This window comes from Amblyomma mixtum, chromosome 5, assembly GCF_055824585.1.
Source record: "Amblyomma mixtum isolate Tamu chromosome 5, ASM5582458v1, whole genome shotgun sequence".
Lineage (NCBI taxonomy): Eukaryota > Metazoa > Arthropoda > Arachnida > Ixodida > Ixodidae > Amblyomma > Amblyomma mixtum.
Genome location: NC_143016.1, coordinates 16,098,740 through 16,242,918, shown reverse-complemented (window position 1 = coordinate 16,242,918; position 144,179 = coordinate 16,098,740). Strand labels below are relative to the sequence as shown.

Here is a 144,179-nt window from a genome sequence, read left to right as displayed (position 1 = left end):
TCCTGTAGAGCCGCATCCTGTAAAGTTTTGTGGCTGGCAGTACAAGACCTCTTTATCATTTTTGCTTTTCACATAGGAGCATGATTCTTGAAAATAGAACTGAAGTGTGGAAATGAAGTTTCAAGCCATAAATCAAGAAAGGTATAAGAAGAGGAGGAAGGTACCTTGTTTAACCCTTTGCAGTACCAAGTCTGGCTCCTCCCAACAACACAACACAGCTGTGCTAGTCTGCTGTCAGGCACTACCTGACAAGCTTTTCCATGGTTGAAGTTGCATTAAAGAGGAATCTGAACTCGTCTTTTTACCGTGGGAATTTGATCTATACGTTCCGAGCATTCTTAGAAACTTCAAATTATTGTCCTGGGCAGCCGATTTCCCTAAAATTCACCGCTGACGGTAGGAGGAGTCAACCAACCTTTCAGCCAGTCCCGTGGTGGTTTGTCACTCTGCCATCGGTGGAATGATACGTCGCAATCGGCAAAAGCAAAGAGTCCACACATATCTTTATTTCTGTGGGCCTAATTTGCAGCTGTGTAGTCTCTTACTGGATCTATTTATTCAAGGAAACCTAAAAGACAAAATAAAAGCGAAAGCGAAGCCGTCAGGCGACTACCTGAAAGGCACTTCACGTGCTAGTTGACTTCTCCTACCTTAATCGGTGAGTTCAAAAAAAGGCGGCAGCCGGGACGTTTAATCCAATTTGAATTAGAGAAATCGGCCATACAGGACAATAATTTAAAGTGTCTAAGAATGCTCGGAACGTGTAGATCGAGTTCCCGCTGTAAAAAGATGAATTCAGATTCCTCTTTAGTGCACCTTTAAATTGCGCACGTTTTTCTCATTATGCATGATGTGCCATCTCTGCACTGAGAGCAAGGAAACTGCTGGTATAGTGTTCTTTTAGTGGAATACAGGCAGGGATCTCGAAGCCAGCCCATGTCAGTGGGAATTTGCATTTTGAAAATGTAAATGAGACAGGGAGTGCAGTTGCCCTTCTTTACACTGCAGTGCTCTGTGTTCCCTTCTGATCCAGCTGATCAAGTACATGCTAGGCCAAGAGGGCCTGTTACTCAAACTCTTTTAACAATAGGCAAAATACCGCTCTGTCTCACAGCAAAAAAATGCTAAGTTGTCAAAGTGCAGAGAGCTACCTCATCTTGCCTTTGTGAACGCACCATACTTATTGAGAACTTACTGAATCTTCATTGATTAAACAGCACTACCAGGGCCACAAGGTATTTTTGCTGGATGTCTGTTTAGCAGCTGCGTCATTCTTCCACTTTGATTCAATCCCAGCTGTGTAGGCTACATTTCAATAGTCATGAAATGCAGAAATGTGTATTGCGTTCTCAGCGCATGTTAAAGCATGATGGCAGAATTAATCTGCGATTCTCCGCTGTGCCATGATTCATAGCCAGGCTGTACTTCTTGGTATATGCAAATGTATTTATTTTTATTCTAGGGCAGAGAAATGTGGTGATTTATGGTAAGGTCTTCTTGAGGAACCTTGATTGAATTACTAGAACTGCTTTTCCAACAGGCACCTAGCAGTGCTATGTGAGCTGGAGTGCATTTTTAGATAGAATTTGCTCTGTCTTTGTAGGGTGTTTGTGCATTGCTTTTGTGGAGTGCCAAGCTTCAGAGATGCAATGGCATTTGCATACAATTGCTTGCCCTTGCGTCAGCTTCTCTTGCAGTACCTCTGCAGGAGCCTGTTACGGCGCAGTGGAAGATACGTCGTCACAGCGCAGACCTGTTGCCCCTGTTGTCGCTCCAGCTGAGCTCAAGGTGCAAATTTTCCACACCACTGTTGTTGCCGACGGACAGGAGAGGCTATCGTAAGCCTGCGAGATCTCTTATCTTTGCACGAGCATCAGGGCTTTGTGATGAGCCACAGAGATTTTCTGGAACCACTGCTTGGAGTTGTTCGTTTTTCCCGCTCGGCCTCCAGAGATAAGATTTGTGTGACACTAGAGAAAGTGCTTCCTGGTGGGGAGGGCAAGACCACTTTGAAAACACGGACTTTGTTCAAGGCAGTGATCTGCCATTTGTCCTGTCATGGTGTTGTTTTGCCCTCTGTCACCCAAGTCTATTTATGATGGTCTTTACGTCTACAAAATTTCATCTTGTGGCATGCACTGTCTGCATGATGCATGAAGTTCCAAAGCTAAAAAAAAGCAATGTGATATACTTGTGGTGATGCGAAATTATCATGTTATATCATGTTAAGCAAGAAGTGCAGATGTGGTGAAGTATTACTCTTTGACTAGCCGGCATATTTGTCCTTGATTTTGTGATAGGCCACCCTAGTTGAATTTCCTTCTTTTTTATGTTAGCTTTGACCACTGTGATTTTCATTGCAACATAGCAAACAATGTGCATGTGATTCCATTGATGGCATTTTGCATGAAACATGCAGTGAGTAGAGTTAAATAGTGTGAATGTTCAAGTGGTGCTTTTGAATGCAGGTGCCTTTTCGCTGGAGAATAGAATCAAGTGGAGTGCATTTGGCAGGTGCTCGTACGAGGGTTGACTGAAAAGCCCAACCAAGGAAAAAAAAGATGCAGAAATAATATTTATTGCCTATTTTCCTACACAGTCCTTCCTGGTATCCAGGCAATTGTTCTATCTTGGCTGTAACCTTTTTAATGCCCTCCAAACAGAAAGTTTCTTCCCGCGTGTCCGAATAGTCCTCCAATAATGATGTCATCATATGAGACAAATCTGCTTCCTGCAAGGGTTTTTTTTTTTTGGCTAGGAGAAAAGATACTAACCTGAAGCAGTCAGGTCAGGTGAGTATGGAGGATGCTGAACAAGTTGAAACTCATAATCATGCATTTTTGATATGGCGACAGCTGATGAATGAGGTGGTGCACTATCTTCATGCAACAACACACGTTTTCTCAGCATTCTTTTCATTTTTTGCTCCATTGCAGACTTCAGTTTGTCCAAAAGGGTTGCATGGTGTTGTTCAGTAACTGTTTGACTCTTTTTAAGACATTATATCAATGAAACAGCTATAGAATCCCAGAATATTGAGCCCGTCACCTTGCCAGCAGGTTGGATGACATTTGCCTCCTTGGGTTTCGGAGGTGAGAGATATTTCCACTGCAATGTGCTGTTTATATTCTGGTAGGAAGGGGTGAACCCATGTTTCATCCATAGTTATGTATCTTGCAATAAAAGATTCAGGATCCGCTTCAAACATGTACAAGTTTCGTTTTGACATTGTCTCTCATTAATGTTTGTGAACAGAGCTCAACAACCTTGGCATCCAGCATGATGTTTGTTAAAGCGTAGAATATTATGAATAACATGGTGTGTTCTTTCCTGGGATGTCATTAATGCCTCTGCTGCTTTCCACTTGTGGTACTCAGATCATTCATAACCATACTGAGAATTGTAAAGTTTCCTGGGAGGTTGTTGTGGATGGTCAACCAGCATAGAATTCATCTTCAGGCTCCTAAAACCACATTTTGAAATTGGAAGCCCATTTTTTTAACTATCATATATCATCATCACCATCATCAGCCTGACTACACCCACTGCAGGGCAAAGGCCTCTCCCATGTCTCTCCAATTAACCCTGTCCTTTGTCAGTTGCCGCCACTGTATCCCCGCAAACTTCTTAATCTCATCCGCCCACCTAACTTTCTGCCGTCCCCTGCTACGTTTGCTTTCTCTTGGAATCCACTCCGTTACCCTTAACTATCATATATGAAGGAGTCTATCTCCAACATTCCCACTATTTCCTCATAGATCTAGTAGTAATATTGCTATTGTTGTTGTTGTTAGTATTAATAATATTAGTAGTAGCAGTGGTAGTAGTAGTAATAGTAGTAGTAGTGGTAGTGGTAGTGGTAGTAGTGGTAGTAGTAGTAGTAGTAGTAGTAGTAGTAGTAGTAGTACTAGTAGTATTTGGCATAACTGGTTGGCAGTCACCATGGAAGGCGAAGGACATGACAAAAGCCAACCCTATTAGGTCGTGAATAGCAGCTTACTAGTAGCCCTGAAGAAGAAATTATGCAACAGTTGTACCTTGCCAGTACTCGTCTATGGGTTAGAAAATTGGGGGCTAATGAGGTTTGGAATTAAGTTGAGGATAGCGCAGCAAGCTATACAAAGAAAATAATTTAAGAGCGATCAATTGGATTGATGCAGAGGATATGCAGTAGCATTCTTCTTTCACCTGCCAGTCTATTCTAGTTCTAATTCTATTCTATTTTTTGATTCCATTCCAATTCAGACTATGCAACTATGCAAAATGTGCCACACTGACAGATCACAGTGAGTCCTCATACCACTACCGGCAGACTGGCACAGCACTTGAATGATGTGCCACTGCACCAGCAGTTTCAAACACAGTCATTGATGGGGCTTGTGAGAGCCATGTGAGAGCTTGTGAGGGGCTTGTGAGAGCATTGTGAGAAGGAATAACTCCCACAAGCCTCATTTTTGCGCAGATAGTTCTTCGGAAGGCTGTCCAATTAGCACGTTGGCCTGCTGTTGTCCAAGGCATTTCTCCTTAGAGTCATGTTCATTTTTGCTCAGTCATTCTTCATTGTACAGCGTCTTCCCCCTCTCCCATAAAAGTGGAGAGAGAGAGAGAGGAATGGCAAGTGGGGAGAGGGAAATCCCCCTATACACCACCTGCCACAGGCTTCATGCTGAGTCTGATGCCGCCAGACAGTTTTACCGCGACAGCGTTGAGAGGCCCGTGCCGCAGAAAAGCTGACATCGGTTTCGTTGGCTGTGAGCGAAAAATCCACTAAAAATTCCCAGAGAAGCAACCTAGGGGGCAGGTAGGCCACCCAGGCCATGTAACCTTGTGATGTCATCACAACATGCCAATCGGATGGTGAGCAAATTGCCCATTGTGGCAGGTGGTAGTTAAATTAATGACTGGTTGCGAGAGGTTGCTCTGGAAGAGCAACCTGGCTCTCCACAAGCCCCACCAGTGGCAGCACCTGCCATCACACAGCAGTGGCGCATCACTTAACTGTTGCACCACTGGGCTAGGAGTGGTATGAGGACTCCCAGTGATCTATGAATATAAAGAAGAATGACCGCTTCTGCGTACATGGGTATTAATCCACTAATGCTGTCGCTTCATACCCTTGAGGCAGAGTTTAAGTGTCCCCTCTAGTTTCTCGCCTTCTTGGAACTTCTAATGCTATCACATTAAAATGATAGGTGTAACGTTAAGAGACGAAGAGAGCGTAATGGTTCAGGAAATAATGCAAGTTAATGACGTCGATGTTGAAATGAAGAACAGATGGGCATTGGCAGGGCATGTTACACAAAGGCAAGACAACCAATGGTCTGACAGAATGGATTCCAAGAGAAGGCAAGCGTTACAGGGGGCGAGAGAGTCAGGTTGGCGGATGAGATTAGGAATCTGAGGTTTGTGGCAATAAGGTGGCTGCAGTTGGCGCAGATTAGGGTTAATTGGAGGAATATGGGAGGCGCTTTTGTCCTGAGGTGGACACAGCTTGGTTGATGATGATGACCTTTTTATTTAAAAAATTTCAATTGCTTGGTTCCTGTGTGGAGGTGGAATTCTAGGTGGCATTGTTCTAACCTGCTTGCGCTTCACAAATTCAGTAATGCCACCTGAAGCAGGATGCGTCTACACCTAGCGCATTGAATGACAGTGTGCTACAGTCGGATACAAGTCAACAACGAAGTGGCAGATGCCCCTCATAGGAGGCTCTGCAGCAATGTTATCAACCGATTTTCATGACACCATGCTTATTCTGATTAAGCCAAGGTGAATCCCCTTTCATGTGCCACCCCAGCGATGTCATGCTAATAGCCCCAAGGGGGTTACCCGCGATTTCTTGAGAATTGATCAGTGCCATTGGCTGGCGGGCCTGCTCGCACCTGCTGCTTCGTCCTTGAGTTGTATCCAACTGTATAGTATGCAGATGCGAAGTTGGTTTCCACCACTGCTATATTAAATAAGTCGGTCTTGGGACAGCTTGAAAGAGAATTAGGCTCTTCTGAGGTGTAATGCAGTTTTCGAGGCTCTCTTATCAGCACATTGCATGTGGGAAGTGCATGCGGATTTGAGACATCACCATGGATTTCACTGGAAAGTACAGAAAATGTTCATTGGAAGACGTGCAAGGCACAAAGTGCTGTTCCATATGTAAAGACATTGAAAACATTTTGCTTGTGGGACCAACTAGGTTGAGTATAGCATACTCGTACTGATTCCACACCAACATTTTAACTGTTAACCCTCTGAAACGTTCATCACATTTGTCATTTGCACTGTCACATATAATTTGTGATGGTATTAATGGTTGAAGCATAGAGATAGAGAGCACAATCAATTTTGGTGCTTCTTGTTATTGTTATAAGATAGAAAGTATATTTATATAGAGGTACTCCGAACGGAAGGAGATAGATGAAGTAAACCACTATTGACGTTTCTCTTCTTAAACCTTTTTCCATTCGTTGCTAGTAATTGGTGGTCACTATGCATGATTGCAAAGCTTAGAACATGGGTTATCCCATGTTGCATCAACTAGTGGAACTGCATCAACTGCAGGTCTGTTCCAAATAAAGTGTTCAAGGTGAGGTTGGCACAAGAGCTGCTCTGCACTTTCGTCTTTGCACTTTCCTTTGTACTTTCCTTTGCCTCTTTTTTCTGTACTGTCATTCTTGTTTATTTTGCAGTGAGGATATCACAGCATATTTGGCAACTACTTATATAGCGCTAACCGTTGTCTTACATGGTCAGTGGGCATCGAAGCTTTGTGGTAGAGCATCCCCCTCGCATTCAGGAGGTTCCGGGTTTGCTACCCAGTGCCACCGGGTACCCACCCGTTTTCTAATGCATACAAGATTTCCCCGGCCTGGTGCTTGGCTCTTCTGGGGTGAAATGCTTGGAAAAGGACCTTTGGTCATCTCACCCTCCCTCGGTGGAAAATCTATCTGCGAGGGACTGAAATTCGCCTTGTGCGGTAAATCCCACTGTGGCCCATCTTTTTACTCAAGGTGGGATCTGAGACCCATTTCCCAAGCATTTCACCCCAAAGAAGCCAAGCACCAGACCAGGGGAAAGCTTGTACCCATTGTTTCACCGTTGGTACCCGGCGGCACTGGGGATCGAACCCTGCACTTCCTGCATACGAGGCGGATTGCTCAAACAACTAGGCCACCCATGTAGCTGTAACCATTTTCTTACATGGTTAGTGAAAGTTTTCCATTGAACGGCAGATTTAAAAAAAAATGAAATGACATAGTTATATCAGTTATAGCCAGGTCTTGGCCTTTACATGAACAGCCACTGCAGTGGCTTAGTGTTTATAGTGGTTATATTATGGTTATAGGAGTGGTTATGGTGAATTTAGTGATTGACTCTTCAGCTGGATAACTGAGCGTCATGCTCCGCACCGTTTGTAAAGTTACTGACTAAAGTGCCTTGTTGCAATTTACTGCTTGAAGCAGTTACTTCATAAGTTGCATAATATATGTAGTATCCGTTCATTTACTTGCAAATTTGGCCTCTCAAATGAGGTTATTGATACAAATGTTTGATATATTGCAGGCAGACATGGCTCTGCAAGTAGGTTAAAGCAGTGAGTTGCTGGTACATAGTCCTTCAGTGACATCAGTACAGTATATTTCTGTCTCATATTGCTCACAGTCATACTGTGCACTTGGTATGTCTGGTACTCACATAAATGATTTACTTTCAAATCACTGCTTTCTGAGTTGATGTACACCTTATCTTCTAACTATTTTTAAATAGTTTGGGTTGTTCTCTTACTGTTTCAGGTTAGCTTCAGATTTGTCTTTGTGGTTCCCTTGCTGTTGTAATCCTTTGATTTTTTTCAAACCTCCGTTGAAACCTCAGCAGTCAGTCAGGCATTGAGTAACCATGGGGGGTAGAAGAGGCATAATGTAAAGGTGCTAGAAAATGTGTTTAGGGAGTGCACAGTGGCCATAGTTTTCCACAGGGGAAGTGATGAAATCCAAATCAGGAAGGGTTTCAAGCAAGGAGACATGATCTCTCCACTGCAGTCGCAGTGTATTTACTGGAGGCATATTCAGAGAACTGGATTGAGAAGAGTTGGGGTAAAAGTTCACTGCGGATACCTTAGAAATTTCTGATTTGTAAAAGCTAAAGTAATGTTTAATAGTCTGAGAAGGGAGCAACAGTTGACAGTAGACAGAATAGCATTGAAAGTCGTAAGAGAATACATCTACTTAAGGCGAGTAGTGACTGAAAATCCATGCCACGAGAGTGAAATTGCTAGGAGAATAACAATGGAGTGGAGTGCATTTGGCAGATATTTTTAGGCCATGAATTGCTTACCAGTATCCCTCAAGAGGAAAGTGTACATACAGCCGAACCTCATTATAACGAAGCTGAAGAAGCCTGGTGGTTACTTCGTTACCACCCGTGTTGACCGTTCTTTCAAGGGGAATCATCACTCCTTTGTTATATTCGTTATGAATTGTTTCGTTAAACCAGGCTCGACTGTACTTTTTTACTTTGCTAGCACTCGCCTACGAATCACACAACTTTGAAGCTAACAAAGAAAAAGGGATGAAATTAAATTTAGGGCAGTGCAGCAAGATATGGAGAGCAAAATGGTAGGTGTAATGTTAGGAGAGAAAAAGGGAGCGGAGATGGTCAGGGAACTAATGCGAGTTAACGATACTCTAGCTGAAAAAAAGGGAAATGAGTGTGAACAGGGCATATAATTTGAAGGGAAGATAACTGGTGGTGCATTTGAGTAACAGATTTCAAGAGAAGGAAAATGTAGTTGGTGCAGGCTGTGGGTCAGGTGGACGGATGAGGTGAAAAAGTTGGCTAAATTAAGGTGGCTGAGTCTGGTGCAGCACGGGGTTAATTGGAGGTTAGTGTTCAGTTCAGTTCAGTTTTATTCCTTACAGGCCCCTTTTTCAGGGGGTGTTACATAAGGGCTGGGAATACACTTGAAAATGTGAAAAAACAGCAATGATTAATTAACATCGAAGATGATTTGTTACACGCGCTTGAAAAACAGATGGCGAACTGATGACGACGATGTCATAGGGAAGGCCGTTACTGTTGGAGGCTGTTCCGAGCAAAGAGCGAAGCAGAAAAAGTAGTAGTGTGCAACTTGCAATGGGTGACTGGTGCGGTGAGATATGCGTGCTGCGGCTGTGATGTACGGGGCTTGATTCAGAGAAGAATAAAAAAAACTTGTGAAAAAGAGCGAGCTAGCAATGCGGCGACGAAATGAAAGGAGTGGCAAACAGGATTTCACTTTCAAAGTTGAAACACTGGTGTCGTACGAGTATGAGGAATGAATAAACTGGGCGGCATGATTTTGAACAGATTCCAGTGCAGTGATTAGATACGCTTGATGTGGGTTCCAGATGGCAGGTGCTATTCTAATTTCGGTCTTACCAATGATTTGTACGCTAGCAGCTTTACCTGAGGTGGGGCAAAACGGGGGTGACGCTTAAGGAAACCTAGTATTTTATTTGATGCTGAAATGATGTTACTAATATGAGCGTGCCATGAGAGATCAGGAGAGATGGTGAGGAGAAGCCTTTGTCCTGCAGTGAACATAGTTCAGAGCTCTATGATGTTACCATTTGCAAAAATTCCCATAGTGTCCATGTATCAAAAAACGGCAGTCCGAGGTGGCCAAAATTCGGGTGTTTGCGGATTTCTGCACCGCTCACGGTCAAAGCGTGAACTGTGCTCAGGTTGCAGTCTTCGGGATTGTTGATAAAGATGACTGAAACAGTGACTGAAACAGATGCATTGACAAAAATCTATAGATATAACAGTCCAACAGATAAATAAGAGATAAAAGAAGCAAAAAAAAAATGCTTTGCAGAAGACAGTAGTGACAATTGGCAACAGCTTTTATTTGCTGCTTCCAGATGGCGCCGCTATCCGGAAAGTGGCTGCTGGGACTGGGCACTTTTTGAAGTGGAGTTTCCTATTTGTTTGTCCTGTGCTTTGATGGTGAGTGAAATGGCAGTAGTCTCCGCCAGAGCTGGGTCAGGGACCTCAAAGGATGCAGTAAGGTAGAGGGAGAAGGGGTGGTCAACCATCACGAAAGTGTATTTGGAGGTTAGGAGACTGTGTCCACATATACCACCATCATGTCATTGCAGTACTGTTTGCGGAGATTGCCAGCGCAGACCTGGTAACGACTAGCCTGGAGTTCGTGGTGCATGTGTCATGGGAGGGGATCATCGTGGAGATGGGAACATACTTGCACAGGGAGGATGCCTTTGAAGAGAATATGGTGGAGAATGGCTCTGCCTGCAGTAGTAGTGAGGAGGCGAGAATGTTGAGAGGTGAGTAGAGCTTCCTGAATCTCTCCAAGAGGGTTGTGGATGCCAAGGGCAAGGAAACGAGTTGTAAAGGTGCAGATAGGGAGGGCCAGGGCAATTTTGTAGATGGTGTGTAGGAGAATAGTCACCTTGTTTAAGTCTGCATAAGTAAGGTAGTGGTAGGGCAGGCCGTATTGAGTGCAGCTTGTAGCAAGTTCTGTGACCAGATGGAAGGCGTCCTCTTCACGGTGTCAGCCAGAGCCACTGGGGCCATCTACTGATGACTCCACTTGCTTTGCTCCAACCACCTTCTTCCCTTTCAATAAACGTTTATTCCTTCCTTCCTTCCTTCCTTCCTTCCTTCCTTCCTTCCTTCCTTCCTTCCTCCCTCCCTCCCTCCCTCCCTCCCTTCCTCCCTTCCTCCCTCCCTCCCTCCCTCCCTTCCTCCCTTCCTCCCTTCCTCCCTCCCAACTGGTATGGTCTGAGAGCTCCGGGAATAATTAGGCTGATATACACCTTATGTTTGAATTAAATAATTCGCATTGCTTCCTTACTGTTTCAGGTTAGCATCTTTGCGACTCCCTTGCTGTGGCAGTCTTGGTCAAATATTTTCAGCGCATTACAAGTTACATGCTAGACAAAGTGAGGAACTCGTACATATGAGACCACTGTTCATACTGTGTGTATGTGTTCCCGACTTTGGCTTGCGTCTAACTTGTAATGCGCTTAAAATATGTACTCAAGCTACAGCAATGAACTGGCACGTCTTTCTGTCAAACAAATGCACTTTCTAGTAGATTGGGCCCTATGCTTCCTTCTTTCAGTGTTCGTCAAGCATGTGTGTGTTTCTCACTTTATCTTGTGCCTAACATTTAATGTTCTAGCATTGTGTACTCAAGCTAAAGCAAACAACTAATGCCTTTCTGTCTGAACGAATGTGCTTTCCAGTACGAGGGTCATTCGATAGGTGTGGAAAAAAGAATTAAAGATGCCTTCACTTGAAAAATGTTTTATTTTTCAATGTAGTACCCCTCCAGCTCCGCGCACTTTTTCCAGCGTTGCTCTGATTTTTTTATCCCCTCGGAAAAGAAGGATGTCTCGAGGCCCTCAGAGTAGTCATTCAAAATGCTGATTATCTCTTCATCTGATAAAAATTTCTTCGTAGCCAGCCAATTCCTAAGATTTTGGAACAGGAAGAAGTCCCGTGGGGCCATATCCAGATAATAAGTGGATGAAATACCGATTGGAGGCTTGATTTGTGAAATTTGGCTGCTGTAGCAATCGACCTATGGGCCGGAGCATTGCCATGCTAGAAAGTAATTTTTTCCCATGTCGATCTTGGCAGTTTAGTACGCAGTTCTTCTTTTAAACAATCCAGAAGTGTTGTGTAATATAGACCAGTTAATGTTCTGCCATTTTTTATGTAGTTTATAAAAGTTACTCTTTTGGAATCCAAAAAGACAGTGGCCATCGTATTAACGGTCGACAAAATAGTGTTTGCCTTTTTTGAAGCATTTTCACCTGGCCCTACTTACTTATTTAGCTGCAGTTTAGACTCAGGTGTGTAATGATGTATTCACATCTTGTCTACGGGCACAAATTAATGCCAAGAGTCCTGTGAGTCAGGAGCAAGTATTGATAAATACTGCTTAGGAATGTGTCCTCATGCACTTTTGGTCAACTGTCAGCATTTGTGGCGCCCATCATGCACACAGTTTCTTCATCTAATTTTTCATGAAGTATATTCTGTACTCGGTATAATGAGATGCCTATAATGTCAGCTATTTCACGTATTTTCACACGACAGTCTCTCATAAGAGTACCATAGATTTTGGTATCGTTTCTGACATAGTGACCTCCAGTGGACATCCAGGAATTGGTTCATCTTGAGTTGAAGTTCAGCCCCATTTAAATACATTAATGCAGTAGTAAATGTCTTCAAAAGTAGGGCATAGTCTTTGTAAACTCTTTAATTTATGTAGCCGTTTATGTTTGGAATAGAAATACTTGATCATGTATGAAATTCACCTTTTTCCGTTCTGGTGGGAATTGCTACAGACCTCATTTTAAATGGCTGTCAGAAGTTTACTAACCGTCAGTGCCAGCAGAAACGTGGTCGGACGTCATATTAAGGCTGCTCCTTGCGCACCACGTCGGAGAAAAGTGAATTGTGGCGGCACTGTACATGTGTACATTCGTCATGGTGTCTTGCATCTGACTTTTAATGCACTCAGAATATGTACTCAAGCTGCAGCGACCAACTTGCCTGTTTTCTGCCTAAACAACTGTGCTCTGTAGTATACATTTGGCCCTGTGTTTCTTTCTTCCAGCTTTCAGCCTGCATGCATGCGTTCTCCATTTTGTCTTGCACCTTACTTTTAATGCTCTGGAAATATCTACTCAGGCCACAGCGACCAACTAGCCCACTTTTGTGTCTTAGCAACTGTTGTATTCTTTTTACCAAACAAAAATAAAATGTTTAACAGCATCAGTCAAAATTATTTCTTTAGTAATGGAAAAATCACACCTATGGTGAGTACACCTTATAATTGTTTGTGCACCCTCACATCAAAATATATCTTGCCATTTTTGCTACATATGGAGGTACAGCCTTGCCATATCATCATGTCTTTGGCAGCATTTGTTTTTCTCAACTTTCCCCTTGCCACGAATAAAGTGTATTTGTTCAGATGTAATCTGGTATGTTTGTTGCTCATTGTCAGAAATATAGGGAAATATATTCGCTATTTTGCCACGTGTGGAACTGAAGTATGTATTTGTGCTGACTGCTGAAGCATTGTAAATTCATTGTGTCTGCTTTATTTTGATACTTGGTCTTTAAAAATAATTTGCTTTTTTCTAATGCGCAACTACCTTACTGCTAGCTTCTCTGCTCAAACAGTGTTCTTATATAGAACCGAAACATTATCACAAATATGTTCGTCAGTTTTTAGTTATTTGTTTTGGTCAGACATTGTACTATTTTAATCTCCTTTTCTACCATTTCTGAAACATTACAAACCAACATTAAAATAACATCTAACTCTTATTGATGTACCCAGAGAATAATTAAATGATAGATATGCAGCTTTTGTTGCCAGTGAGGACCAGGTCAGGCACGAACATGCAGGACCACATCCAGCAATTTTAAGAGCACACAGATTCAGTCAGCACTTTCCAGTTAGCTAGAACAAACGAAAGTACTAAAATAAAGCACCACTAATACTTGCAACTCATGCGTCCGCCTTTAAATGGATACCGTGGGCTTATGCTTACATCGTGTCATAAAGGGTGTCCCATAAAAGAGAAAGCACGGAGAAAACTGTTGGGCAGCCACATACAGACGAGGGAACTGCGTAGGTTTCTCACATAGTTCTTTATGCTTTTCTTGGAGTTTATGTGATAGGCTGCAGGGTAGCCAACCGGAAACCGTTCTGGTTAACATCCCTGCCTTTCCCCCCTCTCTGTATCTATCTATGTGACAGGCTATTTGTACAGCAAAACAAGTTGTTAAATAGCACAATCACAGTAGAAGAAGGCATTAACACAGCCAGAAGCAGCTGAGGCCCTCTTCATAAGCTATCAACTGCAGAATTTCTTTTAAATTTTGGGGTAAAATGGGTTTGCATTGTGTCAACCACTTGTGTGCCAGTTACTTTGTAAAAGTAAGCTGCACAGTTGTTCTCAGCTGGGCTGGCGTTTTTGATGGTCCAAGATATGCTATCACTGACTTATATTTATATTTCCATTTTGCTGGAACGAGCATACAGCCGACGCTAACCTCGCTCATTTATCTGGACCATCAATTGGTCTATACGCACGCTGATCCGGACCGGCCGTGATGCTCCATAAGACCATCGTTTCTAAACCGGTCATGTCCCGCGCCCGGGAATGACTTTCCACACAACGGTTGCCTCCTGTATGCCATAGTGCAAGATGGGGTAGAGCAGGGGTTCTCAAACTGGGTTCCGCGGAACACAGGGGTTCCGCGGGCTGTCTTCTTGTGTTCCGCGAGAACCCTCACCGGCCCTAACCCGGCAGCTGATGTGAGACTGGCTCTGAGTGCTACTGAGCCACGCTTTGACTTGCTCTTAAAAAGGGAAGCAGTACCACCCATCACATTAGTATTTGTATTAATCTGTGCAATAAACATTTAACTTTTGCAACTCTCTCTTTGCAAAAATGCACTCGACAACATCAATTGCTGGTAAGTGAAAGTAGGGGGGGGGGGGGGGGGGGGGGGAGCGGGTTCCCTGGAACTTATTGAAGGCTTTTGGGGTTCCTCCAAACAAAAAAGTTTGAGAACCCCTGGGGTAGAGGAAGACAGTGCCACTGTATCCTGGCGCCCTTTACATTCCAAGCATGCGATCCTGCTTTGAGGAGGCGCGTGACATTTTCTGAAACAAGACGGCGTATGGTCGATTATTTCGCTGCTGTAGCCTCTTGTTCAGCAGTGAGTGCCCTCCATTGAGTTTTATTTCCTCCATGCAAGAAATGATATCTACCATCGCCTCTGTAGCAGCTGGGAGCGGGGCAGAAGGGTCCAGGTCAGAGGAAGACTCCCCCAGCAAACCAAAAACCTCTCAGAGGCGTCTAGCTAGACGTCTCTGAGAGGTTTTTGGTTTGCTGGGCCTCTCTCACAGTGTTCATGCTTGATGCGGACTACGTTCTAGAAGCTAGAGATTGCAAGCGACGTCACGTAAGCCAGATCGCTACTACGGCGGCCATATTTACGAACCGCTTGGCTACCGCGCGCGCGCTTCGAGGCGCGGATATAACAAAGGCATTTCGTGCTGCGGCCGGCTCCTTCGCGCTTTTTGCGTGGAAATGACTTCTCTTCCGAATGTACAGCCCTTTCACTACAGCTACATGTCGCAATTAACTGATCGTATCACTGCACTTTCGATGGAAGGGGAAGGTTCGGCATTGCGAAAACATCGACCCATCACGACTGGAAGCAGAGAAGAGCGCGGGGGTTATAGCCGGACATCACACGCGGTAACATTATCGGCTACTGACCTCCGATAATCACTCATTCCTTCGTTAATGCGTATACGTGAGAGCTGGTCAGCAGCACATTTTGAGGAAGACGAAGTTCTACTTTAGGGGTCAGCGCAAAACATTCTTTTTTAACTTTTAAGCTCTTTTTCGAGGCTAAGTGTCCCATTGTGCGCTTCCATCGTTCGAAATCATCATTCTTGGCTTGGCGTTGCCGCCGCGTCCACTGCCGAAGGAACCAGAGAATCCGCTACTGCACGCGTCGTTCTACTGGGATGGTCACTGGGATGGTCACGGTCACCATTTCAACGCATACAGTCAGGTTAAGGCTTGCAATTGCCGCTCGCCACTCGACAGTCGAAATTGTGAATTTACCCGTTATGAAGTGCGCGCTGGGTAGCGAAAAGCGGTGAGCTGACGCCTAGAAACAGCATGCCGAGGCCAACGCGGCAGGGACACCGCCGGTTTTTTCTAACGTTTTCTGCTCTGATAACACCGATTTAGCCCCAGAACAGCTACTTGAAGAGGGCGCGTTTCTCGAGCAAGCAATTACCTCAGGGGAAAAAAAAAAGAAGCATGGAAATATTCTCGCCTTATCAAACACTGCGCGGAATGTTTCGCATGCCGCGCCGCCTTATCAAAACCAGCGTGACACGCGTCGTCTGCACCGGCGCAAACATTTTCGAACGCCGCGCCATTGATACCGGAAGCGATTTGGGGCTAGTATCTAGTGTCACCAAAAGCACCTCTGTTCGTTTGTAAGCAACGTTTCTTTGTATTTTGTCGTTTAGAAACGCGCTGCGTAGAGAAAAATGACAGCTGCCGATGCGAATCGACAAGTGCGGGCAGGAAGTCGACCGTCGCCGATGCGCAGTGAAGGCTGTGAGCAACGGCGCCTACAAAAGATGCGGGAAGTGGCCTGACAACGGCGCGCCTGCGAGACCACCGAGGAGCATGAGGCGAGACTCGAAAAGATGCATAAGGTTATAGGCGTCGTTCTGCACCAGAACAACCACCTACCGCCGAGGCCGATACCTACTTTGCGGAGCATTTCATGCTAGACGAGTTCGGAGCGAGTTCCGTCGTGAGTATCATAACGAATGATCTGGCACTTCACAGACAACTAGCTGCAATTTTTTTCGTCACCGCACATTAAAATTTATTTGGTTATGTATTCAGTCTGAGATGTTGTGCGTGCATTTATGTCTAGGGATGATAGTGAAATCGGTGAGCTTTTGCCGTCAGAACTGCAGCCTGATTGAAATTATATGTTGTGCATCACGTCTCTTTCGCCTGTAACGGCAACAGAAGAAACACCTGTAAAAATGAAACTTGTCTACTCTTTGAATATCTATTTGAATTAACCTCTGTGTCGGTATTTCCTGCTCCGTATGCTCGCGTTGTCGTGATGCTCTCCTCACGTGTTTTGGTTATATCACGCACGTATCGCGCTTCGAAGCTGTCGTGAACCAACGTGGAAACCAATTCGTACTTGGTTCAAGAACAGTGTTCAAGAACGAGACTGGTTCAAGAACAATGCTGAAAATAATTTCAGACTCCGTTGTCCCTTTTATGCATCCACATGTCTTTCTTGGCCGCCGCGGTGGCTCAGTGGTTATGGAGCTCGGCTGCTGACACGAAAGACGCGGGTTTGATCCCGGTCGCGGTGGTCAGATTTCGATAGAGGCGAAATTCTAGAGCCCGTGTACTGTCCGATATCAGTGCACATTAAAGAACCCCAGGTGGTCGAAATTTCCGCAGCCCTTCAATAGGCGTCCCTCATAGCCAGAGTTGCTTTGGGACGTTAAACCCCATAAAGGGAAAACTGTTTTTTTTTTGTTATTGCATTATCTGTATGCAGATATTCCCAAATCATTGTTAAGACCATTCATACGGCGAAATTCGCAATTGTTTATATGTGAAGCCAATCAGTTTCTCCCGCTGCCATATTTCATTACCATGGAGCACCCTCGAGGCTACGCTGCTGACGATGAAAAAGAATGAAAACATAGAGAGAAGAAAAAGAAGTATGGAGAATCATGCAGGCCGCAGGGTAGGGGCTCAAAGTCCTCCCGGCGAACGTGAGATAGTAAAAAGCAAGAACCTGTCATCGTCACTTGATATTCTCCCAGATACGAGAGCTGAAGGACCTTCCTTACTACAGCCTCACCGACAACCCCTCTGCCGGAAGTTCGTGAGCAAAGGCGACGCTGAGCATGGAGGGAAGTCGCCATCGACGTTATCTACCCCTTTTCAGTCTTGTGAGAAGCTTTCCTACACTTCTTCAAGAGAACTGCATCCCGTCTTCAAAACCGCCAGCGAGGGAACAACGCGACTTGAGCCTCTCCGCGGCGTCCAGGTACCGGCAGATACCAGGCCTTCTATTGCCTTCTACCAGAAGCAAACGCAAGGAAAGGCAAAAAAGCCCACAAAGGCGTTGCCCGTCGTACACACGGGCGCACAAACGACGGGCAGTTCCCGAGAGCCACTTCACTCTCAAGCGCTTCGAGGGCAACCTGGTCTTCTGGAAGAACTGAAGACAGCTGCAACGAAAACTCAGCGGCTACAACCTAGTCGACTGTCCGTTGACGACAAGGCAGGATCGTTCGCTACGAAACGAACGCCTTCAGCGAGCATACGAAGCGAAGAGTGTTCCACAGCCAACACATCGAGCGCGACGCACCGTTCCCTCGAGCAGCTCCACTCTACAGTGCTAGCCGGGAATCGAACCGAACGCATGTGTGGGGGCGACCTGCTGGCCGGTCTTATGTTCGTGGCTGCTCTGTGTTCGATTCTCGCCGTCCTGCTGTACCTACTCGTTTCCATTCGAAACAGTGCTGAGCCCCTGAAGGCTGAAAAAGACTGCTTGTCGGACGGTTGCCTGCGAGACGCCGCTTTCCTCGGCAACCTGCTATCCTGGAACGTCGTGTGGCCGTGCGACAATTTCTACATGTTCGTTTGCCGCAAGTGGGAAAATCAGTTGGTTGATACGCCGTTGGTCGGTTCAATATCCGTAGACGACGACTACGTTGCGAATGCCGAACAGAAGGTGTACGCGATGTTGCAGGATAGGCTACACGACTCGCGCGTTATCCAACCGCTCCGTAACCTACTGGACAAGTGCATGGATGTGAAGCGAATTGAAGAGGTTGGCTGGGACCCGTTGCTGGAATTTATGAGAGGAGCCTCGGTGGGAACTTTTCCTTTGACTCCGCCGATACGAACTTCGTTGTCAGTTTGGAAAGCAGCAGGTCACGTGCTTCGTAAAACAGGTGCCGCCGCGTTGCTTAGCTTAGGCGTCGGCGCAAATCGTGGAGCTGGAAACAAAGATGCTCTGTTGATTGCACCACCGGACATGCTTACTAGCAGCATTAACGTTGGCGTCAAGGAAGCTGTGCGTCTTTATACAGACGCCGTTTTTTCAGCCTTCAAGGCACTTCGGAAGGAATTTACACCAGCGGTTCATACCTTGGGCATAGTCAAGTTCGCGGGCAGTCTAGAAGCGCTTTGCGATTCGAGGTATCTTGACAGACAGTCTTACGAGATTGCCAAACTTGACGCATCGTCACACCTTTACGTCTTTCTTACCGAAGCGCTTCGAGGCAGCGAAGAAACGTTCCATGTCCGACCTGGAGTAGATGTCCTCATGCAGTCACAAGCCATCATCGCGAAGGTCGTCGAGCTTGTCGAAAGTACCGAGTTACATGTGGTGCTCAATTATATCTCTCTCAGACTGATGATCCAGACATCACCGTTCATTCCACGTACTGATCTGACTGATTTCTACGGTGTTCTGCTCCATGGCAAGATTCAAAATTCACTCCCGCGATGGAGACTTTGTCTTCGCGTTGTCGAGAAGACCTTGTTTCCCCTCGTCTACATATCCTTTCTGACGAGTCTCAACGTGAATGCATCCGCGCTCAAGCTTTCCGACGTGGTCAGTGAAGCCGCCAGGGCGTTCCTCCGCGGTATAAAAATGTCACCACTGTTCAACACCTTTTCAAGAGCCGCCATCCACAAAACGTTCGTCAACACACGGTTAAAGGTACTGGCTCCGTCCTGGATCAGCGACAACGCACTTCTAGAAGCCTACCTACAAAGCATCCCTACCATCACGCCTGCCGATACGCCCTTCAGATCGTACGTGGCGACGTTCGAGCACTCTTTCGCCCATTCCCTCTCGCGTGGTTATTCGCAGCAGTGGAGCCTCTCTGCCTTCAGCACGGACTGTGATTACGACGCTGGCGTGAGGGCCGTGTATGTGCCTCTGCTTGTTTTCAACGTCACGCCGGGAGGGGACTATGCCCAAGTCCCGCGGGCGGCGTTCCGAGTTGGCAAGTGTATCCTGGACATGCTGTTCGCCGAGGCGAACTCGACGGCAAGTCTTGAGCCGTGGCTTGATCAGGAGACGCGGCTGAGGTTTGAAGAGGCTGAGCGTTGTTTCGGTGGGTCGCCTGCAGCTGGACCGCTACGGACGCGGTGGTTGCCGAATCTGACAGACGCCCTGGCCGCGAAGTTTGCGTTGAACGCTTTTCAGAGAGCTGTTGAGAACGCTGGGAAGGTTCTGGGTCTGCGTCTGCCCAACGGCAAACAACTGACTCACGATCAGCTCTTCTTTATATTCCTCGTGTTGCAAGCCTGCGAAAGGAATGGAGATCGCAGTCTTTCGGCTGAGGCCGGAGCGAGATGGAACTTTGTACTTCATAAGCATCTCGACTTTCAAGCAGCATTTAACTGCCCTTTTGGTTCTGTGATGGACCATGCTGTACATTGTGACGTGTAATATTCTTACACCGTGCGTGTGATGCACCATTGAAGAACTATGCTTTAGTAAAACGAGCTTCTGGGCAAGTTGGTTACTTTGCTTCCACATCACTGCAGCGTAAAGAAGACGAGCACAAAGGAAGAAAACACTTACGACACGGACTAAAGTTTTTTTGCACAGCCTGAAGGGCTTTTTCGCGAAAATTACCTTCCGGTAAAACAACAAACCCCCCATTTTTGTCGGCCTGGAGTAGAGAGAGCCCCTTTTCTTGAAAGTAAGTAACCACTTTCCGCAAGGACGTGCCAACATGATTATTATTAGAAAAACCAGCTGTTTTCAAAAGAGTGTCCGCACCTTCGAGCAAGCATCTCTCTCGTTGTTCGGTCGGCGCTTTCTTTGCTATGCGGCGGTTGAGTGCTGCCAGTCCGTGTCGTAAGTGTCCGTGTCGTAAGTGCGATTGTCCGCGGTTGTCCGTGTCGTAAGTGTTTTCTTCCTTTGTGCTCGTCTTCTTTACGCTGCAGTGATGTGGAAGCATTGAAGAACCTTTCATATGATTAGTTGTAATATATAGAGCGCTTTGTGCATATTTCTGTTCTTTAGCAATTTCATATCCTGTTTTCTAGCAAGTGTTTGAGAACGCAAGACACATTCTGCTGCGAAATCTTCGCAAAGGAAAGTCGCTGAATCTCGCAACAGCGCCTCTGTACTGAAGCAGTCTCGAAAGTGCGTTTTCTTTTGTGGTTGTTGTTGTGTAAATACATGAGAAGCACAACAGTATCGTGTTCGACGCTCAGCAGGAGTGCGTAGTGGGAAACACTCAATGCGCTTTTCGTTGCTGTGAATGCACAGGCAACATACCTTTGCGCACCTCTCCCTTACCTCTTTGTTACCAGCTTTCTACATGCGTTCCAACTGCAAGTGAACATTCACACACAGCGTGCAGTCACCATCAATCACTAGCTGCCATGTAATTCAACACTTAAAACCACAGTACCCCATACTCAGTTCATTATTTGTTTTTCCACTAAGAATGCCTGATAAGGACCGACTGCGGCTGACAGCACACACTAGTGTGCACAGGGAACCACAATGGCCGACGAAGTGGGCGATGGAGGCAACATGTTTAAATATACTAGATGGAGGGATGGAGGTCCATGTAGCCGTTTCACGATCGAGTGGTGGTGGTTGCAGCTTTTATTTGAAATCAAACTAAACGAGGTCCTCAGGGGCCTCGACCTTGCGCAGCTAGTCCGTCAACGCGCAACCCCCCCCCCCCCCCCCTCCCCATCCCTTTCGGGCACAGAATGGTAAGTCCGAAATCACTAAAAAAAAAAAGGAAGTTGTGGTGGAGTGGCAAGGAATTCGTCGCCTTAACCAAGAAACAGTTCAGCAGGCCGACAACAGCACGTGAGACAAAGTTGCGGTTGCCACCAGGAGGCAGTAAAGTAAGGAAACGCTCCCTTTCCAGGCTTCTCGGCGATCCTAGGCCTGAAAGGCTACGGCGACCTCCTTTGCAGCCTCATAGTCAAGAAGGCCTGCTGCTGGAGTCTGGACCTACAGAAAAGGCTTTTCCAGAGCTGTCGCATCTTCACCAGCCGATGGGGAACCTGACATTGATTCATTTTCGGTGGCCAGAACGACGTCGCACGATACACAAGTGAAATCTTTCAGGTTTTTGGTACGACAGGCTTTCTACTACGACGTCGACTGTGGCGCCGCTGCTCCTCGCGGCGCAGGGGCGCGTTTTGTCATAATTGTTCTGGTGACACAAACACGGCGTGGTAACCTTTGAAGGGCACTGACCGACAATTAAGACGTCTCCGAGCTGCACAGAAGGACTTGTACGCTTATAAATAGTTCGACAGGTTTCAAAGCATGCATCAAAATTAGGCGCTCCGTTGTTCACAGATCAGTGGATCTCGGTAGCACAAAGTTGCTGCCACTGAAACATTTCCCAGCGCGATTAAGGGACAGTGGAACTTGTAGAGGACAGCAGGACGCGGAAAGCATATTGCGTGGATAGATATAATGGAATAATCCAGTTTCTCGATACACACGTCTTTATAGTCGCGTTGATCATGAATGTGTGCTCTTACGTGCGCTTGTGTGGCATGAATTCAGTGAAAATTCTCCCACGGAAAATTACGCAAGAAATTATACTGTAGTAGGATACAACCTAAAAAAGCACCAGTTGGTAACAGTGGCCATGGTCCATGGCGTCCTGTACTACTTCGCTGGCCAATTACAACAGTGAACAAAATCAGTTTTTTTAAGTTTGACTGTGTAATACAAGCCACAGACGTCAAATTTCTTTACCTTACAATTTTGTCTCGCGATTAGCCTCTTGTTTAGATAACAAGAAAAGCTTTTACAACGGCCTACTTTTCGTCACGGAGGAATCCTGTTCGGCGGTCCCGAAGAAACACTTTCGCGCACAGATTCTTGACGGGGATCTCTAAGGGGAGCTTGCAAGATCGCGAAGTCGCTGCGCATATGCACTGCCACTTAATTTTATGTAGCTTTAAAAGAGAATATGGTCAGATGCGGTAACGGTTTAGGTCGCATTGCAAGAATACGTTGCAGGTCGCAAGCAAGGCTGAAGAGACGTAAGCTCTATCTCTCGAGCCGCAGACGCTGATTGTGGTGTTTCGGCTCACTCGCCATGTATCGTGAAATTAAGGTTCGGTTACACACTTGAGGTGGCCATTGCCTGAAGTCTCTTGCTGGCAAAATGAAGGTTGGGCCGTTCGCTCGTCCTGCATTTCAAGTAAGCCTGCTGCAAGTGCAACTACTGAGACCTATGGACAACGTTTCGAGACGCAACATAATTTGTAGCTGGCATGGGCGCATTCGGAGGGTGAGGAGGGTGGCAGCCGACCTTTCCCCTAGTGACAAATTTTCTACTCGAAAATCGCGTCGGGTTTCATTTTTTTTTTTTTTTTGACGAAGGTTCGTGAAATGCATTGTGCAAATACGACCCCCCACCCTTCTCCCTCCCGTTCACAAGAAATATAAAAAGGCTGGGTTTCTCTCTCACTGTTGGTACCGCAAATAAAGCTTTTCTTCTTTAACACTGCGCTTCATTTTTTTTGTTTCATCTTCTATCTTGTTTTTGTCTAACTATTACGTACAACAACAACGTACGCAACGTTAAAGAGCGCGGTGGAAAGATTGCTGATTAGAGGCAATGAGCGAGTGGGAAAAGTGAATTCGAACTAAGGAATATACGAGCTGGTTAACCGAAAATTACGAAAGGCATGGGCACGGGGCAGGGATCAAAGAGGGGCGCACGCATGGGGCATCCACTGTGGTTACTTTATTTCGTGGCCACACATACTGTGATATATTCCAAAGGTTATAGTAGCCACGCATGCCATAGTGACAAAGTGCATCTTGAGCTTTCCCTTCACGTATCAGATAAGACTACGCAAACCATTTTTTTTTTACTTGTATTTCGAGGTTGATTTGCACAGACGCCTCAGTCGACGTACCTCGTTTTCGAATAGCCCCGCCGCTCAACAAGGAAGCGTAACTTGGTTCATTGCACATAGATGGCGACACATTTCCCGAACGAGGCATGGGTAAACCCGCTGTTTTTGAAATCGTAGGCGATGCTGCTTGGGAGACCGTGCTAGCTAGCTCTGACCCCAGAACGCAAGTTTTGGCGGTGGAGTGGGCTGGCAAAGTCGTCGAGGGCTATGTACTCTCGACCACTTAACGCGACCTCTTGCCAAGCTCTTCCCGGCGAATAAAATGTTTTACAATCAAAGCAGACACGTCTTCTTAGGAATCGGTGTAATTTTGCAAGGAATCGGTGCAAGGAACGAAGGGGCCATAGAGCAAAATTTATTCAAAGTAAACTAATGAAAGACCCTGCTCAGGATTTAGCCTATTGCGATGCTGCCTGCGGGCTAGAAGGGGCCGCAGTCATAACTATGGTAGATGGGAACCACTCTCAGAAGGTAATTGGATCCATTAATACGCGTAACGGTTTAATAGCTGAAGAGGCTGCGATAGCGCTAGCATGTACAGGTACCGGAGCCAAAACTATTCTCTCAGATAATAAGGCGGCTTTTAGGAACTTCGGCAAAGGCCTAATTTCCACGCAGGCGGCCAGTCTACTGAGGAACCGGGAGGTTTCAGTCATCTGGGTTCCAGCTCATGAGGGTCTACCAGGCAGTGAGGCTGCCCATCGCCTTGCTCGAGATGTATATACCCGAGAGGCCGTAGAAACCCCGCTACCCGGAGACAAAGACGAAATCCCCCCCCCCCCCCCCCCCCCCCCCGCCTTTTTTTTTCCCTCTGGGAGCAGGCCAAGTCAAGATAAGAATTTATTTTTAGAAATATACATAGTGAAGATATTTTGTCTTCAAATACTCAGAGTTTAGGGGGATCTTGAGGTCATTCACTTGCTATGAGTGGCGCACTTGCAGCAGAAGTGTCATGAAGATTAAGTCTGAGATGACAAGAAAAAAATATAGAGGAAGAAATTGTCTTTATTAACAACAATAATGCAACTTCCGTTCGCGTGTAAAATGTCTGCAGGCCACAGTACCGGGTTCGCGTCGAAATATCCTCTGAAACGACCGTTAGACACTGATCGATGACCTGTTTTAGAATCGTGCGGCGAAACACGCCGGCCGTAAACGTGAGAAACATCAAAGCGATTGTTTTGGCGACGGCATCTAAGCACGATGCGCAGTGCGTCGTGCTTTACGTATAGTGCAGATCGTGATGCATATCACGACATGTGAAGGAAATGCTTTTGTGTGAGGCGTAGCCACAGAGGTGCGTGGTGTCGAAAGAGCAAACGCTATACGCGCAGCGCATCAGGATCATGGCTGCGAATGTGGTATGCCGAGCCGGCGCATCAAAAAAGTCCGGCATGTTGAAGGTGGCGCATCCGGGGCTGGACAATGCTCAGTCGGCACTCAGTGGATTTCACAAGGTTGCTTTGCTCCCGCGCTGTATTTCAATCCGATCAAAAATAAAAATCGTAATTTTCATTTAACTAACTGAAATTTTCCAGCCGTAAATTTGTGCACAATCGGTCCGATTGAAGCCAACTGGAACTTGGCCAATGCACCCGTTAGGTCATGTGCAGGCAGTCATTGCATCCAGAGAAGAGAAAACACGAAAAAGAACTGATTTGTGAGGACTGCTGGGAGATGCTCTATACCTTGTGTCAACGTTCTTACAAACGAATTTAAATTATGACAACTACCCACTTTTGTGCGAGGAATGCAAACAGTCATGCATCAAACTCAAGGAACAATGTGGTCAGACACTGCAAATATAAACCGAATACATATTAACAGAGCAAAATTATATATACCCTTTCTATGGGCCGCCGCGGTGGCTCAGTGGTTATGGTGCTCGGCTGCTGACCCGAAATACGCGGGTTCAATCCCGGCCGCGGTGGTTGAATTCCTTTGGAGGAGAAATTCTAGAGGCGAGTGTACTGTGCGATGTCAGTGCACGTTAAAGAACCCCAGGTGGACGAAATTTCCGGAGCCCTTCACTACGGCGTCTCTCATAGCCTGAGTCGCTTTGGGACGTTAAACCCTATAAACCAAACCAAACCCTTTCTATGGGGCTATATGTGCACTTACCAGTTGAACGCAGTTATTTGGTTGAATTTCGACTGCAGAGATAGTGAAAATGATGTAAACAATTTAGCTTATTAGGTTTGCCGTGTTTGTCAAATATGCAAATGTTCACATGGATACATTGGATGCAGTGGACAGGCCAAATGAATGCAGTTGGGAAGATCAAATGGGCTTACCAGTTGACAGATACTGATCGAACTGAGTGTGCAATACGAAGGTGACCTACCAATATTAGGAGACCACTGTGTCCAGCTGACAGTCTATTTAGGCTTCAACTAGAACAACTATTTTAACTGGATCCAGCTGGAAACTCAATCTGCCCAATTGGGACCATTTATGTCTCATTGGAACCAGTTGGAAAAGGAATTGATTTCAATTTTATTTTTTTTTTTTACCATGAAGGCCACGCTGCGGTCAGGCTGTTACAAGCGCCGATGACAGCACGAAGGGAGAGAGGGAAAGACTTGACCCAGTCGGTCACTGCTCAAAACTTCTCCCCTTCCGGCAACCGTCGCTCTAAAGCAGTTACGTTGTGTCAGTGACTGTAGCTATGCCAAAAATAATTCTCGACTGTTTTGATAAGGGCGATCAGGTTGGTCACCAACAGCGGCTGTTGGTCGCTTGGTGGTGCAAACCAGTTGTTCCGCGACGTGTCGAGATAGAGCAAGGGTTCGTTGCCTTTCAGTACGCGCCCAGTAAAGAACGAGGTGCTAGGTTCGCGGTAGAAGTGTTTCTCCACATAAATATGGGCACTCTCATACAAATTATATCTGCCAATATGCCAGTCGGCCAAGACATATGACGCCCAAAATATATTACTGGTCAGAATTCGTATAAAATGGAATGGCTTGCTCATACGTCGCAAACGGCCGTGTAACGCAATTACTCGCGACTTCAGAGATCCCTGCAGCGACATCGTCGCCGTGATTCTGTGGATGCGTAGTCGGACTCTACAGACTAGAGCACTGCACGGGCCTCAATCTGAGGCCCAAGCCCGGCCCGGGCCCGAGACCTGAAGCCCGAGCCCGGCCCAGGCCCGCGGCTTCAAGCCCGGGCCCGGCCCAGGCCCCCTAAATTATCGCTGTAGCGAGCCCGGCCCGGCCCGTGAATCCCAGAGTGAAGCCCAGCGCGGGCCCGGCCCGGCCCGTTTCACAGTAACGCTTGAGGTATACCGCTCACTTTGAGCAAGTAGACTGCTACTGGACCGATAAGAAACTGGCCGACAAAGGTTCTGAAACCACAGTTTGGCTTGCAGAAAGTTGGTTCTTTTTAACCCAAAAGGAAGTGATTAAGAGTTGTGCTCGGCAGGCCCGTCTTTTGGACAGTGATCTCGTGTAGGTGCGCAATGATAAATTTGGGCAGTTCCGAGAGCCAAACAAAAAGGGCTGCATACGCGCGCAGTAGACTACTTTGCATTCCCCCATGATTTTATTCAGTTATATTTTGCCGCCCGGATGTATAAACATTAAAGCTGCCTAGCAAGCAGTGGGATGACATTTTTTTTTAGTGGGCGCGATCTCAGAGGATGAATTAATAGCCGAACTGGTCGCCTTTCAGCAGAAACGAAAAGCTGAAAGGCTAGAGTATTTCACGGTGTGTGTTTTGAAGACTATAAGCGTCCTAAACTAATATGTTCTTCCCGAATGCATTTTATTAGTGTATAAGCATGTTTTGGGATGACGAACGATCAATTGCCAATTAAGACCGGTTGAATTTTACTCTTATTGGTGGAGCAGAGGATAACGCGCGAACCGCGTGATAACACTTGTCATGACAATCAGGATGAAGAAGCGAGGAGGGATAGACTTATGAGATGAGATTTACAAACTCTCACGAGATTTTGTGGCTATTTCATTTACGAGACGTTCCAGCAGCTGATCAAAAAGAAAACCAAACGCACTTTAGTTTTTGAATTTTACCAGATGAGAAAAATATAGCTATAAAATAAAAGCTATGTTCCTGGTGCTTAAGGGCCCAAGGGGAGTCAGGCTGTGAGAGACACCGAAGCAGAGGGCTCCGGATCATTTCGACCACCTGGGTTTCCTCAACGAGCAATGATACTACAAAATACATGGCTGTCATGCTTGCCGCCTAAATAGAAATGCGGCCGCCGAGGTTAGGAGCAAACCGTGGTTCCCCGGCTCAGTAATCAAGCGCCTTGGCCTCCAAGCCACCGCGGCGTGGAAATAAGGAAATAGATAAGTCAATGAATAAAGCTTAGTTTTTTTCTCAGCGCGTACCATGGCCCATAGCTCATCGTGTTGCTGCTCCAATCCCGCAGTTGTGTACTTCACTGTGCAACAGTGAGTGAATAGTCGAACACCAGCCGTTTCTGTACGGACCCGAGCCTGACTCGGGTCCGCAGCTTTAAGCCCGAGCCTGGCCCGGGCCCGCAACTTCAGGCCCGGGCCCGGCCCAGGCCCGGCAAAACAAACCATGTCCCGGCCCGGCCCGGGCTTTCGGGCCGGCCCGAGCCCGTGCAGTGCACTACTACAGACAGTCAGACTATGCGTCCACAGGTGCAGCTGTATTACGGGGTGTGGCACCTAGAGCTGTCGTGGGCCCGTGTTATATGCGCGCATAAATTGTCTGTCGCGTGCAATCATGACCCAGGAGGAGGAGGAACTTTATTTTAAAAGAACAAAATGTCATCAAGGGTGGGTTCCTACTTGTCCAAGAGCCCACGGGCCTGCGCGTCGTGGAGAGCTGTGTCCATCACCCATGTTTGGCCGGCTGGTCGAGCAGCTCGCAGAGCGGCCTCCCATCAGGTGGGTGACCAAAGCAAGAAGCGACATCATTTTCATACATGTCACCAAAATCCCTCCTTCAGGTCACTGAAAAGCTATTCATGTGTTCCCTTATTGAGCTGCAAGAAAACTTCGTTAAACCGCACTAGTCTTCGCCAGATCTCAAGTTAGTTAGTCACGATGCACAGAAACGCACTAACCGAGCAGGGACGTCGTGTCACAGAAGTCAGGTCACACAAATTTGTTCGGTATACATTCTTCTTTTTTGCCTTGAAAGAGGCCTATAGGCGTAGGAATAATAAAAATGAGCTCAAAACAACAGTGAGCAGCGTTAATTAATTGCAAAAGGTGCGCGGAAGTACACCTTGACGTCACGGTCGACAGGCCAAACTGGACTACCACAATACTGATGACGTCGGCGTCGCCGGCAAGCACTGGTTGTTTTTGCGAACAACCACTGGGTGTGGTGACGTCGCAATTAATTCGTGCAAGTGCACCCTGGCGTCACTCGATGCGGCTGGAAATGCCGAGTGGCTGCTCTCACAACATTCAAAATCGTATTAAATTGCGTTCCACTCAACTCCAGCGACTGGAACTTGCTAGAAGGCATTTTCTTACGCCCAAAAAACAAATGACCTTTGTTTGCGTTTGAAATTTTGTATCTGTACCCGTAAAAATAATTTTTCTGAAGCGATGTTTAACGTCTTCCTTCTGTCCACAGAGGTCAGTGACAGTGAGACATCGTTTTCGCGTTTCTTGACCCTGAGTTTGCCTCACAAACACTCCCTCATACCTCGCTGGTAGACAGAACTTGGTTTGGTTTGGGTTTATGGGGTTTAACGTCCCAAAGCGACTAAGGCTATGAGTGGAGGGCTCCGAAAATTTCGACCACCTGGGGTTTTTTAACGTGCACTGACATCGCACAGTACACGGGCCTCTAGAATTTCTCCTCCAAAGAAATTCAGCCGCCGCGGCCGGGATCGAACCCGCGTCTTTCGGGTCAGCAGCCGAGCACCGTAACCACTGAGCCACCGCGGCTGCCATTGGTCAGATGGTTCTTGATAATCACAAAGTGAACAAGCGAGGGAAAAGAGGTATGAGGGAGGTCTGCCCTCCCTCATACCTCTCGTTATAAGACTAACACATGTTTCAGACCTGTATACCACTAAATCTTTGAAGCGTGGACTACAGCCTGAACGGGTAACGAGTGAGGCGACCACTTCTGGACCTCGAAAAGAAAAAAAAAAGGAAAAGAAAACAGTACGTTTTTGTCAATGTGAAGAGCGACAAGGTAATAGCAGTGCTTTCTAAGGGCTGCCACCGCTTCAGGGTTGCCATTATAGTTGCGACAACCCTGTCCTCCCTCCAAATTAGGTTTTGCAGTTTTGGCGCACAGTCCCACTGATTCCGTCATTCACATACGGCATACAAATTTTTTATTCTTTCTCGGCTGCTGCCTTGATTTTAGTTTTTTCTCTTGTGTAATTTACTCTATCTTTTTGTTTCTTTCAGTCCGCAGCCTGCCAGCCACAACGCTCCCCCCCCCCCCTCCGTCGCCTTTTTCTCTCTGTGAAAAAAAAATAAAAGTGAATAGGAGGAGAACAGAAAGGGCGACTGAATCTCCATTTTTCTTTACAACAACGCAAGTAAACTGTAGCGTCAACGCAGCCTCCCCTTCCGTTCCTTCTTCTTTTCTTGGTCTGCCTTTCTTCAGGCGCGTGTTCGGTGTATTGAATAGGCCATTAGTTTGCACTTGGCACCTCGGGACGTTGATGCACGACTCTTCTGTTATGCAGGGCCCTGGGATGCTTTGTACCACATTGGAAACACTGAGCGACGCGACCGAATCCTCCCCAGGGGCTACACACCGGGGAGGGAGGGGTCGTGTAGCGCGCGCAGCGGGTATAGAAGCCGAAGCACGCTTATCGAATCTTCGGCGCGACGCTCGGGGGTGCGAGTCAGTTGGGAAGCATCGCTCTTCCCTGCTCCGAAGATGAATAGCGTCTCCAGATTCGCGCGCGGAATAACATATTGCTCCGCCGGATCCTACACGCACCTTGCGCAGGCGCGGTGTTGAAGAAAGAGCAGAATCGCGTCGTTCAGGCATCGTGTGGTTACGGTCGGCTTTGCTCTTTTACGCAAACGCGAAAGACAGCGTTATGCACGTGGCTTCCTAGATACTGCCGTGTGGCGTTACAGCCGCGTAATATCGGAGGTCATGCGTTACCTAACACCAACATGACGGGTTTGGTGCTCGTGGTTTGCCGTCAACTATGAATCGGCCTTTATTCATAGTAGCTCTTGCTTACATCAGCAGCAAAGCTGCACGCGCACGCACGCACGCACGCACGCACGCACGCACGCACGCACGCACGCTCTCTCACTCACTCACTCACTCACTCACTCACTCACTCACTCACTCACTCACTCACTCACTCACTCACTCACTCACTCACTCACTCACTCACTCACTCACTCACTCACTCACTCACTCACTCACTCACTCACTCACTCACTCACTCACTCACTCACTCACTCACTCACTCACTCACTCACTCACTCACTCACTCACTCACTCACTCACTCACTCACTCACTCACTCACTCACTCACGCACACAGGCACGCACACACGCACACACACACACACGTACAGGAGCATGCAGACATTTTTTTCTGAATGCGTGGAAGCCACGAGCACGAGAAAGCCGAACTCCATGGCAGTCTAAGCATGCATGCAAGCGTGAACTGAGAGGGAAGGTGTGCTCTGCAGATATGCGCAGTGCAGCGCTCAATATCCACCTGCGGCTCAGCGCAGCGAGGAAATTCAGCTTGGAAAATTCAACGCAACGAAGGGACGAGTACAAAAGAGTAAAGCTATCCTTATATATAATAGATGAGCCTGCGATAGCTGCGGAGTCTGTTTTGGGAACGAAGCATCTCATGCTTTGCGTTTGCTCTTATACAGCCATGACAAACGCGAAACCCGTGAGAAACCTAAGGGCCGTCATGCTTATTCGTCAACGCGAGATCCGACAGCAGGCTGGCTGTGTGTTGACACGTACTACTATTTTTTTGTCGGGTCTTTGACATAACATCATAGCGACGCAAGACCCGCTAAAGAAATTCCAATATTCCTCCTTTTTCTTTCGTTTAACGTTTTAGCATTGGCTACTTGCTCCTGCAGGGAGCCTATATACTGACGTAAGCTCAGGTTTCGAGTCCTCTCCCAGCCTCTTTCTCCCGACACCTCTTCATAAGCTTATCTGGATTGCGCAAGCGTGGGCAAACTTCTCTGCATTCCTCAGTGTGCGCCGTCACTACCCAGGGAGTGGCAAAACAGGCGGCAGGCTGCAGTGGCATGGCCCCATCCACACACTCCTTTCGCTGTTTGCACCAACCTTCATCGTATTATAGCGTTTCATGATGACATTTGAGCACTACCTCGTGGGAGCGCGTCACCGGCTCTGAGACGCGCAAAACGTAATCCGCGGCAGCCTGGAGGGCAATGACACCTTTCATTGGCTCCGCAAAATGGGAGGGCATCACGGACGCCGTATGCTGCATGAGCAACTCTGCATACTCTAGAGATGAAATTTTGCGCAATCGCATCAAGAGACAGCGTCTGGTTTCGCGGGACCCTGATATAGAGCAAACTTGGATGTGATCTCTCGTGTCTTTTGAGAAGGGCGCAGGTTTCTTTCCTTTTCTTTTTTTTTACGGACGCCGTGTCATTACTGTGGGCTTTTCATGGCTGTCGCGTGACCAAGCACGTGGTATGAAAGTTATTACTACGCTTTTTGTTTCGTTGGTGCTGCATGAGCTTCAGCTGCGATATGCATTAAAGCAGTGCCATGTCTGAGGGCTCAAAATGTGAAGTGGGCGCGGAGTAGCCAACACGGGATGGACCAAGAGGCAAGTGCAGAGACATATGTGCACTGCATCTTTCAGACATTTGTGCGCGTATTCAGCGAGTAAAGTGAAAACAGGTGAACAGAGGGACTTCAGGACGTTGTGTTTGCTGGAAGAAGGGGGGGAGGGGGAGAGGAGATGGAGGGGGAAAAAGGATATTCAATGGTTGCTATGTGATTCAAGGAGAAGCTGGCTAGCTGCTACAACCACTAAAGTAGAAGAGGAAATACTATTGAATGCTCAGCGCTAAAAAAACAGAGCACGCAGCGCAATGATCGCTGACAGATCCACCTGGTGAGTCACCGTGCATTTCTTTGGCCACCCAATTCAAGTGTTCTAGTATGCGTTAGCGCTGAGTATGGAACATACCAAAATACCATCTTAACACCCCGCCTCTATCCCCTTCACAGTTATTTGACTGTCAATATCCAGGAACTTATAGCTAATCACAATTTCACATCGCTGGCTCAGTCACCAACCGTGCGAGAGTTAGTAAGTCCTAGAGGCAGTAAATACTACTTCCCTGAAGCTGTACAAGGAGTAAAAGGTTACCTTCCACTGATTCCTTTCCACGGCTGGCAGAAACTTGTCTTAGGTATTATCACTTTGGCCATACTTCTTTTACCTTTTTGCTTCTGTTCGTTTTATGCTTGCACTTAACGCGTTTAACGTATTTTTACTTTTGCCGTCGTTCACCAGACTACACGACTGCAGGGGATGCACTTAGAAAAGATGACGAAGAACGAAGGAGTGAAAGAGAGAAGGAAAAAGAAGGCGTTGCACACAGGGATATTCGGGGGATTACGCAGTGTGGGTATGCGCCATTTTTTCCCGTTGAATCAGCGCAAACGACACAAGAGCGAGGACACGAAAAACATGGCGGCCGCACGGGCCGGCGATGCCAACTTCTGCGGCGCCCTCGCCGAGGGCGGGAGTGGCTCTGAGCGCACTTTCGACGAAGATGATCCGGAGATAGACAAGGTACGCGATGCCACTATTCACCGCGCACCATTAGCTCCTACCTGGGGAATGGGAGGCGACTGCGCACAGAAGCGTGTGATTCAATTAGCGACTCTCGAGAGCCGCATCGTATCGCCGCCGAGTGATGACGCTAACTCGGTGTAACGTGCGTGCTATACGTTCCTCGAGTGCTCCAGAGCCCCCATCACTGGGGAGACTATTACTGGACGTACGGGGCAGAGAAGGTGGGGATGGCGGGTAGAGTGGCACATTTATGTTGCAACGTATGCATGCACGAGCCTACACGCGGTGTCGAGCGGCACTTCAGCTGGAAGTGCATAAACGTGTGGCGCGCCTAAGCAGGAGGCACTTCTCGTTACAGTTTTCTTATTTTTTTGAGTGACACGTGTTTTCAAGAACTTCTCCTGAAAGTGCATTTTGCGATTCCCTTATACGAGGGCCCTTTGATAGCTTTCAAGTATCAAATGATACCTGTCATACTTTGTCACGTGTATACGCATTTCTTTTTGCAGCTCCTTTTCTGTCAGCATCGGTATTGCACGCAGCGTGAAGATTTTTATCGCCATTGTCGTCGTGCATACTAGATGCCTATGAAAAGCATCGTCGACAGTGAGGCAAAATCATTGTAAGGCAGTAAAAAAAGACCTGTTGCGCTTGTGACCGAAGCTGTAGTCGGGTTGTGGTGCGCGGCTGACACGGCGTTGTTGGCATTTCGAATCTTTAGAGAGCAAAGCGGTGTCCTTTTTCACGAAGGATCTGATACGCAGCCCAGCACGCACCTTGGTTAAACATGCAGTGGTCTGCTTGCCTTTGACAAAACTCTACCTGGGCAACGCACCAAATTTAACGTGACAGCTACGACATAGGTGGCCAGTATCCTACGCGGAGTTAACCACGCGCCTCATCTGGGCAGCTATACATACAGTGTGCAGTGGCGCGTATTTATCTTCCTGCTGATATGTATGCACACTTACGCGGCGTCTTGTTCCGTTACTTCAGTTGCATCGACGACGACCTTTGGTGTTTGGTGCTTTCGCAGTTTTTTTTTCGAAACGCTTTATTTTTATGTTATCGTGTGGTGTTTCTTCTTAACGCCTTTATTACATGAAGTTTCTTTTTTATTATTGTGTTTCCTTCTAATATGGGGGAAATTTATCGCATAAATGTAGTTACACCAACAATTAAAAGAAACCCAAAACAATGAAGTGGGAAGAAACTGGAGAAAAACACGTCTAATTTGGACTCTGGAGACTCTCCTGACGGTGAGCAAGTAACTTGGGCGTACCACATGAGAAAACCAGTAGTTTAATATACAGTTGAACCTGGTTAGAACGAAGTTATAACTTCGTTATACAGCAGAACCTCGTTACAACGTCATTACAGCCTTAGCTTTGTTATAGCCCGTGTTGGCCGAGCTTCCGAGAGGAATCGTCCTTCCTTTGTTATTTCCATTATTTCGTTACAACGAGGTTCGACCGTATAACAAAATGACCCACTTAGATGGGCGAGTGCGATTTTTATTCGCAGGTCGGTTGCAGCGTAGGGTCTTCGGCGGGCGGGGGAAGCAGCATAATCTACGCCGCGAGGCTGAACGGCCTGTTCAGCTTCAAGGCCATCGTGCTGACGGGCGCCGTCATCTACGCCTTCGCCAAGCTGGCAGCGCCCCCGGCGGAGGCAGTCGAGGTGGCCGTCGGCTGCTCCCCGGGCGGCCCCGTCAGCTGCTTCAGCTTCCACCGCGAGCTGATGGACTCCATGGACCTGTCCCGTCACCCCTGCGACGACTTTTACCAATACGCCTGTGGCCTGTGGCCGGACAACCATCCGGGATACCGGGACCAACTGCATTTCCTCGAGGCAAAGTGGACGCTTTTTTAATTAAGGCGAAAGCCTTTTGTGGCTCATACTGTCGTCCGTTAACAAAGTGTGTCACACGCGTTTAACTCGGGAACTAAAAAAGATAGGAGAAAACCAATGGTTGCTTCAGCTGGAGGAGGAAAAAATGAACGTAGAAGCCAAGTTGGATGACTGTGGATTAATTAATTAATTATAGGCAAAAATGTCGAAATTGCGTCGAAATAGCGTGGACGTCGATATAGCCACAGGAACGGTGTGACGTCACATCCACCGAATGTCGTCACGGCATTGTGAAAATTTCCACAGAATGGTAGGAAAAACGCCGGATTTGTGTCAAATTAGATAGAAAAATGTGTAATTAAGCGTAATTAACACTTAAGATCCCCGAAAGATGTATAATTTGGGTATCGATATAGCCGCGGGAGCGGTGTGACGTCACATCCACCGGAAGTCGTCATGGAATAGTGTCCTCGGCTTTCGGCTCTCAACACTTTAGTTGTTTTTTTAAGGGGGGGGGGGGGGGACACACTGCGAACTGGTTGCTTTGATCTGACTTGGGCGCTGACAAGTCCAGCTTTCTTCGACATCACTTTTAATCGTGAGGTGGCTGTGGAATACTGTAAGACACTGTTGCGAACTTATTGATGGGAAGGTATTTAATCTTACAATGCGAAGCAAAATTTTGCTTTCGAAGTTTGTCCTGCGCTCGTGTCGAGTAGTGAAGACTGGCGCAGAAATCCAGTTGGGTCTAATTTTGAGAATAAAAGGCAAAAAACTACAAGCGTCCTGAGGGAGGACCTGTACATACATTGATTTTTATGGCGCAGTCTCACGAGATGCGAAAAATTGCGTTCTTTAAACAACTTCGCATTGAAAAACGCGCTTGTCCAGATTATCCGGGTACGTGCTATGTTTCGGTTTTCATGCGTCAGCAGCCGCTGTAGCTCAGCGGCTGTGGCGGTCGGCTTCTGAGCCCACGGTTACGGTATCTAACCCCGGCTGCAGAGGACACACTTCGATTGGGGTGGGGGGATCTGAAAACACCCGTGTGCGGTGCGATGTCACCGCTCGGTAGAGAACCTCAAGTCGTCGAAATCAATCCGGAGCCATCCTCTGCTACCTCTCAGTCACCACGCGATATCTTAAGAGCGTGAAACCATAACATGCTTACATGTCTCCCTTGTCGTAAGAGGTGTCGGACTCTTATTTGATTTGAAATCGCGGTTATTCTTACAGTTTAATTAGTGGATTATACAAGCAAGCATAGTAAGAAAAACTCTCCTGGCTAGCGAAGGTGGCGTTGAAGCTTCTGTACAATATATATAGCCGAAGGCTTGTGCCTGAAAATAAGACCGCTATTGAAATTGACTATATTTAAGTGTCAAAGTTACAGCTGGGCTATGAGTATCTGTATCAGTTTGGGCCATTTGGTCTATTCGACCAGCTCTGACATCTCAGTACATGGATGTTAGCTGCAAACCACCTCCATCCGAATCTGGCGCCAGCTTGCCACTGGCAGGGGCAACCGTGCGCCAGTAATCTGTCCCTGAGAAAACTTCGCGGTTCCAGGGCAGTGGCCACTCATGTAAGAAGCGATAATGGGAACTAGAAGTTTCGGGAGTCTTAACTTTTTATTTCAGCTGCGTTTTGTCGTGTACAAAAACGACGCAGACGTCTTCCAAAGCGATGCTTTCTGCCTTAGGTACTTACGCGCTTGTAAAATCAGCCCGCAGGGCTAAGAAGATGCTTTCGCACGTCTTATGGGTTTAACCCCCGCCAAAACCGTATACCAATTCTTTGTCGTTTATTTTTCGCGCGGTCGTCGGGTTATGTCTTGGTGGGACTCCGTCATCTTCTCATCGGCCTTACAGGATAATACAGGATAATCTTTTGCGCAACTCTGTACAAAAAGGCGCCTGAAACCTTTTCACAGTAACTATGGCAGCAAATTCCGTAATTTTCATGGGCATGAAGGGCGGCCAGAACGCAGGACATCCTGCAGTAGCGTCGTCTGCGTCGTTCTGCCTTCATTTTTTTATTTTTCAGCCTGGTTTGCGCCTCAGCCTGGCTGTGATTCAAGTATTGGTCGACCCTAGAGTTCAGAAAGCGCGATATTGTAAAAACAGGTAGTCCTATACGCGAGTAAATACGGTACTCCCGTAGACTCCGATGTACACATGTCACTGTGCATATATTATATATATATATATATATATATATATATATATATATATATATATATATATATATATATATATATATATATGCTTGGCGTATTCGCTCGCAGGAGAGGACACGGGCCATGCTGATAAAGAAGATGAAGAACATCACTCTAAGCGCTCAGGGACGCTCGAAAGAGGCCCTGACGGCAGCAGAGCGAGCGTCGCTCGCCTATGACCTCTGCACGGACGCCTACCAGAACAGCGCTGACTATTCTTCAGTGATGAATGAGTTGATATTCGACAAGCTCGCACTGTTCAACAACTCGCTGGCTTACACGACGGACCTGTACACATCAGTCGCGGACGCTCTGGCGACGCTTGCTGTCAAATGGAACGTACCTTTGTTATTCCAAATCGACCTCGCTTCGCGCCCCAAAAATGAGAGGAAACTAACCCTGGTTGTAGACTACAGCGTAACGCTTCTGCGCTGGATGAACCACAAGAGGACGCTTTTAACTCCTGAGGCAACAGCTCGACTAATCGAAGAGTATTTCAAATTGCGCTCCGTATCGCGCGGCAGTAGCGAAGACCGCACGTTAGCGCTGCTCCATCTGGACGAGAAAATCACAGTTCAGTGGGTTTCCGTGTTGCTTTCACTGAAGGGACTTCGAAGTCGACTGCGGTACCATAGCCTGGACCATCTGCGTCACCGTATCGCCAGCGGGAAGGAATGTCTCGAAGCGATAAACAGAGCACTGGCGCCCAACTCGACGCTGCGCTCTGGCAACGCTGTGCTGACGGACGAGCGTCTTTTCGCGGCTGTGGACGACGTGGTCAACACGCAGTCGGCGACACGGAGCCTCATGCGAGACTTCGTGGCTTTGCACGTCGTGCGACAATTAGCGCCTCTCGCTTCGCCCCGCTTCGTCGACGCTCTTCTCGACAATCCATCTCACGGAACGAGCTCGGCCAGAGCCTACATCGCGAACGAGTGCGTCTCCGCAGTGTCCCGTCTCGTGCCGGGCGGCTCTTTGACAAATCTCGTGTTCCAAGATCCCGTCGCGAGAGAGCGCCAAGAGAGAGCTCTAAATCATCTCGAGCGAATCTGGAACCAGACGGCAATGCACCTCCTCGCCGCGAACGAGAAGATAGGAGGAGGACGGAGCGGTAAGAAGATGAAGAGAAAGGCTCCACTTTTCAACCTGTCAGTCGTCTGGCAGAGCGGACTGGCCGGTATCCCGGATGCTAGCGGGGTCGATCTGAAGCTGCAGAGTCTTGACTCGCCATTTGTCAAGCTGTACCTGAGCTCGGTGGAAGCGATCAGGAGCGGGCAGCAAAGCCGGCCGGCGATCAGATCGCTGATGCTTACACGGGGCCTCAACAATACAGCGGGTCTTCTCACGTTACGTAACGCTCCGACCCGATACGACGACGTCGCTTTGGACGAGGGCGCCTTCGTCCCAACGTCTGCCCTCTTCGAGCCCTTCCTGGCTCTTGACAACGACCCTTTCACAATGGGCGCCTTTGGACACTTTCTGAGCCGCGGACTGTGGCATCTCATCCTCGACACACCGCGAGAATGGAGCGTGCCGGGACTAGCGGGCCTGTGCTGGAACGGGTCGAAACGTGACGAGTGGCACTCGTCACCTGCGGAGCACCTCGTCTCCGCACACCTGCCGAGCATTGCGGGCCTCCACACGGCGTACGCGGTGTTCAGCGGCGAGAACGTGACCGCGAATGAGGTGGATTTTTTTTCTCCAGCTCAGCTGTTCTACATCGGCTCGTGCTTCCAGTCCTGCTCGTCTTCCGCAGTCGGCGACAAGAGGAGGCGCACTTCTGCCCGTTCGCTCTGCAACGTGCCCCTGATGCTGTCCGAGGGATTCGGGCCGGCTTTCCGCTGCGGCCCCGAAAGCAAAATGATGAAACTGGCCCGTCGTGAGGGCGCTTGCATCGATCCGACGGCTGCCTGGCCACCGCCCCCACCTCGTATCACCCGCGCCTAGCGGGCTGATGGGATTCGATTATATGCCGAAGGGTGAACTGCGCGCTTTCCCTCTTCACGCTCTGCGTGAACGCGTCCTCACTTTCCTCCTCTTTTATTATTTACGCCTGTATTCGTCGCGCTTTCTCTCTCATTTTTCGAACATTTTACTTCTCTACCCTTTCCCCACGCCTCTTCCTTGGTCGTGAGGCTCCGGAAACCGTTCCCGCATCGAGGCTGTTGATGCGCATTCCATCCCGGAAGTAGCTGCCGCAATGCCTGCCGAAAGGGCATACTTTCGCATGGAATATGTTTCCACATAATAGCTTCTCGTGTTTACCACGTTGCGCAGGTAAAAAAAAAAAAGAAGAGAAATAGAACTGGAAACCTCATTTCGTGGCCGTATTGGAGAAAACCTGCGACGTAAACATCGATAGTTGACCTCTCGACGCACTTCGAAACGGACACGCGGGCGCAACATATTGAACGGATCTAACTCATGCTCAAACGCAAATGTTATTTCTAATAGAGTCGCTGCTTGATAAAGAAATTGGTGCCATTCCAGAAAGACTTCGCATAAAACTGAGCCGGCTACTGATGACACGACATCCTCTGACGTTATGCGTCATTTATTCGGAGCGTCGTTTTTTTAACGTGGGTCTTGCCTAGCATGTGCACTGCGTTCCCATCATCTTTTGCTTCACAAACGTACGAACGTGTGAGCTTCCGCTTGTTGTTTGGCTGGTTATTTGTGCGAGCCAGATAATCAGTGTGAAAATGCGAATTATGCTGCATAGCTCCTTAAAGACGAGCAAGGATCTGTAAAGTCTCCTATCTGGATTTTTACCGCCGCTTATTCCTGTATCGCTGCACTTAGGTGTCGGCACCATTGCATCAGTTTAAAAGCAGCAGCCGATAAAGCCTTCACGCGATGCGATGTTTTAGCACATGGGAGTTAGTATTTTCGAAGTAATTTAAGTGCCTGCAGGTCATTTTATGGCGTAAGCTTTTATGCCCCCGTAGCACGACTGGAATGGTGATCCATTCCGGACAGCTCGTGTCAATTAGTTTCACGAGAAGGTGACGTACGTGAGCTGATATAAAACTACTGCATCCCATTGCTCCACAATTTCGGTGCTGTGGAACATGCAAAGAGCTTCGCAATGGGACAGACCACGTGCGCGGGGCGCGTTGTATGAGCAGGCATTACGCCGCCTCAGTGATCAGTTTATGAACTTCTGACCACATGCATATACCGGTGTTCTTTTTACTTTGGCCTTGCATGGGGTCTGTGAATAAATTGGGTGTGCGTTATTTTTGAGAGTTATGCATTACTCATCTATATTTAGTAGTAAGAAGTATCTGTCAACATTTTTTTTGTTTTGCATATGTACAGGTTCCTTGATGTGAAAATTAAGAATTGCAAACTTTATTCACGGATCCCTGAGGCTTGGCTACAGCTGAGAAAAAAACCAGTCACACAAGACGACGGACAAGAAGAGTGTACACACCACAACGACTGGTCGTTGTGGTGTGTACACTCTTCTTGTCCGTCGTCTTGTGTGACTGGTTTTTTTCTCAGTTTACAATGTACCAACTGGCCCGCATTTCAACCCTTTTGGCTACAGCGCCATTCATTTCAAAACGGATCACGGAGTCCTTTCGATGTCGGAGTCATTAGTATGAATTTATTAGAAAGAAAATTTTTCATTTCATTTTCTCAGCAATAATTGCGTTTTTTGCTTCCATACAAACATCAACATTGCCAGAAAAGAGCCATAGAATTAATTTCAATAAACAAAAATACGATGAGGTTGTCTTCAGTGTCTCTTTAATGCTCTGCAATCTATTCACAGTCATTCAGCTCGTTTTATTTTGACTAAGAAGTCTCGTTCATCTGCTGACATGCTCATGAAAAGAACTTTCGACTTTCCATGAAGGCGAAATTTTAGAGGCCCTTGTCCTGTGCGATGTCAGTGCACGTTAAAAGCCCCAAGTGGTCGAAATTTCCGGAGCCCTCCACTACGGCGTTCCTCATAGCCTGAGTTGCTTCGGGACGTTAAGCCCCACAAACCAAACCAAACCATATCTTTCCACGCGACGCTATCGTTCCAGGCGTTCAAAATTAAAAAAAAAATAAAATAAAATAAACAACGCGAATGAATTCCTGAAACGAAGTCGCTTCACTGCTCCAAATTACGTATAATCTCGCATTGATGATCGATTCAAAATAAGCGTTCTAAGCTCCATAACTATGCACAACTATGCAGTGTTTTTATGATTTCCTCCCCCAAGACCAGCTCAGGAAAGTTGCGGTGCGCACTTAAGGCCCTCATAAGCTGTAAATCTGAAAGCATCCTTTGACGTAAATGGCTTTAGTCTAACGGTCTTTATCATAAAGGCCTTTGACCTTGATTAAGTGGCGTCGCAGCTCGCTACGATCCTTGAAACGCGCATCTGTAGTTCGCGGATGTCTATCGGATTGCGACACCTCGGTACGGAGCACAATAAATTTGGGCGCACACTCGCAAGCCCACACCATGCATTGTTAAGTTCCAGCAATTCTTTCTTTCCCTTCATTTCGTGCTAACTTCCTGCCTTTACTGTCGTTGTGGTTAAGATGTCCACCCTGAGTGAAAGTTACGACGCAGTTACTTTCTTCAAAGGCTGCGGCATGTGGTCGTGACAGTTGACAAACAACTGGTAATTGATTGCTTATTTTTGGATTTTAGTAAGGCGTTTGATATAGTGGCTCTCATCATTCTTTCTCCAAGATTGAGCAGCCACAACCTATGCGAGTTAGTAATTAAGTGGATAGGTGGATACCTGCGACTACGCAGGCAATGTGTCGTTGTGAATAATATTTCTTCCAGATACGTCGCACTAATTTCTGGGATACCCCAAGGTTCAGTGTTGGGTCCACTGAACATGACGTCACGTCAGGTATTTCAGATCAAATCAGTTTATTTGCGACCTAGAAATTTTCAGGTAGAGTGGAGCTTGACTGGCCCGCGGCACCCACTTTGACACAGCGGCAGCATCCGATTCACGCGCATATATAAGAAAGATAACTCAGAATTTAGCGGTCAGTAATGAATGAACACTTCAAGCGAAAACAATCTACTTGTACATCATTTCGCATGTTTGTAAATGAATGCATTCTGCACAGAGTTACAACAAATGTGAATGATCAGAGTGACTGCCATGCAGAGTGACCTGGATAATATAGCAGTTTGGTGCACAGAGTAGAAAATGTCACTCAATAAAAAAAAAAAATCTACACATGTCAACTTTACTAGAAAAATAAACCATCAGATACATGAATACACAGTAAATAATGCTACAGTGATCACCTCTCAGCAAATGAAATACTTATATATACCTGTTAGCTCAGATTTACAATGGAATACACAAGCGAGCTATGTTGTAAATAAAGCCGTGCCCATTCTGCACTTTCCGCGCCGCAGTTTCAGTCACCTTGCTTAATAATCTCAAGCAGCAATTATACAGGGTCTGTTCTGAAAGTAGTAGGACTGGTTTTTTCCTGGGCGAACGGGCGAACGAGAGGCTGTCTGCGCGTGCAGGATCGTTGAAGGGGGATATTGGGAATGCTGGGGAAAATCGGCAGTCGGCTCTCGCTTGTACTGTGAACCCCTGTCGAAACGTCTCGTCACGCAGAATCGTCGAGCGTTTACTGGATCAGCGATACGCGATCAAATTTTGAGTAAATCTTGGTAAAACGGGCAGAGACTCACAACATGATTAAGGAGGCCTACGGTGACGCTTCCATGGGTAGATCAGCTGTTTTTTGAGTGGCACAATCTTTTCCGAGAAGGTAAGAAAAGAGTGGAGGAAGACGACCGCTCCAGACGCCCTTCGACCAGCAAGACCAACGAAAATGTGTAGCGAGTGATACATTTACTTAACAGTGATCGTAGAATGAGTATCAGAATGATTGCTGATGACTTGAGCATTCCTAAAACCGAAGTTTTTGAGATCGTGACAGAAAACTTATCCATGAGGAATGCGTGCGCGAAGTTGGTGCCGGGAGTGTTGTCAGAGGAGGAAAAGGGCAACCGGGAGAATCTTCTTCATCATGTGAATGAGGACCCAGATTTTTTGCCCAGTGCAAGGCGGTAACGCTGCCTCACCACCCCTACAGCCTCGACCTGGCCCCGCCAGACTTTTTTCTATTCCCGAGAATAAAATCGACGCTCGAGGGGAAACATCACGGATCGGTAGAGGTGGTTCAACAGGCCGTGACGAGGGAGCTAAACAGCATTCCGGTCCAGGCGTTCCTGGAGGCATACGAAAACTGTAAAACTCATTGGCAGCAGCGTGTAGGTGCGGAAGGGTGCTACCTTGAAAAATTGTAATCGTTTGTACTATTCTCTTGAATAAATTTTGTTTAAAAAAATGAGTCCTACTACTTTCAGAGCAGACCATGTATTTTAACGTCGTAGCGATAAGGAGCCTATGTCGCAGAAAAGCCGGCGTTGGCGTCATTAACCGACAGCGAAAAATCCATGAAAAATCCCCAGAGAAGCAACCTAGAGGGCAGGTAGGCCATCAGAGTAACATGACCTTGTGACGTCATCACAAGCTTGTATCGGACCGTGAGCAAATTGACCATCGCGTCAGGTGGCAATTAAATTAATGATTTTATTTTATTTATTTCACATACTGTCAATCCCATTGGGATTTTTACAGGATGGGCATATAGTAAGAAGGTACAAAGCGAATGCAAATGGAATGGTATACATTAAAAACACTGTTATTTGCAAGTAATTACATGAGTATGGGAAAAAAAACACAGATAACAGAAAATAAAACACATAACGAGAGAATATTTTTCACAGAAAAGGGTGCAATTTTATACATTGTAAGTAATATGTTCATAAAGATGCTGTTACATGCAGTGTTACGAGTGGTCTGTTGTACTTGAATAATTATGATTTAATTATCTATTTAATTATTGCTCAACTGTTCTTCTACAAAAGTTACAAATCTCTGCAAAGATGTATTAGTAGTAATAGAGGGGTTCAAACTATTCCATTCTTTTATGGCAAGCGGGAAAAATGAATATCTGAAACAGTCGGTTCGGAATGCGTACTCTTTAAGGGTTAATGGGTGCTTATGCCGGGATGGTCTGGATTCATCTACAGATATATATAACGAAGTATCTATGTTTAATGTGTTATGAACTAATTGGAACAATAATTTTAGTCGTGCTAGTCTGGCGCGTTTCTGTAAAGTAAGAATACATGCTTGATTTAGTAGTTGGGATGGTGAATCACTGCTCCTGTATTTGTTAAAGATAAATCTAATTGCCTTTCTCTGCACTCCTTCTAGTTTGTTAATGAGTTGTTGTGTGTAGGGAAACCAAATCGTATTTCCATATTCGAGAACTGATCGTATAAATGTGTTATATGCTAACAGTTTGGTCTCCGGTGGCGCTTCTCGAAGCCGTCTTCTAAGGAAGAACAATCGTTTTAAAGCAGATGATACTATGCTGTTAATATGTGATTCCCACCTTAGATCATGTGAAATGATTAATCCAAGGTATTTGTGTTCGTGAACTCGGGTGAGCGGTATGTTATTGATGCTGTACACATATTCGGACCTTTGTTTTTTACGGGTTACAGATAAGAAGGCTGTTTTTTTAATGTTCAGTTCCATTTGCCATTTGTGACACCATATTACCACTTCTTGAAGGGTGCTGTTTAAATCATCGTGGTCATTTATAGAGTTAATTTCGTTGTAAAGGATGCAGTCATCGGCAAAAAGTTTAATTTTAACATGTATGTTAGAGGGCAGATCATTAATGAAGATGAGAAATAAAAGTGGAGCAAGGACGCACCCTTGGGGTACTCCCGACGTAACGAGCGCAATAGAAGAAATATCATTGCTAACTACAACATACTGAGATCGGTTAGTTAAGTAGTCCTCGATCCAGTTGATAATAGGGCCGTCACCTAAAGTTGATCTAAGTTTGCTAATTAGTTTTTTATGGCTTACTCTGTCAAATGCCTTAGAGAAATCAAGTGCAATCAAGTCAACTTGCTTTTGGTTATCAATGCTCTGGAATAAATCATGTGTTAGTTCGAGTAATTGGGTGATAGCTGAAAGTACCCTTCGAAATCCATGTTGAACAGGCGATAAAATGTTATATTGCTCAACATAACTGGTGATATGCTTTAGTATAATGTGTTCCAATAATTTTCCTACCGTGCACGTTAGTGATATTGGTCTGTAATTTGAAACGTCATCTATGACTCCTGTTTTGTGTATAGGAATAACTTTCGCGATTTTCCATTCATTAGCTAGACTACAGGTTGATAAAGATTTATTGAACATTAAATGTAAATATTTCGCGTTGACTTCGGCATATCTTTGCAAAAAAGTGTTTGGAATATTATCAGGACCATTTGCTTTTTTTGTATCTATTGATAAAAGTAGGTTCAGAACGCCTGTCTCGGTTATTGTTGGCATGTCTAGCGGTGTTTGATTGCGGTGAATACTCTCCGGTGTGCGGCCATCGTCATCTGTGAACACAGATTGGAAGTATGTATTTAAGGAATTTGCGAAGTTTTGATTTTGCCCTTGGCAACTGAAGGTGTCTTTTTGTGTTTTGGGGCTGAGGTATTTCCAAAATTTTCCAGGGGAGTGTTTTAAAAAATTAGGAAGCGTAACTGAGAAGTAGTTTGTTTTCGCTGCCATAATTTTTGCTTTCATTTCACGGATGGCGTTCGTGAGCTTATGTTTTACCTGATAGTCATTTTTTGATTTTAGTGATTTCCTTAGTCGTTTTACTTTGCGTTTCCCATGAATGATATCACGTGTTATCCAGGGATTACGTGTATTTGTTCGTTTGGTCTTCAATGGTACAAAGTTTTTGATGCAGTGCGATACAATGGCCTTGAAGCTTTCCCACAGCGTATCTATATTTGTACCTTGATAATTAGCGAGTTCTTCAAACGATTCGTACTCCGAAATTAGGTAATTAAGTATGCTTGAATCATCAGCGTTTGTGAAGTCTGGGTAAGTAGTTTTCGAGATAGTACGAGCTGCTGTTGCTTGAATGGGTGTGGTGCACAATGTTAGCTTATGATCTGATATGCCATCGAGGACTGCTGCGTTGGTTTGATCGATCGCGAAGTGATTGCTGAGGAAGATGAGGTCAAGAATGTTAGATGCACTACCTTGAACACGTGTGGGCTCGTTGATAACTTGGAACAGGTCAAAACTAAGCATAATATCAAAAAGGGTTTCAGAACACGGGGAGCGATACGACATGCTTTGCCAATCTATATCTGGTAGGTTGAAGTCCCCAAGAAGGATCAGTCTGGATTTTTGAACATGTTGATGCATATATTCATATAGCGAGACCAATGCAGGCTGATCTGCCGAAGGACTGTGGTAAACACAACCTACAGTGACAGTGTTCGTTCCAAATATCAACTTACAAAAGAGTGCCTCGGCACCCTCAACTTCTGGTAACATTGCGAAGGGAATTTTTTTGTTTATTAGTATAGCCACACCTCCTCCACGTGTTAACCTGTCTTTTCGGACGATAGCATAGTTTGGTGGGGCAATTTCTTTGTCATTGATATCGTTAGTAAGCCAAGTTTCTGTGATCGCTATGAAGTCAGGTTCGAGGCCGATAAGAAGAGATTCTAGTGACTCAAGTTTATTAAGAATACTTCGCGCATTTACATTTGCAAAAGTTATCTGTTTCGTTTTGTGGGATGACGGGGGCGTAGTTTTGGTGCTTTGCCATGTTCGTTTTTTTGGCTAGTACTCGCGTTTGTCTCGGGACACGAGTTAGTTGTCGCGTTTGTCTGTGCTTTTACGGGTACTCGGCAGTTGTTTTCTTCATCCCAGTGGAACATTTCACCGTTTATGCGTATTTTATCGAACACTAGTGCAACCTTTGCCCCGGAATCTTTCATTGCTTTCGCACTAGTCCACAACTTTTTCCTTACGTCACGTACTCTGGCTGAGAAATCTTCACTGATCGCATATTCACTACCTTTGAGTTTACTACAGTTTTTTAGCACAAGTGTCTTTTCGCGATAGTCAAGAAGTTTTAGTATTACAGGCCTGGTTTTTTCAGCTGAAGGCTTTCCCAACCTATGTATGCGTTCAATGGCTACAGGTTGAATTTTAAGGATATCCTTAGCAATGTCTTCATTAAAAATCTGTTCTAAGGACTCACTGTTTTCATCAGGATCTTCTGTAATGCCGTATACTAAAAGGTTACTCCGCCTCGATCGGTTTTCCAAGTCATCAAGCTTTAGTTCCAGCGAGGCAACGACTTTTTGCATGTTGGCGACCTGGTCTATGCAGTCCAATATTTTTCTGTCAAGGGCAGCCACGTTTTCCAATTTAGCTTCAATTGATGCTAGTCGTTCCTCTTTGATGCTTTTTATGTCTCCGGCAATTGCCTCTAGCTGCTTGGAAATCTGAGCGAGATCTGGACCGGGGTTCGTCTCGATGTCCCCGGCCAACAACAGCAATTCCGCCACATTCATTGCCAGATCACACAGTAAAGGACATAGCTGCGTTGGGCACGGCAGCACAAGAAGAAACGGATCATTTGAGCGAAAACATTTGCCGTAACGTCTTCTTACCTGCACAAGATAGACGAAAGGATTATGCATCCGCATGCCGCTGTTGCTGCCGTGCCCAATGATGTTTGCGCTGGTCTGTCCTCGCTTTATGCAGAATGGGCTCCAGTGCGCCATCTGGGGAGAGCTGGAGGGCCCGTCGATGCACAGCGTCGTTGACGTCTCTCGTAGGTAGCCGAAGGTGTCGTTGACCACCGCTGTCACAGGCTGGAAACAGCAGGAGTGGTTCCTCGGCTGCAGTAGTACGGTCTGTGTCACGAGGCCAGGGTTGTGGTGTGGCGTCGATATCACCAGCGTAGTGGCAATCAGCTGCACAAGATAGACGAAAGGATTATGCATCCGCATGCCGCTGTTGCTGCCGTGCCCAATGCCGTGCCCAATTGGTCCCGAGATTGGCACTGCGCCCGGAGTGGTATGAGGACTCCCAGGGATGTATGAATGTTTAGTAGAGGATAACCAATTCCGCATATATGGGCATTAAGACATTAAAACTATCGTGTCATACTTTTAAGGCGGAGGTTAAGTATCCTCTCCAGTTTTTATACACGTTCGCTCAGTCCTCGAACATGTATGCGTATGCTGGGACGCTCGCTGCATATGCAAAACTACATATATAAACAGACTTGAGAAACTGCAAAACAAGGCAGTGTGATTCGTCATTGGGAAATACGGTAAAAAGTTAAGCACGACCAGCAGCAAATGTGCTCTTCGGTGGAGTGCACTGAAAGACCGCCGGGAAAACCTTCGCCTTAAACTTTTCCATAGTATCTGTTACACAGAGTGCGAAACGTACAAGAGACCTCCTTCGTATGCTTCGCAAAGAAGGGACCATGATAAAAAAAATAAAAGCACATTCTTTTTACAGTAACCTGTTTCGTTGTTCCAAAGTTGTTGTTTTTTTGTAGCCCTGCCGCGGTGGCTCAGTGGTTAGGGCCCTCGGCTGCTGGCCCGGAAGACGCGGGTTCGATCCCAGCCCTGGCGGCCGAATTTTGATGTAGGCAATATTCTAGAGGCCGGTGTGCTGTGCGATGTCAGTGCACGTTAAAGAACCCTACGTGGTCGAGGTTTCCGGAGCCCTTCACTACGGCCTCCCTCGCAGCCTGAGTCGCTTTGGGGCGTTAAACCCCTGGAAACCAGAACCAAACCTTTTTTGTACGGAGGACCCGCAAGTGGAACAATTTGCCGCCCTAATTTGTCGCCAAAGTTAACAGTGATACTTCTTCCCACACTTTGACTGTCTGATAGGTTTCGTGTAACTCGATGTTTTTGTTCTTATACTCTGTTTTTCATCTCTTTTTACGGTTTGTACTCTCCCCCCTGCTGTAACGCTGTAAGGCGATGCAGGTATCCAATAATAATAATAAAAAACCTGACGTATCCTAACATAACCTAACCTAACCTATCCCAAATGAACCCTAACGGAAGGCGTGATGAAATAGCACGCTAAGTAACTCGAGAACGCTTTGAATGAAACTCGACTGTACGGATATTATCTGTTTAAACTGCCCACTCTGATTAAAAAAAAATTGTCGAGGTGCAGTTCGCATGCTATGAAGATGGTCGCTTTCATGTCGGTCAAATGCAATAATTTTTTCTTGATTTGGCGATCACTAACTATAAAGTGAGAGGAACAAATGGGGGTAAATGATAGACGAGCTCAGGGCACTGCTGTGCTAGCTCGTTTGGGAGTCTGGTAAATATGAGCTGCGCTGGAGCAATTTATTCGCGTAGGTTAACACTAAAGGGATCTCTACGATTCTTCCTTTATTCCTTAATCGATGCGTTCACGAACACGGCCAAACGACGAAAAACTGAGAATTAAAAATGCGCGTGAGTCACACTCTTTCATTTAGCTTATTTTGCGCCTTTCTGGACAAACCAAGCTTTCTTCTGGCATCAGCTAACCCTCAGTTCGAATTCCAATAAAAGCCAGAAGCGGCTCACTACGTGACTCAATACACAGTCCTGCTGAAACCGGAAAGCGTTGCGTAATCAAACTCGCTCGGAACAATAACAACAATAATAATAATAATACCCGCGCGACGTGGTGGAAGCCCTATAGCTGTCGTCATCCAATCAGGGGACCAATCCACGAAGCCGTTCGCACGTAGCAGCTGTTCGTGGTTACTTACTCGGCGTCCCGTGAAATGATCAGTGAGTGTTTGCGCGTTGTGAACGATGCGATAACCAAGATTTCGACCTATCTCGAACCGCGTTTACGCGCGGACAGCCTTGCGAATTAGGGCTGCTGATTAGATAACGCTAGAGCGACCTCTCTTCGCGCTGAACGGTTTTGCGTAAGACAGGGCGCGGAGACGCAGACATCAACGAGGATTACGGGATTGGCCGGTGTCCACTTCTGAGAAAGTAAAGGACTGGACAACAAAATTCGTGCCAACTTCCAGCAACACAAACACCCAGATAATAAGATTATGCCCAGCTAGCGCAGAAGTGAAAGAAAAATAGAGAAAAAAAAATCACTTTCGCGATTGGCGAAGTTTCGCCAGACTCTGCGATGTTTCGCCGCGTTTCGCAACCGTTGCGTTCGGCCGGTATCCCTACCGTGCGGGCGGAAACAAAATTTACGCCGTTGAATTTGCATTCGATGGATACTCCACGGCTGGCTCAAGTTCAATATTTCTTCCCCTTTTTTTGTTTATTGCGGCTCTTCAGACTCTAGAAGAAGCCGCGATGTTATTACCTACTCGTATTGCGCAACTCATCTTTCAGGATTCGTTATGGCACTCCTCTCTCTCTCTCTCTCCACGCTGGCTTCTGTCAGATCGATAGGGGCAAAAGAAATTCGAAGCCTGCTTAGAGCAGCCTTGCCGTTCCAGTATTCCGGCGTGCCAAGTGTTCGCGGCTCACGAATGTACGCACAAAAGGCTGCTTGAGGAAAAATGTGGGGTCATGCGCGTATAGTGTCTCATCGTAAGTTAGTATTTATTTAGCGCCTCGGTCTTGTCGGTTCGTATCTTTTGTGGGTTATTGTGTTTGTGCGTTTGTCTGCGTGCGGCATCGAGTAGTTTAAGCCGCCCACTTTCGTCTGCAGTGTCAGGACAGGCGTCGTAGCCGGCTGCAGTTGAAGTCTCATCCCGTTCTTTCTTGGACATGCGCTTGGATCAGAACTTGCCAAGAAGAAAGAAATGAGAGGTCAGGTTTAGGCGCAGTGGCGCAAGATATGGTTGTGTATTTTATAGTTGTACGATAGTCTGCTATATGTAGTGGCGCGGGTGGGGATATGTTTTTTTTTATATTTTTTTTCGGTGGTCCCGCTATAGTTTGTTTAGTTTGGGAGCTCGTCAGCGTTTGTGGTTGCATTTGCATAGCAAGTATTTGAATACTGCTGATAGCCATGTTATTCCTAGTGTTTTTTTTTTCTTTGGGACGAAACAAAAGCTAGTCCGATTGAGTTACCTTTTCAGCGTTAGATGAATGGGGATGACGTGAAGGCGAAGTGAAGAAAAAAGAAAGCTAATTCCCTGATCTTCAGTCGTTTCCCAAGGCAGAGTTGTGGCAGTGAATAGATAGGTGGCATCGACAACGAGGGCGAGTGTACTTTTAAGTACACTGACCTGGATCACTCGACCACAAATGGATTAAATTAAAATGGATTTTGTGACCTTACTTTTTTTGTGTGTGTGACACGTTCCTCACAGCGTCCCATCTCAGGTCCACTTAAGGCTGACGCTCTCCTGGCCGACCGTCTTATTGGCCAGTTCGGGAAGCGGGAGTTTTAGATTACGACATCCTACGACGTTGTCGTCGCTTACTTCACAGTAGATGCCCGTGCACCTGTCGCTGCAAAAGAAGAGATAAATCAGACAACTGACTTAGCGGCCGTAGCCAAAGACAGAAGTGGATGCGAATATGGAAGGACCTGAACTAGCTCTAGCGACGATTCGCAGCCATCATTCTCATAGAATTGGTGGTCGCTGCCACCACTGGCACTTGCACACTAGGATGTAACGACCATTTCAATCATCTTGGGTCCTTGAAGGTGCGGTGATGGCTGTAAGCAATGATGCTCGCTCACACAACGGGGGAAAAAAAATTCACAGAGAAACACCGCATTCCGCAATGTGTTGGCAACGCGATAGCATTAGAAGTTGTTGATGCCTTTACTGAAAGCTACGTCACTTCCGGTTAGGTGACGTCAATTATCTCCCGCTAATGAAAATGCTCCGGCCTGATATGTTTTGCCGGGCTAGTAGCGTGTTCCACCAGGCATCGGGTCCAGGAGCACCGCCGCTGTGCCGACGGAGGAAGGAACGTGGGCCGGAGACAGGGAGTAGGAGAAGTGAAGGAAAAACTGTATTCACATATTTACAAAGTTATTTACAAGCAAAGACAAACAAGGTAAAAGCTGAGAAGTCTCAGGGGAACGCTGAAGGAATCGCTCAGGGAATCGCTCCTCGATGAACGCGTCGAGCGCTTTTAATAGTCCCTCCCGAGGTCTTCCCGCCTTTTTCGACCAATCGTAGGGACTTCGTCCGGGTGCTCCTTAAGGTCGTTCCCCGCTTCGTCGTCTTCCTCGGCTGAGGCACTTGGATACCCGGAAGTGTCCTTTCGGGCCAGGTGGATCCCATATCTTGTTTCAAGGAAACGCCCGAAGGCGAACGCCTGCAGCGGCGTCACCCGCGCAGTTGACAAAAGAGCCAGGCGCGGTTGAATGGCAGACGTCGTCTCCGCACGTGACAGCAGGTGTTGAGTCATGTCACCCTGACGGTTGTACACACAAGGTCGCAGGGTCAATACTGCTGCGTTGGGTGCCGTTTAAGGGGAACTCGGGAAAAACACGTCGTGGCAGTTAGGCAGAAGTGGAGGTACGTGGAATCCAGGAATCGTATCCGCCCCTCGTGTTTGGTTCCACTTGTCTTTTCACGTCGCATGGGAGCGCGTGCACAGAGAACGACCACTTTCGCAGAACCATGCACTGCCTCGTGGCATGGCCTAAGTGGATACAGGTGTGACTGGAACACACAAAGAGAGTTAGGGGGGGGGGGGGGGGGATGTAGATTCACAACAGGCCTGATGATGTCGCTTCCCTCCTGCCAAACTGCCCGGCGTGGCAGGTGGCAGTTAAATTAACGATTGGTCGCTCTTGAAGAGCAACCTGGGTCGCACAAGGCCCACCGCTGGGAGCATCTGCCATCGCAGGGCAGTGGCGCATCGCATAACCGCTGCACCACTGCGCCAAGAGTGGTACGAGGACTTCCAGGGATCTATGAATCTAAAGCAGAGAATTACCTTCTGCATATATCGGAATTAACCTATTGCGTCATACCCTTAAGGTGGAGCTTAAGTGTCCCCTCCAAAATTTTAACCCGCTCGGGCGGCTTGGATTGTGTCGGACCTCCGGGACAGTTAGGACGACCAGCGGGCCCTCGTTCGTCCACCAGGCTATAAATATCCTGGGAGCCTAACTTGCTGGTTAAAAAAATATACTTTCTCTCTCACCCAGCCGTTCGCGCGGTGCCGTTCTCATGCTATGCGAATCATGAAGGTTTGTCCAGAGCGGACCGCTTTTGGATTCAACACAAAAAGGAAATCGTTCTTTGATGAGCGCAACATTACCTGCAGTGACGTAGCAGGCATCAGAAGAATCCTAGTGACGTGCACACTTTGAGAATGAGATTAAAAGAAAACAAAACGCTATACTTACACTTTCTAACGCTTTAGTGGCCTGACGAATGGTTGGTCACAAAAATTTGACTGAGCTATTATCTTCAGACTGGACAAATAATAACGTGCCTAATTCTGATGCTTAGGATTAGACTTCTTGCGAGCCCTTGAGGAATGTTTTGTTTTTCAGAAAATTAGGAAGAGCTGCTTTTCTTGTCAAGAGCGCGAAATTAGCGGTATATTGAATCTTGTGCACTTCAGGGCACGTTTGTACTTAACGAACAACCGAACATATTTTTGCTTTTCATGACGGACTCGTGAGAAGAATTTTGGCAAAGAGTAAATAAATGATTCCCGCTTCTCTCTATTGTTCCAAGTGCCATTGCGCCGTTGCAAGCAATTTAGAGAAGACAGCGCCCAGGGCAAACTGAGAGCGAGAAAACGCGATAGAAAGAAAAAAAAAAAAGCTGTAGGATCTTTTGTCTTGCTCTGCAGGTCCTCAAGCTTGCGAAATTTCGCAATAACGAAAGTGGTGCCGTTTCTAGGCAACTTAAAAAAATATAAAAAATGTAACTACAGTTTTGTGCAGAGAATCCCATTTCGTCGATCCACTCTTCTTCTTTTTTTTTTCTAACTGACAAAAGCGTGCTTAAAAGCGGGATATGTTGGTGGCAAGAATGGAAAAAAATAACACCAAGAAAGACAGTTTTTGGCGCTGATTTTCAGAGTGGCCTCTTTAAGGTGTTATCTTTTTCTCTTTCCGCGTTTTTCTGTTTGGCATAACTTGTTAAAGTTTTGCCGACATTTGTTCTTGTTCCCATGTCACGGTTCTCTTACCACGATTTTCTTCCTTTGTGCGCCCGTTCCCATGCAAAGCCAGTCACCTAAAGCCGTTCCTGTCCGCGAGATCCCGTCCCTTTTCATTGACATGTAAATGAAACGCTCCCTTCGGACTTCGCCCCTACTCTCGACGACCTGACACTCAGTCTGCGTTCAAACGACCTTCGGGATACCGCCTCAGAGAGGGGCTTAAAATCAATCTGTTACCGGTCATTATTGTCCAATTTAAAGGAAGTTGAATTTCTTTTGCACGAAAACGTAGAATCAGAATCTAGTAGACGTAAGGAATTGTTTAAGAGGGAGGTTATCTTAACGGAGGAATGCTTTGTATTTCCGCATTGAGAGGCTGGCAATATCTCCCCCCCTGGCCAGCGAGGAACGCTGCTTAAGTTCAAAAGAACTGTTCTAAAAAGTGTAAAATGCGGGGCTAGTTGTTTCACAACGCACAGGAGTCTAAACTAGTCCAAAGCTTTGCCTTGACCATGGGCGTCCGGAGGGGGGGGGGGGGGGGGGGGGGGCAAGGGGGGGCGGCTGCACCCCCCTGGAAAATCACTCCCTCGAACCGTGAGTGATGGCCGCACGCCAGGGGCCGTGGTGGGCTCAGCCAAAAGGGTAAAAGCAGCTCCGCTTCCACTCTTTGGGTCACATCTGCGAAATGCCGCGTCCGGGCACGCGTCTTTATGCCGTTTTCAAACCACGCCATCGTTAGCTCTGTTGAAGGCCGACCTGTTGCAGACATACAGCGGCACCGGCGAGCATGTGTTTCAAGCCGTCTTGAAATGGGTGCCTGTTTCTTTGATCTCTAGACAGATAGCGACACGGAGGCAGACAGTGCACAGTGCATCTTGTTTTCGCCTTCGTTATGCCGGCCACCGATGAATTCTTCAGGAGGGAAAGACAAATCAGCCGTGTCCACCCCCGCTTTGTCGGGCTGCTCATGGGCAAGCGGGCGATCAGTTAGCGCCGCCGCCGCTCGCTGTGCCTCCGATCCACGGGAGAGCGCAGTGCGGTAGACGCGCCGCTATCAGAATCTTCGGCAAAGGAGATTAGCATCTTTTGTTCACGGCGACGCAGTCTCCAGAGGCGCCCCCACACCAGCGTCCCTTGCGTCTTCTCCGAAAACCAGCGCCTTTGGTCAACGCAGCCCGGTGGCGCCTGCCTGGCTCGTCTGTCACCTCTGGCTGGGCCTCAAATGACAACAGCGCCCGTGTACTGTGCGAGGTCAGTGCCCGGTAAAGAGACCCAGGTGGTCGACATTAGAGAGTTTTAGCTGAGCGGCTTTACTGTCCGCTCCGCTCGCAGTTCCCAGCGGAGCCACAGCGGAGCGTCGCGCACGAGTAGAGTTTTAGCGCAGCGTCTTCCCCGTCCGCTCAAGCGAGGCGACTTGTTGCGCCTCCTAGTGGTGGTAACTGGACTTGCCAGAAAATGGTTATAAGTAAGCCTCTCTGATATACGCGTGAATAAATAAATGATAGCTGTTTACGTTTGCTGTATGCTTTCTGGTAACAACAGTGATTTGGTTTTAGCAGTGAAGCTTTCATATTACAAAAAAAAATTTAATGTCTGCCAGTGCTAGAGCCAAGCCAAGACCACGCAAGTCACCCCTCGCAACGTGCGCGTGCACGCATTTGTAGCATTGTCTAGCGTGTGCATTCATCCTCTACGCGTGCGAGCGTCGATCGTGATCGAGTTACGTTCGCAAGTTATCCGACACCGCCTACAATCTGTTCGCCATGCCAAAAAGTATCCGGCAAGACCCGTGCTAGCGGCCGCCATGTTGAATGTTTACGTTTGGTTCGGCTAGCGCGAGCCCAGAAGGCTTTGCGCGAGGCCCGCTCGTCGCCCCGCTCCGGACTCCGCTTGGCTCGCGCGTGAGCGGGGCGGAGGAGCCGTTCCGCTCGCGCGCTCCCGCCTGAGCGCTTCGCGCATGCGCAGTAGCGCTCCCGCTAGCTCGCTGAGCGGAGCGAGCGCACAAACCCGCTCAGCTAAAACTCTCTATTATCCGGAGCTCTGTACTACTCCGTTCCTCATAACCTGAGTCGTTTTGGGGCTCTGAACCCCATAAAAACACACAAAATAAATTTTCCTACCGGAGTGGCGAGTGTCCCTTCCCCTTGGAAGTCGCACGGAAGTAAGCCCTTGCAGGTGTGCGCGCCTCTGTATTTGTGCTTCGGTGTTTTCAGTGGCCGTTTGTCAACGAAGCTGAGAACAACCAAGACAGTGGACGAGAAAACTACGAGCGGCGAGCAGTGTGCGTGCGGTTGCTCGACTGTGCGGATGCGCGAGCAAGATGGAGCGAGGTGTATGAAGCTGCGAGCGTGCATTTATCTTGTAAATAAGTTTTCGTTGTATGTATAGACATCTTTTGTTTTCAACGTGCGCGTTCAACCGTTTTTCCAATCAATGTGTGTGACGAGTGTGCACCGAGAGCGTGTAATGAAGCACAGAAATGAATTTATCACCCGTGTAATCACGCAATTCGCCCAGAAAAATCCGTGGAGTCTACAGTTGCTGTTCAAGGAAGACTGACTGAGTGACTGTAGTTGCGTGTTTGTGACCATATTGTGCTGTGTGCTGGTCATCAATCCGGGTGAGTCGAGAACCCGTATGCAGCAATACTGAGCACTCTTCTCCACGAAGTGACAGTATATTTTTGGATTTTTTTATTAATTTTAATTGTTTCTTCCTTGATAAACTGCAATGTATCTCTCCTAGCCACACTATAATTTGCTGTTTGTAATTTTTATTTCATGTGCGTATTTCACTTATTTTTTATTTATATATAAATAAATAAATTCATACCGCAAATAGCGCCTTTTTGCTACGAACATGCCCCCCCCCCCCCCCCCTCCGGCGCCAACAACCAATGGGGCCCCCCCCCCTGCAAAAAATTCTGCGGACGCCCTTGGCCTTGACCGAACAAAACGCACTCAGTCCCCCGCTCCCCTCTAAGCATGGAGCCTTGGGTCATCATGCACCAGTTTGTAGTGGACTTGCAGAGTGGAGGTTTCATTTATAATACCATTTCTTCCCACCTACACTTTGCTGCAGCTCAACTATGAATTGCCCATGCTGTAAACAAAACGCGATTAACCATTTTATCTAATCAATAGTTGGTTTCCGCATCGTAGCTTCGTAGCCAAGCTATCAGATTGCACTCCAGTATACGCCGATAAGGCGTCATTATAGTACGAAATCGAGTGTAAAAATATCCAGCTAGAGATTTCGTTTTTTTGAAAGCTTCTACAAATAGCCGCGCTCGTCACATCAAACTATGATCATTTACTGATGTCCACTGCCCACCCCGTCGTCCCAAACACTCTCTACCTCACTTTGAGCGAGCCTCCTCTCCTTCCATTCCCTCCTCGAAATTTTTCTCTCCCGCTCCTCGTCGAGTAGGCTCGGCAAGGCAAAATCACCCCTTCCTTCTCCGGTGTAAGCCGGAGGCGTGGTGTCTGTGGAGTGCGTCACAGGGCGACGTCATGGCCCCGCCTTCAATAGAATTCTTTTCTTGGTTTTTGCATTTTCTCCGCACACTGAACGATCGAGAGGCGCGATCGGCTCGACCACCTAGACTTGTTAGCGAGCGCATCCTTTGATACATCTGTTTGTCATTCCCAGTTAACGAGCCACCTTTTCATTTTCTTTTAGGCCTCCCCACCGTTTCACGAGCGGAGGGGCGGAAGTCGGTTGTGTTCGAAACACACGGCGAAGCGCGGACCCGGCAACCGCCCGTTTGCTTTTCTCCATGCGTGTTTGTGTTCTGTGTGTTTGTGTCTTTTCTCCGCTCCAAAGCATATGTCATTCATTGGAGTCAAGGCGTACGCAAGATGCACGAAAGATAAGCGGTGTGTGTGCGTAGCGGTCAAGTGGGCGAGCGAGGGAAAGGCTCTGCTGCACTAGTAATTAAAACCTTGTTTTGGGGGGCTTGCACAGAAGAAAAAAATCTGAGAAGGGAGCGCGTACGCAGAGCGTCTCGTGAGGTGATCACGGTGGGGGGAGGGGGGGGGGGGGGGGGCGAACCAACTCCCTCAGTTTTACTATTTTTTACTTTTTATGGCAAGGGTTCAAGGCTGTCGCCGCACGCTCCCTCCGCAGTTTTTTTTTTTTTGTTCTTTCATGCGGGTTTGTAGGCATGAGCCAGAACAGAAGGCGCTGCGGAAAGCGTTGTGCAGACGACGCGACGCCAAGGCTACGCCTAACCTTCTCCTGTCAGTCAGAACGATGCACCAATGGAGTGCCTTTAGCGAAAGTAGCCCCCCATGACGTCAGCGGGGTTCAGAGTAGTGGGCCGGGCCCGTTTTTGTTGAAGGAAAGAACGAGCGGGCTTTGATTTGAATTTTCGCAGCTTTTCGGGGCGCGCATGGCTCTAGTATTTTGCAGAGGTTATCTTCGATGCCTCATCTATGCAGTGGGCTTGTTTTTCAAAAATGTCCGGACCCTGGGCAGTGGCCCTTTTTAAGGTCTTACGGCTGACGCTGGTGATTCCACAATAGAACGTACGGCTATATGGCTAAACCGTTGTTTAAAGGGACCATGAAAAGAATTAAAAGCCGCTTGCAAATGTTAGAAGTGATGCTCAGAAGCATTGACACCAAGTATGAGTCTTCGGAACTCAGCCGGCAATTTATTAGGAATTTTTAAAAACCGTGTTTTTCAAAATTCGCGGGCCGCTTGGTGTCTTCGTAGGGAGCAATTCTGAAACCAAAACCGGGAAGATAGACGTCACTAGTCCCATGACGTCGGCAGGCCACCACACGCTGTCATTCGCTAGAGCCGCCGCAGCTTCGACGTCACGGGCACACTTCCGGTAGCGGTGAAAATCGTCTGCTCGAGCTGCCGCGCGACCCCCTGGGGCAAGCGCGGGCGAGGGCATTGCCTTCGCGCATATGGTTTTAATTTACCTCTGCCGCCTCTTTCTGTCGCGAGTTCGGGAGCCACTAGCAGTGCCTTTTTCGACCGCCCAAGATGAATACGCCTTGCTGTGTCGTCGGCTGCAAACCCAGTGACTGGCGAGGTGTTGAACTCAGGACTGCCAGCGTCGCACGCACGCCGAAGACTCCGCGTTTGCGGTCGACACTTCGCACCTGACGCTTACTACTATAACCCAGCGCTCGTTCGATAGTCAGGCATGAATGTCAAGCAGCTGAAGCTTCGATCGAAGTCGCTGCCGACACTGTTTCTTCCCGCCGGGAAGGTGAGTTTCCAGCTTACAGCGATCGGTATGGACGTTTACACGATATGATCTGCGATGGAAGACAATTTTATCTACGAGAACTTAAAAAAAGGTGCCGCATTTACTTAGGGCACAGGACGAATTCGAAACGTTAGCTGTCGCGGAGGGCCTTGGCCTGACGGCTACGTACTGCTGCTGTTCACATTCGGCTGCTGCTTCGACATGCAGACTCGGTCCAGACCTTCTTTGACTCCCCCGTCCGTTTTACGACCGTAATACCGTATGTTCCTTGTGTTCTAAGTCGGGCGGCGCGATTTTGCGATCCCGCAGCCGGGTGTCCAACATCATTCGAGAGCTAGGCTCGGTATATGCACGGTGTTTCACACCAAGACTTGGCAGCATCGGTGTGACGGCCGAACCAGCGCACAAAAAAAATAAAACATTGTGTGAGCCGGGAACAGGTCCGGGTCCATTCTGCCAACTAGCAAAGAAACCCGACGCGCGCCGCAATCCAAGAAAGCGCCGAGACCGGAGAGACGCTGCCGACGCACGCTGCTCCTCGGGAGTGCGACAACCGGAAGTTGTAAACCGAACGTCAGCGAATGACGTTTTCATGGGCGGAGCCCAGTCCCGGAGCTGTTTTCTTTATTTTTTTATGGTGCCCCGCGCGTACGAGTTGAGGGGGGAGAGGAGGAGGGTGATTTTTAATCGCCTATAACTTCGTTGTTATTGATGCTAGCTCAAAAATTCTTGCGCTGGAGTGACGAGTGATGGATTGCCTATCTTTACATAATCTCAATAAATTTGTTTCATAGTCCCTTTAAGAGAGACCGTTGTTGGGCGAGTCGGTCAGACATTTCAACAGCGGGTACAGCGCACACACAGACAAGGACGAGAATATTAACACAACTGCGCTTGTTGTGTTAACCTTTTCGTCCTTGTCTCTGTGTGCGCTGTACGCTTTGTTGAAACGGCAAAACCGATTGTACAGCAACTTTCACTATAGAAATAGATAACAAAGGGGAAGGGAGTTTTTAAATCTTGATAATATGTTCGCGAATCTGTTCCTCTTATGTCCATTTACCCGAGTCGCTTGTCTTAGAAGCCGGCGAACTGCATCGAACATAAAACGAAGTAAATATCACCGTCGGAAGTCTCCTTGGTTTAATGGGTGCTAGAAGCCAGGCGATTAACAAAGCATTAGAGGGAATTTGCGATCGTTTTAGAATGCCGGAGGTTTGCAGCAGTACTCGAAGGCATGCGGACGTGCGTTCACAAAACACTGCAATGAAGCGTTTGCCTATGCGTAAACCTCGAAACGCACGGCTCACGCGATAACTGAGAATTATACGCGAAAAGGAAATCCTGCCGCATCCGAAACACATCATAAAACATCAACGCTCCGCTTGGCCTCGCGCGTAGGTCCACCGCTCTCATCAAGAAACCTACACAGTTGAGATCGACAACGGAAAAGCCCTGGTGTACAAGGGCAGTGCCAAGGAAACGCGAACAATTGTGACCGGGCGCGCGTTAACAGTCGCACGAACCGTGCAGGGATCCATTCGATTTCCGTCTAGAGCGCTTGAAATCGTTTTGGCGCAGGCCGACAGACAGCTGTAGACTGGCAGTTACATCAGTACGAATTGGTCTGGGGATCTGCCGCAGTTATTTGTGTTTTCTTTGGCAATGAGCACAGCTCACCACGAGGCAATATGTCATTCGCAATAGACTCCAGATTAAACTCGAATTGAGTCAGCCATCTGCACGGCTTGGCGTGGTTGCCATGCGCCTCCATAATCATGACTGAAACTTGCTTACATACATGCATACACACACACATTACTGCATACATACTTTTCACAGAACCATGTTTGTTGGCGCTATATTTGCCGGCGGATCGAGGCCACACTTGTGGAGGGGAAAGTAAAGCTGACGTTCTTTGATCAGTGGTAGTGAAATAGCGTGATCGCTGACAAACATGGCTCTTATGGATCTAAGTCAGAAGTACTAACAACTTTTGTCCCCGATAGTACCTACGTGCACCCTTTGTCGAAAGGGTGCACGCGGTCTCTTTCAAGCCCGGTGTGGTATGGCTCTTATAGCATCTGCGGAAGCCTTAACCTTCGGAGGTGGAAGAATGGTAGTGTCTCTCAACTTCAAGGGATTGTGTACGCTGAAGGTTCATACCGAACAACGTAGCATGAACCATAACGAAATCCGCTGGACTTTCTACTTTTGAAAAAGGCTGTAAATGTGCATGTACAGTCTGCGCCAAAAGTCATAGGTCGCATGGTCTGCTTTTAGGGCGCGTAGTGGAGCACCAGGGTACTCTTAACGACCAAAGTGCCTTCAAAGGCCAGGACAAGGTCACAAGAAGTTTACAGCTTGACGGGCACCTTGGGTGCTCCACTGCGCTTCGCGATGTCAGCGCACAAATAACCTAAGGTGGCCCAGATTGATCCGGAGCCATTAACTATGGCGTTCCTCATAGCCCACGTCACGCTTCGGGACGTTCAACCCCAGATACCATACCACTTTATATCAAGGCGCTGACGATTTGTCACCTAGTTCATAAGTACAAATCCTAACGTCCCATCTTCTAATAAACCATTAGGCCAGTTACCGTCTCTCCTTGGCCAAACTACTTTACCCCTTTCGCCCACTGGTCCCCTAGTCTCCTTTTATATATTATTTCTGCTTTCCTGGAACTGGTCCCACCTTGGCTGCCTCCGAATTCGAAAGCGACTTGGACCTATGTGGGGGCCTTATTCATGAGGGGCCAGGGGTTGTTACGCAGGATAAGTGTGTGCGCTGTCGTCTTCCTGTCTTGCATTTAGCAGCGACAAATGTCGCCAATGGCGTCACATTTTCGCCGGTTGCATGTCGTCCTCAGGCAGCCAGCCCTAGCCTCGAACAGCAAAGAGCTTCCCTTGGAACTGCTGAAGAAGATTTCCCTCTTCCTCCCTTTTGATCCTATCTTTAGCCTTCATACAGACTTCTAACGTCGGTTTCTATGCATTTACCGTTCTCTCCTAGAGCTGCGCCACCTTGCGACCTGATGAAGCTGATTGCGGAATTAATTGGAATATAGATCCGACAGAACCTCGCCGGCTGAATTCGCACAACGCTTAGCGTTGGAAGACAGAGCCAGAAACGTGACTCGTTGCATGACCACCGGCGAGTGGCGACGGCGGGCGGGCGCTCGCGTGACAGCGCAGGGCCAGATCGCACGGAATTATCTTGCAAAAAAAGCACGCGTGGCATCCGGGCACGGGGAGGACGTCGATCGGCCTTCGGTGCTGTGACGACAACAACGGCGGCACGCGAAATAATGCGTCGTCTTACGTCGACCACTACGTAACGAACTCACAGGAAACGGCCGCGCACCAGAAGATGAAAAAAAAAAAATAAAACGAAGAAAAAAGCAGCGAGCCGTCAAGAGAGAGCGGGTGGATCACGAGCGGAGAGGGAAAGGTGTTAGGCATAAGTGTATGCCCCTCGCACGCCATTCCTTTCTGCAATCCAGGGTCACCCCCGGCCCTCCATGGACAAGAATAAAATAAATTTTAAACAAACAAAAGCTGGATGGAAAGCGAGCAGGAGAGAGGGGAAGGAGAGAGAGAGAGATAAAGGGGAATATTCCGAGGCACGAAAACGGCTGGAAAACCGGTCCCGGGCTACCGGGCGCTCAGATTGTTGGTCACCAAGAGCGTCTCGGTTTCCCTTTTCGGCGTCGCCTGGGCGAGGAGGATCTGCCGCCGTCGCCGCCTCGGCTGCGAGCGCGATCTTCGTATTTTTCTAGCCGCACCTCGCGGGAAGGTGGGCGGCCGAGAGAAGCTGCGTCGAAACTGCACGCCGACGGCCGAGAATAGGAACAGAAAGAAAAGTGCAAAGGGATCGTGCTTTGATCTCGAGCGTCGCACTGCTGGCGTCTTCGGCGCGCCGACTCCGTGACCGACCGTCATCAGGCTCAACATCGCTGCCGTTCGAGGTAAGGACGCTGTGTATGTATATTCTCACACGTGCGCTCCTGACCTCTCGATCGTGCTTCCCCTGCATAATTACTGTTATTAGTTCCAATTTTTTTAGACGCGTCGCAGTTGTACGGTTTGTTCACTCGTTCTCGGCTTGTGTCTCCGTCTTTCACCTGTTCCCTCACGGCGCTATTCTGGTGTCCGCAGAGTGTGTCTACAGTTGCTGCGCCTTTCCGTCCATCATAGGACATTTGCGTTTGCTCGTGCCTGCGTGCTTAAGAAGCCTATTCGCGGCAAGCACGCGCGAAGCAAGCCTGACAATGACTGCGGCTGCTGAAGAATGTGAAAATGGAATGTTGAGGCATGAAACTTGGGCCAAATGCCGAGCGAAAAGAGTCACGTACTACCTGTCAGCCCACTTTTTTTCGCATTGAGTCTGTAGTGAGAAAATAAGGATACAAGAGTTAGTTTTTCTAGAACCTAATTTATTATTGACTGGAGATTTGTTGCACACCACGTGTACCCTAAATACTGAGTCAGCATCGCCTGAAATATGCACAATATTGTTTAATCATATTTTTTTTTGTTTAAGAATTGGAGCAGCCTGTTGGTGGAGAGAGATACCGAGAGAGGATCAGAGTTGAACCGTGGACAAAAACGAAACAAAAACGTGGTTTATTTGTGAACTTTTGCAAGTGTGGCTCACTGGCTTGAACATCCTCCTCGTACGATGGACGTTCGGGGTTCGATCCCCAGTGCCGTTGGGCTCCCGCCAGTTTTTTTTCCAAAGGATGCATCCTTTTCCCCGGTGATATGTTTGTCGATGCTAGAAGCGCGTCCCACCAGGCATCGGGTCCAGGAGCACCGCCGCAATGCCGAAGGAGGAAGGAACGTGGGCCGGAGACGGGGAGTAGGGGAAGAGAAGGAAAAAACTGTATTCACATATTTACATTATTTACATAGAGCGGGACTGAGAATGGCTCTCAGTGGAAGGGCAACGTCTTCGTCAACCGTAGTCGACTGGAGCTAGCAGCCTTCTCTCCACACTCACGGCCGAGTTAAATATCGTCCGGTTTCCCCAGATCCCTGGCTGGGGAATAATGGTCGACGAGCACTGTCCAATCCGATGGACCGAAGGGGACGTTCTTGTCACCACCCACGGCTGGGCGGGTGCGAGCTTTTCCCCTCTCCCGCAGCTGGGTCGATGAGAGGAGGAGATGCCGACTCATCCAGCCCTGCGGGAAAGGAATCTCCCGAAGTCTTCCAGCAGGTGAATGAACTTGCTTCCCCGCCGAATGCCCAGAACGCGAGTCGGGGCCACAGAATTCTTCAATTATCCGCCAGCGTGACCGGCGCCGGCCCGTCGCCTCCTCTGTGGTCGCTCGAACAATACCTCCTGCACTCCTGCTACACTAATCCGCTGAGGCTCGGAGGGGCATTCCAAGCATCCCACTTCCCACCGCCGTCGCGGGGTTGTCGACCTTGGTGATTGTTCACGGTAGCTGTTTGATCGGGCCACGTGGTCCGAAGTACGGCTACAACAGCAGGCCTCGATGAATGTTCACGATAGCGGCTTGATCGGGCCCACGTGGTCCGAATTACGGTTACAACAGCAGGCCTCGATGAATGTTCACGGTAGCGGCTTGATCGGGCCCACGTGGTCCGAAGTACGGTTACAACAGCACGTCCGCCGCCCGAAGAGGTCTCGTAGTGGTTGCAGCCAACGCTGCTGCGCGCAGAGACCTGGAGTTGTGTCCGTTCGGCTTTTGGTCACAGCTGGGCCCAAAGGTTCTTCCTGCTTCGTTGACAGCTGTAACGAGCTCAACCAGCAAGGTACACAGCCCAACCAGCAGAAAGCGCCAAACCGACTTTAAGAACTGCCAAGCTGTTTTCGGTCGACAAAGTCTGTTTAGAAAAAATGAGCTGTCGCGTGAAATTTACGTCCTCCTCCGAAAGTTTCAAAGTTTGACCAAACCAGAATACACAGAGCTTGATTAGTCAAAAGGGAAAAATTTCCTAAAATTTTGGGGGGGGCGCCGTAGCACGGTTTATGTCACAGAAAGCCACCGCCCGTGAGAGCACAAAGGGAAGGTGGAGCTGCTGAACATACATACAAAACAGAGAAAAAAAAATGATTCCCGCTAAAGCAAAAAAGAAAATAAAAATTTGCATAGCGGAATAACATCTGGGGAGTCAGGAGAGGGCATTACACGGGAAAGCTTCGGCTGAGGCCATCAGCGTTGCCATTACTCGCACCTTTCGGCAACGCATGTGAACTGAGTCCCGCAATGCCAAGCTCCGAAATTTCGCTCTCATTTCGCATAGGAGAGTGTAAAGAACAAAAGACAAAAAAACAAGCATTAAACTCAATATGAGATTATGCGTCATATCCGCCCCTTGCGCGGCCGCGGTCCGACAGCTGCTTTAGCAGATGAGACATTGCATAATGCTAGGAATTCTAGCTTGCATTTCTGTACAGGAGAGTTAAATGAACAAAAAGAAACAAAAGACGGGATTATTCCTCGAATCCGTCTGCAAACGGCGTTGCGATCAGAGGAATTTACTGCTTCCTATTCTTCAGCCGCCCCCTGCGCGGCCGAGGTCCGATAGCTGCTCTAGCAGGTGCAACAGGACACAAGGCTAGGAATTTCAGCTTAGGACCCTTAACTGTTCCTCGTCCAAGTCTCGTGGTTCTGAAGTTTGGCTGACGCTCAGAAAGCAGAACGCGAGAAGGGAACGGACGAGTGCGAATGCCGTGCCAGCGTATCCGTCTCTCTCGGATCGGGTTCGCGCGTTGCGTTCTCTTGGCTTGTGTTCCCACGGGGCGGGTGCGAACTCTTGAGCACCGAGGTGCCAAATTGGGGCGGCTACGCGGTTCGGATTGCAGTCGAGCAGTCAACAAGAGCCGCACTTTCCCCTTAATTAACTCTTCCCGTTTGGCCACCTCTGTGCGCTGCCGCTCAGTGGAAACCCTCGCAGTTGGTTTGCGTGGCGCGTCACTAGCAAACGCTGAACCGTCACAGGTAAAGTCGCTGGCGTTCGCCTCATCATCAGTTTGTAATCCAGCCTGCTCTGGCTCTCTACCGTGAGAGTTTATAAGCTTTACAGGGCCACGTGTGCCCTCTTCACCCGCGTGCTCTGCTGGCGCTGCGAATTCTGGAGCCTTCGAACTGGTGAGGACCTGTGCAGCGTTATCTCCAAGACTAAGGCCCTTTTCTTTGGGCAGCCTATCCAAGCGATTCGGGAAAATCGAGGGATGCTGCATAGGCAGGTCTTGGGAGACGGCTGCCTCGGTCAGACGCAGCTCGAGCGGGCTCTCGATCGCGACGCGGGCAGTAAATTGGTCGTGTTGGATACCTTTCCTATCCTTATACTGGCGGTACAGCAGGCCAGAACGGAGTTGGAAAGGTATGTTCTTTCGTGACACACCTATGTCACTTTGGTGACTCAAGTTGCGTAGAGTCTGGTCTTTCTCTTGCTCAGCGGTGAACGTTTCTCTGTCCACACGAAGGAGTTCGAGAAAGCCATCTGAGTGGGGCAATGCTAGATTGGTATTCAATTCCTCACCTAGCTCCAGGTCATCACTTGCGCCTGATTCGGAAGACTCACTATCGCCTGCACTACTATCGGTACTCTTTACCCCTGTGCTAGTAGTGAGTAAGTCCTGGGCTGGCTCGTCATTAGGTAGCGCGGAGCCGTCACGGCTTAAGTCGCCGGCGTTCGTCTCATCGACAGTCTTTACTAGAGATTGCTCTGGCTCATCACCGCGAGAATTTACAGGCCTCGGGCTTACAGGTTGAGGTTTGCCCTCTTCAACCACGTGCTCTGCTGGCGCCGCGACCTCACGAGCCTTCGAAATGGTGAGGACCTGCGCAGCGTTATCTCCAAAACAAAGGCCTTTTTCTTGGGGCAGCTTATCCAAGCGATTCGAGAAAATCGAGGGATGCTGCTTAGGCAGGTTTTGGGAGACGGCTGCCTCGGTCAGACGCACCTCGAGCGGGCTCTTGATCGCGACGCGGGCAATGGGCAAAGACACGCTGGTTTCAGTAGAGCATAACTCAATTTCTGGTGTTCGGTCGCGAGCGGCTGTCGTTCCCTCATCGTTGAACTGATCATGGTTTCGAGGCAGCGCTGAGACGCATTCCTCGCTTACAATAGAACTTGCAGTTGCCGCTTTCAGCGCGCGACTGCTTTCTGGAGGACTACATTTTTGCTCTGCGCCTACGCCTTTCTGGGTTGCAAGGAAAATCTGCGCGGCATCGCGCTTTTCAGCTAACGCCGCGCTCTGGCTTGGAGCGCCACAGTCGCTGTCAGGTGACAGACAACGACGCTCTGTGCCGCAGATCATCACATCAACTTCCCGACTGCCACTGTTCTTCTGAGCAACTACATTGTGCGTAGCTGACCAAGCGAGGCTCTTTGGCTGGTCACTGACGCACTGACGGGAGCGCGGCCCGCTGCTATCACTTCGGCTTTTAGACTCGGTCTGTATGCGAATTCCGAAGTATCGGAAGAGGGCACTTTTGGCTTTGTCGTAGTTTCTGGCATCCTCATCGGACAGTCGCGCTAATACCGCGCTGACATCGCAAGGAAGGATGGCCAGCAACATCATTGACCATTCGCCCTGATCTAGTTCCTCCTCCGCACATACCTGTTCAAAATTCGCGAGGAACGTTCTGAAGCTCTCGCCTCTCTGAAAAGTCCGCAACCGATCTCGGGCCCTTTTCCGTCTGAGAAATTGAGTCGTACGTATGAGCTCCTGCTGCTCTCGTTTACGTAGTTCCTCGAGCTCAGCGCGTCTCTTACGGCATTGCTCCTGCCATTCTATTTCAACCCTGTCGGCCTTCTCCTTGCGCTCTTTTTCAATTCTGTCAGCCTCCTTCTTAGCGGCTTCCTTGCGGTAAAGGCGTTCTTTTTCAACCCTGTCGGACTCCTCCTTGCGTTCCTTTTTAACCCTGTCGGACTCCTCCTTGCGCTCTTTTTCAACCCTGTCGGCCTCCTCCTTAGCGTTCCTGATTCCCTCCTGAATGACTTCCCAGGTCTCCAAAATTTTGTCTCCCTCCTTAGCACCACATTCCCTAATAGCCTCAATCAGCTGCGGCTTTCTGTGACTTTTCCTGGCCTCAATACCCAGCTTTTCACACAGCAACATCAACTCTGGCTTCTTTAGCTTGCTCAAATCCATGGCAACTTCCGAACGAGGACTTTCATAAAATAAGCTGCTACGTGAAATGCTTAAGCGAGCACGTGCAGAAAAACAATCTACAGGTAGTGATAAATTTCCAGAGTTATCAAGCCTGGCAGATTCTTAAAGAAAGTCAAGCGCTCACCACTGCTGAAGCCAGGACCAAGCGTGGAAGATCCCACCGCTGCCACCAGTTGATATGTTTGTCGATGCTAGAAGCGCGTCCCACCAGGCATCGGGTCCAGGAGCACCGCCGCAATGCCGAAGGAGGAAGGAACGTGGGCCGGAGACGGGGAGTAGGGGAAGAGAAGGAAAAAACTGTATTCACATATTTACATTATTTACATAGAGCGGGACTGAGAATGGCTCTCAGTGGAAGGGCAACGTCTTCGTCAACCGTAGTCGACTGGAGCTAGCAGCCTTCTCTCCACACTCACGGCCGAGTTAAATATCGTCCGGTTTCCCCAGATCCCTGGCTGGGGAATAATGGTCGACGAGCACTGTCCAATCCGATGGACCGAAGGGGACGTTCTTGTCACCACCCACGGCTGGGCGGGTGCGAGCTTTTCCCCTCTCCCGCAGCTGGGTCGATGAGAGGAGGAGATGCCGACTCATCCAGCCCTGCGGGAAAGGAATCTCCCGAAGTCTTCCAGCAGGTGAATGAACTTGCTTCCCCGCCGAATGCCCAGAACGCGAGTCGGGGCCACAGAATTCTTCAATTATCCGCCAGCGTGACCGGCGCCGGCCCGTCGCCTCCTCTGTGGTCGCTCGAACAATACCTCCTGCACTCCTGCTACACTAATCCGCTGAGGCTCGGAGGGGCATTCCAAGCATCCCACTTCCCACCGCCGTCGCGGGGTTGTCGACCTTGGTGATTGTTCACAGTAGCTGTTTGATCGGGCCACGTGGTCCGAAGTACGGCTACAACAGCAGGCCTCGATGAATGTTCACGATAGCGGCTTGATCGGGCCCACGTGGTCCGAATTACGGTTACAACAGCAGGCCTCGATGAATGTTCACGGTAGCGGCTTGATCGGGCCCACGTGGTCCGAAGTACGGTTACAACACCGGGCCTGGTGCTCAGCTTCTCTAGAATGAAATGCGAGAAAAAATTCCCGTACACAGCAAAAAGTACATTAGCGATGACATTCGTTGGCAAAGACGCGCTTATTACTGTTATCCGGGTATTATTTTCCTGTTTTTCTCTCCCCATCTCTACCCCTTAACTTTATGACTTCATTCCTTGTGACTACGTGATCATGATACGAATGAGCACATTTTAAAGTAAAGTGGTGTGGTATCAGTATAGACTGGCAAAACCGCCAACTCTTGCGGTTCAGGAGGAGGCGCGCGTGTTTTTTTGACACTCGAGAACATTTTTCTGCCTCTCTCGCTCAGTCCGCCATTTTTTTACTCATTTTTTCGCCATTGTTAGAAGCTGATTGCTATGGAAAGCGAAGTGTCTTGCGTTGTTACGGCTCGCGGGAAAATATAATGAGTCGGCGCCACAAAACACTGAGGTATTAGTGGCTCGACTTCATGCCGCTTCGCCAGGCAGTGAGAACTAAACATAGCGCCCCATAACCTGCGCGGGACACTTACAAGAGAGTTACAAGAGAGTAGCGGGCGGAGAGAAGACAAACTCCTGTTTCGTTCAAGTGCTTACTGATCGCGCGGTAGATTACGTGCGTTGACGGAAAGCAGCCTTTCGCGAAAGATTAACAAAAAAAAAAAGAAAAATCGATCGACCAGAAGGCGCAAATGCAAGCAAAGGAATCCTAATGACGCAAACGCGCACTCTCTCTCGAATTCGTAATTAGCCAAGGCGAAGTACTACAGGCACTTGCTTTCGATAACCTCGAACGTTTCTCGGCGTAGGAGTGGAGCTGTTACGTGTCGGGCAACCTTCCGTTTTCTTTATCTGCCAACCTATGGACGAAATGAGCAAACTATAAGCATCGTGGAAGGACGCACGCAGACAGAAACGGGTAGGTTTATTCCGTGACGCTAACGATTATGCGTGGCGAAGGAAAGGTCAACAGGGATGGGGTCTAACACATAGAGTTTCTAAATATCACCTATATGGAAAGCTGGCGCCACCGTCTATGCGAGTTTCTTAAAGAAAAACTTCATCCACCGCTTCTGATGCTGTATGTACTGTGTTAGCGCATATATTTTTTGACAATGTGGGGTGTACCAGCGGGTTATACATAAAGCTAGCCTAAGGTGTGCGCAGTAAAGTCTGAAAACGCAATTTAAACTTCTTGACACGTAAACCTGAAGGCATAATTGCAAATTATAGAGACGCGCCTTTATCGCAAAGTGGGTGTTTTAGCGTGGGCAGCATCTTCGGCCATGTTGTATGACGGCTCAAGTTTATGCCCGAATTTCGAGTTAAATCGATGTTAAGTAAAGTTTGCATTGAAAGTTGTGAAAGCAGAGAGAAGAAAAATGCTTTAACGAAGAAGATGCGTCAGATGCAGGTTCAATCAATAAATTTATAAAGTCAGGTTTAACGAAGTTAAGTAAAGTTTGTATTGAACGCTGTCAACGCAGAAAGGAGAAAAAAATACTACTTTAACGAAGAAGATGCATCAGATGCAGGCTTAATCAGTAAATAAAGTCAGGTTTAACGAGAACGAAAGTGCTTGCCACTCCACGAGTTCATAATTCATGCAAAGCAGGTAACCTGGCTAGAGTCTGACGCAAGCATAAAGTGCGCTGAGTCGATGTTAATTTTCATCTGGAAGGACACAAGTATTCTTTACATTTCGGTTTGCTTCGCGCTTTTCTGCTGGATTTGCTCGTTTTGCAGAGAACACAACCACATAGTTGTCACTCTCGCTATGTCGACGTCCTTGCTGGGATTCAAAACCTAGCTGGGATCCGAGGTTCTCGTACTGTGGCTCGCTGCACTGCTAACGTAAAAAAAAAAAAAACATGGAAAAGAAGCGCATTCTTTAAGCTCCATGTACGTTGTTTTTGTGGAAAAAGGGTACGTGCGCGCAAACGACTCGCTCGTGACGTTCGCGGCGTGGAACAACTCCGTCCACACAATCGCCTACACTCCTGGCGTGCACGATTACAGCCAGGAAAGTCCGTGCCTTCATTACTTGGAACTAGGAGTTGGGGGTTGCCGGGGTATGCGCGAGGTGTATTAGGATTGCGAGTGTGAGTCTGTTGGACGTCTAGCTTGCCTAAGTCGACTTATCTCTCTCTCTCCCTCTCTCTTTTTTACAGAGAATTACCAGACGCCCCCTCAGAATGGAGCTGCGGCGTGTCACCTGATGGAAAACTTCTGCTCGTGTCCCACAAGCAATGAAGACGCTCTTAGCTCTCTTCCTCACGTTGGCAAGCGTGCTCGGTGGCGCCGCTTTCGGCTATCACGTGGACTGTAACGCCACGCTTCCTTGGACCGCGAAGGTCGATGAATACCGGGATATTCGCGAGGATCGCTTCGAAGAGCTGCTTCGATGTCCCACCGGACTCAATGGCTGCGGACCATCTGTCGAGTGCGCGCTGAACTTTTACGCGGTAACGTGTTCCTGCGCGCATAACTGCGAAGCGTATGGCGACTGCTGTTGGGAGGCCGGTCCGACGCTGGAACGCCCCAGCGTTGCCGCCTGTGTGACGCTCAACATCAAAGGCCTCTATGACAAGGACGTGTACCTAGTGACAGGATGCAACCCCGGCTGGCCACGGGACCAGGTGCGAGACGCGTGCGAAAACGTGGAAAGCTACAACGACACGTATTACGGAATCCCGGTGACAAGCGAACGAAACGTGACGTACTTGAACGCCTTCTGCGCGCTCTGCAATTACGACTTGGACAACACGACAACTTTTTGGAACACAACGGGGGCGAGTCGACGTTCGGTGACTCACGCCATCCCAAAGTCCGTCGAGCGAAACAGCGACCTCTTGCTGAGGCCGTGCGCCCACATTCCGCAGATGAATGACACATGCCCCAAAGGTTCCGACCCCGACCAGAGGCGCAAGTGTGCAACGTACTTTGCCCCCGTGAGGCACAAGGGCAATGAGTCGGACGTCGTGTACAAGAACGTCTACTGCGCTCTGTGCCGCGGCGTCGACCAGGAGTCTCTGGAGTGTGCGCCGACCGAGGTCGTGCCGGACCTGCGGGACAGACCTCGTCTGCGTACATTCCTGGGCCCGAACCTGGTGTCCCTGTTCAAGCCGGTTGTGAAGCGTGGCTCCTGCTTCTCTTGGCACGGTGACAAGTGCTACATCAGGGCTCCCGAGTACCACTACGCCAACGAGACGAGCGAGACAATGGCTAATTTGGAAAACGAGACGTCGTCCGGCCGCTGGAGGCGGTACAGCGTGCAAAACTACCTGACCGTCATCTGCCTGAGCCTCTCCCTCGTGTGCCTCTTCCTGAAGGGCGTCGTGTACGTCCTCTACAGGAGCTCGCGGACGTTCTCGTCCAAGTGCACCTTTTGTCTCGCCGCCACTCTGTTCTGGAGCCAGCTCATCTTCCTTCTCGTGAACAGCTTCAAGGTCCCCGCGCCCTTCTGCGCCGTCTTGGCTCTAGCGCTGCATTACGGGTTCCTCTCCACCTTCTTCTGGACCAGCGTGCTGTCTTTCGACATTTGGAAGAACGTTGCCGCAGTCGTGCACCTGCCGTCGGGACGTCGTGGCTGCGGGTTCCCCGCCTACTGTTTAATAGCCTGGGGCGCTCCTTCGGTCATCGTAGGATTATGCGCGACGCTCAATTGGCTCCTGCCCAATTTTCCGCTGTCCCCGCGTTACGGCCGCTTCAGCTGCTGGATCGGCACCATCGGAGCACAAGCGGCGTTCTTCCTCCTGCCCATGTTGCTGCTGCTGCTTCTCGACGTGTGCCTTTACGTGCACATCGTGGTTCACATCCGCCACACGTCCAGACAGACTGCGGGGTTCGATTTCAAGGGCGGTGGTCAGAGTTCGCATATGGCTCTGTTCGTCAAACTGGCCTTCATCATGGGCACAACGTGGCTTTTGGGATTCGTAGGAGCCTTCGTGGACTCCGTGGTGGTGGAGGTAATTGTTATCGTCTTAGTTGGACTGCAGGGTGTGTACCTGTTCTTCGGATTCAGGGACTACCGCCACTTTATTCCCAAGCGCCTCTTCCGCAAGGATCTCGAACGAACCACGAGTGCTTCCAGCGGAAACACGGTACTTGCAGCCAGCGTCGGAAGGGATCCGAACGGCAGCATTCATGACGTTCACCGGAAACGTGGTTTTGACGTTTTCGAGACGGTTAAATGACTACTTTCCTGCGCTTTTGAGCACCATGTTCGTGAATCATCACATGTGTGCAACGTGAAGAAATGTTTGTGTTTGTGTGCGTGTTATTTATTGCCCCATTGGCGGAGAAGAACAGTGACCAAAAGAAGGTGCGTTTCCTAAGACATGCAATACTCGAACTCTTCAATTCGCGTGTTGTTGCTGTGCAAGCAGGCACATTTGTGTTGTTACGTTTCGTGCGGGCTGGAACAATATTAGCTTACGATTACGGTACGTGCGGTGACGACACGCCTGAGTGCGTGTTTCTTGCCACGTCGAGTCAAACCCAGCAGAGACTTCCTTAATCGAAGCTTTTTCTTGGTCCATCAGTTTTTCGCAGCTGAAGTGGTTTCATAGCGCCATTGAGTAGACAAAAAAAAATGTGCTCGTAGCGAATGATCTCTGTCTTGAGTAAGTGGTACTCATGATAACTCGTGGTTTTTAGAGCTAAGCGTCATACGCTTAGTCTTAATTGTGGAATTACCAGTGTTATTACTGAGGTGTTTCGCGATGGTTCATCCGTGCGTTGACGCACATACTAATTTCGCGCGCTGTTACACAATTAACCGACATGACCTTAGCGGATGCGACTGAAAATGAAACTTGGTGCTGTGCCAGGAAGGATAGGCTCGTGAGCCTGGCTTCTGTCAACCCTTCCTGGGCTCAAAGACAAAAGAAGCAAATAATTCACATAGATGTGTGCACTTGTTTTAAATGAATGCAACTGTACAGTTTTAATAGGTGTTCAGCTCTGAAAAAAAATAATAAATGCGTCATTAGATCTGGATCTAACGGTGTCGGGCTGTGTTAAATTGTACTGCTGAGGCATTATTATTTTCTGCACATTTTCATGCCATCGAGCCTCTATGTCTGTTTGTTATAATCAAAAGTTACCCCTATTCAGTTTCCATGTAACAGAATTTCATTCTTTCCAAGCTGACCCTGCACAGAATTTATTGGGAGTGTATGTCACGACGCATTACCAGCACCGACTGAATGTGGCAAGCTTCCAAGTGTAATCACAGCCACTGGCTACGTTAACTACTTTTCAGCGCTTCGTTACCGAACAGTGAATTCCTTCACTGAATAAAGGACGGTTTGATGATCTGTTTAAAAACGAAAGTTACTTTGCTGTGAGCCGCCGCGGTGGCTCAGTGGTTATGGTGCTCGGCTGCTGACCCGAAAGACGCGGGTTCGATCCCGGCCGCGGCGGTTGAATTTCTTTGGAGGAGAAATTCCAGAGGCCCGTGCACTGTGCGATGTCAGTGCACGTTAAAGAACCCCAGGTGGTCGAAATTTCCGGAGCCCTTCACTACGGCGTCTCTCATAGCCTTAGTCGCTTTGGGACGTTAAACCCCATAAACCAAACCAAACCAAACTTTGCTGTGAATGTGAAAGCATCCTTTACTCTACAGGCCTTCGACCTAAATGCATTTACCCCAAAGGAATTGGGCCTAAAGGCTTTTAGCATAAAGATCTTTGTCCTAAAGGCCTTCACCCTAAAGACCTTTAAAATGCCTTTAAAAACATAACCTAAGATGTAACTATGACGTCGCTAACTATCACTATGACGGCACTACGTCTACAGTATATATACCTATCGACTAATTGGCCCTTTGGGATCAGGTAGCTAGTCTGATGGCGCAAAATCGATTTTTAGCGACCACTTTTCGCCGTCAACGGTCACGCCGGGTTTCGCTGCTGATGAGCGATATAATGCTTTCTCATTAAAATATCAATCAGGTGCGGGCGTCGTTATTTCTTAAAAGCAAATCGCAAAGCATGTTTTAGTGTGCAATAAATAAAGTATTCGAAAAAGAAAGAAGAGGCTCGGTAGTATATGCGTTCTTTCACAACACGTAGGGAACATTCCCACTAGAAAATGAATTATTGCACTTTTATCTTCTTCCAAGATCTCCTCTGACGATGTAGTCTGATATTATAGCGCTAGCGCATGTAACCATCGACAAGATCATCCGCGTCATTAGTAGGCACTGCAGGGGCATTCGTTTTAAAAACTGGTCTCTGGCTGAGCGCAAGTAAAGGGAAAAGACGCTAGGTAGGTTGTACGGGGGACATGAAGGAACACCAAGCGTCGAAATCACGCTTCAAAATAGCACACTTGAAAACAGCGGAGGAAAAACAGCGAACTGGAGAAAATACCCACAGGAAATAAACAGCACGGCGGCATAAAAACGCAATGACATCACGGAACTGCGAGAAAACAGCAGAGCGCAGTACAGCACACTGTTGCGAGACGTTTTTATGAGCGTATATTAAACCGGTTTAGAGAAAACAAATGCCGAATGTCTGTAATAAGAACATGCAACAAGGCGACGTAGCTTGCTTTTGCAACCAGAATACAAGCGCGCGTGCTATTTTGCAGTGCGCTGCATTATCATAGTACCGGCTAGGCGATTTTAACGGCCCTGGAAAAATAAACGTGGGGAACTAACGAAGGGCGATGTGCTGATAGTAGAGAGTGAGATGGGAAAGAGGGAGATTGTACACGTGCTCTCTAACGAGTCGAACACATCTCACTAACGCTTGTGCGCAGTTACAAGATCTCGCACCGGTTATTTTAGAGGAACTTCAGCTGCGGTTTCTATATTTAAACCCGAACGAAGATGCGTCATTTGTTTACCGCTTCTATAGCGCATGTATTGCTGGTCTGTCTGCGCGTCCTTCGCTTTGCGAGCCCTTTCCTTCTGCATTGCATGATGCGTGGAGGCGATTCGGGATAACAGCGCTCCTGAAGAGTTTCGTGTTCTTTGTTCGTAAATATATAGAAGCGGCTCGAGAGGAAACGTTCCACTTCTCCAGGCTGCAAAAGCGATAACGACTGCGGAAGTTTCTTGCGCTAAGTTTTTTTCTTCTTGTTTTCGAGGAGTGAATAAAGTTGCCTTGGAAAGGAAATCCAGGTAACGGCGGCTGGAGCTTCTAGAAGCTCCGATGTTCGCTGAATACCGCGGTCCGTGAGCTCCCAAGCAAACTGGTTGCATCCTCGTTTGGAAGCCCTGCGGCGGATCGTCGTTATAATACTGAAAAGAAAAAAAAACTCACAAAAACAGCATATTGGAACCATGAAGACCTAGAAGATGCGTTCGGCGCTGTAGGGATAAAGCCAAGCTGACTGTGAGAAAAAACAGAAGAGTTGATTTAAATATTGAAATACGATGAAGCCACCAGACGATCCTTGCGTCTAAGAGTCATTTCATTCTCCGACTCTGTTCCGGGCATGATTTTACGCAGAATATCACGAGTTGTCGTAGCTGCTCCCATAAGGGAACGGCACTGCCTTTGCTTTTCATTGAACGTTCTTGTGATGCAAACGTTTGCGTTGAAATTTGCAGAGATGAATTAAAGTCAAATGACTCTTGGGACAAGGAAACCTTGCGAGACTTTATGAATACGAAATGAGCCCGCGCCGCTGATGCTGTTACGAAATAAATCAGAGGCAACAATATGCGCTGTGCTAACACGCGATCGTGTGAACAAATCAGGATGGCAGTCGAGCAGCTTAGTACCGCACAACTACTGTGTTTATCTAATACTCAATGAATATATTTGTGTACTACATTCCCATACTCGCATTTGCATCGTAGTTTAGGGTGCGCTGAAAAAATGCATCATAATTTTCTGCTCTCTCGTTTTAGAATACGCTACATCATAGATGGGAGACAAACAATGAGTTGTTTTGGTTAGGTTAGGTTCGGTTCAGTTAGGAAAATGCGCAAGAGCGTTGGAAAACTTGGGACACAGCTTTTGCAGACTCAAGTGTTGGCAGCACGCGCAGAGAAAAAAAGAAAGCACACAGTTGACCTGCTTACTTTCACATGCTAATGGATGGCGCTATGAAGGCTGGCTTCGAGTTCGTTGTGTGCGGCTGAAAAGATGGAAGATAGCCTTGTTTTGCGTCAAACCACAAATCGCCACAGGCGTCTCTGCGCGCGTTGAATAGGCAAGGCTCGTGTAGCGAACCACGGTATTTATGCAGTGTCCAATGAGAATGTTTGTATAATAAGTTCGTATCTGTGTGTCTGTGTCGTAGTTCAGGCCACACCGAAAACGCTGCTGAAAGAAAAAAAAAAGCGCGAAAAGTTGACCTCGGGACGCAGTACTTTCACACGCTAATGCAGGCTGTGATACCACTGAGCGAGTTGTGAAGAGTGGTGAGCCCTTAGGCAAGGAAAGAGATGGCAGATCTAGCGCTACGTTTAATAATGTTCACTCATTCTCTCTCGCGCGCACGGGGCCGGCACCAGAGGCGACCGACCGAAGGCACATTTGGTATTCAGGGCGTAAGGATGTGAATGTGGTTTGGTGCGAAAGCATTATTCCGATGTGTACACCCCGAGCAAGATCCTGCGATGTTTGTTTGCTTGGGGTGTTTGGAGGTTTGTGCAAAGTGAAATAAATAATGTGTTTGCGTATAGTTTGATGCGATTAGCTGCACAGTTATGGTATAGGCTCCCTTAACACCGCAGCATAGTTCTACGAGACAGTCTCGCAACAAACTGTACACAAATGGTACGCACAAAATATGCTCACACTGTGGTTACATATACAGCCTTTGTCACAAGTTTGGAGTCCAGGGGTGTTTGTTTTGAGCCACACTGTGTCGTTCTTAATGAATCTCTAGCGCTCCAAATTTCCTGGACATGAGAAGATTTCTAGTACTGCCTCCTGCAGTAAGTAGGACTTCCATGAATGCTCCTGGAGTCCCAGTATAAAGCTTGGAAGTGAACACCCCCTGGGCTGTAAACTTTTGACAAAGACTGTACGTTGATTTATAACGAAAGACGTCCCTGCATGGTACTTAATGCAGCAGTGTCAAAGCTGATCCCGCTCGCAAGCTTATCATTTCGGGCTGCAGCGACAACTTTTTTTTTTTTGAAGCCGGGAATATTGTCTCAAGGCTCAAAAGGGGCAATGATTATATGCGAGCGAAAATGTTTGCTGAACGATTCAAGTCCAGAAGGGACCGATAGTGGTGACCCTGAGTTCCAACCAGCATAGGACCCTGCATTGTCCAACGAGAGACTCATCGGTAGCGGTTGCCGGATTCTGGTTGGCCTCAGTGCTGGGCAGACCCATAGCAGCGACGATTTGTTCGGAGGATAGACCATTTCTCTTGTTATTGATCGTGACCATCTGGGCAGGGGTCTTATGACCTCACGTCACTCCGATTGTGACGTCATCTGAACACGCTGATGAAGAAAACAATGTGAAAATGACACGACCATCTTAGTGGTCTTTCCGGTGGCTATTATGCGTACGCGCCGCCCTATTGGCTACTATGGCAGTTAGGTGGATGATAGCGACGCCCCTTGTCAGCACATGTGCGACGTAGTCTCCCCGCAAGGACATCGCCTGTACGGGTCACGTCTCCTCTCGTATTTTCGAAGGCACAAGTTTCATTAGAGAGGCACGCCCCAGGCTTGGCACTCAGGAGGAGGAAAGGTGCCGCTCGTGACGGGACAATTGCCGGCGCGCCCTTGTAGAGATGGGTCCAACACCTCAGGCCAATGACAAAAACACCTCTTTCTTCCGAAAGATAGACGGCAGTGCAAAAGGGCTGTGTATGAAGAGGAATATTAGTCTCAACGATAGAGAGAGCTGAAATTTTATTACAGTTCTACCACCGAAAGAGCCTCAACAGAATCACGGTGCAGTTTTCAAACCAAGGACGCATTTTTTTAGACCGCTGAAGCGCATCTGAGAAAGCGTTATCTCCCTCAGGGAAAACGTGTTAAACAATAGCAGCGCATTAGCATTTAGCCTGCTCAAACGGATTAGTTGCGGGAACAATGGAACAATTCTAACAAAAATTGCCAGGGCGTCGCATGTAACGCCGCAACAAGCGTAAAAACGTGATTTCGCATTAATGAAATAATGAGGTCTTCCTGTCCATGGTATCTAGCGTACGCGAAAGCGCTTAACAAATTGTCATTTGCGATGCCTCGCGCATCTGGTGCCTATTCCTTACACTCTAAGCAGAAAGGAGTAAAAAGGGAGTAAAGATGTCCTCTAGCACACTCCATTTTATGAAAGGGAATGCTCTTGAGGACGGCTTATTCTCTTTTCACTCCCATACAGGCCTATTCATGTTTACAGTTTACGCTAGAGAGTAGAGTGCAGCGCACTGCCATCGAAGCTACGCGTAAACATTTACCTCCCCAAGGACTACCCTCTCACAGTTTTATTATTTATTTTTGTAACAACCGGACGGTATATCTATTTGGGGAGTTAGCGTCCCCAAACTGCTCTTTGGCTACGACGGACGCCGTAGCCCAGGGCTCCTGATTAAGTCGATCACGTGGAGTTCTTTTGCTTGCACTGACATCGCACAGCGCACGGACGTTATTGCATCTTGACTCACTGATACGCGGCCGCCGTGGCGTGGGGATTCGGCTTCGCGACCTTGGACTGAGCAGCTGAACACCCCCACTGAGCCATCTCGGCAGATGCCGGATGGTCGCGCAAACCAACTCCTTCACAGCACAGCTGACACTTTGGAGATGCTGACGGTGCTGACGGCGCATGGCGACTTCTTGCTCTTACCCATACCCTTTTTTCGTAGTGATGGCGCGAGACTTCTCGCTACTAAATCCTGGCAGATGCAACGCTCTTTGTAGTGTGACCCGCAGCGTCAATATAGACCCCTTCTTCGCATCGACCTCACTTGTGAATTTCGCATGCCGCGCAATTTAGATATACGTGATCGTAATTGTCTGCACCGAATTCCCCTGGACGTTGCCTTCACTAAATTCTATCTTCATGAAAATGAAATTGGTGCATCAAGTACCCCTCTGTGCTCGACATGTGGTGCGCGCGAGGATCTTCAGCACTTGATCTGCCGCTGCCAAATCTTTATTCCCCATCGCAAGTCACTGTTAAGTGCTTTACGGCTCCGTCAGGACGGCCCCGTGCACCTGGAGCATGTCCTTGCACCCTAGAGTGATGCGAATTCGGCTGCGCGAGGGACAAAGGCATCCTTAGTTTTTCTTAGGGACACGGGTTTAGTGGACATCCCTTGATTATTATATGTGTTTGTGAGTGTTGAGTATGCTTGATGTCACTTTTCTTTTTTTTCCTTTTTCTATCTTTTTCACCCTCTTCTTTCACCCTTATCTGGAAGTAGAATGCTAGGCTCTTAATGAGGCAGACCTCTCCTTTATTCATTAAAGTCTCTCTCTTTCTCTTTGGAGATTCACTCTGCAGACGGCCGTCAGCTCCTTACACATATTGGTTAATTACTCGGTCAAATTACTGTATGCAGTGACCAAAAAGTTACTAAAATAATAGCTGTATCAGTCCGACACAGACGCTTCTATAGTTCCTGCGGATACAGCCTGCCGCGAAAAAAAATTCAATCGCGATGTCGATGTCGGTGTTGTTGCGCAAGGACGAAAGCGGAAGCAGCGAGTGAACCGGCTGCTTTTCTCTGTTAGTTGAGGCAGCAATGCATACGTGCGTACACTACCACTCCCTTTTGGGATCAGCCGTAAACGAGTTGACTCAGGCATCTTTATTAGCGTTGACCTCCGGGCGTAGTCAGTGTCGCCGCCCTTTTTCGGGGACGACTAATTGGCCTGCTACGCCGACTTGACGAAGAAGGGAGGGGTGCTTTTGCGTCTTTTTGTATCCTTGCGCTCGCTGTGAGCTATTTTCGCTGCGTGTGTTTCTCCAGTGACGGTGTGGCGTTCCTCTCTTTCTTACTGCTTCTGGGGTACAAGTCGGCGTCAAGCTCCTGTCGTTCAGTACAATCGAATTTCGTTTTGCTGTTCCAAGCGCAGCTACAACTATACTTGATACAAAAGAGACGGTTGTATCATAGCGTGAAGGACGCAGGAACAGCGCCAGGATATTTTGAATTCTGCCCGTTTACGTCTCAGTGTAATACATGCACAGTAACGACATAATCTGCGCAAATTGAAATTTCAGTGGCTGGAACTAAATGACACCGACCACTTATGCATTTACGATTGAGTTTTCTCTAAAAGGAACGTCGATGCGTAAGCCCTGCCCACAGTGCAATAGACGTCACTCATCATCACATGTAAACATGAACTGCATTATTTCACCCACTAGGGGCGCGCGCAGGGATGCGAAAACATGACAACAAAGTTTGTTTTCATTCAAGTAAACCCTACCGTATTTATTTCATGGCCGTAGCATATAGCCTTACAGCCAAGGACGGGCAGGAAAGTATTTTCTCCTCGGCAGGTGGTAGGGCGATAACGCGGTGGGGTATAGCGGACAGGGCTTGCCAGCTGCCCTGTGCGGAGACGCCTCATAAAGCGGGCTCTTTATTTTCCCGATCAAGACGTAACGCATGACGAAGAGGTTGTTTCCAAGCAACCAGCGTGCGCAAGCTTGGCTTACCACATCTGGTACGAATAATCAAAATGAGTGCACAGAAAAAGCGGCCATGCACAGTGTTTTACAGGGTGGCAAGCGCAATAGAAAGCAATGGAGCGTGGTGGTGGGACCAGTTTCCTCGAACAGAAAAAAGTCCTTCAAGAAAAAAAATCCAGCCATGAAGTCTTTCCATCTGGCGATGCAGGACGGGTTAACTGTGTATCGCGAAAAACAAAATAAATAAATAAGAAGTGTTGGCCATGCGCAGTAAAAGATGAAAAAGTGACAGGATGAAAACGGGTGCACTTGTCGGTGGTTTGGTTTATGGGGTCTCACGTGCCAAAGTGACTCACTCAGGCTATGAGGGGCGTCGTAGTGGAGGGCTCGGATGACTTCGACCCCCTACGAATCTTTAACGTGCTCTGACAACGCATAGAACACGGGTTTCTAGCATTTCGCCTACATCTAAATGCGACCGCCGAGGCCGGGATCGAACCCGCGTCTTTGGGGTCAGCAACCGAGCACCATAAGCACTGAGCCACCGCGGAGGCATAACTTATCAGAGGAATAGAAAGAGATGAACAGAGTCGGAGAAGAAAGACAACAGGAGCGAACGATAGCATTCTCCTGTGTAGATCCTAACCAGCTCCTCATCTCCCTTAATCTTGATTGAAAAAGGGCGGGCTTTTCGAGCGCATGCCTCATACTTTACATGCATAGATCCCTGGCAGTCCTCGTACCACTACTGGTGGAGTTTTGCGGCGGTTAAGCGATGCGCCATTGCCCTGTGATGGCAGGTGCTGCCACCGGTAAGGCTTGTGTCACCAAGGTTGCTCTTCCCGAGCGCCCTCTCGCGATCAATAATTAATTTAACTGCCACCTGCCACGCTGGCTCGTTGGCTCACGATTCGGTAGGCAGGTCGCCTGCTGCCATAATGGCTGATTATGATGACGTCACAAGGATCGCACCGCGTCACGCGTGACGGACCCTTCTAATGCTAACGCATTAGCAATAAAAAAAAGGCTGCATTACTTTTAGAAAAGGAAAAAAAACTTAAAGGGTGATTTCATCTGTGGAAATGCTGATGATTAAAGCTACCTTGTTTGCGTTGAGTTCTTTTTGGATTTGCGTTTGCTTTCTCTTTTCTTTATTTAGGTTCGCATTTGCATTTACGTAGTGTTGTGAATTGCTTTGCCACCGTGCAACATGCCGTCACGGTTCTACCACCACCCTTAAATTGTTGACGTTTCCGCGCCCTTGCATCTCACTTACCCCGCTGCGTCACGAGCACGAGTTTCCCAGCACAGTTTCTTGGATTCATCCAATAGACTACAGTTAGCGCCACTCAACTACCACGCAGACATTCTGGGATTGCGTGCCACTTCAGCGTTTAGGTTGTATTTAAGTTCGGCGGCATCCTGTTTCTACGCAGTGGCGTCGCTCTACTCTGCAGAGCCTACCCGCTTCAGCATGCACACTTCTTGCCCGCCTTTTCTGATTTCTTTTTTCTTTTTCACTTTTGTTTCAGACCATTTGGCCTCTTCTTCCTGCGGCGCACGCACTCTGCCCCAGCTCCTGCGCTTCTACCCAGTGTTCGTGGACGCGTGCAGGTGACGGACGTTTGCCGCGAATTCGGGAGGTTCTTCTTATAACGGTTAACGCTGGAAGGCAATGTTTGCACAAAGTAAACCAATAGGTGCGAGGTCAATGCGCGGCAATAACGAAAATAACAAGATAACAAAAGCTCGTTCTCTTGACAAAGTTTTTACCTGGGCAGCTCGATGTTTCGCTAATTTTATAAAACTGCTAACGACTGGAATGGCCTTCCATCCGAAGTGGCGACCACCGTCAATCCACCGTCATCCAACCACCGTCCACTTCAAACCTGCCGTCGACGGTCGTCTATATCCCCAATAATATCATTTTGCCAGCCCACCCCCCATATAATGTCCTTTCTGGACCTTTGAGGAATAATAAATAAATAAATAAATAAATAAATAAATAAATAAATAAATAAATAAATAAATAAATAAATAAATAAATAAATAAATAAACTGCGAAAGCTTTGTCTTGACGCATTCCACAGCTTTCTGTCCGCAAGGCAAATTACCGGCAAGTCATCCTCACCAGGTGTCACGCATTCAAGCAGGGTCGCATAGCCCAGGACAGCAGTCCGCCCGTTTGATCGCTGCAAGCATCTGGGTACGCGCAGACAAAACGTCACAAAAGCGCAGGTAGCGAGGCTGGGAGAGAGAGAGAGTGAAAGGCTTTAATGAAAGGCGAACGGGTCAGACCTGCTGCTTGGAGCGCTTGCCCGCTCACATAATATAAAGCGAATAAAGAACAAAACGCAAGTGACAACGTGAGCGAGTGGCGGTCGTTCGAAAGCTGTCGCGAAGGCTTTTGCATATTGAGATACGTAGCTATGTTTTTTCATCTCTCTGTAGCCGGAGGAAGGCGTCCAAAAAGGCAATGCGTCCTGTTCCGCAGCAACCCTCTAGCAGGTCAGAGTAGCAGCGTCGCGTGATGCCGCTCGGCACGCGAAGCGGCTGGCAGTAGCAGCACCGTCACTGGCTGTTGATGTTCCCCCAGCTGTGCCCGACAGCACCTTCCGATCTCTCCTTTCTGAGCCTCCTTTCCCACTCGCGCTCTGTCCAGACACTCGCATCGCGGCTGAATGCGACGCGACAAAAGACTCGTCCCTTCATGCATAAGGAATGCGCCAACGCGTCGTTTCCGCTCTGATTACGCGTGTACCGGGCGAGGTACGAGCGCGACATAAGTATACCCAAGAAACAGCAGCGCCCCCAACCGCGTCGCGGGGGACGAGCGCGGCAGCGTCCACTTCGCGATGGCGCCGTCCGGCGCGCTTTAGTGAGAAAGCATTCACGGCAACGAAAGAAAGCGATAAGAGCAGACGCGCACCAGGAGGGGGGAAGGGGGGGGGGGGGGCGGGGGGGAGATGCATGCGTAACCCGCACACGCATAGGCCTCGACCAGAAACTTTCGAAGAGAGCCGCTTGAATTGTGACACGCTTTTTCCTCGTTGTGCTGAAGGCATCCAGAAACGAAAAGCCACATATATTTGAGCGGCAACTATATGACGACGACTACGGCGACTCCGACGACGACAGGGAGAGCGTAAAAACAACAACTTTGTTTCTTCTCTTTTCAGTTTCCCATCCGTCGCGCTCGCTTCCCGAGCTTGGGAAGCTGGGGGGAGGGGGGGGGGACGCAGGAAAAGTGAAGAGAGAGGGAACGCATCTTCTCGCCCCGACAGCGCATGGGGCGCAGCTTGGCAGGCGCCTTCAAGGCGTTATGTCGCGTCGCTTTCCTGAAAGGACGCCTTTTCCGGCATCGCACGGTACGTCGCAAAATTGAGTTACCGACTCCCTCGTTTTATCTCGCTCTCTGAATGCGCTCGTACAAAACTCTGCAGCTCATGGCTCGCTAGCGTGTCATATAGGACAGACGTGCTCGCGACGTTAGCGCGCACCTGCTGTAGAATCTCATTTGGTTTGCATGTCTGCTTCAGTAAGGTTCAAAGATGTCTTAAGCTGAAGTCGGCGGCACCAAGTTGATGTAAAGAGACGGCCAGTGATAATAAGGGGCGAAAATTCTGCGACGCATGGGCGCTGTTTTGAAGGGGTTGCTGCGTATATATCAAATTGTGGATTTATATGGAGTTATATATATATGAAACATTCAGTTGTTTGCGCGCGTGAAACGGAGCCTGGGAGTGTACGTTCCGTCTTGATGTGCGTTGTTTAATGATGAGCTTAAGAATAATGCGTGACAGTACGAGACACGAAGCTCGACATTCTTCGTGATCGGAGCATCTCGGAAAAGGCGTTATTGAAATAGCGTCGAACCCCGAGGGATAGGGCGGTACTTCACGTTTTTGTGAAAGCGAGTTTTCTTGTTTGGTTTCCGTGTTAAATGCGTCGGTTAGTTTAACGGCCGCTTCCGCGTTATGGTTGCCAAGCATACGAGACGTGCCGCCATTGTGAGACTTGCTGTAGCGAACTCAAATGCATTGTGGTCGGTTTCCAACTTCTCGAGACAGTTGCTAGCATTACCACTGACGTGAAGATTTATGTCGGCTCTCCGCTCAGTGAACTAGTTGTCGTGTTTAACGAGTCGACCTTGTTAGCGTTACGCCTTGTTAGCGTTACGCGGACAACAACGAGAGTTGTTAACTGATATAGACGTGCAGCAGTGTTACAGCGAAGTAAGGTGACAAGAAAAAAATTAAGACATCCTAAATAAAATGCGAAATCGTTACATTTCACACGTGCCGTAGTTTCTGTTGCAATTTATGTGTGTGTCTGGGTCAGCATTATTACGTTTTTTTTTTGCAGATGTCACTCCACCAACCGCCATAACGGGATTGCTAGCCGCAGGTGCAGTATGCTTCGACGGTTGCGAAATTTGAATATTTCGTTTTTTCAGATTTTTTATTTCGATTCTTTATATAGGTTGCTGTCTAGAAACTAGGTTGCTCACGATCCGAAGGGTAGGTTCTGATCGCGTCACAAGGTCACGTGACCTCTCTCGACCAATCCGGGTGGCCCATCAAAGCAGGTTGTGATGACGCCATAAGTTCACGTGACCTCTCTCGACTAATCAGCGAATTTCGTCACAGCAGACATCGGCGTGGTTTTGGTGCGACAAGTCTAACGAAATTCCATTAAAAAAAAAAGGCCACAGGGGTTCGCGCATGTTGAATGGTTTCAAGGGCACCATGTTTCGGGTTCTCCCACCACTTAACGGGGAAGAAATCGCCTAATAATGAAGCCCGAGTAAGATACGAACGAAAAAACGAGCGAAATCGGAGGCCAAGAAGACAGTCGGCGTTGTCAGTAAGCTGGCTTTCCTCTTGGTTCGGACCTGCCAAAGCGGCTTGCGCGAGCTTAGCGGAAGTGTCCCGCAGGGGTTGGCCGGCTTTGTGCCTATCGATTTATGTTCCAGCTCTAGCGAGTCTGTCGGTATGTTTGCTTCTGTGCCTAAAGACTGATGCGACATGCACCTGGCTATACGTGCAGTCGTGTGAGGAGAAGCTACGCGGCTTTGGCTTCTTTCTTTGTTTTTGTCTCATATGCTTTGTTGTCTCGGTTGCTGGATGGTAGCACTGCCCTCCCATCTTTCTACGCCAGCCCGTCTCCCACGTCTTTGCTGAAATATGGATTTCAGGATAAGGCGGAACTTCCTGTTGTTCTACGCCTTCCTCTTCGCGTTTCGTCACTGCGCGAGTTCTTTTTTAACTTTTTTTACTTGCCCACCAAGCACGCGGGCTGTATAGGCGAGCTACGAGCACATCCTCTGCGACACGGCGCATAATAATGAGCCCGCTGTGACCGGGCCTGCTCGCAATGGCCGAGGTACAGGGCCTCAGGAGGCGCGCTGCCCTCTCCTGCTCCCCATCCTCCGCCACCTCCTCTCCCGCTCGGCCCCTGGGGGCTTAAGGGCCCCATTGTAGTGAGGAGAGGAAGGGAGCGGGTCTTTTCGCGGCGCTGTCGCGTCCGGTGTTCTTCCGCCGGAAGCTCGAGCCCTTTGTTTAGCGAGAACTTTAACGCCGAGAGTAATCTGCAAGGCAGAGCCAAGAAACGCGGCTGCCGCCGCCTTACGCCTCCGGGCACGACGAGCGGCTCATATGGCGCCGCAGACGCTTGTTTTGTTGGTAGCTTAGGCGAAGAAAAGCGTGCCTTATAATATGCAGATGACTTGTTGGCGTCGAGAGACATCGTCGATGGGTTTAGAAAACTCTGGGACGCTGCCTGCCTTTTTTTTTCGGAGCGAGTTCATGAGAGATACTGACGTTCATCTTTTCGTGCAGGACTTGGACTGAGCTTGCAACTTTAGCACTTTTGTGAAAAAGTTTGTCCTGCGTGGTAGATAGTTCTACTGCTTTTGTATTTCTCTTTTGTCGTCTCATATTGTCAGGAAATCATGCAGTAGGGCGTAACAAAGCACGGCGTCCCAAAAATGACACCAAACTGCGTAAAAAAAAATGTTTACTAAACTTCGATAGTAAAACTGAGGTTGTTTAGGAAATAGGTGAAGGCTGTACACACCGAGCAACAACTGCTTGTGATCCTTCAACAACAGTTTTAATGCGACAGCATTAGAACACCAACGTCGACAAAATCTGCGCATCGGTCGGTCTGAAGCCTCGGTTCGCAGCTGGAAAAGGAGGAGAAGAAAAGCTGTTCTCCGCTCCCGGATGAGAAAGAGCAATGTGAGAAGGAAGACGAAGGGTGTATGCGCGGCGACGAGTGGCGGGTGGAGGAGAGTGGGGGGGGGGGGGGAAGGGGGACGGTGTGCCACACTATGATTGCTGGTTTGGATAGGGAGAGTGAAGCGGGCGTACGGCGCGACAGACAGTGACTAACGTCCTGGATCACGCCAGTCGCTCGCACGGTCTGAACGCGTCAGCGGCAGAGGCTACCCCGTCCGTGGGGAACACTAACATCAACGCCTACTCTGCCTTATCTATCGCAATGATCGTCTAATATTTTTTATCATCACTGCTACCCACTGTATTACAGATACAAGGCCCAAAATTCGCATGTTGACCTATTGTGCTGTCTAGTTTCACATGTTGATGCACTACCCTGCCCTGGGCGTAGTTTTGTGCCCTCAAACCGAAAACGTGGACAGTGTTGTTCGTTCTAACTTTTCTGGCCTGGTCTCTGCCCTGATAAATCATCATCATCATCACCATCACTAAATCACCAAAGGCTTCCTGTAGCATCGGTCAGACAGAGCCTGCAAGCACTCAAGCTGTCTGTCGGAGCTGGCCACTTCAGCTGCCTCTGCGTCTTCTTTTTGTTGCAAGAGGATTGTCGCGCCAGAGAGGTACTCCCTGTCTGTGCACGAATTCCGCCTATGGTTTGGTTTAGGTTTGGTTTAGGTTTGGTTTAGGTTTGGTTTAGGTTTGGTTTAGGTTTGGTTTATGGGGTTCAATGTCCCAAAGCGACTGAGACTATGAGAGACGCCGTAGTGGAGGGCTCCGGAAATTTCGACCACCTGGGGTTTTTTAACGTGCACTGACATCGCACAGTACATGGACCTCTAGAATTTCTCCTCCAAAGAAATTCTAGCCGCCGCGGCCGGGATCCAACCCCCGTCTTTTGGGTCAGCAGCCGAGCACCATAACCACTGATCCACCTCGGCGGCAATCCGCCTATGCCCAGGTATATGGCTGCACAAGACTCACCTTGACCCCTCACCTATGTTCGTCAGTTGTGTTGTCGTGAGTGATGTGAATCATCTATTTCAGTGTGCCCACGTTTCTGAGACGAGCGTGAGACACTCCTCTGCAGCCCGAGGAGATTGAACGCACCTCTGGACAACGTCTCTCGGGTGGTGTACCCTGAGAGCTCACGAACTGATTTCGGAGCTCTAAACACTTCCGGAGTGTTTAGAGGGAACAGACCTTATGGGATACTGGTAGAGACGCATTCTTTGAATTAAGTAGTTCACGCAGAACAATTACTTGCACATCGTTTGACGAAAATTTACCAATGCACCTAAGCGGAGCAAGAAGAATGTAGACACGAACGAAACAGAGTTGCCTCCGTGTCTTTCCTGTCCCGCTGTAGACTGCTGTTGAATCTTAGCCGAACGATGTGCGTAATAGGCCAACGATGTTTTCAAATGCAGGGGTTACGACTGCTAGGCCCATCACGAGAGAAATTTGGAGGAGAGAAAGAGAAAGCGTCTTCAATGAAACCCGAAGCTCGGAGTTGAGAATCCAGGATAACTCAAGCGTGCTCAACCATACCTCTGGTGTCACGTACGCAGAAAGGGCCGTGGTGGAGCCTACCATATCGCTCACGAGATAGGGTGGGATCTGGAACAGATAGCTAGGATTCGGGACAACGCTTGATGAGATTCACTGGTCACTGACCATGGTCAAACAAAAACAAAAATGACGTTTCGGGAGCGCTGCGGCTCCCTTGTTCACAACCAGATTGTGAACAAGGGAGCCGTAGCGCTCCCGAAACGTCATTTTTGTTGTGAACAAGAGAGCCGTAGCGCTCCCGAAACGTCATTTTTGTTTTTGTTTGACCATGGTCAGTGACCAGTGAATCTCATCAAGCCATGATTCCTGACCAGACGGTATGCCGTCGAACCCTTGACTACATTCGGGACAACGATTGTTAAAAGGAGGAGGAAGGGAAGGAGGTTGCGGTCGAAGTTGTCCCTGTTCATGAACCGACCGAAGGGAACCGAATAAGGTGAACTGCGTACACTTCGTATGCTGTCGACAAGGCGCAAAAACAATATCTATGTTCTCTTAGCCGCAATATATGGCACGTTATGCTATCGCACTGCCACAGCTAATGGCAATAGCTGTCCTCCAACTCTTCTTATTTAATTCTTAAACACGTTTCGTAACAACAGTCACTAAATAAGTATAAATAAAAATAAGTATAAATATATAAATAAGTATAAATAAAACCCACAGCTTCCTCGTCTCACACGATTCCCCGTATGAACGCCTATGATCTGGCGGTTATTGGGCTTTTGAATTCTCTATTCAGTGGCCCCGCATCACTCACTCGCCTTTCGCGCCTAAGAAGCGAAACAGCTCGCCTGTATAGGGCCGCACGTCAGGGGAGCCCTGGCAGGTCGCGCTCTCGCCCGAGCGGGAGCGCGTCCTTTGTGCGCCCTAATGTGGATCTACAGCAGGCGCGGGCCCTCGGGGACAGGGCCTCCCGTTACGGGCCAGCCGGCGCTCAAGCGCGAGCTCTCAATCCCGGGGACGCCGGCGCGGGGGCTAAGCCTCTGCTCCCACGCCGTTCGCTCCCTGCGCTAACCGCCAAATGACCCCGTTCATTTTCGTAACCCTTTGCTCGTATACTTCGCTCGGCGTCGCCTTGGCTTTGCTCGGCTTAACTTCGCCGCTTCGCGCTTTGTATATGCATGCATGCATTCTGCCAGACACGTGCCGTACCATGCACGATTCTGTTGCGGTAGTTGCTTATGCTCGCGCGCTAATGCCGGGCGTGCGTTCACCCCAGGGACTAGTTTGGAACAAGAGTCGGGGAGTTCTGAGCTCGGCCAGAGATGCCGGAGGATCGGCTTCTTGTTTATTTGTTTCAATGAGTCGTGAGTTTCGGTCGCTATTAGCTGGGAGGGATTAGGGTACAGCGAACAGGGTCGCGGGGCTCGCGAAATGGCGATGCACAACAGCGTGACGACAGGTCAGTGCTTAACGCAGGCAAACGCAGGAGCGCAGGAGACGAGGGCAAACGGAGCATGCAGACTGCCGTCCCGTGATAGCACGCCTCACCACTGGGTCATGGGAAGGGTACGGGTCAGATTAGCAACTACTAACGGCCAATCCGAGTGTTTTCGGCATGACGGAACAGCTCTGACGTCGTCCCTAACGAGGCTAATTAAAGGTCGTATGTTGGCCTTCAGTGAGCAATTAAGTAGTGAGCCCGCGCAGGTTATCGAACGGAAATAAAAAAAATTGTTGCAACGCCGCGAAAAATTTGCACGGTTTTGAACGGGGTTAACAATTAGCAAGGACTTAACGTCTAAGTGAGGCTTAAACACTTGCACAGCAAGAGCGCCGTCTGAGCTGCCGTAAATGTCAGTAGGCCATGATTTTTAATACTATGCACCTTTCAAAACCTGTACCGCTATCACTAAAGCTTGTGCCTGCCTACACCATAGATTCCGTTCCCCAAAAATAGAGAAGCGCTCCTCTCGCAACTTTCATAACCATTCATTGTGCTCAGAAACGACAACGGTAGCAATACGGCATAAAGTTTCTTTTTTTTTTTTTTTTTGTGAGGTCACTATGGTAGCAAACATATCGGCTGACGCTTTACTGCACAACATGTTTTGACGTTGGCCGAGAATTACAGCGTCGAACTACGAGCTGAGCAGAAAAGGGGTGAGTTAAATAAAGGAAGCAGGAGAAAAGCTCAGCACGGTGTCTTTCTCGGTGTCTAATGGAGGCCTGGAATCGATCAGAACAAAATAATTTCTCTGCGCACAGGAAAACTACACCCTGTACCTTTGCTTTTGTCCATGTCCACGTCCGTTTCAATGATGACGGTGCATTCGTCCACACGCTTATTTTATTTATTGTCTGGCCGACAGTACAAACACTTCTTTCACAGGAATCGCACCAGATTCCGAGCTACAGAACTTTTATTTATTCCAGATTCTTTCTTCATTAAACCCTAACCAAGACTGACCAAGTTCTGTCTGTACACTTGGCCAACAACTGAGTCTCGCATGCGATTCGTTACCGATTTTTAACCGCAAGTTATTACTGGGCGCATGTACAAAGCATTACTTGCTTCAAAATTGCACAAGACCCCTAGTCCGCTGTGCTGGCTAACCTGGACTTGGACAGTAAGGTTCCTGCGTTGATTCAGAGCTGAATAGCTTACACACATTCGTTGCAATCAGCGACGCGAAGCCCCTTTTCATCATTTCCTCTTTCGCTGTGCTCTACGAATAGAGCGACGCGCAATATGTTGTTTCATGCAGGCATTTCATGTAGTTGAACAGAAGAGAAGGCTATTTATGAAGGCGCCGACCTAATATGTGGAGGAAGAGCTTTCAGCGTCCACTCAGGGTTCGTACTGCGGTACCAATTTTTTTTTTTTTTTTTCCAGAATGTCGAGACAGGGTGCTCCGCAGCTCCTGCTCTCTCTGTTACGCAACGTCGGCCTGATGTCGACAAGCAGCGTGTTCTGACGCACGGTGTTCTTGATAGAGGAAACTGTCAGCGCAAGACCAGTCGATCCTCTCAAATTAATACTTGCCGGCAGCAGCCCTCATCACTGCCGCCTCTCCCAGCATCACGATCACAGCACCACGTCTCGCTGCGTCCGCATTTCTCTTTACTGCATTTTCTTCGCTTGAACATTTTCGCCCCACACAAATTGCGTCAAGTCTTCTACAGTGAACGAAATTCACACCTTGAAAAAAAAAAAAAAAGAAAGGTATGTGCTTTCTTGCGTATTTTTCAGCCTCATACACGCTATCGTTTTCTCGTAATCATTTTCAGCTTGATAGCATCCTGAAGGGCACTCCAGGCTTCACGGGGGTGAGCGTAACTCACATTATAACTGGCGGGGTTTGTGTGCTTACAACTTGTGCCTTCCAATCCAAGGTCGTCGGAAACTCACGTGCTGAACCTATCAGTGTCACTCTTTGTCCCCTGAGGCGAGTCAAAAGCTAGATGTAACAAGGTCTTCATAAAGTTAACAAAATTAAAAATGCGACCTGCACTTGTTTTAAAAAAACAGAAGTTAAAAGAAACTCCGAGGTTCACTTAGCGTCTTCGGGTTAGTGGACACTCGACAAAAGATATATATATATATATATATATATATATATATATATATATATATATATATATATATATATATATATATATATATATATATATATAAAATTTTTAATAAGCGCTAACTTAACGGTAGTGACGAAAAAACCGGGTGCGTTGAATTCGACGGTCTTATGAAGCCAAAAGAACCGTTAAATCTACCATATTGTACGCGGCAGCGGTCTCAAGCTAAGGCTTTTGCTGTTTACCCGAAGGCGGGATTCAAAAAGCGGGATGAGAATGTGCGCAGTCATTCAGGTTGCGGTTGAATTCCTTTTTCCCATTCTCCCCATCTCTCTCCCTAAGGGGCTTTAGCCCCTCCAGGGAGTTTTCTGGCGACCAGGTTAAGTAGCGCCAATCTCCCCCGTCCTCTCTCCCACGGCTCTTCCTCCTCATCCCATAGGTTTCCAGCTTCCGGTCTTGAACGGAAGCGCTGCCATTTTGTATTCTCGGTGCGAGTATGTCTGCGGCTGTGTTGCATAGGTACGGTTTTCGTCTATCGCCTAGTGAGCGCGAAACAAGTCGGTCCGGCTACAAGAAGCCGAGAAACACCGTAGAAGCGCAGTGATATAAGGCCTGCTCGAACGTTGAAGTACGCAGCGCCGGGGCGGGGCGAGGCACGTATACGAACAGATAGAAAATGGACGACGCCTACCGGCGGAAGGCAAAAATCGGAACCGGAAACGCCATATGAGGATGCAGAAAAAAGGCAGCGGCTGTCTTCAAAGATTGGCGCTACTTAATGAAAGTGTAAGCGACAATAGAATGGCTTTATCTGTAACAAGGGCACGCAATATGCTACTGGTCTGAGCATCTTACTTGTGCAAAACGGTGAGTCACATTCACATTCACTTTATTCCACATTTATCCTGGTACAGAAAAAATGTGAGGGCAAGGACTAAAAGCTGCTAGTTAAGCAGCTTGACTAAGGTCCTTGCCCCCTTTGATGGCAGCGTACAGCGGTTTCAAATCACACAAAAAATTACACACAATGTTTAGATTAGTTTCTGCATAAGTTCTTGCACTACAGCACAAAATACCATCAAATAATATTTTACGCGCGTACACCAGACAGCATTATACCTAGTCAGCACACACACACACATATACAGGGTCTGTTCTGAAAGTAGTAGGACTCATTTTTTAAAATAAAATTTATTCATGAGAGTAATACAAACGATTAGAATTTTTCAAAGTAGCACCCTTCCGCACCTAAACGCTGCTGCCAATGAGTTTTCCAGTTTTCGTACGCCTCCAGGAACGCCTGGACCGCAATGCTGTTGAGCTCCCTCGTCACGGCCTGTTGAACCGCCTCTACCGATCCGTGATGCTTCCCCTTCAGCGCCGATTTTATTCTCGGGAAAAGAAAATCTAGCGGGGCCAAGTCGGGGCTGTAGGGGGGCTGATGCAGCGTTGCCGCCTTGTGCAGGGCAAAAAATCGGGGTCCTCATTCACATGATGAAGAAGATCCTGGCAGATCGCTTTCCGGTTGGCCTTTTGCTCCTCTGACAACACTCCCGGCACCAACTTCGCGCACACTTTGCTCATGGCTAAGTTTTCTGTCATGATCTCAAGAACTTGTGTTTGAAGAATGCTCAAATCATCAGCAATCATTTTGATACTTATACTACGGTCACTGGTGAGTAAATTTTTCACTCGCTACACATTTTCGTTGGTCTTGCTGGCCGAAGGCGTCCGGAGCGGTCGTCGTCTTCCACTCTTTCCTTACCTTCTTGGAGCAGCTTGCGCCACTCAAAAAACACCTGATCTACCCATGGCAGCGTCACGGTAGACGTCCTTAATCATGTCGTAAGTCTCTTTGCCTGTTTTACCAAGATTTACACAAAATTTGATCGCGTATCGCTGATCCAGCAAACGCTCCATGATTCTGCGTGACGAGACGCTTCGACAGGGGTTCACAGTACAGGCGACCTGCTCTCTTCAACGGCCCACAGCCGACTGCCGATTTTCCCCAGCATTCTCAATATCCCCTTTCAACGATCCTGCACGCGCAGACCGCCTCTCGTCAGCCCGTTCGCCCAGCAAAAAATCAGTCCTACTACTTTCAGAACAGACGCTGTATATATATAAAAACTCTACACACAAAAATTTATACAACATGTACATACTTCAAAAATGAAATCTGAAACATAGACAAATGTATTTATACAGAAATGCTTCTTTAATTACAACATGCAACTGCCAATCCTTAATCTATTGCTTCATACTGTTAGATTCCTAAAATATTTAACGAGTGCGGGTTTTGACGCTGTTCTTATGTCCATGTCTGTGTCTTGAAGTGTGTTTAATAATACTGGCAAGCGATGTTCCAATCTACTAAAACCGCTCTTTGTGCGCGAGAAGGGGACTAGCCGAATGTTTTTGTGTCTTATGTTGTAAGGAACATCCAAAGATTGTCTGAGATTGCACAGCGAGAGAAAGCATGTATTGGATTTTGTCAACAAGATTTTATACTTCATACTTAAGTTTAAATTGTATAGATGTACTGCAGGGACTATATTATATGTTGAGAAAAGCTCTGTTGTATGGCCATCATACGTCTTGAGTCTTGAAGGCTACGAAGGCACTCATCCTGTCCGCACTCAGAGGACGTATGCTACACACCTACACCTTTGTCCTTAAAAGACGTACTCGCGGGGCAGGGAATCACAGAATGAGAAACCCAGTTCACGCTGGGTGTTCATAACACGCTCACTTCGCCGTTTTCGAAGTCGCCGTTTCCAAGGATCGGTCCAAGCGACTGCTGCCACTCGATCGCCGTGCACTCTCTGGGAGTGTAAGAAGCAACTGGGTTCCAACAGTATCTGTAGGCACAGAGCTGAAATTTGTCGATAGTTGCAATGACGAAACCTGCAGCCAGTTTCGCCTGCTTACGGAGCAACAAATATGACAGCGACAGCTGTATACGTGTAACCGACGATAGCGATAGCAGCCACTACTTATCTTCCCGAAAGATATATATGGGGGTTTTATGGCGCATAAGCAACTAGGGCTTTTTAATTTTCAAGAGCCACACTTGCATTCTTTCCCCGGATAGGTCCATCACAGGACGTCTTCAGGAGCACAAAATGACACCGGAGGACCTGCAGGGTCTCGCTGAGGCAGAATCAGGAAAACACAGTCCAAGCAGTTCAGTAAGCTCCAGGTGAGGTGTAAGGTATGAGGACCTAGTACAGCAATTTCAACGACACTAACAACGTCGGATACCGCTTTCCGCCTCGTTTGTGCGGCGCCTTACACTGGATAGGATTTTTTGTTCTTCGCCTTGAAAAGCAAGCTGTCGTTTGGTCGCAATTAAAAAAAAGGATTGCTTGGCTTGGCTGACCTAACTCGGACGGAGGCGGAGACGAAGAGTACAGACAAGCGAAAAGGTTAATCGGATAGGCGTGTACCTGAATGTCCCCCGTTTCGCAAGAAGTCAAGGCTGACCTACGTGTCCCAGAGGAAAGGATAGGCGGGGAACTAAGGAATCGTACAAGGAACCCCTAATTGGGCGAAAGGGCAGTGAATCGCGTTAAATGAGGAACGCGAAAGAGAGAGAATAAAACAAAACGAGGAGACATTGATTACAGTCCACAGCGGCAGTCTGAGTGATTTGCACGCCGTAAAATCGAGAGCCGAGGAAAAGATTAGGTGAGATAAGAGGACAAAATAAAACAGTTAGTGAGAGGTGTAGTTACCCAATAAATAGTACAGAGAAAATAACGGAATGCGACATGCACAGGTAGGTTGGAGAGGTCGGTCCAGGAAACGTGCCTCTGGCCTGAACCGATGGCAGTGGAGTAGTGATGGGGTGCATGAAATAGTGGCTTCGAAGTTTTTGAGTTGGGCTGCGCGCAACAAGTAAAGTATCGCTGAAACCTGAATAAAAGGCGACAAATATTGACAGACCTGAAAGCCGCGCAGCTGGGATATGAAATCGCTATTCACAGAGAAAGAAAAAAGGAAGACAGCAAGAAGTCATTGCGGAAGCACCGACTAGCGAAAGCGAAAATAAAAACGTTCGAATGAAAGCTAGCATGTGATGGCGGAGTAGGGAAAGGCTTGCGATAGTTAAGAGTTTAGGAAACGAAATGAAGAAATAAGAAAGAAACAAAAAAAAAGAATAGGAAAACATTCTCAATTACACGCTTCCTTGTTGTCGAAATTTCCGGAGCCCTCCACTACGGCGTCTCTCATAGCCTTAGTCGCTTTGGGACGTTAAAACCCCATAAACCAACCAACCAACCTTGTTCACTGTCTTCGTGATGGTGCTACGACGCCAGCGGGGACTCGGCTGCGTGCAGTGACCTCGAGTTTTTGATTACGTAATACTATTCTCACTCCCCCCATTGCGAGACCGTGCCTTTCCTTTAGAGGGTACTAAACGCAGCTACCACGCCAATCCAAGTAACGGGGCTGTGCGACAGTGTGTAACGACATGGTCTATCAAGGGGAGGGGGTGGGGGGGGGGGGGGGGGTGTTAAAGAAAGGGAAGACATGGCTCAAAATAGAAGGGAAAAAGAAGAAAGAAAAAGAAAGGAACGCGAAAGAAAAACTTAAGAGAAAAGAAATACAAAAGGAGAGAGAGAAGAGACAAAGGAAAAATGAAAATAACAGGAAGAAAAAAGAAAATAAAGGTGAACGAATGAACGAGGGGGAAAATTAAGGAATTCGTGGAAATGATACAAAAAAAGTTGGTAAGGTTTTAATGTAAATAAACCGAATAGACGTGCGAAAGCATGTGTTTAGCCTGGTTGGCTCACGGCTTTGCTTTGCTGAGTCTTCGGCTCGTCTGGTCTGACGACGGCACTAGACTGAGGTTAAGCTCTGATCAAGGTTAAGCTGATCTGATCTGTTCGCGCCGTAGATGGAAGTTGAGGAAGACGACGATGTGCAGTGCACAGCGCGAGAGTGTGTTGCAGTATAACACGTAATGTGATAGGCTGCGGCTATAGCATAGTGCTCTCGTGCACTGGCCGTCGAAGATGATCTGGCCGCCGCGGTGGCTCAGTGGCTATGGTGCTCGGCTGCTGACCCAAAAGACGCGGGTTCGATCCCGGCCGCGGCGGTTGAATTTCTTTGTAGGAGAAATTCTAGAGGCCCGTGTATTGTGCGATGTCAGTGCACGTTAAAGAACCCCAGGTGGTCGAAATTTCCGGAGCCCTCCACTACGGCGTCTCTCATAGCCTTAGTCGCTTTGGGACGTTAAACCCCATAAACCAAACCAAGATCATCTGTTCGCGCCGCCGCGGGTCAGAAACCCAGTCGCGCCAATATTTATTTTACTTCTGCAGGTTGACCAAAGTCCAGCTTAACATACACTTCGTGGTTGGGTTTGACCGTGTGTATTATTGCAAAAGACAGGTCCAGGGGCGTTACAGGGCAATAAGTAATCAGTTGTTTGCGATAGGCTCAGCGATGCTTACTTTACTTTTTTTTTATTCTGATTTCATAAAGCTAAACTTGATCCGGGCTCTTTCAGTGGTCTTTGGGAACTTCTCTTACCGTAGTTGGCCTATTACCGTACACTCTTCACGCGACGTCTCAAATTTCGTGCTTCTTTTCGCACATACCCCTGAGGCGATACGGCAACACTAGAGGGCGCTCAGCCTCTCTGACGCTGATTTTTTAGCTTGAAACGTCGTTATGACATGTCATTCCTCGAGATGGATTACAGCATCGGTGTCAATAGCGTTGCCAGTGTAACAGAATGCTGTAGCCTTGCAGAGCCAGTCCTAGCATTTCCCCTCCATGGATCAGCCGCTTCGTCATCATCATCAGCCTGACTGCGCCCACTGCAAGGGAAAGGCCACTCTCGTGTCTCTCCAGTCACGCACTCAACCACTTGATTGCGCCCTATTATAGTGAAACTGCTACCAATAATACCTGACTGCCAGCAACATAGTTCTTCCTGCATATTTGACTTAATTGTCATCCCTTAGTCCACGAAATAGGCTCTCTCTGTTTAGCTTCCCGTATTTCGCTGTCGATCGACTGTACTTCTTAACATCTGAAACACTCGTGACAGCTTTTTGGTAAAACCATTTTTTATTAACCAGACCCACATACACTTCGATGGTCACGGGGGCGTATTAATCATACAGCATATTATTACTAGCCCACAGCAACTGAAGAAAAAAAAAGTAAATTCTCACGCAGAATGGTAAGCTCTACAGCTGCAGGAATGCATTCCTAATAATTTCCCACAGAAGTCTGTGTATCCTATACAGGCTGGCTTATTCCTCGCACGCAAATTCCCTTATTTTGCTCCCTGTACTTATAACATTCACGAGATAACGTGGGGCAACATGTCCTTCGTTTACACGACCATCTATACAGGTTATTTTACAGGATATTTTATCCAGGTACTAGTTGTAATCTAGCTGAATTGTTTACTGCGGGCGAAAATTGGGTCCGCGATAATTCGGCACGCAAGTGTATAAGCAAATTAAAAATATACCAGACCTTTACCTTTGTGCAGTGCGAACTGCACCGGCAGCTGGGGTGCGGCGTTGACAGTGTTGGAGTAGCCAGGTGCGGAGAGCAATCCTGGGTTGTGAGGGAAGGGTTAGGAATGTAAGGAAAGGGGAGAAGGGGGTGGGGGGTCGATGCGGCGTTCACAGACGCCGCCGCCGCCGACAACGACATAATTTCTTCGAATGATGCCAATACAGCTGTCACTCAAAAACAGCTAGAAAATGCGGTCATGTGGAAGAATTACGACTCTTTCGTCCTAACGTAAGTTTTACAGCGCGTGGAAAGTACGCAGTTCGGGATTATTGAATAAGGGAAAAGAGGTTACACATTCGAATGAACATACGCACGCACGCACTCACGCACACACTCACACACACATATGATTTGATTTGATTTATTGGGGTTTAACGTCCCAAAGTGACTCAGGCTATGAGGGACGCCGTAGTGAAGGGCTCCAGAAATTTCGACCAGCTGGGGTTCTTTAACGTGCACTGGCATCGCACAGTACTCGAAGAATTTCGCCTCCATCGAAATTCAGCCGCCGCGGCCCGGATCGAAATCGCGTCTTTCGGGCCGGCAGCCGAGCGCCGTTAATACTGAACCACCGCGGCGGGTTCACACACACATACGTGCACGCACGAACACGCATGCGCACGAAATGAATTCCACCGAGCATCTGTTCACAAAGGCGGATGCTTACTGAGACAGCCATCAATAAGCCACTATTCATGTTGTTCGTGTTTAACGCGTAACAGTTGTGTTTTCCAGGAGGTAATAAAAAGGACACCGCATTGTTTCGCAACCTTGCAGCGTATAAAGGTGGCGGAAAATGAGCGCCACTACCTCTCCGGCTGAACCCATACACGGCGAGGTGGCGGCCCACATTGCGTGCGACCTCGTGGCAGTCCCAGCGTGAAGCCTCTTTGTGCGGGTGTTCCGAATGACACAAAAGCCTAGCGTATCACAATGACAGTCGATTCAAGCCTCCACAGCCTTGGCCTCGGAGTTTTCCCCTTCAGCGTGAGTCCCGTGGAGCAATGAGGGCGAGGAGGAGACTTTTTTTCACGTTTCCCCCTTTCTTGTTTATGCCGATTCTCTGTGTTTCCACGCCGAAATGAGAACCTGTTTTCCTCTGAAGCGACTTCGTGGAAGCGACGCAAAACAACGGCTAACGCCCAATGTGTAATCCGAAAGAGCTGTCTTGTGTTTCGCGGGGGGGGGGAATTTTTATGAAATAAATATCCGGTCTATTTTTGTTCCCAGTGTTTTGTGGGACGAAAATACGACAGCCCCCGCTTTCATGTCGGCCGGTGAACGGCGCTTCTCGAGAGTAACTTTGGGAGTTGATGTTGTTGGTCACGGCAACCTCTTCCTGCATAATCTTCCTATTCATTTCTACATTTTCTTTAAGCTAAAACCGTTTTCTCAGGTTTTTCGCAAAACTAATTGCTGACGTCAGAGCTGTACCTACACTGATGATGCTGAAAATGCTTCCGTTAGAACAAATACGCTAAAAAAGACAAATTTTTTATGCAAATTTCCTTCGCTAATACCATAGAATCACTCCGAACTGGGAGATCATAAACTTGCATACATTTTTTAATAGACTAAAAAATTACGTTAAGATTTTCGCCACGCGTTTGTGGCACATTGCACTCTGCTTTCTCCGAGACGAGCAGCGAACATTACGTGAAGCGCGTAGAGGCTCTAGGTACAAAAAGTGAAAAAATGAATAAAAAACAGTCAATAATTGGCAATTAGGAGGAGAGTATTCTATTTATTCCTCTTTTCCGCAATTATCATTAATTAAGAACTGAGTGTCTTTTACTTTTGTCTGAATTCTTCAGTATCTTTCCTAACGAATATTTTGTTTTTCTTTGCCAGTAGTTACGATGGTGGAAATGAGTTCTGTTCACTTTTTTACTTTCTCGAAGCAAATTATTCTTTAAGGGGAAGTTAGCCCAAGAAGGAGTACTTGAATACAAACCTTGTCAGGGTGTCAAATGTGAAAGTAGCGAGCCCTTCACAAGTAAGATATTTAGAATTCAATGCAAATAAGAAGGGACCGCGGCCGAAACGCGTATGGAGGCGGAGGTCTTCCGATCGCGTACTCTGCATGTCGACGGCAGCGATGGAAGCCCCTCTAAACCTTCGCAGAAGCCTGAACATGGCACTTTTTTGTGACTTCATGCTTGGTTCGATTTCGATTTTATAGTGACTTGTTGAGGTTGCGAACATTAGAGACTCTCAGCATAGCGGAGACGGACTATCGTGTACGTCTGGGCACCTGCGCATGCCGCGGTAAACGTCTCCGTTGTGGTAAATCTCTCTATTGTCGCTTTCCTTACACGCCGTGCGAAATTGCTCACTCAAGTAACGGCTGTCACTAGGTGAAGCTTGACGCGGTAGTGGACGCTCCCGGTCTCTGCACACGGTGTCAGCTAGCCAAGCAACCCCTCAAAACGTACAACTGCAAAGTAATTAAACGTCGAGCACTATGTAAGCGAAATTTCACGGCAAGGCACAAGCGACGAGCGGCGCAGTCGGGTAAGCGTTTTCCCGTGTCTCTTGCCTCTTCGTTCGGTTCTGCATCCACAGATAATTTCTATTGTCGTCCGCAATTCCCCCCATGATTAGCCAATCAGACATTTCGCTCACCGTCCCCGCTTTAACACATTGCTCCTCTCCTCGCGATTTGTCTTTGCCCCACTTGCTACAGCGAGAGCGACGGCGTGGTTCTCGCCGCTGCACCGCTGCCGTAGACAAAATAATTATTTTATCGAGGCGGCGAGGCCGACCACACACTTTAAATGAACTGAACGCTCTGCTTGTCGCTAATGGAGTACTTTCAAAATTTGGAGTTGACTACGAGTAGAGTTACTGTATATGCTACCAAAGGTAGCAGAGTTGCGCGTCTGTTTTCAAAACGCCGCTCACGACTCCATTGGTAGAGCGCCATCACGTGGTGTCGAAGCAACCGTGTACTGCGGAGAAGGGGACGCTCGGGACACTTTTTGTAATTCCCGACGCCGCCGCTGCAGCGAACTGGATTGACAGCCGGCCAAGTTCGAAGCGTATCCACTATCCAACCACTGTTTACGTCATGGAGGAAAAAAAAAAAAAACTATTTCCTCCATGGTTTACGCTTGCAGCTGTTCACGTGCGTAGCTCTCGCGTTTTTTTTTTATTTTTGCTAAAAGTTGCTTTGAGGTTCCGTTGCCGAAGCATGCTGGACTTGCGGCTCTGCGCTTTTTCGTGTACGCTGTTGAAACGCTGAAATAGAGCTCTGCGTTGCGTATTTATCCCTATTGGCATAAAACCCGAATGGCAAACAATTTTTAAATGAGGGAAAACATGTTTAGGCATCTGATTGTTTAATTCAGATGTAAACGTTCTTCCTGTTTCGAGTAAACTGTATTCTGGATTTTATACTGTCCTTTATTTCCGGCTCATATCTTTTTGCAGGAGTTTCGGATTCAATAAAGGGGACTATAAACAGGTTCTTTAACGCAGGCCCGGCTATTAAATGGCTATTACGGCGTATTTATAATACTGAGTCTGCCCTTAAGTTATCAGGTAAATAGTTCGGGGAAGGCGACTATGGGGATCGCCTGCTGCTGCTGTTCAAGGCGCGCGCTAGAAAGAGCAGCGCTCTTTCTTGACTATATTTTGAAGCGAAAAGCTTCACTAGGCTCGTCAACACCGCGCTTCGCGTGGGCCACCCCTCGGCGCCGCCGCGACGCACGATACGTCGCCACTTCTCCCCTTCGCCACCGGTTTACCCCTCGCCGCTGCCGCGCGGTCGCCGCCGCCGTCCCAAGACGAGAAGGTTCTTTCGCAAGGCGTTGCGAGAACGCGTGAGCGGCGGCGGCGGCCGTAGAAGAGGCGCAGACATTCGCCATGGAAGGAGGAAAAGAAGATCCAGAAGTGGTAGCGATGGAGTTGGCTACTGCGCGCTCGCCTCCTCGCCACCGTTTGCCCTTTCGTTGCAGCCGCGTGTTTACCACAGTTGCTACGCATGCGGAAGGAGGGCTAAAAACGCGCTTGCCCACACCGTTATCGTGGTGCTGCCAGTACATTGTGCGCTAACTGCGACAGCCACGGCGTCAAACAAAGCATAACTGCAGCTTTTCGCTTGTATATCCAGGCTTAACCAGAGCTAAGCCACTGCCAATTTTTTTTGACTGGATTACGCAGTCAGCTGTTTCGATGCTCTTTGTTTGCGATCAAGCGAAAAAGTGGTTTAAAAACCTCGGAAAAGCGCCCACAGCCGATCGGTGTTGCACTGGGCATGTCGCCTGCAGAAACAGAGTGCGGTTTCGCCGCATCACTTCGATTGCTTTACAGGCAAGATGGCGAACCTACGGGCCACTCTGCTACCTTTGGTAGCATATACAGTAACTCTAACTACGAGTAGCGCACAGCAGAACGAGGTGCGTGTGGAGCCGGGCATGGGCGCTCGATTCCCAGTGCCGCTGCGCTTCAGCGTTCGGTGCAGAATCACTAGCGTCGATATGCTCACTTGCACAGTTTGCTCACTTACAAGCAAATCGAGGTGACACAGTACGGGAGTGTTTGATAAGCCGGAGTGCGCAGGCGCCTAATGAAAACACATCTCCGCTGGTGCTTGTCGCGTATATCGCTGTTGCATGTATGAGGTTTCCCCACTAAATCGCAGTTCGAATGACGGTGGTCCTGGCTGCGCCGTCTTGAGTCGCTTTCTTTTTCGCGCACAGGGTGACCAGTCTTAATCCGACGACCCCCTGTAATCGGGAAGATGCTGCAGCACCTTGCTAATTCTTTCTTGTGAAAGACTGGAACTTGTACTCAGCAGTCAGCAGGCTATGGTTCATACCTGAAGGAAAGTGACCTTTCTTAACAACTTTTGTTCCAGAAGTGCTGAATAGTCTAGAGCGAGGGAAGATTTAAAAAGCTTCGCTTCTGCCACGAAGAAAATCAATCAATCAATCAATCAATCAATCAATCAATCAATCAATCAATCAATCAATCAATCAATCAATCAATCAATCAATCAATCAATCAATCAATCAATCAATCAATCAATCAATCAATCAATCAATCAATCTTATGAGCAAAAAGGTGGCAGAAGAAGAAAAATATAGAACAGAGATATACATATAAGTAGTTTTTGATGTAGTGGCAGCGGTCGACTTTACCTTTGCCAAACACATTTAAAGACAACTTGATTTACTAGCACTTCCACTGTTAACCCACACCCCAAAAAACTCAATAAAAAGAAAAATATAAAAGCAGGAGAATTCGCCTTCAGGTTCTGTACAGGTTTGATTCCCCTTTCCTTAATTGAATATCCTGCAGGCATAATACAAACGAGCTCAGTTTTCACTGTCTGTCCTGATGTTCTGTAAGTTTAGCGTATAAAGACACTAAAGGAACAGCACACACAAAAAAAAGACAAAAATTGCTGTTCTATAAGATATTAAAGTGTACGAGCTCTCACTGGTGCCGAATAAATTTAGGGGTGCCAATACTTGAAATTGGGTTTTCGTTAAGCTCGCGGGTACCAGATGCATGTGATAATTTTGGAACGAAGGAAAGAAAAACAAACCGTGAGCAGTGTTTACGTTCAAGAGCGCTCGAACAGTGCCCGGCGGTAACGGAAACTTCTAGTCCTAGAAATTGAAGCTGCAGCGCTGTGAATTCAGAAGCACGCAATTTACGTGCGCGGGAAGGCTCGCCGAGTCCTTTAAATTTGTCCTAATGCCTTCTGGGCAGCTTGTATTGAATCAAGCAGGCGGTTTCTGCCTTGTTCTCTACGTGTGCTTTCGTATATGTATTACTGAATATTGGTGCCTCATGGTCATTAAAGCCCTGCCATGTATTTGCTTTCTTCTTTTTTTTTTTTGTGGCAGTCCGGGCTTGAATGAGATCGCTCTTTCCAAGTGTTCCACTTCGAACCTCGCCCATCAGTTTTTCTTTTACGGCCCCGAGGTTCCACTACCTCATCTTAATTATCGTTTCGTTATCTTATTTCGTAAGTGCACGGGTTAAGCTTCTCAGCTTCGGGCGCTGCTTAAACCAATCTTATAAGTCTCGGCCGTCTAGTAGGGTCTGGAGCTTCATCCCGTTGCTGCGCCGCTTCGCTCTGCGTTCACTGTTGTCCCGTTGCCCTTTGGCTAACAATCTACGCGTACGAGTCTAATGAGGCCTTACTTGGAACAACGAACGGTAAGTCTCGTCCAGCGATAATGAACACGGGTTCCTGAGTATCGTCTGCATCAACTACTCGGTTTCCCTTTTCTTTGCGTTGCTCATTTGCGCAAGCACAAATACGAGAACAATTCTTTTCTTAAGCAATCCCAGCACTACCTAATCTCTTAGCCATTTCTTTTCCCCTTTTACTTCAACCGCTTAGTCGGGATGACCACTTTACGCTTATCTGTTCGCTTTTTCTTGTTTGCGCGAAACGACGTATTCGTTAGTCCCATTCTTAAGAAGGCATTTCCCAAATGAAATGAAGCGGTCCCTGCCGAGCGACAAGTGTAGACGGGGATTCGGTCGCGTACGGCACTCCCACCCACTTCTTCCCCGGTACCACGCGGGTCAGTTGTGGAGAGAGGGGAAGGAGAGAATGTTGTGCAGCCGCTTCTGTCTGGTGCCACTTTGCGTCGGGCCAGCGGCCGCAAGCGGGAGAGAGAGAGTGTAGCTGACGTAAGCAGTGAAGGACGGCCAATGAAGCCACACCAAGAGGGTCGAAGGGCTTACGAGAAATTCCAGCCTTCCTGACGAGGAATTCTGGCCGCCCGGGGAATTTCGACAGAGTGCTACGCGGCACGTTCTGTAGTTCGCGGGTCTGCTTAGAGCTCGAAGCGCCGCCCGCATCGGCGGGAGCTGTGTGTTTGCACCGCTTGCGAGGCAGCCGCCAGGGGTTGTGATTGCGCATTCCTGCGGCGCTCCGAACACGTGCGTGCAAGCCTTTAACCGTTGCCCACAGGTGATAGACCCACTGGCCCTCCGATACGCGGTTGCGAGCCAACCCAACTCGTCATTTGGACAGGTTGCGTTCCGGTTCGTGCCCGTTATAGGCCTCAGAAACTTGTTGCATTAGGCATCAAATGTCCACGCGCGATGCGGGCCTACTTTCAATTCAACGAAAAAAAAAAGAAGCATAGTTTCTCGGTTTACCACTTGTCATCTCTTTAGGATTGAAGAAATCCCCGCTGCACCGCCTATTACCGAAGCGCGTATAGAGAGGAGAGCGCGCGGACGATGCAACCACGGGGTGGTTACGCCGGCTCGTTTCAAGAAACCTGTTATCTCCACATCGGCGCTTGATTGCAGAGCTGTTGGAATGAAAGCCTTTTGATGGCGGTTTGGGCTGTTCAGTAATGATGTGCGCGTGCCGACTCTGGCGTAACGCATCGCGGAGCGCGTTCTCTCATAACGGGGCCTTTTGATCTCAACCTAGGACTGCAAGCTCTCGCGGCACCTTTAATTCGACCTCCCGTTAGCCCAAAAAGGGGCGTTACTTGGTCTCTCTGTGTACGACCGTGAGGTACGCATGAGACAAAGAAATGGCCGCAGTACATTAGACAAGCTCTCTCCGAATGAAGCACTAATTACGGTAGACATATGCTTAAAGGTCTTTCCATGTTTGTTACATTACTTCATAAAAAGGGACGTTCATATTACTAAAGTGAAGCTTTCGATTGCATTGCATTGATCGCCTCCAGACTTAGTTAATTTTATATACCACGTGTATTAGGCCATGGTTCTTAGGCTTCGGGTTTGCAGTTCTTGATGCAGTTCTTGCGCTGTCGTTTCATTATCAGCCGAACCGTGCCCACTGCAGAACAAAGGCGTCTTCCATATTTCTGCAATAAAACCTCTAGTAAAATACCTCTAGTAGTATAAAACCTCTAAAACCTTCCTAATGTTATACGCCGACGTGAGTCGTTACCGCCGCTGGTCTGGCTTATTTTATCTATATGTCCTATATGAAAAGGAAACGTTATGAGGGAAGATACGAAGAAGAAGAAGGAGGAGTGGTGTGGTCAAGGCGTTTGTTTTCAGCTGTCTCGTAGAGCCTGCTTTTTGTTCAGGTGTTTGTGCGAGGGCGGGGGATCTCGTAGAATCTCGCCAGAGAAAGAAAGACAGAAACGTGGATTAAGACTCTAACGTGAGCGCATAATATTCTAGGTGAACTTCAGGTGCGACCAATGACATTAGCGGGCTATGCATTATGCGCAGAATGAACGAACGATGGTTTGCCAGAGTCAGAGAGTGGATACCAAGGAAAAGGAAACGCGGTCGAGGTTACCACATAATCATGCCGAGTGACAAGTAAAGATAATTTTCTGGGGTACAGTGTCCACAGCTGGCACGAACCAGGGGGCCGATTGGAGATAGATAGGGCCTTTCTCCTGCAGTGGGTTTGACTGTGTTGAAGCTTGAGAAGGCAAGGATAATGACGATGATGGTTTGCCCAGGATGTATATGAACCTCGCAGTCCACTGGGATTTGATGTTTCACAACGCTGACGTCTGAGCATTCTGCAGCCGAGCGACACAACTTCACAATGAAAGCCTAAGCCGGCCACCTATAGAAGAGGAGTGGATTGAAGGAGAGCGTGAACATTTTACATTTCATACTGTACCATTGTCTTCCATTCATTCATAAAAAAATTATTTATAGCCTTATCCACACAAGGCTTAGAGAGCCGAAGGCTTGCTATTCCGATTAAAACAACATCAGCATAAGAAGAAATTCGTAAAGTGTACTCACGTAGTAAAACGAAAACTTGCATAAAGCAATAAAAAAAACTTCCAAAGGAGATAGTATATATATATATATATATATATATATATATATATATATATATATATATATATATATATATATATATATATATATATATATATATATATATATATATATATATATATATATATATATATATATATATATATATATATATAGGGTTTCATCAAGAGAACAGGTTTAGGTTTATTGGGGTTTAACGTCGCAAAGCGACTACGGCTATGAGGGACGCTGTAGTGAAGAGTCCCGGAAGTTTCGACCACCTGGGGTTTTTTACGAGCACTGACATCGCACAGTACACATGCCTCCAGAATTTCGCCTCCACCGAAATTTGACCGCCGCGGCCGGGATCGAACCCGCGTCTTTCGGGTCAGCAGCCGAGCGCCATAACCACAGAGCGACCGCAGCGTCTCACCATGAAGAGAATAAATGATTAACATTGAAACGAGCGCTGGCATACTGCTTCAAAAGAAGGTTACACGGATATCTCACTTGCTAGAAGGCCTGGTTAGGCTAGTTGATAGCGCTACTGAGCCGGATGGTGGGTGATCCCAAGTTCAAAACCTGGAGTAGGATGACTTTTTCTCCAATAGCAAACATCTGAGAAAGCCGTGTAGCATTCCTACACCAATCAAAACTCATTAATGACGTAACGGATAAGGCGCCAGGCTCGAATACTTCTAACAACACGGCGGCTACTTTCTTCGCAACCATAACAAGAATTGCGGTCGAATTTAGAACCGCTTGACGCTCTAGACAGGCCTGTTTCATCTGAGACTTTACACAATTTTTAAAAATTGGCTTTTTGGGTTAGAATAGCGATTTTTTCGGCATATCATTGTCAGCGGTGTACTATATCAGAATGTAGCCAAGACGTGCTAACTAGCAGTCTGGCTAACTAATATTGAATAGTTGACTTTTTAACTACTAGCGTTAGGTTCATTAGTTATTGACAGGCGTGCAGCCCACGATAAGTAATATCCATATCAGTTTTTAGAATTTAGAAAACGCGGTTATCCTCGGCGTTGTGACCCAACAAATTTTGGCTACATCGGGCCAAAATACATGCGCTTTCGAGAAGCATGCAGGCAAAGCAACCTCCCCAGCGCACGCAACTAGCCGAAATAGCCAAAATTTGTTAGATCACAGCGCCGAGGTTAAGCGCGTTTTCGAAATTCTAAAAACTCATATGGCCGCTAATTACAGTGGGCTACAGCCTCTCAATAATTAAGGAGCCGAATAGTAATAGTTAGAAAGTTAACTATTTATATTTAGTTAACCAGCTTGGTAGTTAGCACGTGTTTGCTGTATTCTGATGGCTACACCGCTGACAATGCTATGCCGAAAAGAGCGCTATTCTAAATCAAAAAAGCCTATTTTTAAGAATTGTGCAAGTTCTTAGGCGAAACACCCTCTATATGTATATCAGCCACCTCACTAGGGAGTGGCTGATGAACACACGCTTGGCTGGACGAGTTGTCAAAGCAGCGTAAGCGACACTCGAGCATAGTGGCTTTAGCAACCGGGTCACGTTTTTTTTCGTCTCTTTTCCGTCAAATTCGTGCAGTTGTCGAACATAATCTTGTGCCCTGCTTCGTGGCAGTGGCTATCGGCCATCCATCGGTATTCTTATGCTCAACAAGGCTCTCATTTTCCTCGTATTTCTCGAAACGCACTCCCATTATGTTTTCCAGATACAATTTCGTGCTAGCCCTAGTACGACAGTAAGAAGGAAGGAGAAGTAGGAGAGAGAAGAGAGCAAACTTTGCTGCCAGAAAACAAACAGGCATCGAGCAAGTCTTAATGCGAAAGCACTACTCCAGGCGTACCAACCCCGAGCGAGAATGTTCTCTGGTCTTGTGCGCTTGCTTCTAGTGCGTTGTGCCTTGTGCCAATGGGAGGAGGGCGTCGCGCCTCCTAGGTCACGTGACCTTGTGGCGTCGTGACCGGATTGTGAGCAAACTGACCATCGTTGCAGGCGGCAGTTAAATTAATGATTGCTCGCGAGAGATTGCTCGGGAAGAGCACCCTCGGTCGCAACAAGCCCCACCGGTGGTGGTATCACGACTCTCAGGGATCTATGGATTTTAAGTAGAGAATGACGAATTATGCATATGTGGACATTAAGCCACTAAAACTATCGCATCATACCCTTAAGGTGGAGCTGAAGTGTCCCCTCCAATTAAAGGCCGCCGCGTTGGCTCAGTGACTTCGATGGAGGCGAAATTCTAGAGATCCGTGTACTGTGCGATGTCAGTGCCCGTCAAAGAACCCCAGGTGGTCGAAATTTCCGGAGGCCTCCACTACGGCGTCCTTCATAGCCTGAGTCGCTTTGGGCCGTTAAAACCTAATAAACCATAAACCCTCCAATTAAAGAATGAACGCATGCTTTCGCACGTCTACTCAGCTTAACTTCGTTAAACCCCTACCATTTTTTGAGCCCGAGTTATTAAGGCCGGCTGGTCCTCCAGCTTACCAGAGAGGGGCTAGTCCCACCACATCGGAGAGAAAGGGTAAGGATATGGGGAGGGGGCGTAGCGATAGGAAATGGGAAAGGAGAAAAGGGAACGTTCTGGATGAGCACAGGGTTAGGGGCAACAGGGACATGCAAGAGAGGGACGGAGATGATAGCGGAAACAACGGGCAGGTATCAAACTGGTAGTAAGCAAACAACCAGAAAGAAAACAATCATGCACATAAGTTACGAAAGCACTTTGTTAAGGTTTAAAGATATATTGCGAAAATCAAGGTTGTAGTAGCTAGACTAATTGGGAACACAGCAGATGTCATCTGAAAAGGCAAATATTATGTTGTCTTCTCAAATCCCTCGACAGTAAATGCACTGGTAGCGTAAGTTGGCCCGTGCCTATCGTGGCTAACGCATCGTCATTAACATATATGCCTGCGAGTCTTGTGAGACATTTCGGCAGATGCCGCGTTCAGTAACTAGAAGCAAATTTTGCTGATATCCCGAAAGGGCAGGGCACGATGGTAGTTAGTGTTACGAGAGAAGGAGTCGCGTGTACTTGAGAATTCAGCGCATACAGTTTCGAGGCAGACATTTTTTAGTCTTGCACCTAATTTATGGACCAGCCATTAACGTCCTGTACTAGCCGCGAGGCTTTAAATTTCGAAACAATAAATTATCAGCAGACACAGCACGCCAACATGTGTACCATTCTCGTTACGAACAGATTGGTAATTTCGCTGGCGGGCGCTTCGTCAAGCAAAGTTCACGCTCATGGTAATTAGTGTCCGTTAACTAAGCGCTGCTAGCTTGAATGAAAATAAGGAGAGTCGCTTGGGGATACTATTGCAGTATGTCGGGAGAAAAGGTTAAAAAAGCGCATGAAAGAATATGGTGGCGACATCGTTAACGTGTACTGCGCTAAGAGCCTTGAATTCATTAGTATTACACGTCTAGCGTCCCTAACTGTAAATTACTGAAATAGTAAAAAATATTAGAACGAAACTGTTTCTTCCTGTTGAAATGGTTTAAAAGGAAGGGAAAAGAATGCTACTATTTTTTAAATGACCTGCGTCGTTGTCACGACTGCATTCAGGACCATTTTTTCAGCCTTCTCAGTTTGCTTTGTTGGACCGGGAACGTATTAAACTTGCTGCGTGCAAGATATTAAACAAACACAGAATGTGAACACACAGGAACATTTTATTGGTTAGTTTCCCCGCATATCCTACAGAAACGTCTGAATATTGCATACGTAGGCACCTCTCACTTTCCTTTACAGCGAACAGCGGACAGACGAAAACGCTCTGAAAACGTGTTGTCTAGACGGGATGGAGAGAGCAATGACTCCTGGACATCATGTCGTTAAGTTCTTCAGTTTGCTCTTTTCTTTTTTCCTTGCTACGGTGAAAACTTCAAATCCAGACAGTCTCAGGGTACTACTAGTCAGACGGTCAGGCGGTGACTGACCTCAGTGCGAAACTTGCAGGGGGTACCAGGCGGGTCATTAATCATGGAGGAATCTTCAACGTGCCCGGAATATCAACCTCTTTGGGGTCACTGAAAAGAAATAGAGTTTAAATCCGAAAAGTGAAGTGAACTTAGTCTTTGAGAGAGATCGCTTGTTCAGTAGAACAGTCACGATCACGTTAGGATCTCCACAACGACGCAATTTCTGCGTGAGATCTGCACGATACGTATCTGATTTGTTGTCCGGGCGTTTATCGATCTGCTGTTCAAGGAGAATCCGCTTGAAAGGTCGCTATTTGAGAGAGAGATAAAAAAAAATTGGAGGAGATACTTAAGCTCCGCTTTGAGACTACGATGCGATAGTTCAATGGTTTTATGCCCGTATATGCAGGATTGGTCATTCTCTACTAAATATTCATTAATGCCTCGGAGTCTCCTGGCGCAGTGGAGCAGCGGTTAAGCGATGCGCCACTGCCCTTCTAAGACAGGTGCTGCCACTGGTGGGGCTTTCGCGCCCCAGGTCTCTCTTCCCGAGCAACCTCTCGCGACCAATCATTAACTGCCGTCTGCCACAGTGCGAAGTTTGCTCGCAATCTGATGGGCAGGTTGCGATGACATCACAACGTTACGTGACCAAGTGCGGCCCACCTGCCTCCTAATGCGCTCTCTGGGGATTTTTCGTGGATTTTCACAGTCAACGACGTCGACGGCGACACCTGAATTTCTGTGGCACGAGCTCCTTAGCGCTACCGCGTTAAAAGGCAAGTGATTTGATTTGATTTGATTTATTGGAGTTTAATGCCCAAAAGCGACTCAGGCTATGAGGGACGCCGTAAAGAACGGCTCCGGAAATTTCGACCGCCTGGGTTTCTTTAACGTGCACTGACATCGCACAGTGACACAAGAAGATTCCACAGCCTAGAAATGCATCTGCGTTTACACAGAAAGAAATGTGCGTGGGCTCTTTAAAGGCTCTTTTCTATAAAAGAGCGCGGTAAGATCTGTCTTTGGTGGGCCATGTGCGACCCAGGTTCATCTTCCTGAACGACCAATCATTAATTTAACTGCCACCTGCCACGATGGGCAGTTTGCTCACTATCAGGTCGGAAGGTTGTGATGACGTCGTAAGGTCACGTGACCTATGTGGCCCTCCTGCATCCTATGCTGCTCTCTGGAGACCACCTGCCAGAGTCATGCCCGTGATTTTTCGCTCACAACGCCGACGGCGACAACGCCGACACCGGATTTTCTGGACAACGGGACCTTTAACGTTATCGCGTTAAAAAAAAAGAATGCTGTTGCAGTCATCTGTAAGTCAGGAACTCCTGTGCTTCTTTTTTACAGCGAGACATTTTTAAGAAACGACCTCCGCAAATGACCTCCTCCCTTGGCCTGCCCTACATGGAAACTAGTCAATGGAGACGTCTTAGCTTTAGTGATCCATCACAAATATTAAAGGTAATGCAAAACGCGAAGGGTGCCAAGCTATTGACGCTACCTCAAAAAAAGAGGCTACTTTGACATGGTGAGCTTTTTTCAGGAGGAGGATACATCTAGGTCTCTCGATTGTGAAATTTTAGGAGTTTCATTTTGCGTGCTGCATTGTTGGGGTTAATAATGCAGAGTGCATAGTAAGCGTAAGGTTGGCGACTAGCTTTACGGGGAAGACGTCGCTGTTTCACGTTCAGGAAATCTTGTAATTCATTCAGACTCATTTGATTCTACGCAGAAGTGTGCCCGAAAAAAAAAAAAAAGAAGCGCACTGATGCTGTTATACTGTATATTCTTTAATGAACACAGCATATATTAAAACGATCTGTACCGGAAGGGTTCCGCGGAATCTGCCTTGGCACAAAGCTGACATTTCGTGAGACCCTATTTACGAAGTCGAATCCCGAGCTCTGATACGTATAATCCTACGAGCTGCTTTCGTTAAGTTTCCTTAATTGCCCCCCTTCGATTTTAATCCCGGATTTCAGCGTCTGTCCTGCCCTGATAACCGCCAACCGCATCTGAGAAACTCCAGATCTGGGCTCTCCTGCATTGCGTCTGAATTCAAGAGCATCGCCAGCGAGCGAACTCAGCGAGAGAAGTTTTTGCATTTAGCGCAACAGGTAAGCGAGACGCACAGGTGGATAATTTATAACTAATCTAGAAACGCTTCCAGTCATTGTCACTTTGGTTTTAACTGATAAATGTGCGCCCTTTTGTCTTTTCTCGTTCTCATTATTTTTATTAGCCGAGTACTATACTTTATATATAAATATATATTTCTAAACGTGTGTACATGTGACAAGCGAAAACAATGTGGTCGCCTTTTTCCGCGCACTGTCTTCTCTCGTTTCTCCGTAAGCAGTCGATGTAAGGCATGTAATGAATGTAAGCCTGCTATGATACAAATTGCTTTGTCCGATTCCATACGATTTTGTAATCCGCCTGTCTGTCTGACTAATTCTAGTGACAGCGAGGGCATTGGGCGATCTAAGGGAGAAAAGAACCAGAATGAAATGGAATTCAGATGAAATCATTACGCCGCCCACCCCTTCATCACTGAGGAGAATAAATCACCATATCAATGCACTCGCATGTCGCAATAAAGCCTGCCTTTGCAGAAGCACTCATGCCCAAAACTCTTCGTTCTTGAAATGTGTCCGTTTGTAGTGCGCTCAGCGACGTTTCTTAACAGCACCTCAAATTTACATACGACCTTCTAGTTCACTCAAATAAAAACTTTAGAAATATAAGTGCCTCATAAGAACTGCGCTGTCATGGTCTTGCAAGTGTTCGTCTGCAGCGTGGGAACTGGAAAGGATTTATATAGGATAGTAATACTAGCTGTATCTTACCGGTACTGTCCTTTTCGTTTGCATTCTGGCAAGTTGACTGACTGTTACCTTTTGTTAGCGATGTTGGTAAAGTAAGCATGCATATTTCTTTCTTTTTTCGAATTCTTTGGGCATTGTTTACAGCGCTACTACTGTTGCGGGAAAGACAGGTGATTTTCCGCGTTTTTATTTTTTTGAACAAACGGTAGAGCCGCGCGTGGCACATCTTGCATGTGCATAAGACATATACATGGGCTGAACGATTATCATTGCGCTGGTTTCAAATATGCGCGACAAAAAAAGAATGCGCCAAAACGTGAACCAAGCTCGCATCACCATAGCGGTATCCTCTGGTGTAATAACAGCAATAATTCTCTCCTTTCCCTCTTCACTATAGTTTAGCGCCCGTCAGTGCAGACCTCATATCTCGCTTCTCACTCTCCCCTATTCCTGGAAGAGCTAGAAGAAAGGGAAACCTACGCAATGAGGATTCGGGATAGCGATGCACTATTTCGGGTGAGTTATACGCGCCGCGAGACATTATTTCTCATTTCGCCGCAAGACGGCGCCGCCATTGCTGTTGTTCCGGGAAGGAAAGCCACTATTGTGTCTCCCAGCCGCCTACATATTGCTCACGCTCTATAAGGGAGGGTAGCGATAAAAGCTCACGCCTGTAAGCGGCAGCGGGAATGCCTTGCGCAATACTTGCGGCTTTTGTCTGTCGCTTAGGGGCACGATTAAAATATATGAAGGCAAAGGCAGTGCTAAGTATATGATAAATGTGGCAGTCGAAATAATAAAAGGTCTTTATCTCCGCCACAAAAGGTTCAACAATAACAACCCTACTGAAGCCACGAAGAACTTCAGAAGAAGCGCCCAGGAGTTGGCTGCTTCCGTCATTTTATTAAGGACTGAGACCTTAACTAAATATAAGCTTTATGGTTTATGGTATATAGACATTTGGCATCCTAAAGCGACTCAGGCTATGAAGGACGTCGTAGTGAAGGGCTGCGGAAATTTCGACTACCTGGAGTTCTTTAACGAGCACTGACATTGCACAGTAGACGGGCCTATAAAATTTTGCCTCCATCGAAACTAAATATAAGAAAACAGAAAGAGAGAACGTGCAAAATAAGAAATCGATAAGAAAAGAAAACTAACGCTTTCACAAACTGCAACTAGTTAAGCGTGAAGTTCATCCCTAATATAATACAAGCGTTGACAGCAACTGCCGACAGAATTTCGCAATACTAGCCCCACTTGCAGCTTACATCAACCTCATCGGCTTAGGGGTATCTATAGGCAACAAATGAAGAAAATAAAATTGGGCAATTCAGTCCTACAGAATTCTGCGAATGTAATTTATTAACTTCTCTACGAGCAATAGTATGTTTAATCCAACCCCTTATTTGACGCAGCAAACAGTTTATGAAACATTTAAAATATTTAGTACGTGCGTGAGTGAAAACGAATCCTGACCCTGGACTGAGGCAGGGACCTCGCACGCACGCCGTACTGAATTGTTGGGAACACGCATATTTCTAGGCAGTTGTAGCAGGTAAGACAAGCCGGAGTGATGTTCTGCCTATGTTGGAGCAAAATGGTGGTTTGAGCTAGTTGGTAAATCTTCAAAATTTCACCAGAGCTGCGACTAGGAACAAGAACAGAGAAGGAAGACAAGGACAAGCGCTACTAACAACTGAAAGTTTATTTGAAAAAACACAGATTATAAGCACACAACTGACAACCCAAAGCGCCTGCGCTTCCCGCAAAAAGCACGCAAAAGAAAGTTAAGAATCTAGATAAAAAATTTCACATTCATGTAAGTTTACAGATGGTGTGCTAACGCACGTGTCGCTGTTCTTGTGAATGTGATAGGCTTCACACAACTCCCTAGTCAGCTGATGTGGATGTCTGAATTTAATCTTTGCCCTGTTAAGCAGTGGAAAGCATGCTTTTCTATTAGACACACCGGGTTTGTTCAGATGACAATCTCTGTAATGAAGGGACAGATTTGATGAAGGAGCACCATTCAAAGAGGTTTTATGCTGACGTAAGCGTGTATTTATGCATTTCCCGGTTTGCCCAATGTAATTCTTGCCGCATTTAAAAGGTATGTCATATACCACTCCCTCTGCACATGGCACAAAGGGTGATTCATGATCCACCTGGCATGCATTTTTTCTTTTGCCTCTTATTTGCTTCTGTTCCCTATGTTTTAAGGCGAAAGCCTTTAATGCCTCATACTGTCGTGACCAAGGAACGTTAGCTAGGGTGTCCGCGTTTCGGCGTCACTACTTAAGAACCAAACCTGTGTCGAAGCTGGGAATGTGGTTTTCTTTGTGGTTAGGGTGCAGTGCTCAAGAACGTTATGGCTGGTCTAAAAACTCCCCCTAAGTTTTTTTGGCATTTGAAGTGGAGACGGTAATACTCCGCCACGAAGGCTCAGGGTTTCAGCATGAATAAAGGCGCATCTAGTGAACGCATGGGTTTTATAGATAAAGTAAAAAAAATAAGTAAGGAAACAAAAATAAAAATAAAATAAAAATAAGAAAATAAACAAAATAAGAAACGAGACGAAAATAAAAAATAAAATATGAAAAATAAAGAAACAGTGCGCCAGGAAACGCTTTCGCCTTGCAGCACTTTAGAAAGCCAAAGTGCCCCCTAAATTTTTTTTTCATTGCGCATATCGTGCATAATACAAGACAAGAAACTAAAATTAACGCCATAAACTTGGTTTCTCTGCGCCGCAGAACCAAATCTCGTAACGAGTGAAATTTCTCAGCACAGATTACAATAAATCATAAGCTGTCTGTTTTCTAATCTACAAAAGAAGCCAACGGTCTCTCCACCCAAAGAAAGCACGACTGCATAATTTTTTCTTCTGTTCAGAGCAGAAACTTGACTAAGTGACTTTTTACAGGAGATAATTTTTCAGGAACTAAACTAAACAACAACATGCCACTAGTAAAAATTGAGCCCATAAGTACCGCATTCGCGCATGGTTCGCTGCTAACTGAGCTACTGCGGCGGGTTTTTCTAGTTTTGCTTTTGAAAGTAATGTTTTTTTTCGGCGTTTACGTACTATCTGCCAAACCATCTCCCCTCTGAGTTTTTATTCAATAACTTTACTGCTTTGAAAACACCTCTGTCCTTTCACTGGTATCAGTGTCTGCTCACTGCAAGGCAACCGTCCCCGTTCTGGCAGCCTTGACATTGTAGGTAACATAATAAGCTTCCCACCCAGCTGCCTATCTCTCATCTTCAACCATGTTTTCGCGTAGCACTTCGGACGTTATAGATCATACTACGTCCGCCGCTACGCCTGGGTTTTACGCTAGTGAATACTCAGAAGATTCAGCTGCATTTAACTAAACGTAAATACTTTCGAAAGTAGAAAGGAAGACAGCCGACGCAGTATATCTACATGTTTAGAGCATCGCGCGTGATTTATAGAGGTAGTTGGTTTGGTTACCTCCTATGGCAGGATATTTTTCTTCTACTTCCTGTAAAATATTTTCAAGTTAAATAAGTACTGAGTTATCTGTGTTCTCTTAACAAAAAAATATTTCCCTGTGCTGTCCTTAGCTTCAGAGAAAATTGCTGGCCCCTTTCGTACATAGCCTCACACCCCCATTTCTCTCATTCCTGTTTCCTGACTCGTGACTTAGGCGTCATGCTTTAAAAAAGCCTACCATGAAATTATTTTTTCTTGAGTCTTCTAATATGTTTGAAAAGCAATGTTTTTCGTCGGAACTGAGAAAACATGTTCAGGCCCTTAATTAACTGCGATTTAATATTCATTTAGAGCATAGTTACGCTTATACAAGTTGTACAGTGCAGAAACGTCGGATATGGGCAGAAATACGCTTTAGAAGATTGCAAAAGCAGGCAGGGTTAGTTTTGTTATGACTGGAATGTTTTACTCAGAAATATCAGTTAACGTAGTGCCGGGCGATTAAACAGTTGTGCTATAACTATACTTTAAAAGCTGATTATAAAAGTTGTAGATGACTATACCAGTCATCTGAGGGAAACTAGGGCAAGACCTCTTCCCTGGACTATATCATGCGCGTTGAAGTTTGGTGCTTGCCCTTCGACTTTGGGTAAAAAAAAAAGGCTTAGTAAAAGCTTATATTTATGCAGGCTATGGAAGGGGTCATTCACCTGTTACAAAGGGAAAAACGACGATCTCTCAGCCGCGAACCAAAATTCTGAAATATGCCCAAAAGCAGAAAAAAGAAGTAAGTACTCACTGCTCCTATCAAGGGGAACGAAAGAGACGCGGTAGCTCCACATCATCTCGTTTTCTCTGCGGCTGAAAAGGCGGCCGGGTCCGGGGTACAACAAGGCTTCCAAAGATGCACAACAATGCGTGGTTTTCTTTGCGGTTATAGGGTGCAGTGCTCAAGAACGTTCAGGCTAGTCTAAAAATTCCCCGTGAAAAGCATCAGTGTTGTATAATATAGATCGGTGCTTGAAGCATTGCTCCGTGCTCGACCGAATTGCGGCGATGTCCAGATAGACGCAACGGACTGCCCGATTCTTCAGCATTGAAACCTACCTCATCCATCAAGGAGCGGATTCGGTAGTGAAAGACGACGAGAGGAATGCGAGAAAACAACAATGCTTCTTTATTTTTAGAAAGGAAAATGGATGACGCGACAGAACCTCAATGGCGCGAAAAGAAAAAAAAAAGAACTTGCAAGCCGCAGTCTGACGTTACAAAGTAAAGCAGTCTTCGTTGCATGGGTATCGCCATTGCGTGCAGCTAGACTTACCGCGCAGTGTGCCAACAAATGGGCTGCCTCAAGTCTACCTCCAACTGAGTAGTAAACGAAATTACACCTCCCATCCCAGCTCAATTTTGTCCACAAATTACTCGACATAATAATAGAGTCATCTTTATGGGAATTAATACAGAGTGCTTTGGAGTGGTACAGGTCGCTGCTTTTCAATTTTGTGGCTGCCGCAGTTTTGGACCTGCACTTTTCTTCTCAGTTTTGATGTTATAATTCTCAGTTGAAGTTTTTAACTTTTCATGGGCCTGACACTTCAGATAAACGTTCTTGAAACTAAATAAATAAAGAGGAAAAGGTGGAACCACCTTGTGGTGCCAGGGAAGGTATTTTAAAGCACAGCGTGCGACTCTCAAAGTGGTGGAGCATAACAGGCTTTGATGACCCAAGCCAAACTGTTGAAGCTACATAGATCTCGCTTCTTGTCTGTTACTAGCATTTTTACGTCTGATTTTGAGCAAATACTTCACGCGTCCGGGAAAGCGCCTGGATACATGCCGTAGCTGACATCATCTTGATGTTTTCACATATTGGTAAGGTACAGCTTTTCATCTATCGAAAATGCCTGCTTCGTGAAAAAATCTTCCGTCTACTGAGTTAAGCAGAAATATTTTAGCGCGACCCAGCACACTAGTGAGGCTTGCTTTATAAAGTATAAAATACTGCAATAAGCAAAAAAAAAAAAAAAACCGGGGAAGCAAGGCTACGGCTTAGATGATTCTACGAGGGCCATCACTAGTCGTAAATCTGGCACGGTGGCTGCAGCTTCTTAGCGCTGACGCTTCCTAGACTTTCACTGCGGCACGGAATTTCCAGCACGAACCTCTTTCGAGATGCAAGTTCAAGGTTCGCCACCTTCGGCGAAGGAGCCATGGCGCACCCTCCGGCGCGTGATTCTCCGGGCATCTGCCAGATTTTACGGACCACGGTTACACGAAAGGCCAGCGTTGGCTCCGTATAACGGCTCTCACCGTAAAAGTGTTCGTGAGACCTTCGCCGGCCTCTTTCCGGATGTAAACAGATGGTAATTTTTAGGGGTGTGCGAATATCAATTTTTTCGAATACGAGTCGAATACGAATCGAATACTATTCGAATACGATTCGAATACGAATCGAATACGAATCGAATACGAATCGAATACGAATCGAATACGAATCAAATACGAATCGAATACGAATCGAATACCAATCGAATACGAATACCAGGGTTCCGAATATCGAATCGAATATCGAATAATCAAGGACAGATGCATTTAACCTCTACAAAACATTAATTGAGCACCCAAGAACATAACAGTTCAACTATCAGTGATGAAATGAACACAAAAGGTGTGTGTGGCTGCACAAAAAGTATCAAAGTCTCGAACATTATTCTTAGAAGAGTGGTAATATCAGAGAAGATGGCTAGTACACAGCATTGATTAAAGCTAGCTTGCCATAAGCACAAAAGCGCGTTGCTGGGATGAACATAAAAGGTTGTCGTGACAGAAAACAGGCCGCTCCACATGGTCAGGCAGAAGTAGTTCCCTTCTAGCTGAAACGACTTCTCCAGCCGCAGAAAATGCCCTCTCACTTGGCACTGAACTGGCAGGTATTGCGAGGTATTTCATGCACAACTCTGACTATACCAGCTTCGCAGGTATAGCCACAAAGAAGCTCACCAGCGCAGTCAGCTACTGCATGGCCCAACGTTACGCATTGCTCTGGGCGCCGCCATGTTGTTATGCCTCTGTCGATAGGACTTGTGGGCCGAAATGAACGTCGGTGCTCGCAATAGAATATTCGGCTAGATACGAATATTCGCGTCGGGTCGAATATTCGAAACAACACGAATACTTGGATTTCGAATCGAATACGAATACTAAAAAGATAATATTCGATTTATATTCGAAAATTTCGAACATTCGCACACCCCTAGTAATTTTTATTAGACATGCACGAGTTGGTCCAGGTAGTTCAAATACGGAGACATCGTAAGAGCGTCAGTGAGAAAAGCCCCACATCCTGATCATCCCCTGCAAGTAGGAAGCTGTAGCAGCCATTGCACAACAGTATTCATTCAGCTAGACTTCATCAGAAGCACCATGAGATCCACACTGTGTCGATGCAGAGTTGAACTCGTTCGGGAAAAATGCGCGATATATGTCCCGACCTATAGAGTTAATCTTCAGCGGAAGGCGGCACAACACACAAGGTGGAATTACTCTTAGTCGTACAGATCGAATCGGCTCCGTCCCCTGGGTATGTCTCAGGCAATGGAGCGCGCTTCTCTCGCGCGCGATCCGGGTGGAAAGCGACCGCCGGTTCCCTTACCACCGGCGCTTAACACCAGCTCCGGCACCCATTATCGCGACGAACAGAAAGCCTCGCGCCGCGACTCCAGGCAGCGGCGTTCGCTTGTCGTCAGCAGCGAGCGGAGCCGAATTCACATTAGCCGGACGTAGACGCATTTGCAAATGCGTCGTCGGCATCGTCCCGAGCCGGGGCCGGTCGTATCCAGCCGCCGCAGAAAGAGAACCGCTCCGCTGGGTAGCACCAGTAGCACCATTGGCAGCGCTGGTGTCGGCGACATAGCGGCCATCGCCGCGGCGCGCGCCATGAGAGGCCCGGAACAGCGGGGAATAGGCATTAGCTCCAATTGCATCTCATCGCGCTATGCGAGAGCGCGCGTTGCCGGGAAGCACCGGGAAGGAGACGAGTGCATAATGCAGTTGCCGCGACCGCCACCCGGGTGTCCTCGCCCTTATACGCCCCTCAACCACCGACTCTGCGAAGCGAAGCGCGTATCTTGTGTTCTCCTTTCTTTCCTCTTCGCTTATCCTTTCTTTTCCTTCTTCCCCTCGTTCCTTCTGCTGTGTTCATTTCGCCATTGCGTGGCAGGCCGCAGGGATCCCTTACTCATTCACGACTCTTTTGTTTGGGGTTGGTGTCGCTAACAAAACAGGCGTGGCGCCCGTAACGCGACCGAAAAGCGAGGGAAAAAGTTGGAACTTCTGCTCCCTTTGAAGACAGTGACGACGCGTCAGGCGTGGCTTGCAAAATAAAGCAAAAGTATACCAAAAAGAGAAGCACCTAATTACGGACGGACGGACGCACAGGAAAGGAGCAGGCAGCTGGATGAAAAATGAAAGAGGGGGCAGCCCGTGCGGTGGTTAACAGGAGCAGCCGAGTGGGAACCGGTTGGCTGATAAGCGGGAGGCCGCAGATGCGGCGGCAACGCGTCGAATGCAGTAGCGGAGAGCGGTGGCGCTTTTTAGAACGCCTGCCACGACAGGGTCGCGCACCCTGCCCCAGCTGGTTCGCCTGCCAAAGGTCAGCCTCCTTTCTTTCACCCCCGGGAAAAACCGACGCGCAAGCTTCGCGACGAACCAGAAATAGATTCGGCGTTCGGCATCAAGACCCGCGGCACAGAGCGACTCAGCCGTGATGGAATGAGTGCATGATCGGCAGTCAAGCAGAAGGAGAGGTACCGGCGAATGCACGGAATATCCTAATCGCGCGGGATTCCGAGGACAGCTCGTTCCGGAGCCGATCTGTGAAACGTGCCGACTCTGCGAGAACGTGTTCGTGCGGGCGTGTGTTTCGTGTCACGCGAGCTTTCGAATAATCGCTCGCAAGGAAGACGGCGACGGAAACTTCGTTTTTGAACCTGCTTTCTTCTATTTTTTTTTTATTCTTCACCGTGTAAGTTTACGCAGCCTTGTCTGTGGTGACACAGCTGTGAGGGAAAACCCGGACAGAAGGAAGTCCGACCTGGGAACCACAGATGATTTCATTCGTGCGGTTCGCCACCGAAACGCTGCTGTAGCAGCCGCGTCGTATTAGTGAGGGTCTGCGCTTAGATATCGACCCCTGTGGACCCGAAATTCTTGGCTGCTGAGACTTCGCCACGAAACCGGCGTTGTGGAACGAACGTTACTTTGCATGGAGTCTCTCGTGACATGCATTGACGCTGCGAACGGCTACAACAGGTGCCTCCCACTCATTTGCTATCCGTGACATACAGAAAGGGCAGCTGGCACTCCGAAGACTTCTATTCATGGCATGACTGGTAGTCTTGCACGGTGTAATCGCGTTGAGGGATATGCACTGAATGTTTTGCACACACCGATCATTGAACGGTGTCCCACTTGTGACGTCGGGTACATGTTGTGGAAGACATTTACCTATATGATTCCATGGAGAGTCAGCACAGCACGATGAACTTTTGGTTTTGTACGGATAGGAGGAGGTACGTAAATGGCTTATGCTTGTGAGTTTCTTTCTAATGTACACTTTAAAGCATGTAATTGTAATCGTTTGGCGAAACAACTGGAGAAGTGAATGTAACCCGAAGGCCGAATATCGTTTTCAGATAAGAAACCTACATGCTTGGTTTTGTTTGTGGAGTTTAACGTCCCAGAGTGACTCAGGCAATGAGGGAAACCTACATGTGCGAGACGAGAGGGGAAATGTCATTTCTACTGCAAGGCAGCAAGTTATTTTTAGTGGAAGCGGGTTCGAATTAGAAGAATGCGAATAAGATGTCTATATTGAGACGTATGCCCAGTGTGGTAGGGTGCTGAACTAGCAACAGAGGAAAAAATTATTGCCAGCATGTATGGGCCTTCAAGTACTGCTGAAATACTCAATACCGTGATTCTTGCTTGCGGTGTAATATTATTTAGGATACTTTCACTGTCTATTATTTTATTCACTTTTTATGTTCTCTGAATATGAATAATGTTGTAGTGAAAAAACTCACCGGATAGTGAGAAAACTGCCCGCCGTGGCAGATGGCAGTTAAATTAATGATTGGCCGCTCGGGAAGATCAACCTGGGCTCCACAAGGCCCACCGCTGGGTGCAGCTGACATCGCGGGGAAGTGGCGCATCGCTTAACCGCTGCACCACTGCGCCAGAAGGGGTATGAGGACTCCCAGTGATCTATGAATATAGAGTAGAGAATGACCTTCTGCATATATGGGATTTAACTCGTTATGGTATCGCGCCATACCGTTAAGGCGAAGCTTAAGTGTCTCCTAGAATTTTTTTGGCATTAGAGATGCACTCGTGCAGAAGGTACTTTGCTTTTCTCCCTAGTTGCGAAGCCGTTATAAAACAAGCTTAATTTTAGTAATGATTCGGTGCATTTGAGCATAATTATTTCTAAACTCGCGAAAAATGACAAAGATACAAATATCCAAAACGCTCAGCCATGACCCCCACAGATGACACCCCCGCTACCGAGCTACCCTTATATTGTGCTTCCTTGTATCTTTTCAGGCGGAGTACAGCGACACTGCACTATAGCAGTCAGGCATGTTACCCCACCATGCATCTTCGCACTGGCAGACAGTGGAAAAACTGCGGAACGAAGGAAGACATAGTACACTGAGGTAGAGTGCAGAAGCTTGTTTCATTAACCTAGCGACATGACGCGTTACCTCTGTAATAAACAAGCACTAGGCCATTAACTTGGAAACCTGGGTTCTACAAGCACTCGTCCATCACTTCTGCCTCCTCATCACTCGCGCCATCTCCACTCGGGGCGAGCAGACGCGCAGCCGCAGTCATTCCCACTGCTCTGAAAAATACGCTGAACCGCTAATCATGGGGAGAAAAGCGTTTTCCTTTTGTAACTCAAAGAAGTGTATCTCGATAAATGGTGCACTCATTGCCTAGCTACAGCTCTGATGACAATAAACGTTAAGCCGTGTCCTCTAAAAACTGATTGAGGGATGGACGAATAACGGGGAGGTTGTCAGCATGGCAAATAAAAATGCGGCCCAGTCACACCCGCCCTTGCAATCAGCCCACTTGCAACCAGCACACTGAGAACAATAAAGAGGAGCTGGCCTGCGTCGATAGGTTGCTGCGTTGTGATATCACAAGGGCTTCTTGCACTCACACCTGAGCACTTACATAAGCTAGAAAAGGACAAAAAATGAAGCGAAAGGTGTCACTTCCAATGGTCTATTTCGCAATAAATCTGCAGTGACGTAAAGGCGGTTTTTTCGCGGATCTCAGAGGCTGGGTTGCGCTGCCATACACTTCCAAACGGTCATCACGGAGTCCTTTTCGGCCTTGACGCCATGAGTTTTGAATCGTGAGGCGGGAAGGAATGTTCCATTTTTAAATCCAGTTTTCTAAGCCTAAAATACTTCTTTTGTTGCCTGACAGATATCAAATATCAACGTAGGCATAAAGAACCAGAGAATCTGTTTTTAGAAATACAAAAAAATGGGTGGGGTTTTCTTCAGCCTTTCTTTCAAGTTGGCGTTTCGTATTGCCTCGGATTTCCGTGTAACCATCTTGCTTCCGCATACAACTGCCGCAGTGCGTGAGGAAGTTAAACGTTTTAGTGTGAGAACACTACTTAACACGGTCCCAACCAAAAATTTTGTGTGAATCCTCAGAGTAACTCGGGTAAGATCGGGTAAGTTCGGAGGAGCGCGCGCGCTAGCTGTAGCCAGTGGGAGCATGACCTTGAGGGTGACCTTGTCCAAACCTAGCATAGCAACAGCCCATGCACCATGAGTCTAATATGGTCATCAGACGTGCCGACGGCGCAGCAAATCAAAATAATGAGCCAACCATGCAGGCTAAAAACATGCTCTCGCTCGTCTACTCGCTTTAACTACTTTAAAACCCTGCCACTTTGTTCGTAAACTTAGCGAGGAGAGGAACACTCTCTCGTACCGCAGACTCCACGGCAGGCAGTTGCGTGGCGATCATCTTTCCCCAGGTAAAACTCGCTCCTGTAGTAGTGCTCCGCGCGACGGCCAAGTTGCGAAGCCGTTTTTCTCCCCAGGCTTGCACCAAGACCGTGGTTTTTCATAGTCCAGAAACATGGCCTAAATAAACTTCTCTCTATACTCCCAACATTTTTTTTTTCTCCATCATTTCACTCTTGTTGCTTCGACACCTTGGCTCCTTTGAGCCTTGTTCTCCACGTCGTTGTTTTCCCGCAATAACGGGACCACTTTTTATTCTCCTCCCATGCCGTGGTTCGCGTGCACATGGCTGACCACTTCCTGTGTGCGGCCATCGCATTGATCCCGAAAGTACGCCTCGCCGTCTCACATTTCTCGCACCCTCTTCGCGAAGACGCGCACCCATAATGAACTGCGCCGCCGAGCGTCGTGTTTGCCTAGGCGCGCGACAGGTTTTGCGGCCGCTAATGGACTTCTCGTATATACCGCTACTAGCAGAAGTAAAGAAAAAAAATAGGCGAAAAATGGGAGAAAATGCATTATCGGGGAAAAACGGAAGACAAAGGAACCTCTACATCTACCGCGGGAAGCGCAAACAACTGGTGGAAACGGTTATTTGTCGAGGAAAAATTATGATCACGCCCAAAGCCGAGAGATTTATCGCCAGCAGGTATCAGAACACTGCGGTCGAAACGCAGGGACACCCGGTAATGATTAATGGAGGTGGGTCCCCTCCAGGCGCCCCTCGTTAGGTGTCGGTCGCCTCTGAAATTACGTGCATCGCTATGGTAGAGAGGAAATGGTGCACTACACTCTATTTGCTGCCAACGCGCAATGAAGTGGTCCGTGTTTTCAAATGTCCCCATAAGGTCGCGAACGTCACCGCTGAAACGAAAGAGCAGTCAGAGGGGTCGAAGTATAGATCGTTTTAAAAGTGCTAATGTAGGGACTATATCCCGTCTAAGCTATCCAAGTGCCAGCAAAACAGAAGCCCGGTACACAATGCAATTCATGTATTAGAACGCTATATGATTGGTCGAAATATTTCAGCTACCGTACGCTGGGTTATCATGGGTGCTGATTATAGCTGTGCAAACTATTTTTTAACACCTTTTATGTGGACGATGCTTGATATCCCGGCCCCTGACTGCGTGACACGCTCTGTGATTCGCTTTTAATTGCCGATAAATTGAACAGTATTATGGTACTCAGTAGTACGTCGCAAATGTGAAGCGCGCCACATGAACTGAAAAAGAAGAAAACAGGCTGGCGGTTTAGCATTTTTAAGCACGAAATATTGTGCTAAAGCACAATTTTTTGCACGTGTACACTACCGCCGCATATCTGAAAGAGCGATCGAGGTGTTCGCTGACCTAGGGAGCCAGTTGTGCGCGTATTAAACTGTTTTCACCATCAATGCCAATTTACCCAATGTACGCCGGCGGCCTATGCTCCAGTGCCGCGTTTATGCAGCAGTGTTGTCAACGCCAACACGTATCGGTCTAGTGTCGTGTTTCTACCACAGCGTTATCCACGTCAACGCATGCAGCGCACATATCTCTGTCACTACCGCCACATTGTTCAAAACGCGAATATTAGTTTCATAGCAGTGTCAGTTGATGAAGAACAATATGTGCAATGCACGGTGCGAGTGTGTGTTGCAGTTTACCAGAAGGCGTGTTCGGCTGCGGCGATAACCGAGTGCTCTCGCGCTGTGGCCAGCAAAGTTGATCTGTTCGCTCTGCCGCTGGTTCGGATCCCAGTCACGAATATTTATTTGACTAATTTTCATTTTGTTTCTTCACTGGGCACAAACCCGCAAACATCGCAAGATCTTGCTCTGGGTTTACCCATCGGAAAAGTGCTTTCGCAATTAAGAAGCAAAAGCTGCGACTGAAAGCGATCACTTGCACACTCGAGTTGTGCCAAGTTTAGGTCAGTGTTTTGCGTGTCGAATCATCTAGCACGATTTGTCTGAGCAATAGGTCTCTACTTTGGCAGCATGCGCCTTTAGTCTTCAATGGGGCGAGTCGTATCCGCTGCAGCATAGCACGCAATTGGACGTATAGCTGGCGTCGCATCTGGATCGAGCGTGATCGCCCTTTATTGCTGCAGCTTTCTTTTAGCAGTACTTGTTTCCTGGCGAGCGGTTCTTATCGATTATTCGCGACAAAATATTCGGCGCGAGCCACGCAGGTAGTGAAGACGACCTGCATAGAAATCGACCATGCAACGACATCGTTGCAGAACGTCTGCGTTCCGCTCGCGAGGGACTTGCGAAACAAAAGACTCGAATTTGCCGCCAAACGAGGCCATTAACCGCTTTCATCTTGGTCGCGATCTGAAGGAGCTCGCGTAGGCAATTACGCTTCGATGAAGCGACCGCTAAGTTCGTTTGCGGCTGCGGTCCTCCCGAATCAATAAAAGCTTCACAATTAGGAGTGCTTCGTTAGTGGTCAATTCCGAGTACGTGTTGTGCCAACTTAGTGTTGCTCAAGCATGGGAGGATTCGGTACATTGTACTATAGAGGTGACGCTTGTTTTACGTGTTTAACTTTTGGTTTAAGTGGGAAAGGTCGACTGCAGGGTCCGCCTTTCTTACCTTCTTGCGGGCAACAGCCCGAACGTACCCGCAATGCACCTCATAAGCTGCCGTTCTCTGGCTGCGTGCGTCAGTAGCCGCGTTTACATGAATGCGACAGAAGTCGACTGCAACCCACTTTGTGAAGGAAAGAGCAGGTTTCGGGAAGGAAAAGCGTGACTCGTTCTCTACTCTCTTCCTCGACGTTTCTGCATTTTCCCTCAAAGAAGTGGACTAGAGTCGACTTCTGTCGCATTCATGTAAACGCGGCTACTGAGCGGGGGAAAGAGCGGAGGGCTCCGAGTGAATTCCGCCCTCGTGAGGGTTCTTTAACTCTCACTGACATCGCACAGTATAAAGGCGTCTTTGAACTTTGTTTCCTCCGAAATGTAGCCATTGTGGCCAGGATTTGACCCCACGACTTTTCAGCCAGCAGCCGAACGCCAACGGCACTGAGCCCCAGCGGGAGGTGGAGGGAGACACGTAGATGCCCTACAAGCCGCCTGACCACGTTACAGCCACATCCCGTGACCAAATCAAGGGGAAGAGCTTGCAGTAAGGGATGTTGCTCACGTAGTATGTGGCGAGAATATTTCATATTAATGAAAATTGTTGGGAGCGGCAGTCTTCCTTCTTTCGCCTGTTCACAGAGTACGAGGTAAAAAGCGTGGTATTGAAAATGCTACCTCAGGGGACGTTTGGGCCGCTTACCGAGATCATTAATCATTTTAATAATTGATAAGAGAGCTATGACGCTTCACTGCAAGCAAAACGCGTATGCCACAGCCTCGCAGGAGTGGTATTTATCGTTAGTTTAGTATGGCTTGGATCCTAATTTTGCCTTGGTATATACGCACAGAATACTGGCAGATGATATGCAGATAGTGTTCTGAGAGTGCCTCATTAAAGAGAGAAAAAAGTCGTGAACAAAAGCGGCGCCTCTTGCGTGCGCCACAGTTCATTATCCACCTTGGCATGATGCCGACAGCATTTTCGCTCGGCGAGCTTCTGTGCTGCCCATGCTTTCTGCGTGGTAAAGTCTACACTGCGTCATGCTAGTTTTCCGTTCCAGCGAAGCAGTACGCGTGATATGGATGGGTTAGTTCTGCCTAAAGAGCACGAGGAGTCTAGTTTTAAAAAGAAAAACCTTTGTGCAGGCAGTTCTTAGAAAAATAACTGCCTTTTCTTGTTCGTTTCTTTCTTTCTTGCTTTTGTTTCACTGAAACCTTTTTGTGTGCTCATAGTGAGTGCATTTGGGGATGTTTAGAACCCCCTTACGATGCCTTCCGCTTTAGAACAACCGTCTTTTACGAATATTGTGATTAAATGAGCCTAGTAAAGACACGTTGAAAGCACTCCGGGTACCCATAGAAAGAAGAGAAACTTCCGTTTTAACATTTCAAGATGAGATACGTGTTTGAGTAAATGACTGCGGATTAACTTTGCCCAACCTGGGGTTGTTTAACGTGCACTGAGATCGAACAGAACACGGGTATCTTCTTCATTTCATTTGCGGCCACGAACCGATTTCGCGATTCCAAGCGGCCGAACGCCTTAGCCACGGAGTCACAGAGCTGTTTGAGGCGTTTCTCAGGGCTGTTTATTATAATGGCCCTTAAAAAATTTCGCCGCACTGGGGTGTTGCTTCCGGATTAGAAAAAAAAAAAAAGTTAAATTAACGGAGGCGGAGTTGAACATGCACTGAGGAAGCGTTTTAAGGATGAGTTTATTAGAGTGACGATAGCGATTTTCGTGCTCCAGCGAATAATTCTCCAGCGAAACCAAAAGAATGCATAACTTTTCTCCACACGGTCAAGTCGAGGTCTTTGGCGGCCAAACTGCCGCCAAGAAGCGAGGGTTTCAAAATACCAGCTCCTGAATGCATAAGCGCAGGCGGAATTATTCTGATTTTTTTTATGAATAGGATAAGCCTTCTGTTTAAGTTGTAGTGAAGACAAAAACCGCGACAACTGAATCAAGAGGGAATGCCTATTATCTGGGCTACTCTTAGGTGAGTGCAACGCTATAAGACAAGGGAAGCGCCGGACCTCGCCTCGCCCGCTGCGTACAACTCCCGCCCGCAAAAATGAAAGGATTCTCTAGTTTTTCCACCCTGAGTCGCGGGAGATGCTTGATAAACGCACCCGAAAAGCGAGATCCTGACGTTATACAGCTCACCTCCAAGCAGTTCAGAATTGAGAATTTTAGACGTAAGAAATTGAGGCCATAACGGCAACTATTTAATGTTCTGCTGCTTGCGTTTGAGAACGAAATGAAGTTAGAATGAGACGGACTCTTACATCTGGTCATCCAGCTGTTACAATTAGCGGCAAATAATCTGCGCTGCAGTTACAAACTCCAGAACCGAAAGAGCTAGCCCGTGGTTCCGGCCAGCGATACGAGCTTCGTTCGCTCGGTTTCGAATCATTACTTCCTCGCGGAACGCCCGCCTGGTCCGGAAATTACAGTCGCTAGATAGGCATAAACCAGAGCTCCTTCCGACCGTAACCTATGGGCGGCTCGTTTCTACAGTCGGCGATGACACGCCGTCCACCACAAAGGACCATTGTGTTTCTCAGAGGAACAAATGTCCGGCGACGAAATTCAACCAAAAAAGCGAGAGATGGCGCTGCAGAATGTTTTCTTCGCAGAGAAAGAATGTGCCTTATTTTCTGCAATAAAACAAAACAAAAAAAAAAACTTCCGTGCTTTCCGCTGTGGGGAGCAACCCAACCCTGGTGACTACTGAAAGCAAGCAAACGTGACCCGCATGCCAATTGCAAGTGACCCTCGCTGCTATGTTTCTGTGCGATTGAGTCTAGCGTGTTCTGCTGAAAATTTGTTGTCTAGGTTTCCTTACGCTTCAACCAATCCTTGGTAACGTGATGCAGCAGCACGTACAGGGTTGGCAAAAAGTTGCCAGGCCACGGTGTCTGCTTTTGAGCAGTATAGACAGGCTGTTACGATACCCGCGAAACTCAAAATATCTGTAGAGGGAAAAAAATGCGTCGTTCTAACATTTTACAACCTTGATAGCTTTATCGGCATCTTAAGTGCCAAGATATACCAAAGAACAGCATACTGTGTGTCCTGGGAGCAACCCTGTACATGATAAAGTGACGCAAACAGAAACTATACAATGGTACCTCGTGCGGCAGTTTTTGTGACGAATGCGCGGAGAAGACGGACCTACGAATACAAATGATACAGATTAAGAGAAAGCGGCGCATTTTGATCCTGTAGAACCACTGCGTTGCAAACAGACATTTGTTAACCTATTAGCCTAAATGCCTTGCTGCTATGAGCACACAAGGCCGGCTGTGAGGCCGTAAAACATTAATCAAATATAGACACTTCTAGTGTTTAAAACGTAGACACAGCAGATTATAATTTTATCGAGGAATGCTTGCTTGAGGAAAAGTGATGTTGTCGCCGACTGATGTGTGGAGAGGTTGCGAAAACAGTTGATTTCACAACAGGTTTCGCAGTTTGTATCGTGATCCTCGCGAACTAGGCTAGCATTGCTTTCACTGTGATCGGTGCTCGTTGCGGTTCTTTACTGACGTGAGTGTAAAGGAGGATGGTGGCACTGATGTAGCGATAGCATCACTTAAGTCCTTGCTGATAAACGACTGCCAACGCGTAGCCAGAGCAGTATAATAGTTTTCACACAATGTCTTAGTAGTTGTCACATGGAAGCGTCAAAATGAAAACAGGACGACATGAAGACACTTTCTCGCTAGTATATTCGCCAGCTTGCAAGCGATAAAAATAAATGTACCTTGTATCGAGGATCAATGCATAGGAAACCAGGCCTGGAATGTTGGTTGTCCTGAAGAAAGATCAGACCTGTGCAAGTCAAAGCTCAAGTACGCCAGAAAGGCCCATTGAGCGACGAGAAAGGGCTGCACCGAAAAAACACTGCCTGGCACCTAGAGCTCCCTCATGGGTCTCACAAATAATCGTCGGCTTACCAAGGCGGGGCCCATACCGTGACGCTGCTGAGTCTCCACAAATATCTCCGTGTGATAGGCTTGCTTGCAAAGAATAGCAACCGCGTTGCCGTTAGAGGTGCATGAATGATAAAACATAAAATGCAATACCCACATAGTATAATACATGATGCACGGCGCTTTAAATGATGGAGCCACAAACAAGGGAAAATAAAAAGTACTTTAGCATTTCACTGAGGGAAACGACGTCAGCGCACTTCAAGATGAGTAGAAGTGTTCTTAGAATAAACGCTTTTTTACTCATCGATCGTCTCGCTGTTTTGAAACGCGTTCGAGGTTATGCAGTGTTATCCATCTCCTTTATTTCCCGCGCTATGTTGTGCGCGACCGTTCTCTGTTGCTCGTGTTGCGCCCATGGAAGGAACAAGCTGCACAGCTTGCCTTTCTTGTGCGCAATTCTATAGCTGTAGAAAGCTAGAACGGCTTGAGAATACTCATGGAAAGACTATAGACAATGTCTATATAAAACAAAAATGAACACAAGAGTGAACACCAAAGTGAGAGATGGCGCAAACAGAAATAAAAATGGCCTTCAACCTAGGCTGAAGCACCCCATCACTTGTGAGAATGATAACAGATTTCTCTTCCGATTACCAGATTCGCAAAGAGTCTGATCTGCGGCTCCCTGGCAACAGTATTTGTTTTTTTTAAAGTCTTTTTGTATATTTCGATCTGACATGAAGCTTATCCCCCTGTGCGGCATGGATCGCGGTAGACTTATTGCGTGTAGCTGTCCAGGTTGCTTTTATTTCTCTGTGTTTCGAAAGCGTCAACCTTTTTTGGTTGTCTCTGTTGCAGAGGCGCTATCTTTTTTTTTTTATTTCGTAGAGCGCGTGCACAGCCTGTTCTTGGCTCAGTGATATAGGATGTCAAGCGAGCGTGAGACCCTGTTTGGCTACTTTTAGCTCGACAAAAATTTCCTGTAGGCAAGTGGCCCGAACAGACATGTCGTGTCGAAAGCCTTGCGCTCACTTTCGAACTGCTTTGGACGTTTGCACACCACGCCGAAAAGGAAACGAGAAACGAAGGTGTGCGCTTGCCGGCAGACATACGGGAAGCACGTAAGCGGATCGGCATTAATGCGTTTGTGGTGATCTTTGCGCGAACTTTGCAAAATGGAGAGTGGCCATGTTTAGCTGAAGTTTGAGCGTGGGGGCGGCGCCAACTCAGGAAGGTTATTGCGGACTTCGCAACTGCGTCTTCTGAGTCAAAAGATAGCCGGGTTTAACCGAATATCGTTGTTTTCAGTTTGTTTTAGCTCCAGTGAGACAAAGAGAGAAAAAAAACGCTATACAGTTTCCCATGTGTGGTCCTATGAAGCAGTGGTACCGGGTTCGGACCCCGGACAAGGAAGAATTTTTCTTCAACTACGAAATTTTTGTGAAAGCTTTTATAGTTTTCTTCTGTAGCCGTGTAGCTGCACTTGGGTGGATGTCAATTAGTAAGTACTCTCTTATTCCCCTAAATGTCTGGTTTTCGTCATATACCATGTTCTTGGCGCGTCTCTTCCACGTATTTCAGATGAGACCAGTTCCAGAGTGGACGGCTTCCTAACCCGCAATGAAGAATGCTTCTCTGTGGATCGCTTGGCTCACCTGTGTACAGGCTGTGGCAGGCACCACATCGGAACCACCCATTACAGAGGAGTGCAACGTTACGCTGCCTTGGACGGCACCCAGAGAAGCTTACGACGACGTTTCGGACTTCGTGTTCGAGTCACTCATGCAGTGTCCACAAAACCTTCACGGCTGCTCAGAAAGACTCGTGAGCTGCAAGCCGCGGACCTACGTCGCTACTTGTTCGTGTGCGCCAAACTGCAGAGCCTACAGGGACTGCTGCTGGGACGTGGAATTCGTGGAGGGCGATACAGAGTTTCCCGAAATTTCCTGCGTAACCATTCAGATAGGATCCAGCCGAAAAAAAGTGATCTCCATGGTCGTCGGCTGCCTGGCTACGTGGCCAGACGACGACGTGAGAAACGGCTGTGAGAGCGCGGAGTCGTTTAACGAGACGTTCTACCGCATCCCGGCGACCAGCATCAATCATGTCACTTACAGGTAAGGCGCGTATCTACTTGACTCTGGTCGTCCGCCGCTTTCCTTTCTCTTTTGCTTTGCTGAAATCTGATGTCCTAAACTGCGAGGAACCTGGGGCAAGATTGATTGCGGGGAAGAAAAAAAGAAACAGCGAGTCTTCTTCGCAGTCCTCACGTTAGCGCTTCGTGTATCGTTCGCTCATGCAGGTTTGAGGAAAGAAAGCGGGCACATAAATCTATGAAAGGGGATGTCCACAACTAGATGGCTATGCACATTCGTCAACTGAAAGGCATGTCGACTGGGCAGGGTCTTTTGCGCGTTCTCTATGAGTTTGCGCATTGCCCTAGACACAGCTAAAAAATGTACTCTACCTTGTAGCTGAGAGTAAATGTAAGCACGGAATGCATTGTAGGAAAGGCGTAGCATATTCAATGGGATGACTCATAGATGGCGTTCGCCAGACTCGGCAAACCGGAGGAAAAGCGCTTCGGTGGAAAGCAGATTTTCTTCTCTGGGACGCTTCTTGGGGTGTTGAAGCAATGCCGCTGTCACGTGGAAGCTTTTGTATTTTGCAAGCCTTCTTTTATAAGTTCGGTAAAAAATGCTACCCTACGTAGATGGTACCTCAAGTGCAAACATTTCGGCCGGCTATTTTTAAGGCGATCGACAACTTCCGCACTGACACTTTATTCCTGACACTAATGTTTAAAAAGTTACCTGATTAGTCTGTGCTAAAAATTCTCCCGAACAGGAGAAAAAATACTGCCGGCTAGGCCACTCGGCTGTCAACAGCACTCAATAGATTCACTCACCTCAAACACTCCGTATTTTTAAAAATCTTGGTTACTCTTACTGGGGACGCCCGGTATATACAAGCAGCGTGATCGTTTGCTTCGGTCGTTTTTGTCTTTTTTTTTTGTTTGCTTCGCTGTTGGTAACACAGCGAAATTAGTGATGACCTGTTTTTAGTGACGATGAATCTGGAGTTCGGGACACTGTCACAGAGCTCTTCACGTGTCCTCGCAATGTACGCAATACCAAATGATGTTAGGGAACGAAGTTTGCTGCCCTCAACTAGACTCACGTACATTTGGGGCGGAGTACATTGGAGGCAGAAAATTTTTTTCAGTGAGCAGCTTTGCTCTAAACAGGGATAAGAATTGTTGCGAATATGCCAATAGACGTCGCAACACTTGAGATGTACAGAACTGTTTTTTTGCCGGCCGAAACAGAAACGCAACAGTATAATGCTTTTTTAACTAGAGGCAGTTTTACGAGTGAAGGGAAAGAAAAACGCGAAAGAATTTTCTTGATTATGACATTACATTTTCAACAACAACAATGTTGCCACTGTGAATAGAAAATGAATCTGCCCCTCCCCTATACCCACAGCCCATGAAAAGGTAAAAGCAAAATTATACAAAAAAAAAACCCCGCCCTGCCGCAGTGGCTCAGTAGTTAGAGCACTCGGCAGCTGAGCCCGAGGACGCGGGTTCGATTCCCGGAAGCGGCGACCGCATTTCGATGGAGGCGGAAAGCAGGGCACCCGTGTACTGCGCGATGGCACTGCACGTTAAATAACCACAAGTGGTCGAAATCAATCCGGAGGCCTCCACCACGGCATTTCTCATAGTCAATGTCGCTTTAGGACGTTAAACACTAAAACCACGCACCATAAGAAATGAACGAATAAAAATGCTCGAGGTTAGTTCTCTGCTGTTCCCATTTCTGCTGTCTGTGCCTGTAAACTGAGCTTGGAAGTATAGTGCGTTCGTCTATTTTAAATTTTCATAATTTGAAAAATGATTATAGGCTAGTTTCCTGGGAAATTACGACAACTTCGCGGGTCTTTTAGGCTTTTTCTGTGAGCTCTACTGAGAGAGGTGCTCGGTAAGACATTTGTCCTTTTTGTTGTAATCGCAATCAAGAAAGTGAAAATGAGAACGATCTAAACAATAAGGATGGCGAACGCTTCCGTCCCGAAATTTGCCGGCAATATTCCTACATAGAAAGGACAGGAAAGTGTTGCGTAAAGAAGTTGGCATGAAAAGATAAAATAAGTAAAGGAGAGTGCATGGATGTTACAGCTGTACTTTGTTCTGGGATCCCAAACGCTTAGGAGTACCATCCAATTATTATGTTCCTCTGTTAATGCCTGCTCCTTTTAATTTGGTAGTCACTATTCACTGTGCTAAAAAACTTTGGTTCAATTTCTTATCTATCAATGTGATGGGAGTGGCTGTTAAATGCATTGTGTTAATTATTCCAGAAATGGCTTCTGCGCACTCTGCAACAACGACGTCACGAACGCCACCTTCTGGAACACGACGTTACCCAACCCAGATGCTCCCATCCGCGTATCTTTGCCTGAGACTGTGAGCAACGAGCCAGAGCTGCACCTGAGGCCCTGTGTTGTTGACGAGCTGAACGACACTTGCACGCCAGGCACCCCTGCAGACGTCTCACGAAAATGCCAAACGTATTACGCACCAGTCACCGACGTCGAGGATCACTGGCCTACCGTCTACCGAAACGTCTACTGCGCAAAGTGCAACGGCGCCAATGTGTCTCGCTTGTCCTGTAACAGTCCATGGCACGTAACGAACTTCACCGTGCTAAGACGTCATCCCGGTGGACATCGCAGACCTATTCCAGCTCGCCCGCCAAATTTGGCCGCCATCTTCAAGCCCGTGGTACGCACCTCCACCTGCTACGTACAACACGATGACCACTGTTATATCAAGGACCCACCAAGCCTTTACAAAGTTAAACTGAAGCTATACCCCAATGACAGCGATGGTAACGGAACTCAGACTTCTTCACACAACCGGGGAGACGGTCCACCGAGCGCCTACAACATCTATAACTATGCGACGGTTGTCTGCATGTCTCTCTCCATATGCTGCCTCGCGCTCAAGGTTGTCGTCTTCTGCGCTTACAAGGAGGCTCGAAGCTTCTCTTCCAAATGCACCTTGTGTCTCTCAGTAACGCTGATGATCACCCAGTTCCTGTACCTCGTCACCAGCTTCGTCAGCCTCCAAGAGGTCCCGTGCGTGGGTGGCGCGCTGCTCGTCCACTACGGCTTCCTGTCCACATTATTCTGGACTAGCGTTCTGTCGCACGACATCTGCAAGAACATCACCTCCGTAAAGCTGTCGTCTGCTCGCGACAAGACCCTGGCTCTTTACTGCGCCATCTCCTGGGGCGTACCCCTGGTGGTAGTTGCCGCAGCTCTAACGGTGCACTGCCTGGCTCCGGAATCCGTCGTATCGCCCAGCTACGGGACAACGACTTGTTGGATCGGCAGCATCTGGGGCCTGGTCCTGTTCTTCCTTGGGCCCATGGCGGCACTTCTTCTCTTCTGCCTGCTGGTGTACCTCAAGACAGTCTTCTACATCCGCAGCATCGCCTCAGCCGCAGCCGGTGTGCGCGAAGGCCAAGGGTCGGCCAAAGACGATGGCCAGCGCAGGCAGCAGTTTGCTCGCTTGGCGTTGTTTGGCCGGCTCGCGGTCATCATGGGAGCAGCCTGGGCGATCGCCTTCTTCAACATTTTCGTGCCGATCGCCGCGACTGACCTCATTGTGAACGTTCTCGTGGGACTTCAAGGGTTGTACCTTTTCTTCGCGTTCAAGGACTACCGTCACTTTGTGTCGTCGATGCCTGGCCGCAAGAAGACAGCTCTGAGTGGCAGCCGCGGAACGTCCAGCACTTGGGTAACCTCATCGAGATAAAGCTGCACCCCAGAGTGACCGCGTCGTGCCGTAGCCATCCAAGCGGGTAGCGCCGCGACGTATTAGTGCGTGAGCTGTAAGCCCATATTCGGCGAGGGTGCCGCTTTCTATGTGTCCGAAGCCGCTACCCACTAACCACCCGCATTCACCTTCCAGAAGGCCACCATCCTGCATCCATCCACCCAACTCCACCTTCCGCCCACTGTCCATTTAGCCACCTGCACCTTCCACCTTCCACTCATCTCCATCCTTCAGAAGGCCTCCACACATTCTTCACCTAGTCCACCCTTGACCCAACACCACCCACAAGAAGTCTTCACCTTCCAGAACCCCGCGCTGCAGCGGTAAGAAAAAGCGACGGGGAAATCAAGTTCAGTGACGTAATGAAAAGCGATTATTGTTGAAATGAAATCCAAAACTAATATGTCTAACGCAGATTTGCCTGACTTCGTATGATCGCCATTCAATCTTTTTTTTTTACCATCTGATTTGAGCTTTATGAATCTCTCACTGTCACACTGCCTTTTCCCAATGTTCTCATTTTGCGTGTGTCCATTTTACAGTGGCGCGTTATTCGCAAGACTCAAGGAATAAAAAAAAAAAAGAAAGCACGACGACGTACTCGTACGCAAGAAAGCAAGAGCAGAAGACAAGGAAATGACGCATGTGCCTCTTGCTTGTCATAAGACCATGCAAGTGGGATTTTTTGGCGGCTTGGATGTCTGTTCAATCTTAATCAATCACGCGCTCACGCGGAGCATGTGATCCCCGGTGACATGCACTGGAGTGAGGCTATTTATCGAACAACATTTCCACCCAGGCGATATTGTCTGTGAGCATCAGGTTAACATCGGTGGCTTTTGATTGCGACCTAGAACGACGCCGATGCCCATTCTCTACAAAAGCGATTTCGCTACAGCGGTGGTCTGGCGTGAAACGCCAATATATCTCCAGTGGGCATAAAAAGTTTGCACAGAAAGTTATTACGTGCTCTCAATTGATCTTCGCGCTTTAGGAATTTTATTGAACTGCCGTAAGTACTAGTCACTGTGATGATGTTGACCCAAGTAGATGGGCGGAGCGCAGCAACGGAATTTATGCCTCTGCTCGAACAACTGTATCCAGAGGAGGAGGATGCAGAGGAGGAAAAAATGACTTCATTTCGGCACAAATAAAATTTCTGAGTTACGACTGCTAGTGTGCCCGAAGCACGACACTAGACACTGGCTGCTTGACACTCACTTCACAGTTTGAAAACAAAGAATATGCTCTTCCCTGTGTGCAGACTAAAGGCTTAAGCACGAAGCGTCAGTCTCTCACTTAGATGTTGCTTTCTTCAAGACTTTCAGTACGTTTATTGGAATTGCCTACTTAGCTCATGGTCTTCCAACTCTAAGAATATGTTGCAAGCTTCTGCTGAGCTGTGCTGGCAGTCTCGTATTCAGCATACATTGTCCCTAAGAATCAGTCACCACCGACAAAGCGATGAAAAGATAAAAAACAGGAAGCAAAAGAGACAGTGATAAATTACACAGTTTCGACATGCCAAGCTGTAGGAAGCGTGGCATCGTCTTCCTGGTGGAAAAAGAAAGCGACTGTGGACGTGCAATTAGTGCGAGCTCTCACGAGCGTTTGAAAAAATAGCGAAAAAACGTCCGAAAACGTCTGAAAACGCAAACTCGCTTAACAAACACAACCAACCTCTCCCGCCTCCTCAATAAATAAAGAATAAAAGAAGCCGTGTAACAAGGGAAATGCCACACAGACATACCTATGGGCTGATGAAGTGGGCAAAACCAGGTGACCCTTATTAACTAATGTCAAAGTTAAGAGAGCCAATCGAAGTTCACTCGGGGAGAAAAAATAAAGGGCAGTAACGCACACTACAGCTGCTGGGCACGCCGCCTACCTTTGCGAGCACGCCGCGCTAAGCCTGGCATTATCATTACGGAGCTTAAGCCGGAGCCAGCCGCTTTGCTAGCAGCGGTGCCCTTCGCTTTGCAGGGCAGCGGCCACGCACGGCGAAGCCTAATTGCATCCCGATCGATGCACGTTCTCGAGCCGAAGAGGAATCTTCAGATTTACTGACACGGAAAGAAAGAATGAAAAGAAAACCAGGCTAGAGAGAAAGAGAGAGAGAGAGAGAGAGCGGAAGAGCAATGAAGGAAGGGAAGAAAGTACCGCTAGTAAATCAATTCGCGTTCTACTCAGCATCTCTGCAGTGTGGAGCCATCGAGATTTGGTCCACCGAAGTCCTCCCCCCAGCGACGACCGCACCCAACATGCACGTTATTCCCCAACCCGCACAAATCGTCCGCACTTGTTTCGCGGTCTCTTCCGCGATGCGCGCACGCGCTCGGGTGCGGCAGGAGAGGAGGAGCGCTCCCGGACCCATTTCTCCCCTCCTCCTCCACTTCATCGTTTCCTCTTTCCTTCAGCTTGCAGCAGGCAAAGAAACGACCGAGTAATTGAATTGCCTGGCAAAACTAATTACGTGTTCCCGACCGGCAAGCTCGTGAGCGAGAGGAATAGAAGGAAGCAGTACGGACGAGAAAGAAAGAGGACGTTAGAGAGCGGAGATGGTGCCAAACAGTGCGTAGTCGTAAGTAGTGGTACGTGGTTACGACAAGATCCAAACACGCTTCGCCCGGCGACAGGGAGACAACGTATATGCGTGCTGAGTAGCACGACGTTGCGAATTAAGGACGAAGGAAATGTTCGAGGAAAGCGAAATAAAGGAAAAAAAAAAACGAAATGAGCATAATGGCTTCATTTTAGCGTTGCTGCCGTCGCGACATGGTTCCGGGACAAACATGCGCCCTAAACGCCTGTTCCTCGCCAGTCCTTCGCTACATGGTCCAGCCTTTTCCAGCCTTACTCTGCCCTGTCGTGTCCCTGTGTTCGGAGACGGCTCTTTCTCGGGTGCTTCTATCGCCCCGTCTCGGAACAGCAGTGATGAGGGTGATAATGAGCAAGTAGGAGAAGGAGGTGGTGCTGATGCAAGCTATCTAATAACCACCGATAATGAAGCGCATTACCAAGCCTGAGCTATTAGCGGACACGTGCATACGCACGCAGAGAGTTGCAAATTGAAGGAAGGAGGCGATACTTGCTCACAGTGTAGCTTGCGTTCCTTCTGAGCTTGAGCATCTGTACTGCGCACAGATCAAGTCCCTCGCTAGCATTCGCGGATGAAATTCCGAACGTGCACTTGAAAGCTACGCTGCCTCGAGTGCGGTTAATTTTATAATAGCGAGTTCTCTCTAATAACGTAATAGAGGAGGGGGGAGGGGAGACGCGCAACTTCGGAACGTTGCGCGAATACGCGCTCTGCCTCTCTCCTGTGTCAGAATGCCATTACGCCTGTACGTGGGCAATTCGCAGGAAAGCGCAACACAAAAATAGAAAGACAAAGCAAGCAGCTCTAGATATACATGCTGAAGGACGTTGGTAGTCATATGCACATTGCCATTTGAGCCATAACGTGAACGCGATGCGAATGGGGAGAGGCAGTTATTTAAGTGCTTTTGTCGCAAAGTGTACATTGCCCCGGCAGTGTGGCATGAAATGGTTTAACGCGCCAATCTATGAAGGCACAGGAGAAACAAAGAACACTGTAAACGAGAGATGGCCATCGTCTAGATTTAAAGCCTCGACGCAGCAACAAGAACAACAACAAAAAAAAGAACGGAAACAAGGATAGTGAAAGCCGTGAAATAAGCCTGCAAAGGACGGTCACCATCGATTCCCGCGCGGAATCTAAGTGTTGGGGCTTATGACTAAGCGACTAGGGGTAGAGAAGAAATAATAAGAAGCGCGAAAGCACGCGCTCGAGCGCGAGCCTCGATGACGTCGCCGTCAACAAGCGCCGTTCTCCCATTTGGCCAATGCTAACGACTTCCGAGTAGCTCGCAGTCGGCATAGCAACGGGCCTTCACTGATTCGCCTGGGTGACCAAAACAAAACAACGGACGCAGTAAGCGGCACCCAGTCTCAAGTCAACCGAATCAAGAAAAAAATCGTAAGGAAGGCAGAAAGAAAGAATGCGTGGAGAACGGGTAAGCAGTAGGACGCGTTCAAACTGCACCCGTTCAAGAGCAGCGTATCAGAAAGCCTGGCTCTGATTGCGTTTCAAAGACAACCTCCGAGTGAAACACGGAGGAAGCATATATTGACGCGAGTGCGCGGGCTACAGGGTCGGCTTTTTTTGAGAAATGGAATCGTCGAATTCGTTTGTTTCCCAGCGCGAATCTGCTAAGTGCCTCCGACTCCCGTCTCGAGAAAACAAAACAAACAAAAATCGAAAAAAAGAAAGGGAGCCACTCAGGCGCGTTAGAGGAGCGAAATAAGAAATGAAGGGAGTTTTGAAAGACAATGATGTGTAAAAAAGGCAAAAGACGCAGGAAGCGGATCTCCGCTCAAAGCTTTATAAACACCGAGATCCCGCTACTGGCGAGGCGGCGCGGCTGATATCGGCGTAGCCTCCCCGCTTGTTTTCAGAGTGTTTTCGTGGAAAGCGGCAATAGAGACATGCCACGA

At 47.7% G+C, this 144,179-nt stretch overlaps 3 protein-coding genes across 5 annotated transcripts in view; all 3 read left to right on the top strand.

The window, feature by feature from the left end:
• The window catches only part of LOC149341379 (GIGYF family protein Gyf-like), a 14,890-nt gene extending 7,773 nt beyond the window's left edge, over window positions 1-7,117 (top strand). For both annotated transcript variants that reach the window (XM_089543470.1, XM_089543469.1), the window contains exons 4-5: window positions 1,686-1,838; window positions 2,469-7,117. In XM_089543470.1, the coding sequence (XP_089399596.1) occupies window positions 1,686-1,838; window positions 2,469-2,490 (175 nt within the window). In that variant the 3' untranslated portion in view covers window positions 2,491-7,117. The remainder of the gene's footprint in view (window positions 1-1,685; window positions 1,839-2,468) is intronic.
• Window positions 7,118-63,310: 56,193 nt separating this feature from the next.
• Window positions 63,311-84,341, top strand: LOC149341378 (uncharacterized). 2 transcript variants are annotated; one of them, XR_016282924.1, is made up of 3 exons: window positions 63,311-63,564; window positions 71,973-74,125; window positions 83,909-84,341. XR_016282924.1 is itself a non-coding variant. In XM_089543461.1 (2 exons), exon 2 carries the CDS (start codon window positions 72,051-72,053, stop codon window positions 73,995-73,997), a length of 1,947 nt encoding a protein of 648 aa, XP_089399587.1. In that variant the 5' UTR covers window positions 63,311-63,564; window positions 71,973-72,050; the 3' UTR covers window positions 73,998-77,424. The 2 variants fall into 2 exon arrangements, 1 of the variants encoding a protein (XP_089399587.1); XM_089543461.1 differs by lacking the exon at window positions 83,909-84,341 and having other exon boundaries at window positions 71,973-77,424.
• Window positions 84,342-85,617: 1,276 nt separating this feature from the next.
• Window positions 85,618-140,831, top strand: LOC149341377 (uncharacterized). Its single transcript, XM_089543460.1, has 5 exons — window positions 85,618-85,744; window positions 86,742-86,783; window positions 96,801-96,908; window positions 135,395-135,930; window positions 138,179-140,831. The coding sequence occupies exons 4-5, from the start codon at window positions 135,434-135,436 to the stop codon at window positions 139,638-139,640; spliced, it is 1,959 nt and encodes a 652-aa protein (XP_089399586.1). The 5' UTR covers window positions 85,618-85,744; window positions 86,742-86,783; window positions 96,801-96,908; window positions 135,395-135,433; the 3' UTR covers window positions 139,641-140,831.
• The last annotated feature ends 3,348 nt before the right edge of the window (window positions 140,832-144,179 follow it).

What these genes read in the sequence shown, in the direction of transcription:
- LOC149341378 (XM_089543461.1), top strand. Translation starts at nt 72,051, where the DNA reads ATGAAGACGCTCTTAGCTCTCTTCCTCACGTTGGCAAGCGTGCTCGGT.
- LOC149341377 (XM_089543460.1), top strand. Translation starts at nt 135,434, where the DNA reads ATGAAGAATGCTTCTCTGTGGATCGCTTGGCTCACCTGTGTACAGGCT. An exon ending in ATCAATCATGTCACTTACAG is followed by an intron (nt 135,931 to 138,178) that starts GTAAGGCGCGTA and finishes TAATTATTCCAG; the next exon opens with AAATGGCTTCTGCGCACTCT.